This window comes from Paroedura picta, chromosome 4, assembly GCF_049243985.1.
Source record: "Paroedura picta isolate Pp20150507F chromosome 4, Ppicta_v3.0, whole genome shotgun sequence".
NCBI classification, from domain to species: Eukaryota; Metazoa; Chordata; class Lepidosauria; order Squamata; family Gekkonidae; genus Paroedura; species Paroedura picta.
Genome location: NC_135372.1, coordinates 11,167,473 through 11,290,548, shown reverse-complemented (window position 1 = coordinate 11,290,548; position 123,076 = coordinate 11,167,473). Strand labels below are relative to the sequence as shown.

General features: G+C 50.1%; 4 protein-coding genes and 2 long non-coding RNA genes across 21 annotated transcripts; 3 read left to right on the top strand and 3 right to left on the bottom strand.

The window, feature by feature from the left end:
* Positions 1-15,698: 15,698 nt before the first annotated feature.
* On the bottom strand, positions 15,699-21,504 carry GDF15 (growth differentiation factor 15). The gene is made up of 2 exons (XM_077336254.1): positions 20,999-21,504; positions 15,699-16,599 (listed from the first exon to the last, which is right to left on the bottom strand). The coding sequence occupies exons 1-2, from the start codon at positions 21,282-21,284 to the stop codon at positions 15,806-15,808; spliced, it is 1,080 nt and encodes a 359-aa protein (XP_077192369.1). The 5' UTR covers positions 21,285-21,504; the 3' UTR covers positions 15,699-15,805.
* A 13,680-nt stretch (positions 21,505-35,184) lies between these two features.
* Positions 35,185-40,304, bottom strand: LOC143834930 (uncharacterized). Its single transcript, XR_013229932.1, has 2 exons — positions 39,298-40,304; positions 35,185-39,167 (listed from the first exon to the last, which is right to left on the bottom strand). It is a non-coding gene; the product is annotated as an uncharacterized LOC143834930 (long non-coding RNA).
* A 178-nt stretch (positions 40,305-40,482) lies between these two features.
* PGPEP1 (pyroglutamyl-peptidase I) lies at positions 40,483-65,972 on the bottom strand. Of its 13 annotated transcripts, XM_077331876.1 has the most exons (9): positions 65,830-65,955; positions 62,831-62,932; positions 61,422-61,549; positions 60,377-60,429; positions 57,710-57,775; positions 51,674-51,795; positions 45,536-45,652; positions 43,857-44,089; positions 40,483-40,878 (listed from the first exon to the last, which is right to left on the bottom strand). In XM_077331876.1, exons 6-9 carry the CDS (start codon positions 51,722-51,724, stop codon positions 40,686-40,688), a joined length of 594 nt encoding a protein of 197 aa, XP_077187991.1. In that variant the 5' UTR covers positions 51,725-51,795; positions 57,710-57,775; positions 60,377-60,429; positions 61,422-61,549; positions 62,831-62,932; positions 65,830-65,955; the 3' UTR covers positions 40,483-40,685. The 13 variants fall into 13 exon arrangements, with proteins under 13 accessions (XP_077187991.1, XP_077187990.1, XP_077187992.1 ...); XM_077331875.1 differs by lacking the exon at positions 57,710-57,775; XM_077331877.1 differs by lacking the exons at positions 57,710-57,775; positions 65,830-65,955 and adding an exon at positions 65,493-65,720.
* Positions 65,973-75,170: 9,198 nt separating this feature from the next.
* Positions 75,171-87,288, top strand: LSM4 (LSM4 homolog, U6 small nuclear RNA and mRNA degradation associated). 4 transcript variants are annotated; one of them, XM_077331870.1, is made up of 5 exons: positions 75,171-75,283; positions 79,127-79,168; positions 82,782-82,880; positions 84,837-85,020; positions 85,978-87,288. In XM_077331870.1, exons 1-5 carry the CDS (start codon positions 75,281-75,283, stop codon positions 86,067-86,069), a joined length of 420 nt encoding a protein of 139 aa, XP_077187985.1. In that variant the 5' UTR covers positions 75,171-75,280; the 3' UTR covers positions 86,070-87,288. The 4 variants fall into 4 exon arrangements, with proteins under 4 accessions (XP_077187985.1, XP_077187986.1, XP_077187987.1 ...); XM_077331871.1 differs by having other exon boundaries at positions 75,254-75,368; XM_077331872.1 differs by having other exon boundaries at positions 75,272-75,332.
* Positions 87,289-100,966: 13,678 nt separating this feature from the next.
* Positions 100,967-102,391, top strand: JUND (JunD proto-oncogene, AP-1 transcription factor subunit). The gene has a single exon (XM_077331868.1). The coding sequence runs from the start codon at positions 101,160-101,162 to the stop codon at positions 102,015-102,017; it is 858 nt and encodes a 285-aa protein (XP_077187983.1). The 5' UTR covers positions 100,967-101,159; the 3' UTR covers positions 102,018-102,391.
* A 69-nt stretch (positions 102,392-102,460) lies between these two features.
* Positions 102,461-108,460, top strand: LOC143834924 (uncharacterized). The gene is made up of 2 exons (XR_013229931.1): positions 102,461-105,527; positions 107,872-108,460. It is a non-coding gene; the product is annotated as an uncharacterized LOC143834924 (long non-coding RNA).
* Positions 108,461-123,076: the final 14,616 nt, after the last annotated feature.

Sequence of the window (123,076 nt, the reverse complement as noted above, 5' to 3'; positions counted from 1 at the left end):
TGATGGGCACTCAAGCCCTGTCTGTCTGTCTGTCTGTCTGTCTGTCTGTCTGTCTGTCTGTCTGTCTGTCTGGGCACACAGGGTTCCATTTGCTCCGTCCGCAACGACCCCTCCCATGGATCTCCTGCTTCCCCTGGCCGACTACTGCCAGCTTCTGTCACCAACATCAGCATCAGACATGGAATCCCACAAGGCTACAAGTTTCCAGTCACCCCCCTGCTTACCCTGCAAGCCCTCCCCTGTTTTGCAGAAGAACTTGCCTTCTTGGTCTTCTCCCATCCATCTGCACATCACCCTCTTCTCTGTATCAGCGTTCCACCTGGATCTGCAAGCTTGCCTCAGTTGAGCGGAGAAACACAGAGTGGGGCTCAAAGGCCAGACTGGGAACTCAGGGCTGTTTTCACCTCAGCTTGGTGGGTGATTCTTTTGCTCCCATTCCCACTCCCTGAGAGATTCCATGATGAACGGTTATGCGTGGCATTCCAAAATACCCTGATTCCAACTTGGTGGGTCACAATGTCATCCCTTCCTTCCTCTATGGAGTTTGTGGGGCTGGCATGATTTCGCTTGCCAACTGTGCCTGTAGGGAGTGAAGGGGAGGGAACACAGCAGCCTGTAGGGAGTGAAGGGGAGGGAACACAGATTCATTGTAGTGTTTCTAGGGAAATCGGGAAAAGTGGATTCACCCTCCGAAAAGCGCTACACTCTTGCAAACAATCTGCAACACTAGCGAAAAAGACCTGTGCATTCCCATTGTACCGGTTCCAACAAAGTCCCTCCCCCTGGCTCTCTCCTCCAAACTTCCGGCGAAGCGAAATTTTTTTCCCTCGGAGCAAGTGGGGAAAGCAACGAACCAGCGAGCCTTCATTCACCCAGCGAGGCTTCTCCGGCTACAGTCCCTCCACAGAAGTGCTTTAAAGCTCCCCTAAGTCCCCAAGCACAACACAGCCCCGTTTGCCAGTTCCCTTTATTTTCGGCCGAAAATCACACCCGTTCAGGGGGGGGATTTTTTTTCACTCGGGGGGGAGCGTGGTAACGATGACTCGCCAGCTCACACATCAGCTAGATGAGTCTCTCCGTTAGGAAGAATCAAGGCATATTTGTTGCAACATGTGTTTTTTTTTTTAACTGTGCTTAAAGGGAAAGGGGCTTTTCTGGAGCATGATAACAACCGCCCACTGGCTGTTTGTTTGATTGACAGCCAGTGGCGGGACCAAGCACAGAAAAAATTGCTTCCTTTCTAGCGATTCCTGCGAGACCGGAAACCTGTGGGAAACGAATGAAACGCTACTGGATTCCACTACAAAGGCAGGTATGCGGAACGCCAAGATTCCACTTTTTAAAACAGCGTTTCCGCTTTGTGGAACCAATTAGCGACATTGGTCCTTGTGCGGGTCCTTCGTTTGAACTATCCCTGGTTCGAGTTCCCATGGAAGGGGGAGCCCCTGAAGCCCCTATATTTCCTACCCTGGGCTTTGTGGGCCACTTCCGACTATGTCTTCAGTGTAGATGCTTGCATGTCAAATAAAGAAACTTTAATTCAAAGAGTTTGCTTATTTAGAATTGAAGCCTCTCACACGCATTAGGAGACATACCTTATTTTAGCCTGACTTTGGATTTCCTTTGGATGCTGCGAGTCAACTCTAGCCTTTCTGTATTTGGGCTTTCCTCCCCTCATTTCCCAAGCTAAATTTCGCAACATGCGTTATGGCCTGAGTCTGATGGAGGCAGCCTCCCTTCGTGCTTTATCCCCATCTCCTTTTCCAAAAATGTTTTCTTGCAGAATGGTGCCTGCTTGCTCCTTTGTTTTCATTGTGCCTCTTAATCCTACCATTCTGAGCCCTTGATTGCCTCCTTCCCCTCAAAGGGTCCCAAATGTAATTTAAAAACAAACAAACCCTGGGTTATAATGTTATAATACCGCTATGTAAGACTGCTCTAAAAATACTTAGAAACAGCATCGTAATGTGATCACCACTTTTTGATGTGGAACACATCTTCTGGCACACCCCCTGGGACAGAAATGGGTACAGACATTATGTCCGTAGTTCTGCCCCAGGTAGCGTCCAGAAGAAGCAGGGAGGCAGCTGGTGGAGAAGCATGCCAAGGCTGTGGCAGCGTCCTGGGCACCAGCTGCAATTCTGGCATAGGACAAGGCATTGCCTGCAAGGCCTCTGGGGAGTGGGGTGCCAGCTGTGAGGCCTCCTGGGGCTGGGGTCCTGACTGTGACACCGCCACATGTCAAGGTCATGCCCACAAGGCTTCTAAGGGCTGGGCTGCTGCCCAAGAGGCCTCCAGGGGCCATGGCACCAGTTGCAATTCTGGTGCAGGCCGGGGTGGTGCTCACAAAGCTTCCGGGGGCTGGGAGAGGCCTCTGGAGGCCAGGGCACTGGCTGCGATGCTGGATCGGGCTGAGGAGGCACCTGTGAGGCCTCTAGGGGCCAGGGCACAGACTACAACATTGGCACACACCAAGGTAGAGCCCGCGAGGCCTCTGGGGATTGGGCTGCTGCCCACAAGGCCTCCATGGGCCAGGGCACAGGCCTTGACACGGGAGCATGGCGAGGTGGTGCCCGCAAGGCATCTGGGAGCTGTGCTGCCCCGCAACAGTGGAGGAGGCCACAAGAGGTAAATAGGGAGGGCGGAGGAGGGAGGGGGAAGGAGTCTTTGTTTGCATCTTTGTTTGTGTGTGTCTGAAGGGTGGAGGGACCAGGGAGGGGGTTGCAGAAGGAACAGGGAAGGAGGGAAAGGGGAGGGGGAAGTGGGAGAAGTGGGGGAAGGAATCTGCATGTGTGTGTGTGTGAGGCAGGGAGGCAGGGAAGGAGGCAGGGATCAAGGAGCCCTGGAGTAGGTATGTGTTCCATGTACTTGTGAGAGTCTGGCTGTTACTACTTTTTTAAGGCAGATTTTTTGGAATGGAGGGTGGGAGGGAACAGGAAGAAGGGAGGCATGAGGCAGGACGGTGATCAGGTAAGGTATGCGCTGAAATGACTCGAAATTGTGGGTGAGGTGAAAAACCCACCTATTAGACCCCACGAAAAGATGAAGTCGGGTTTTCTGGGGATTCTGGTTTTCTGGGGATTCCTTCGTTGTGGGGCAAGCGAGGGTGCAATTCAAGTGTACCTGAACAAGTGGCGTTCAGTGTGTAAACAGACAAAAAAGTCAACCTTTGTAGAAATGCAAATCCAAACTATCCCGCTAACGTAGAGACAGACTGGCTGATTTGTTTTCAGTTTCCTTCCTAATAATTCCCGGTACAGCATTTGACTTTTTTATTGCAGTCACGCACTGAGTTGACCTCTTCAGTGAGTTCCCTTCCACACCTCTAAGATCACACCCAGATTAGAGGCTGCTGCTTTTTAACCCTGGCCTCATGCTTGCTCTCTCCCGCCCCTTTGAGACTCCTTCAGGTAGAGCCAGCAGGGTGCACACACCAGCTTTCCTTCTTCAGAGAGGACGCGGCTTTGGCCGGAGGATGCTACTAAACTTCTCAAGCCAATTTCAGTGCACTGTCCTGTTCCTTACGACAGATTTCCCCTTTTTAAATCAACATAATGTTTGATGTAAGAGCCTCTTGTGGCGCAGAGTGGTAAGGCAGCAGACATGCAGTCTGAAGCTCTGCCCATGAGGCTGGGAGTTCGATCCCAGCTGCCGGCTCAAGGTTGACTCAGCCTTCCATCCTTCTGAGGTCAGTAAAATGAGTACCAGCTTGCTTGCTGGGGGGTAAACGGTAATGACTGGGGAAGGCACTGGCAAACCACCCCGTATTGAGTCTGCCATGAAAACGCTAGAGGGCGTCACCCCAAGGGTCAGATATGACTCGGTGTTCGCACTGGGGATACCTTTACCTTTAATGTTTGATGTTTCTATTTTGATTACCGTTGTGTGAAAATGGTGGGAAGATGGCACATGCAGAACAAACAAACGTCAGCAATGGAAACGGGAAAAAATAAAAAAAACAACTGATCCCTTCAAAAAGGAGTGGGAAACAGCATGGACTTGCCTCCGGACCGGAGGAGGAGGACAGTCTCTGGTTGGGAAACTCCCAAAGATTTGGGGATGGAGCCTGGGGAGGGCAGTCCTTGGCATGGGGACTGGGAGGGTGGCAAGTGGGATATAACGCCACAGACTCTATCCCAGGGGTGGGCAAACTGTGGCCCTCCAGATGTCCATGGACTACGAGTCCCATGAGCCCCTGCTGTCAGGGGCTCATGGGACTTGTAGTCCATGGACATCTGGAGGGCCACAGTTTGCCCACCCCTGCTAGTTGGGAGATCAACTGTAATTCCCACCCGTCACCAGACTCCACCTGGAGGTTGGCAACCCGTTTCAGGCCCTTCCTGCTGGGTGACGAAGAACTTACACCAACAATAAGAGCCTCTAAGAAAAAGTGACAATGCTCAGATTCTAACCTCACAGGAGGAGCAGGCCAGGACAGCCGCCAGTCAGGGATCCTCTGAGGATCCTCTGAGGATGGTCCCTATGGTCTTGTACCCCACTGAGTCCCTGCCCTCCCCAAGCTCCACCACTGAATCTCCAGGAGCGCCCCACCCCCCACCAGTGGCCCAAGAAGACCAGCTGTGCCAAGATGAATCAGGCGGCTTGCTCACAGCTTGGCTCTGGGCCCACTCTGCTGTGGCCTTGGGCACGCACACAGCTGATAGCTTCAAGGCCAGGTAGGAGGCAGATGCCGTGCCAAGGCCAAGGGTTGCAGCACAGAGCCCTGCCCCTGCGCTGGAGAACTCACAAACCGGCTTGCCAGATGGCTTCCACTCCCGGGGCCTGGAGCCAACCACCACAGCTGACATGCAGGGATGGAGCCAGCTGGGCTGTTAAACATGTGGGTTCAGGCGCACACAGACAACTGGAAATGTTGCAGCTCTTTATTGGGGCCAGAACATGACACAAGAGACCGCACTGAGAAATCCCAAAACAACCCACCCCAGGACATACACACACTAACAATGGATCACCTGTGGCTGTGATAGATTGGTTGCAGGTTTGAACTGATCGGATCCTGGCATTGAGATCCTGGCAGTCAAGACCATCTGTGGGCTCGATAACATGGCCACATCCCCCCCTTAGGAAGTCACTTAACAGGTGGTGCACAAAGTCCTGCAAGTATCGAGGTGCCATATGGATCCTCATTGACCGGTGAAACTCCAGAACCAGGGGTGGTGCAAGGTTGCTGGCTGTGGCCCTGCTGCATGGGGTGCAGGCGCTGAGGCTGGGCGTACTGGTTGCTGGGTAGTAGCGACTGGTAGCCATGGTGAGTGGGTGCTTCTTCCAGCACGTTCACCATTGATTTGGAGAAGGTTCACCATTGATTTGGGTAGCAGCAGGTGGCTGAGTGCGTCAGTGTGGCTGATAGACTTCCCAGGGCAAGGCTTGAGGTGGAAGTTGTAGCCATGCAAGAAAACAGACCAGTGCAGCATATGAGGGGTCAGGGCAATCCATCGTGAAAAGGCCCAGCAGAGGTTTGTGGTCCATAATGATGCTGAAGTGAAGAACATAGAGATAATAATGGAACTTCTTAATTCCCGTGACTATGGGGAGCGCCTCCTTGTCAATCTGAGCATAATTGGCCACAGACCCAAGATGTCTTCTTATCCAGAAGCTGATACAGAAGCGGCCTTGTTGGGAAGGAAGAAGTGATAAAAGTTCGAAAGTCCCAGGACGGCTTGCAGGTTGTGCTTTGATTGTGGTGGAGGAGCTTCCTTCGAAGGAGTTGGGTGGACACCGGCTACATTGATAAAGAACCCCAAAAACTCCATGGAAGGCATGCTGATGCGGCATTTTCCCTGCTTTACCTGGAGCCCAGTATTCTGGAAATAGCAAAGGACTTCTTGCAGGCCTTCGGTGCTCCCCTCAAGAAACACTTCATCAGAGTACAGGATGACACCTGGAATGCCCTTGAGGAGATCTTTCATGAGGTTCTGGAAGACCCCAGGATACACAGTCATGTCAAACTGCAGCCATTACACCTTGAATGTGCCACAGTGAGTGACAATTTTCTGGTCCTCAGCCAACGTATCATCCACGGGTACCTGTTGGTAAGCCTGGGTGAGATCTAGCTTTGCAAAGACCTTGCCACCAGCAAGGGATGCCAGCAGGTGGCTGATGACTGGCACCGGATACGAGTGCTTTGTTCACAGGGCACTGACTATAAGTGCACATGTCCCTCTGGCCTTGAGTGGGGGGATGACTGGTGTCTCCCACTGGGACACATTGCTTGATGAGCTGGTCCAGCTCCGCATTGATCTTCAGCTTCAGTGCCAAGGGGACACACTGGGCCTTGAGCTGGATCTGAGCGACTTAAGGGTCAAGGGCGAGAGAGACCAGCGGACCGGTGAAGCATCCCAGTGACTGGTCTGGGATGCTGAGTCCCAAAAGCTTAAACCAGTCAAGACCAGGGAGGCTGGCATGGTTCCCCTCAACTATGACTAGACATAGTGAGCTGGAGAAAGTCTTGTAGCTGACTCGGAAGTCCCCGATGCCACAAACTGGAATCTTGGTGCCCTGGAAGTCTTTCATGGTGAGCAGCAGGGGTTGAAGTGGAGGCCCTCCAGACGGACAGCAGTGCTATACCATGGCACTTGAGATGACGGAGAGCACTGAGCCAGTGTCAAGCTCCATCTCGCTGGGTGAGCCTTCAATGGTGACCGAGCTGGATCATGGGTTTGGTGCCGAGATGCATGCTGTTGACAGTAGTTGAAGAGGAACAGCCGGTGGACAAGATGGTTGTAGTTGGATGGAGAAACTATCGGTGGCTACGGGAAAGGATATACGGTGTAGCCTGAGGTTTTTAAAATCCTTTTTATCGTGGGCACTGGGGTTGCCTGGTGGGCCAGAACCCTCAGTGGCTCCGTTGGAGTGGCACATCCTAGTGATGTGCCCCTGCTTCCCACAGACCCGGCACAGCGAGTCACAGAAGGTGCATGTGCAGCAGGTATGCAGTCCACCGCATCTGCGCAGAAGTTGGCGGCATGTGCAATGTGATGGCGAGGCCTGGCTCCAGCAAAGTTTGTCCAGTTGACCTCTTTGTCTTCCTCCATGCTGGAGTCAGATTGCACATGGTGCACAGAGGCTGATCAATGGCGGCGCTTCACTGCCGGACTGGGACCGCAGACCTCTTGGTGTTGTATGTGGCTGTTTCAGCAGAGAATGCCGTGGTCGGCATCACCTTGAACTCTGGGTTCATCATAGTGGACAGGTGATGTTGGGTGCACTCATCTCTCAGGCTGCCCACCAGCCAGTTGCACGGCATCTCCTCCCTGTCATGGAATGGACAGAATCTTGCCACATTCCAAAAAGGCTGTCATGAACTTGGCGATGGTCTCGCCTTCACATTTGACACGGTGGTAAAACGTGTGGTGGCTTACAGTAACGTCGGGCTTCGGACTGAGGTTCAGCTTCTCAATCACATTGCTAAAGGTGACGGTCTTGAGACTGGCAGGCACATCTTGGGCCTGTTCGATGGTCACTGTGCCACGCATGCTCAAGAACATATCTTGCTAGATTTGCAGGCCCCTGACTGCATTAGCACAGAAGTGGCACTTTATCACTGGGACGTAGGCCTCCCACTTGGCTGGTTGGGCCAGGTCAAAGGGTTCAAGACGGCCATGCCAATTCCGTAAGACAGGGAGGCTTTTCGCACGCCTTCAAAATCGCACAATGGTTGCCAATTGAAAACGCTACTGATTTGCCGTTATGCACAACGTCGTTGACAATCTGCCACACACCTGAAACCGATCTGCAAAAAGCGCTTCCTTGTAGCGCTTTCAGGGAAATCCCCAAAAGTGGATTCACCCTCCGGAAAGCGATACACTCCTGCAACCAATCTGCAACACTAGCGAAAAAGACCTGTGTGTTAACATTGTTGCGGTTTCTACAAAGTCCCTCCCCCTGGCTCTCTCCTCTGATCTTCCGGCGAAGCGATCGCCATTTTTTTTTTCTCCGAGCGAGCGGGGATAAACGCACCAGCGAGCCTCTTTCTGTTTAGAGGCTTCCCCGGCTTCAGTCCCTCCCCAGAGTCACTAAGCACAAAGAAAAGAAAAGCCCGTTTGCTGATGTATTTTCCCTTTATTTTTTACACATTCATTCAGCCGAAAATCGGGCCCGTGAGAGGGTGGGGATTTTTTTTTTTTCACTCGGAGGGAGCGTGGCAACGATCAAACGACAGCTCAAACACACCAGGCAGCTGGATGGGTCTCTCCGTTGCAACGAATCAACACAGATTCGTTGCAATGGGTCTGTTTTTTTTTTTTTTTTAACTTTCTTAAAGGGAAAGGGGCTGTTTGGGAGCATGCTAACGGCTGCCCATTGGCTGCTTGATGGCCAGGGGCGGGACAAGCTTGGCAATAGCGCTTCCTTTCTAGCGATTTTTGCCGAGACCGGAAGCCTGTGGGAAACGCTACAAAACGCAACTGGATTCCACTACAATGGCAGGTATGCATAACGACGAATTCCACTATTTTAAATGGCGATTTTTCATTCAACAACCAATTTGCTACAAAGATCCCGGTGCGGAAAGATTCTGGGTCTGCTCTCCGGGCAATGAGTTCAGTCAGTTGGACTTCCCTGGAGGTCGGCACCGAGCAGAAAGTGATTCCAGCAGCTTGCCCTCCTCGGAAGGCAGGACTCCATGGCGTGCAGGGATCCCAAGAGACAGTCGCTTGCTAACGCAGCATGTCTAGTGTTGCAATTAGGGTCGGGCGCTTAGGCACCCGAAGCAGCCAGTCTCTCCTGGTGCAGTGAGCGCTGCGCCGTGGGGGAGGGGCGGGAGGCGCAGGCATCAGCGTGCCAGTGTGTGCGCTCACTGGCTTGCAATGAGCTTTCTTGCTAGTTAAGATGTGAGACTGAAACTGAACAGGTTAAGACTTGTATGATTAAATGGATGCAGATATTGGATTTAATGTCACCCAGGAAACATGGGAACATATATGGGTTAAAGTGCCTGTTAAAAAATAGCCAGATATTAAAAGAAAACTGGTATAAGATGTTTTACAGATGGTATGTAATGCCTAAAGTAATTGCTAAGATGTCTTGTTGTTGTTAGGTGCGAAGTCGTGTCCGACCCATCGCGACCCCATGGACAATGATCCTCCAGGCCTTCCTGTCCTCTATCATTCCCCGGAGTCCATTTAGGTTTGCACCTACTGCTTCAGTGACTCCATCCAGCCACCTCATTCTCTGTCGTCCCCTTCTTCTTTGGCCCTCGATCGCTCCCAGCATTAGGCTCTTCTCCAGAGAGTCCTTCCTTCTCATGAGGTGAACAAAGTATTTGATATTCATCTTCAGGATCTGGCCTTCTAAGGAGCAGTCTGGGCGGATCTCCTCTAGAACTGACCGGTTTGTTCGCCTGGCAGTCCAAGGGACTCGCAAGAGTCTTCTCCAGCACCAGAATACAGAAGCCTCAATGCTCTGATGCTCAGCCTTCCTTGTGGTCCAACTTTCACAGCCATACATTGCAACTGGGAAGACCATAGCTTTGACTAGATGCACTTCTGTTGGCAGGGTGATGTGTCTGCTTTTTAGGATGCTGACTAGATTTGCCATAGCTTTCCTCCACAGGAGCAAGCGTCTTTTAATTTCTTTGCTGCAGTCTCCATCTGCAGTGATCTTGGAGCCCAGGAAAACAAAATCTGTCACTATCTCCATTTCTTCCCCATCTATTTGCCAGGAATTGAGAGGGCCGGATGCCATGATCTTTGTTTTCTTGATGTTGAGTTTAAAGCCAACTTTTGCACTCTCCTCCTTCACCCGCATCAACAGGCTCTTTAGTTCCTCTTTACTTTCTGCCATTAGAGTGGTACCATCTGCATATCTGAGGTCGTTGATATTTCTCCCTGCAATCTTGATCCCAATTTGTGACTCCTCTAATCCCGCTTTTCTCATTATGTGCTCCGCATACAAGTTAAATAGGCAAGGCGACAGTATACAGCCTTGCCGAACTCCTTTCTCAATTTTGAACCAATCAGTGATTCCATGTTTGGTTCTCACTGTTGCTTCTTGACCTGCATATAGGTTTCTCACGAGACAGGTAAGATGCTCTGGTATTCCCATCTCTTTAAGAACTTGCCACAGTTTGTTGTGCTCAATCAAAGGCTTTAGCATAGTCAATGAAGCAGAAGTAGATGTTCTTCTGGAACTCCCTAGCTTTCTCCATGATCCAGCGTATGCTGGCAATTTGATCTCTAGTTCTTCTGCCTCTTCAAAATCCTGCTTGTACTTCTGGAAGTTCTCAGTCCACATATTGCTGGAGCCTAGCTTGTAGGATTTTGAGCATAACTTTGCTAGCATGAGAAATGAGTGCAATGGTGCGGTAGTTTGAACATTCTTTGGCGTTGCCCTTCTTTGGGATTGGAATGTAAACTGACCTTTTCCAATCCTGTGGCCACTGTTGAGTTTTCCAAATTTGCTGGCATATTGAGTGTAGCACTTTTACTGCATCATCTTTTACGATTTTGAATACTGGTCCCTCTTAGTGCTCTAATATTTAAATGCTCTCATGTGATGTAATAATGGAGACTATAAGGGGGTCAAAAATATGGATGAAGAAGCTCCCACGCTTATAAAATGTGTCCAAATATATCTCCTGGAGCCCCCCAATTAAAATGTTAATTCTTATTCTTCTAAGTGCAACTCACTTTTTAAAAAGTCAGTAAAAACCAACAGCACCTCAGAAGCCCGGGGCCAACTTTCAGAGCCTTCATGATCCACTTTTCCTTGGGACTCACAGGATGGGAAGTGTTGCCCTGTGGTAAACTATACAGTAGGCCTTCTCAGTTTGGTGTCCTGGGTGCCATGCACCCAGGGTACCATTCCTGGCACCCATGAAGTGTTTTCAGAAACTGAGGCATTGGGGATTTGATTGGCTGTACAGAAAGTTTGGCAGTACAGAAAGGCACAAAAAATTCGCTGTGTGACTTTAAGTGAGCTGCGGCAGCCATTTTGTGACAGGCTCCACTTCCTGTCGCAGCCATTTTGTGGCTGCATCCACCACTCTGGTTCAGAATTCCACAGATGCCAACAGGCTCAAAAAAATTGGGGAATGCCAGTTTGGGGGAGAAATGGGGGAGGAATCAGAATACATATTGACACCACTGCTGTGTGAAGACCTGAAGTAGGGCTGCCAATTCTGATTAGCATAATTCCTGAAGATTTGGCGGTGAAACCTGGGGAGGTGCCATAATACTATAGAGCCTGCCTTTCATAGAGCCATTTTCTCCAAGGGAATGGATCTCTGTTGCTTGGAAATCAGTTGTAATTCCAGTTCTTGAGATCCCACCTGGAGGCGGACATCACTGCCTTGCACAACTCTCTAGGAATTGCAACAAACCCTATGATTTACACCAGGTCTGCGGCCCGCGTGCGCGGCATCTCTGCGCATGTGCGTTTGCACGCAGCTGCTGCGCATGAGCGACGCCCGGGTTGCCGTGTCGCCGGCTCTCCCCCATCCCTAGAGGCAGTCCTAAACTGCAAAAAGGTTGGGGACCGCTGCTTTACACTTTACAGACTGGGGAAATTCCTAGAGCATTACTGAACACAGTGACATCACTTCCATGTCTTCACCTGGAAATGACTTCACTGCGCCACCCAACATTCCATTCTGGCCGCCCTTTGCCCAAGGATGACAGGCACAAGACTGGCAGGTCTAGTCTACCAACTTCCTTTAGACCAGGGGTAGTCAAACTGCGGCCCTCCAGATGTCCATGGACCACAATTCACAGAAGCCCCTGCCAGCATTCGCTGGCAGTGGCTTCTGGGAATTGTGGTCCATGGACATCTGGAGGGCCGCAGTTTGACTATCCCTGCTTTAGACCTTCAGGGTGGATTTTTCTTCTCATCACAGAAAAATCTGAGGAGGCTTTCAGAGATTTATTTGTTTTGTTCAGCTTGACTGGAACATTTACTGGAAAGTAACCAGACATACCAGCACTCCTATTTGGGCTTCAAGAGTCAGCTTGACATACAGAACTGACCTTTCTAACAGGAAACACTTATTGCTGCTTACAAGGAAAAATGTTCTGCCACGTGTACATTTTGTAGACTAAACAGAACCTCTAATGCAGGGGTACCAAACTGGGGGTCCCTGGGAGGTTTGAAGGGAGCATGGTTTGGGGGAGTGGACCCCCTGCCAGTGGACCCTTCCCCCTCCATTGATCACTCTCTGCAGGGTAACCATGCTGGGATGGGCAGTGGCTGTGGAAGCACTGTGGACGGCACGTCATCATGGCCTGCCAAAACCCAACTGCGTCTCACTTTCCCTTCCTCAGTCGGTGCCATGATAGCATCACATTTGGCCTCCGTGGCCATAGCCTAGCACAGGATCTCTCTGCCCAGCTGACCAGTGAGAAATAATGGTTGGCTCCCAAGTCAGAACAGGTGGGCCCTTGATCCAGTCCCCCAAGGGTTGATGCTGTGTGGACACGGTGACTCCCATTGGGCCTTGCATGGGGTGAGGACACACAGTACGAGGTGCCAGCCTGCCCTACCACCCATCCTTCTGCCCACCCCGCCAATCCCCTGTGCTACCAGAAGGGAGGAAACAGCCACCTGCCAGAGGCTCTGTGGGTTTGGGACCTGGGGGCCAAGCACTCTGAGGAAAGGCTGAGGGGCTTGGGAATGTTCAGCCTGGAAAAGAGGAGACTGAGGGGGGACAGGATGGCTCTCTTGAAGTATCTGAAAGGTCGTCCCTTGGCGGAAGGCAGGGAGCAGTTCCTGTTGGCAGCAGAGGTGAGGAACCACAGCAATGGCTTTAAACTATGTGTAGAATGGGAACAGCGAGATATCAGGGGGAAATTTTCACAGTCATAGTTCAGCAGTGGAATAGGCTGCCTCAGGAGGTGGGGAGCTCCCCCTCACTGACAGACTTCATGGAGCAGCTGGACAGATACTTCTCATGGGTGTTTCAGGTTGATCCTGCATTGAGTGGATGGTTTGTACGGCCCCTTCCAACTCTATGGCTCTGTGACCATGATTCTATATGGTAGAGTTCCTATACAGCCAGAAACAAATCTGCTCCCTTGCCCTAAATAAAACACCTCACTACACCCTTCATCTGTATTTCACCCTTCAAAATGGGTTTCATTTTTCTCCTTTTTTCCCTTTTCTCACTCACAACCTCTCTGCAATGTGAGGATGAGAAAATGGAATGATCAGATTTTGGAGATGTGTGCAACTCACAAATTTTGTAATGATAACCGCTATCTTGATGGCAAGCAATGGCGGAAAGAACCACCAAGTCACCGTCCACTCATGGTGACCCCGTAAGGCAGGGGTGGCCCAGCTGTGGCACTCCAGATGTCCATGGACTACCGTTCCCATGAACCCCTGCTAACACTGGCAAGATTTCATGGGAATGGTAGTCCATGGCATCTGGAGTGCCACAGCTGGGCCACCCTTGCTGTAAGGACGAGGTGGTGTGCCGGTGCCTGCCTCTGCTTAGTGACCCTGATATTCTTTGGTGGCCTCCCATCTAAGAACTGACCAGGACAGATCCCACTTAGCTTCCCAAAGCCGACGAGATCATGCTAGCCTGAGCCATCTGGGTCAGAACAGAACACCATATTATAGAACTGTCCATGATCATGGTCAATGATGTAACCAGATCCTTGTGGCTCAGTTTCATCCTGCCCTTTCCTCTAAAGAGCTCAGGGAAGAATCATAGAATCATAGAGTTGGAAGGGGCCATAAAGGCCATCTAGTCCAACCCCCTGCTCAACGCAGGATCAGCCCTAAGAAGAACCAGATCTCCCCACCTCCGTTTTACCCTCACAGCTGTTGGAATATGTAAGATTCAGCAGCAGCACAGAGGGGCCTTGGAGGAGATGTGAAGTTATCATATTAGGCCAGGAACTTCCTGGTATTTTTCCTCCTGTGCCCTGCTTGGCTCAGTTGGCAACTTCCTGCTCCTTTGAGCTCACTTCCTCCCTATGGCCTCCAAAAGAACAACTGTTAAACTGGACTGTCTCTCTCCTCTCTTCATTACAAAGGAATTTCTCAATAAAACTATTTATTCTTTAAGCAGCTAATGCTAAACTCCTCCTTTGCATATTTAAAGCCCAACAGCAACCACAAAGTAGATCTAAGATGAGAGAAGGTGACTGTTCCAGGGGACCGCTTATCACCCTATGACACCCGCATGGCTTTACGCTCTGCGGATGAGAATTTATTGGTCGTTCTGAGCCCTAGAGAGGCATGCCTGGCCTCGACCAGGGCCAGGGCCTTTTCAGTCCTGGCCCCGACCTGGTGGAATGAGCTCCCCGTTGAGCTGCGGGCCCTGCGGAAGCTTTCTGCTTTCTGCAGGGCCTGCAAAACGGAGCTCTTCCGCCAGGTCTATGGGTGGGGCCGGGTTAGTGCAGGAAGAACAATTGCCCCCCCCCCCCCGTTGCCAACAACAAAAACCATTCTGACTTGTCTCTCTTCCCTCTTCCATCTCGTAGATGAGTAGGGGAGGTTGAGGGTTCCGCCATCCTTGCTTGGCTGTTTTGATGGCTGTTGTTATGGGTGTGTGACAGTCCATTTTAATGGGTTTTTTTTAATGGGTTTTAATGAGTTTTTAGTTGGACTTTTGTAAACCGCCATGAGCTTCTGGGAGCGGTGGTCAATCAATCAATCAATCAATCAATCTGAACCCAGGCCTCCCCCCTCCCACCCCCTGGCCTCGTGCTAATCGCTATACACAGTATGCTTTTTCACCCATACACCAAGAACAGGACACTCTCACATGGCTGATTCCCCCTTCAGAAGAGCATGCCCCCAGGCTGGAACTGGTCTTCAGGTCCAAGAACTTTATTGGGTCCCTCATAAATAGTCAACAACACAAACACAGTCGGTACAAATAATAACTTAGCAATAAATAAAGAGAGCAGGATAAAAAACATCTGAAATAATTCACGTGTGAGGTTCTCCACAGGCGTGTGGATGGACGGACGAGGCATGCTCCCACCCTGCAGGCCCTCTTCCGAAATGCATGTCGAAAGGGCCAGAGAACAGCACTAATTGACCGTGTAGCGATGCGGTCCTTTCACAGCATATAAAGTGCTCGTAACTCAAGCCTGGAGGGGAGGAAAGCAATAAGGGGGCACTGTCCCACCCACCGGCCTCTTCCCTCAAAATAACCGTCGTGCCCAGAAGACTGGAGAAAGTTCTTTTTTTTTTTTGCATTGGATGTCTTGGAAGAGCCCCGCCAGATTTGGTTCCGGGAAAGCATTATGGCCCTGTGGCTGCACATTGCCAGCAATGCAATCCCTGATTGGCCCTGGAAGAAATAAATCCAGTTTTAATCCGAATGGCTTTGAAGGAGCTGCCGGCCAGCTAGCGAGCAGCTCTTGGCCAGCGGCAGGAAAGGCAACATGCACGAGCAGCCTTTCCTCCAGGGCTGGCCAAACTTTGGATCACCAGCTGTCCATGGACTACTATTCCCTTGCAATCCTGCTATGCTGGCAGGGGCTCATGGGAATTGTAGTCCATGGACATTCGGCAAGCCACAGCTTGGCCACCCCAGTAAAGCACAGCAATCCAGTCCAGGAGCATCTGAGAGGCCAACAGGAATTTAAGGGGATGAACTTTCAGGAGAGCTCCCGCCCTGAAAACCTTGTTGGTCACTCAGGAGCTCCTAGACCCCAATCGAGCTGCTCTTTTGCAGACAACACAGCTCCCCCACCCCGACACCAATCAGGCCACCCCCCCATCACACAGCCCAAGGCATGACCTCCCTCAAAGAAACAAAGAACCTTTGTGACCCACTGTCCCAGCCTTGAGCAGACGAGAGGTGCCTTCGTGAACATCCTCCTCGTCCTCACGCACAGTGGCACCGTGTGACGATCATGTCCTGGAACAACTGGGTGGCCAGCTTCCCTTCACTGTCATAATACATAATCACCATTGGCTCGTAGGCAGCTGGGACGCAGCATGGGGCTGGGGTCTCCCCTGAGAGGCTGTGGAGCCGGTACTTGATCTGGGCATGGATGCTGGCCGGCTTGTAGTTTTGGGGGCAGGAGCCTTCACAGAACTTCATTGAGTAGCTGCTGGGGGCCACCACCCAGTCAGACCACCCAATGTCCTCGAAAGAGACCTTCAGGGACCTCAGGCAACACTTCCTATCACCTTTGCCACACTCCTCATCCAGTTGCCGTGGCTTTCTCACCCGCCCACGCTCCTGGTTCGTCAACTGCAACGGCAGCACCTCCACGCCTTCCATAGTCGTGGTGGTGGCCAGCAAGGAGGTCACGTCAGCCATGAACTCGAGGCCCAGGAGAAGTCTTTGCTCAGGGCTTGCCAGCCAGTATCTCACTGGATCACTGAGATCAAGAGTCAGGGAAGTTCTTGAGAGGACATAGGAGGCCAGAAATCTGGGGGCCAGACTCTCCCCATCCATCAATTTGTAGATGTTGACCTGTGTGGCCCAGGTGGAGTTGAATCTGGAGATGTCAGGCCAGTCAAGGGCCTCCTTGAAGAGTTGCAGCTCTGCCCTGAGGACAAGGAGGTTCTGATGGAGTGACGCTGTTCTGGGGAGCTCCAAACTGTAGAAGTGCCTTTGAAGCTCACCTGAGGCCTCCAAACGTCCAGGTAGACCTTCAGCCACATGTTTCACTTAAGAGAGAAAGGGAGGGAGGGAAGGGGCAGAGATGAAGTTGGGGCTTATTCCACAAGGCAGTCCTAGAATCATAGAATCATAGAATAACAGAGTTGGAAGGGCCCTCATGGGTCCTTATGTAACCCAGCCCCACCTCCCCTGTGCCAAACTGCTCTCACACACCAAAAGAACATAAACTAAGTGAATGCCCTGCAGTGGAGCAGATTGGCATCATATTGGTTGTCCCTGGCCTGTGAGGGATGTAGGGCTGTGAGAGGTCTGAGAGAACTGGGAATGGGCCCAGCAGGCCTCAGGTGTCTCAAAGCAATTTCCAATCGTCTTCCCTTCCTCTCCCCATAGTAGACTTCCCATGAGGGAGGTGGGGTAGAGAGCGTCACATGGAAGCTGGCAACCCTATGAGGAAGTCTCTCTGTGCCCAACAGTCTTGACCTTAGTAAGGTTTTTAATACTGGTTTCCTATTTGCAAGGCCAAGGTTGGAAAAAGTCACTTCAGTTCCCATGTCTCTCCAGCCATTTACTTGTTCATTATTTAGTTTCAGGCTGTAAATATTTATTTAGATCTTCATGCACTTTCCAGACTCACAGGACTGATGCTGGTCTGTCTGCACCCCAGAATCCAAACAGTTGCTGGTAAGGGCTGGCCATAGCCCATAGCCTAGGAGGGATACATCTGCACCACTCCCTCCAAACTGCAGACAAAAATGGCTTCTTTGAAGGCTGGACTCTGAGGCTTTATACGATTTTGAAGTCCCACCTCCAAACCTCCAGGAATATTTCCAACTCAGAGGGAGCCAACCTCCAGGTGCGGCCAGGAGAGCTCCTAGAATTACAGCTCATCTTCAGAGTATAAAGATCAGCTCCACAGGCAGAAAGGGATAATTTGGACAGGGTTGTGGTAGAGAAGAAACATTTAAGGCCTCCCGCACAGGTTGTTGTTGAACTGAAGGACTTGAGGCCTACTGCACAGGGTTGTTGTGCAGATGAAACAGGAGACAAAAGAACCCCCGCAACAGCATCCAGTTTCATCTGCAGAATAACGCTGTGCAGTGGCTTCAAATCTGCAGAGAGTTGCAAAGAAGAAATACACATGGCTTGGCTGTGTCTAACCCCTGGCCAGAATAGTATTTTAAGTGTAAAGGGGCTTTTCTGTGGCCTCCCTGTCAGCCAACTGTTTGGCAGAAGGGGAAAGTTCCTCCCCCCTCAAAAGGAAGGCTGACACCCATGCCCTCAGACTCCCCTGCATTGCTCTTGGAAACGCCTCCCTCCCCTCAGTCAGGGGAGCAGGCCTGAAGGGAGGGGGGAAGGAGAGCACTCACTTGCCTCCTGCCAGCTCTGTCAGGGTTCTGAGGCAATTTACAGTTGGCCATGACAGTTAGGACAGCCTTGGGGTGAAAAGGGCTGGCACAGCCTGTCTAAGCCTCTGTTCTCACCCCCCTTGGCAGCCCTACTGACCTCCTCTCCCTGTGGTGGTCAGGGGCAGACTGGCAGCCATTTCTCCAGATTGCCCCTGGGTGGGCTGGATGGGTGGGCCCTGTCAGAACTTTGGCTTCACGCCTCCCGACTGGCTGGAACTAAGCGCCTTCCGATTGGGCCCTCACCCGGTCCGTCCCCGCCCACTCTCCTCCCACTTAGGCCTTAGCCTTTTATTTTTATACAGTGACAGCTGTATAAAAATAATTAAAATATTATACCCTCTACTTTTCTCTGTGGTTCAAGGTGGCTTACAAATCATAGCTCAAAGCATTCAGATTTAAAACCAACAAGGTAAATAAACTCCAATGCCCCCCTCCCTCCTTTCCTCTTAAGCGATTTGTTGAAAGGAAGTTAAAAGGAGAATTAACAGTCAAATACCTTCTGGATGCTTGGAAACTATTTAAATCTATAGGAACTGAAGCTCAGAGAGGTCTAGGGAGGGGGATTCTGGAGGATGCAGGCGTGGTTAAGAAGCAGAGTCAAGGAAGCAGTAACCGGGAAGGAGCTTTCTTGAAAAAGTGAAGTTTTGTCCAAATATAGAGTAACTAGAGGCAAAGCCCATTGTATGTGGGAATATAATGGGCGCTAGCCTTTTCCTGGAGGGGAATGCTTTACTAAGAGAATTGCTTACCCTGGGATGCTTGAGTAAGCGAATTGATCGGCTAGGCAGACGAAACCTCCAGCGACTCATCAGCTAAGGCAGTGGTCCCCAACCTTTATTAGGCTGGGGACCGGCAGGGCATCGGGCCACGCCCACGCTTCTGGCCACGCTTGCGGGCCGCGCCCGGAAGCCGCGCCCGCGGATCGGGCCGCGCCCGGAAGTCACCCCCGCGGATCGGGCCGCGCGGACGCGGCGAGAGGCGCTTCGCGGCGTCAGGCTGCCGGACAGGGAGCCCCCGGCAGCCGCGCTCCGCGCGACTGCCGGGCGCTCCCTCAGGCGGTGGCCTGACACGGTGAGAGGCGCTTTGCGCCTCTCGCCGCGTCAGGCTGGGAGCAACTGCGAGCGGTTTACAGATTATTTAGTCCGTGGCGCCCGCGGCGCCACGGGCGGTTTACAGATGTGGAAACTCTGGCAAAACAAAGGCAAGGGGGCAATATGGTGAGTGAAACAGGGACTGGAGGGCAAGCAGACTGTTGGAGACATTGAGGCCAAGATTTATGAATTCCAGGGGGAGGGCCAGGATGTGACGTGGCCTCATAGCCTGGCAGTTTGTTCTCAATTGGGGCAACTGGTGATCAACTGGATGATACAGTGAATGGGTCAGGTCAGAAGCAGTACCAGGGGTGGGATGAGGCCAGCTTCGGGTTAGGGCAGGGGTGGCCAAATCGTGGCTCTCCTGATATCCCTGGACTACAATTCCCATGAGTCCCTGACAGCACTGAATTGTAATTGAAGCCCATGAACATCTGGAGAGCCATGGTTTGGCTAGGGATTATTAGAAGAGCAACCAAAAAGCAAACAGCCAGATGCTCGGGTCCAAACTGAATTATTCCGTTATTTTGGGGTTGTGAGCAACCTTAGGCAGCAACGGCTCCTAAACACTTCAGGTGGCTCTCCATGTTGGTCTGAGATACTGTGGTGCAGGTTTAAACAAAGATAAATGCGGAATTGGACCACTTGTAGAAAAGAACACCCGTATAATCCAAGAATTGGAGGAAAGGTCAAGGAGTTCGTGTCGTTTTGATCTTCAAAGGAGATGAGTCAGTAGCAGAGCAATGCAATTATGCCCAGGGTGGAAAGGGAGCACTTTCTCTCCCATAAGTAAACTGGCATAGGGTTATCCTGTGAGATTGATGGGCAGTCGATATAGGGCAGACACTAAAGAAAGTGCTTCTTCATACTGTGTGGACCTCTCCACCACTGGATGTAGTACAGAGGGCTGTAAAAGGGAATCCGTCCAACCCATGATCTAGCCAGGGCCCGTAGGGGACAAGGTCTCCAAGAGCAGGTCAGGAGGCATTGGTCCAGAACTCTCCTGCTTCAGGCGACTTGCAGAGCTGAGGGGGCTCAGTCAGTTTCCAGACTGATATTGTTTGTTCAGCAAGGGCCAGTCCTGCATTTTTAGGTGCCTCAAGCAGGGGTAGTCAACCTGTGGTCCTCCAGATGTCCATGGACTACAATTCCCATGAGCCCCTGCCAGCGCTTGCTGGCAGGGGCTCATGGGGATTGCAGTCCATGGACATCTGGAGGACCACAGGTTGACTACACCTGGCCTAAAGCCACTGCTTGGCGGAAAGGAAAGGGAGGAGCAAAGATTTATAGGAATAAAGGGCTAAATGGAACGTCCATGTTCAGTCATAGTCTACCTCTGGGTGCCAGTTGTGGGGGCGAGGCAACGGCCAAGGAAGGCTCTGGCCCTTCTCATCAGCTTTCGGGGGTTATCCGATTGGTCACAGAGGGATACAGGATGCTGGACTATTGGTCTGACCCAATAGAGATGCTCTTCTCAGCTGGGACAGCCCAAACCAAGAAGTCAGCATGAGAAATGGTAGGAAGAATTTCCGAATCCCAACAAGATCCCAAATGGATCCTGATGCTTCGACTATTCCGTGCCACGAAGAGTGAGTCAGCATTCCCAAAGAGGTAGCTCTTATGGGGGCAGAATGGCTGATAAAGCAGCCAAGTTTGTGGTGTCCTATCATGCCCCCTTCACAAAGCCCACAAGGAGATGCTCCCCCACCCCGCAGCCATCAGCAGGAGATGGGGGTTAGAGTTAGCTCCTCCTTTTCTCTCCCCAGGGACTCATAGTACCCCCCCCCGCCCCATTGCTCCCTGCCCTGCTTGGTCCAAGCCACCCAGTGAGCAGGCGGAGCGGACTGAGCATTCGAACCCGGGTGTCCCAGACCGTAACCTGGCACCTCAAGCGAAAAAGCCCGGATAAACTGCAGGCAGGAGGCCACCTCACCATAGCGATCACTTACATTTTGGCCTTAGGAGATGAACGCTTGTTTCCGGCTCCACAGCAGTCCGGTTTGCTCTGAGCTGAGCCAGCATCTCCCGGTAGACTTGATGCTCCTTCTGGAGCCCGTCCGGACCCAGAGGCCGCCGCACCACCGGGGGCCTCTTCAGGCCGATCCGATCCAAGATGCTTTGCTTGACGGCCTCCAGTTGCCTTTGAGATGCGTGGCGCCCCGATGGGCGGGGATCTACCCCAGAGAGCAGGACCAGCCCCACCACCAGGCCCGGGAGAAGCCGTGGTCTGGGCATCGTGCCTGGGAAGGCTCACCAGGGTGTGTGTCTGGCAAAGCCCCTGCCGGCTGCAGGGTGGATGAGCAGAGCGGACCACAGCGTGGCTTTATACCCGAGCTGAACCTTGTCTGGCGAAGCACACCCTGGTTTGCGTCACCGGGTGAAGGAGTAAACACAGAGACAGGCGCAATGCTGGGACAATGGACTCTAGGGCAGCAATCGGGGCGGGGAAGGCAAAGCCACCCCACCCCACCCCACCAAGGAGAATTTTGACAGATTCCAAGTCCTGGCTATATACGGTGTTTTTTTTTATAGCTATGGAGACAGGCCAGAAAAACAAGTCAAAGACAATTTCTGAAGAGCACCGTTTGGCCCGGGGGCCACAAGCAGATTAGCAACAGGTGTGTGTGTGGGGGGGGGCAGCAGCACCGGTTCTTCAAAGGAGCCTATTTCCTGCCTCCGCAGGCATCCCATTCAGGCAGCCTTTGGAGACAAGATCAGCTGCAGGAAGTGGAACCTTCATGTACAGCGGCAGTCTACCTCCCAAGAGCCATTCTGGCTGGACACAAATTACCTTTCTGGCTTGCCTGCTGGCTTCCCTCAGGACCTTTCATCCAATCCAGCAAGGAGATATATCTTCTGCCATCAGAGGATGCAACCAACGGGATTCCTCTTGGCTCCACTTCCCAGAGCTGTTCCGGCAGGCAGGGGGCAGGCCTGTTCCCGCAGTCGCCGCTTTCCCACTCCTAACCAGATAAACAGGATCCATCCCACTGTCTTTTCACTTGGTTCCAAAAGCCAGGAGTGATCTGAAGCCACACCCCACTGAGAGCTCCCAGAGGGGTTCAGCCCCTTTCCTTTTCCCACGTTTCATTTCTGTCTTCACACGGGGGGGGGAAGGGTCTCTCTCTCCCCACTGTGAAATGCTGACTCCTTCAATGGCACCGGATTGTTAACCACATGGGCCCTGCAAACACGCGGTGAGCCGACTGGACTCCGCCCAACCCTGCAGTTCATCTTCCTTATGTGGACTCACATCTGCCTTTTCATGCCTCTCCTCTCAGCTGGTGTCCTGGCTGATTTTATGTTGGGTTCAGGTTATGCCATTTTAACACAATTCATAGTATCATAGAATCAGAGTTGGAAGGGCTCTCCATGGTCATCTAGCCTAACCCCCTGCTGAATGGCTGCAAATCCTGTAGGTTTAGCAGGAAGCAAATAACGGTCACAGAAGTGGGATCCAAAGAACATTTTTATTTGGAGACCAAAGCAACAGTAAAATAGGGGCTGATTTGTCATTCTCCTAGCAGGCCAAACTTGCAGTGACCGGCAATTTTTTTCCATGCAGAAAACTTTTATTTTGGGGGGGGGGGGGTTCTTCTCACTTATGCTCCAATACACACCACACACATGGGCTTTCCTTTTAGGATATTAACATTTGTGTCCCCACATTTTGTTTTCCTTTCTGTGTCAGCTAGGGCTTATTGGCTTGTGCCTATGCTGAAGTGAATATTAGCACACCTTCAAGAGTCAACCAGAATAGGATCCTAGGCTGTTATTTATACAGAAGCTGGCAATTCCAGGTGTAACTAATTGATGCTAGCCTCCCATTGTCAACTTTGAAAATGAACCCCATACTGTGATGAACATCAGCCGATTATGCAATATTATTAGTGATTTGCAATATTGAAGGTATGTTTTGCATTGTTGCTTAGAAATGTTTTGTGATAAGGCTTTTTGAGAGACGATGCTTAAATCTGAATTTATGTATTCATTTATCTACTCATTTGTATTGTAGAGCAACCCCTGACAAAGACAGGCAGAAAGCGAGTAACTTAACCCAGGATCCCGTGCTGGTTGACGCTTGGTGTGCTAATATTAAACATACAAGTGGATATTACTGCCCGACATAGCCTTGGCGAATCCTGTTGGTGCTTCTCTGATTTCAAATTGAGGAATCCACGGTTCTTGTATTTGATATGTTGAAATGAATGCCTGGGAAATGGCAAAGGGAACCCAAAGCTGTGGGCGGACCAGTGGGGGTGGGGGGGAGGTCACACCCGCACAGGAGCCCCCAGTGGTCTTGTCTGAGTCAGATGGTAACGCCCTCAGCTGTGCCAACTCACTGCCACTGCCAGGGCCTTTCCCAACATCAGCACCCTGAGGATATTTTCAGATGGGAGTTGCCAGGTGCTGAGACTGTGCTTTGGAGTATGCAAACTAGGTGCTGCCCCTCTGAGCTGTGAGTCCCCCCGCCTGTACCCAGAGATTGGCTGGAGTGCTCACTGGCCCATTGGATGCCCTCTTTGTCCCCAGCAAACTTGTGCATCTGCCTGAGACTGAATCAGGCTTTGTTGTTGTTGTTGTTGTTAGGTACGAAGTCGTGTCTGACCCATTGCGACCCCATGGACAATGATCCTCCAGGCCATCCTGTCCTCTTCCATTCCCCGGAGTCCATTTAAGTTTGCACCGACTGATTCAGTGACTCCATCCAGCCACCTCATTCTCTGTCGTCCCCTTCTTCTTTTGCCCTCGACCACTCCCAGCATTAGGCTCTTCTCCAGGGAGTCCTTCCTTCTCATGAGGTGGCCAAAGTATTAATCTTCAGGATCTGGCCTTCTAAGGAGCAGTCCGGGCTGATCTCCTCTAGGACTGACCGGTTTGTTCGCCTTGCAGTCCAAGGGACTCGCAAGAGTCTTTTCTAGCACCAGAGTTCAAAAGCCTCAATTCTTTGACACTCGGCCTTCCTTATGGTCCAACTTTTGAAGCCATACATTGCAACTGGGAATACCATAGCCTTGACTAAACGCACTTTTGTTGGCAGGGTGATGTCTCTGCTTTTTAGGATGCTGTCTAGATTTGCCATAGCTTTCCTCCCCAGGAGCAAGCGTCTTTTAATTTCTTTGCTGCAGTCCCCATCTGCAGTGATCTTGGAGCCCAGGAAAAGAAAATCTGTCACTACCTCCTTTTCTTCCCCATCTATTTGCCAGGAATTGAGAGGGCCGGATGCCATGATCTTAGTTTTCTTGATGTTGAGTTTCAAGCCAACTTTTGCACTCTCCGCCTTCACCCGCATCAACAGGCTCTTTAGTTCCTTTTCACTTTCTGCCATTAGTGTGGTATCATCTGCATATCTGAGGTTGTTGATATTTCTCCCTGCAATCTTGATTCTAATTTGTGACTCATCTAACCCTGCCTTTCTCATGATGTGCTCCGCATAGAAATTAAACAGGCAAGGCAACAGTATACAGCCTTGCCGAACTCCTTTCTCAATTTTGAACAGATCAGTGATTCTATGCCCAGTTCTCGCTGTTGCTTCTTGACCTGTATATAGGTTTCTCAAGAGACAGGTAAGATGCACTGGTAATCCCATCTCTTTAAGAACTTGCCACAATTTGTTGTGCTCCACACAATAAAAGGCTTTAGCATAGTCAATAAAGCAGAAGTAGATGTTCTTCTGGAACTCCCTAGCTTTCTCCATGATCCAGCATATGTTGGCAATTTGATCTCTAGTTCCTCTGCCTCTTCGAAATCCTGCCTGTACTTCTGGAAGTTCTCGGTCCACATATTGCTGGAGCCTAGCTTGTAGGATTTTGAGCATAACTTTGCTAGCATGAGAAATGAGTGCAATGGTGCGGTAGTTTGAACATTCTTTGGCATTACCCTTCTTTGGGATTGGAATGTGAACTGACCTTTTCCAATCCTGTGGCCATTGTTGAGTTTTCCAAATTTGCTGGCATTTTGAGTGAAGCACTTTTACTGCATCATCTTTTAAGATTTTGAATAGTTCATTTGGAATGCTGTCACCACCAGCAGTTTTATTGTTTATTATCAGGCTTTCAGTTCACCAAAGTCAACATCATCTCCACAAACGGGCAGCAGCCTTCACAGCACCTCCTGCCTGCCCGCCTGGTCCTCTGCCTTCGAGATGCCGGGGGCTGAGTCTGGGACCTTCTGCAAGCCAAGCAGAGGCTCGACCATGGGGCCAGGGGCCTTCCCAGTTATCCTTGGTGGTGCTGAATCTGTAGAACACTCTCCAGGGAAGTTGCCCGACTCACAGTGGGTGAGCAGCAAAAGGTGTTTTTATTTTCCTCCTCAGGGACTTTTGGGATGCAGTTCCCTTCTTTGGTTCCTGTTGTTGGTCACCTCCTTGCCCCCAGGTTCTTGAGGCAGCATTTCTCTTTCTGCTTAAGGTCTTTGGGTTCCTCGAAGAACACATTGTTTGCTGAAGGACCACGGGCTGCCTTGGGAAGAGCAGAATATAAAAATCCTTTTGGACACAAAAGCTCCATTTTGCCCCATAGAAAAAACATCCAAGGGCAGAGGGCTGAGTTTTCTGGCAGCTACCCATGCTGGTTGGACTCCCCCACCCTCCATCAGCCCTGGGCTACCTGGAAACACTAGAGCAGGGGTAGTCAAACTGCGGCCCTCCAGATGTCCATGGACTACAATTCCCAGGAGCCCCCTGCCAGCGAATGCTGGCAGGGGCTCGTGGGAATTGTAGTCCATGGACATCTGGAGGGCCGCAGTTTGACTACCCCTGCACTAGAGGCTTCTTCCAAAGCTGGCTAAGAGAGTGCCTGAAAAGGGGAGTCATCCAGAAACAGGTCGGGAGGCTAAATCGAGGGCAAGGAAACCCAGCAAGATATCCGGCCAAAACGTTTCCGTGCCAGTTTGCATCACAAGCCCTTGACTCGGCTCCAGCTCGGTCAGTTGGGAAGGCTCCAGACCGGCCTGCTTGAAAACATTCAGCCTTCCGGAGCCTCCGCAAATTTACAAGCCAAGCGTTGTCGTAAAACACACCACGCAGCAGGACAGGATGAATCTGGACAATGCCTCCATTAAATTGTCTGTCCCTGTGATGAGATCACAGATGGGGGACTTCATTCCACCCCCGATTCCCGAACACAGTCCTCGGTACCAGCTCATGACACAAGGGAAGGACATGGACGGGCACAAACCCCTGCCCCCCGCCCCCGTGCTGGAAGCAGATTCCTCACCATATTTGATCCTGGAATCCAATTCTGCCCAGAAAGCTGGAAGGAAAAATGTTTGCATTGTAGCATTCCTGAATACGTCAAGGTCTTGGGGGGGGGGGGAGATTCAGGGCTTGGGCCTTGAGAAGAACTCGGAACTTCTGCAGTGGGCCAGAAAGTCTTGAAAAGGTCTTGTGTTGTCCTGAATAAACCTAATGACATTTAAGAACTGGCGGAGGCAGAGGGCAGAGATGTCGGCAGAACTGTCAAGGAGCACCGACAAGAAGCCAACCAGGTTTGGGGGCATGAAGGTTGAATCTAGAGGCACCTTTAAGACCCCAAAGTTTTATTCAAGGTTTTGTCCAATGAAGTGTGCAGGCTTCCTTCCTTCCTTCCTTCCTTCCTTCCTTCCTTCCTTCCTTCCTTCCTTCCTTCCTTCCTTCCTTCCTTCCTTCCTTCCTTCCTTCCTTCCTGAATTCATATTCTCCTTCCTTCCCCTTCCTTCCTTCCTTCCTTCCTGAATTCATATCCTCCTTCCTTCCCTTCCCACGGTGTCTGTTGTGGGGAGAGGAATGGGAAGGCGACTGTAAGCTGCTTTGAGCCTCCTTCGGGTAGGGAAAAGTGGCATATAAGAACCAACTCTTCTCCTTCCTCCCTCCCTCCCTCCCTCCCTCCCTCCCTCCCTCCCTTCCTTCCTTCCTTCCTTCCTTCCTTCCTTCCTTCCTTCCTTCCTTCCTTCCTTCCTTCCTACCTACTAGAAACAGTCTTCAGTATATTGGAATGATATACAATTGCTCTGCCAGGCCCGGGTTTCACAGACTCTCTCAGCAGGGCCTCTTCCTGTCACTCAGGGGTTTGGGTCTCACCCTATAACACATCTTCCCCTGGAAAAGTGGTCACAGCTATGTTCTGTGTTGCATTGGGGTCCTAGTGCATGGGGAGAGAGGGCCCAGCCTTTCCTACCGCAGAGTCAGCCTGACCTGGGAGCTTCTGCTTGTGCCACTGGGGAAGCCAACGTGCAACCAAGAGGGGTTCACCTGCCACCCTGGAGAGATGCTGTTGCTCCCCAGAGCCAGGAGTCTCTCTTGCAGCCACTGCTTAGAGGCCAACTGCCTGCTCCCATCTAGAAAACAATCTTGCTGGAGGTTCCCATGTCCCTTGGGCTCTTTGTGGACCAGGGGAAAGGTCTATTGGCCCAAGAAGATGGCACCAAACCAGTCCTCAATTTAAGAGGCCAGGGAGAGGGGGGAGAGCTTCTAAAGAAATCCACATGCCCCACCCGCCAGCTGACCCCTGCACCAGCAGCAACTAAAGTGGGCATCACAAAATACCACCAATGCAGCATCAGCAGAGTGGACCAATGGATCCCTCCCGAGACAAGCTCCCCTCATCCCAAGAAGCTTTTTGCTGCAAGGTGATCCGTGAATTCTCAGGCACAGGGCTTTCAACCCGGGGACTGCCCAACCCTGCACCAGCTCCTGTGGAGGGCTGAGTCCAAGCAGCCTGGATGGCGTCAGAGGACTCACCGATATTTCCAGCATACCCGGCGCCACTGTCCAAACGGAGCAGAAGCAGAGCATCAACACCCCCGCCCAATAAAACCCTTGAATCACAGCCATGCGTGTGCGCCTGGGAGGACGACAAGCACAGAGGGAATTGCACGCCAGCCACGGTTGTGGCAACAAGGCACTGTGGGACAGGGGCTGCCCACAGGGAGCGGTTCTCATGCAGAGTTCTCCCGCATTTCAGGTCAGCACAGCAAATCAACACATGGGACAGCAGAGCAGCTTCATGGAGATCTGTGAGGTCCCTGGTTCAAGTTTTCCCTCTGTCTCAGACTGGCTGCTCCCCCTCAGCCTCCTGCCCCCACAGCTCAAACACATTTTTTGGCCATCAAGTCCCATCTGACTTCTTTGCTACCCCTCGTAGGGTTTTCAAGACAAGAGATGTCCAGAGGTGGTTTGCCCCTGGACTGCCTCTGTTTCCCATCCAAGCGACAGAAAGGGCTACCCTGTTGGCTTCCAAGACCCGATGAGAATCAAGCTAGACTGGGTTATTCGGGTCAAGCCGACAGCCATACAGGGATAATACTGGTGAGCCCCCCCTCACTGGCAGTCTTCAAGCAAAGGTTGGATACACACTTTTCTTGGATGCTTTAGGATGCTTAGGGCTGATCCTGCGTTGAGCAGGGGGTTGGACTAGATGGCCTGTATGGCCCCTTCCAACTCTATGATTCTATGATTCTATGACATTTTAAGTGGCACTCATCTAACCAGACAGCTCTGTTGGGTCTCATCGGGATGGCCCAGGCTAACCTAATTGCACCCGATCGCAGAAGGATTGTCCTGGTTAGTGCTTGGAGGGGAGACCACCATGGAACCCCAGGGCCCCTAGGCAGAAACAGGCAAGGGCAACCACCCCGGCGAGCCCCATGCCACCAGATCTGGGATAGGAGACCACTGAGGCAGGCCAGGAATGATGTGCAGAGGCAAGCAATGGCAAGCCACTTCTGAATGTCTCTCGCCAGAGAAATCGTTATCTGGATGTCACAAATAGTTTCCGCCCACACCCTTAGCTCTCGCCCGCTTACCATCTCAGTAGACAGCTGATTGTCCCCTCCCAAACCCCAAGAAACCCAGAAGCAGGACAGGCAGGCAACAGAGCAGCATTGCTCTTTGCTCCCTAGCAACAGGCACTCAAAGATAGACTGCCTCTGCTATGGAAGTTCCATTAAGCTATTGAACCTAGCAGTCACTCATAGGTCTCTCTCACATGTTGGTGGCTTTGCTTTCTTTCACAGTTGTTTGGGCCACCAGCTACTGGTGGCAATGAGTTCCATGAATCCTGAGGCAGCACAGTGCAAAAAGGCAACAATTTTTATAAGGATTTTACAGATTTCCTTCATTGCTGGTTTTGAGATCTGACTTCGTAGTTTTGCTGACCATGGATTTTCAATAGTTGGCAAGAACAATGGATTTTCCCTTATTAACGATGTGTGTGGCAAGCAAGGCTACTGAACAAAGCAGACTGACATCCTTCAGTGCCCCTGAGCCAGTCAGCTCCGCTGCCTTGCCTACATCATAGGGCTGTTGTACAGAGCAAAGAACGGACTGATACCTTGAGGCACTATGCTACCTCAGGCTTGCCAATTTCTATATGTTGCATGTGTGCAAATACTATATTTACATGTTGGGTGTAACACAAGACCATCTAGCATGTAAGAGTGGCTGCTTGGGCAAATGTTGCATGACATTTTTATGCCCTCTTTCCAAAGACGGGCTTCTTCCCAGCCAAGAGCAGATGAATCAGAGACCCATGAGGCCAGCATGAGGGGAGAACAAGGTCATTTCCCAGCACACATACACACCGCTAAAGGGCAGAGGCAGCAGCCAAGTTGGAAAAGTTAATGCCAAAGGAGGTGTCAGCAGGAAGCCCTGCCGCAACCTCACCGTCTCCAAGAAGAAAGGCCGAACTTCTGGTGCTTTGGGAGGCAAGGGCCCAAAACTTGAGGCCCCAAAACTGGGTGCCCCCAGGGGGCTGGAGCCCCCAAACCCCACCTGCACAGCCCAGACAAGCCCACTTGGAAGGACCAGCACCAAGGAATATGAGGGTTGTGACGCAGGGGCAAGCAATTGGCAAACCACCTCCGAACATCCCTTGCTGGGCTGCCAGAAAATCCCAGGATCCCATACAATAAATAAAATAACTTGTACTGAAGGCACACGCACACACGCAGGTCACTTCGTATCAATCAGAACAGAGCCTGCCTGCCTGCCTGCCTGTAGGAAAAGAAAGGTCTCTCCAAAGAGAAAGCTAGCTTATAAGGGATAAGGTCTCAGGCCTAGCCTCCTTGACATACTAGCTTTCCATCTGTCTCTTCATCTAGTCCTGTACTTACTTCTCAGGCCAGCCTCGCCTATTGGGGGATATCCCCCGGAAGCAGGATAAGCACTGGATCTGAAAAGAACAGCAAAATCTGTTTATTATATAGAAACAGAACTGGAAGGGACCACCATGGGTCATCTAGTCCAACCCCCCTGCACAATGCAGGAAACTCACATCTCCCTGCTGGGGCATATTATTTGTTCTGTTTTTATCCCACTTTTCTCTCCAATGGGAACCCAAAATGGCTAACATCATTCTCCCCTGTGAGATAGATTAAGCTGAGACTGGCCCAAGATTGATTAATGGATTTTCATAGATTTTTATACCACCCTCTCATACGGCCCAGGGCGGTTTACATGGAACGTCATGAGATACATAGAACATCATATTAAGGAACAGTCACAACACAACATATCAGTAATAATTCTAACAATAAATATAATTAATTCATTGAACAATTCCAATAGAACAACCCCTGGGGAGGGTCAGAATCATTCAGATTATGGATGGCTTGAGAGCTCCCTGCCAAACCAACCAATCAGACCCCTCAAGCCCATTTGTAGTTCACAAAGTAGTAAATAGTAGGGTGTGGGCTGTGGGTCACTGGCTTTGACAGTTTTATTTCTGATATGTCTTTGTGAACTATAAATGGGTTTGAGGGGTTTGATTGTCTGGTTTGGCAGGGAGTTCTCATGTGGCTGTGTTTGGTTGCTGTGACACAGTTTACTAATGCAACAGGATTAACCTTTGCTTATATATTCCTACTGTTATGATGGTCAGTTCTTAGTTTGACGAAGAGTGCTTGCACTCGAAAGCTCATGCCTTGAATAAATCTTTGTTGGTCTTAGAGGTGCCACTGGACTCTGATTTTATTGTTCAAAGATGCAGTATACTTAGTTGGGAGCCAACAGGGAGTTACATATATGAGAAATTTGTAGTCACTATTTTTACATGGCCCACGTTATAATAAAAGGTAGCAAGAATGTACTAACAATTTCAATATCTTTTAGGAATATATTATAGATAACTGTTTAAAGTTCTAAGATGAATTACAATAAAATCAGAGTCCAGTAGCACCTTTAAAACCAACAAAGATTTATTCTAGGCGTGAGCTTTCGAGTGCAAGCTGAGCAAGTCTGAGGAAGAGTGCTTGCACTCGAAAGCTCACGCCCTGAATCAATCTTTGTTGGTCTTAAAGGTGCTCCTGGACTTTGATTTTATTGTGCTACTTCAGACCAACACGGCTACCCATTTTTATCTAAGATGAATTAGTTAGCCAAGAATGTGGCCCTTAGCAATGGGACAGTTGGTTCTAGTTAGGAGATGAGTTCTAAAACCTATAAAGACGGCAAAGGGAACCTATTGGACACTGCTTTGCAGAAGGGGCCCCTTGCGGCTTATCTTTGGGTACGATTCTTATGGACATACAGTTGCCTTAATTATCTGTGCAGCAGTAAAGGACAAAAAAGTTGTCTGTTGAGTTAGTCGGTGTTGAAGAGGCATAAAGTTCTGCTGCAATAGAACAGAAGCAAAGATCTTGCAACAGGATCAGCTGTGTACGAGACCCACAACAAACTTAAGATCTTGCTCCTTTTGCCAGGAATTAAAATTGTCAGATGTAGGAAAACTAACTAGATCAGCGGTTCTCAATCTGGGGGTCACGACCTCTGGGGGGGTCGATCAACCCTTTCAAGGGGGTTGCCGAGGCCACTGGCAGCCTCGGCGACCCAAAGGGGAAGGTTGAGAACCGCTGGCTTACCTGTTCTAGTGGCAGCGGCAGCGTCCTCGGCGACCCAAAGGGGGTTGTAGGGTTGCATGCGTGTTGGCGGGTCACCTCAGCCTTCCATGATTGCCGGCATGCCAGAGCGTGCAACCCTATGACCCCCTTGGTTGCCGTCACCACCACCGCGGCAAGGGTTTCGGCAACAGAAAGGTTGAGAACCACTGAGCTAGATCAGGGGTAGTCAAACTGCGGCCCTCCAGATGTCCACGGACTACAATTCCCACGAGCCCCTGCCAGCATTCGCTGGCAGGGGCTCGTGGGAATTGTAGTCCGTGGACATCTGGAGGGCCGCAGTTTGACTACCCCTGAGCTAGATGCTTGGGGCTTCTTACGTGCACATGGGAATCTGCCCTGACCAGAGGCATCAAGAACGAGAAACAGAAGACGGACAGTTGCCTTAACATGGGGACAGGGCTGGTGCAGGGCTGGTGTTGTTGAATTTCTTTCTTATGAGGAAGGCAGATGATCCTGGGAGTCTTCAGCTGGGGGATGGGGGGGGGGAGAGACAACTCAGGAGGGACATGGTAGAGGTCTTTCCCAACACTAGAACTGAAAAGCACCCAGCAAAGGTGTGGAGAAACAGGTTCGGGAGAGAGACAAAAGGAAATACTTTACTAATGAGCAATTCAGCTGTGGAACTCACCATCAGCGGATGTGGTGATGCCCCCGGGGAAGGGGGGGGGGTAGACAGACTCTAGGAGAAGTCCATGAGCCTGGAGGAAGCCTCCATATCTATGGATTTAATTCATTTATACCTAGTGGGGAACCAACATGGATTCTTCTTCTTCTCCACTGCATCCTCACAAACACCCTGTGAGGTGGGCTAGGCTAAGGGAGTGCCACTGGCCCAATATTTGTGCAGAGCAGGCACTGGGCCAGAGATCTGCTGCAAGAGACATTCTGGGTTCCTAACGGCAGAGCATGGATAGTCCAGGCTACAGTGAGCTCATCCCATTCTAGAAGCCAAGCAGGGTTGGGCCCTGATTAATACTAAGAAGTCCAAAGAAGTCCAGGGTTGCTACGCAGACACAAGCAGGGGGAAATGACCTCTGAATGTCTCTAGCCTTGAAATCCACAGGAGGGGTTACCCTAAGTCAGTTGTGACTTGATGGCAATTTTGTTTTATAAACTGTATGGGGGGGGAGGCTGAGAGGGAGCAGCCAGTCTGAGACAGAGGAAAAGCTTGGCCCAGGAGCTCTGTGGGTATTTTTCATGCCTCTCTGCTGCCCAGTGTGCCAGCTGCCACTTGGCCTAGGGTCATCTACCTTCCCTCCAAGGAGAAGCCAGCATAACCCAGTTTGGTCTGAGGCCAGCCTGGCTTGGAAGCCCTGGTGAGGGTAAGAGATCTCTTAGGAAGTCCAGGGCAAACCCTTTCTGGATCTTTTTTTCCTTGAAAACCTTATGGGGGTCACCCTAATTCAGTAAGGCCCACTGCCAGGAACAGAAGAAAGTGCTCCCAATTAGGCGGAGAGCACTTTCACTCATCACCATACAATAACGATAGAGGAATGGTTTCAGGATGAGAGCAGAACCTCCATGTTCGGGTACAGGCTACCTTACAGCGGTTGCCTTCCAGCTGAGCTTGTCAGACGATTTGTGTAATGACTGTCTACTGGAAACAGGATTCTGGAGTGGTACATCCCCCCTGACCGGATGGCCATTCCAAAGGCCGGGTGCTTTAAAAAAATAAACTCCAAAAATAGCCCACTTTCCCTAAAACTTACACAATTCCCCCCACCCCCACCCCAGGCAGCAGCAGAGAAAATATAAATTAAGGGTGGCCAAACTGGGGCTCTCCAGATGCCCGTGGACTACAAGCCCCTGCTGGGACTCATAAGAACTGTAGCCCATGGACATCTGGAGAGCCGGTTTAGCCACCCATCAGCCCAGGCTAGGCCCTGGCATGCAGCACCCCCTGGTGGAAGCCGTTAAGACATTCCAAAACTACAAGAAGATACTTGCGGCTTACAGGTAGGACATGGCAAGAGGCACTCTTTCTGTGCCAAACTGTGGAGTTCCCATCTTCTGCCGATGCCAGCCTCAACTACCGGGGACTAAAACTACCAGCCACAGCCCCTCAGCCTGGAAAATCCCCAACCACCAATTCTATGTGTGTTTTGCTTGCAGTAATAGAATCATAGAGCTGGAAAGACCCCCCAGGGTCATCTAGTCCAACCCACTGCAGGATACAGGAAACTTGCAACTACCTGCCACCCACAGTGATCCCAATTCTAAGGCCCCCCCTTTCCCCCTGAAAACCCCCAGAATCCCTGGCCTGGAAGAAATTTGCCTTCTGACCTCAAAGTGGCGACTGGCATTCCCCAGGGCATGAGAGAGAGGGCCACAAGAGCCCTTCCAAAGGAGAAGAACCCACCACCTCCCGAAGAAGCCTGTTCCACTGCTGTCAGGAACATCTTCCAAATGTTTAGCAGAAAATTCTTTTGAATTAATTTCAACCCACTGGTTCTGGTCTGACCCTCTGGGGCAACAGAAAACAACTCTGCTCCATCTTCTATATGGCAGCCCTTCAAGCACTTGAAGATTGTTCTCATGTCACCTTAGTCGTCTTCTCTCCAAGCGAAACAGACCTTTCCTCATATGACATGGTCTCCAAACCTTTCGTCATCTTCGCTGCCATCCCCTGGACACGCTCGTTTCTCCACATCCTTCTTCAGTGATGGTGCCCCAACCTGAACCCATTTCAAATACTCAGCGTGGCAGCAGATTTGCCTCTGCCTCCCCCCCGCCCCCACGGGCTTTGCCGGAGACTGCAGGGGTGGGTGCTCCTTGAAAGCATAGTGAGCTCTGGCTTAGGGCCAGACAGTGTGTCTTGCCAGGGGCATGCCCACTGCCCAGGCTGTTTCCGGAGGGACATCAGTCCCAGAGCTGCGGGTACTTCAGGAGGTGCTTCAGGAGTGGGACTTGGCTCAGAACGCACTGGGCCCCCAAGGCGAAGCTCTGGCACAGCCCGTCCCAGCCTTCCAGGCTGCAGGAGTGGGGAAAGGCTGCCTGAGAGCACCACTGCAGCCCAGGATAGGACCTGAGTTTCCTTGCACACGGCCCCTCATTCTCCCCTGGGCCTCTCAGCTGGACCCATCTCAGATGGGCATCGGAAGTCATGTGAAATTAACGCATGCCCCTAAGTCTGACAACAGTCCCAATGGGGGGCCTTCAGGAAGACTCACGCACAGAGGGAGATCAATGCTTCACTCACTCTCAATTTTTTCTCTCACTCCTGCAGCAAGGGCTTTTATGAAGAAATAAACCATTGAAGAAAAAGAGCAAGGCATTTATTTAATCGTTTACTGCATTTATATCCCACTTTTCTCCCCAGAGGAGACCCAAAGTGGCTTACAATATAACCCCCCCACACACACACACACATTTTGTCCTCACAACAACCCTGTGAGGTAGGTCCTGCTGAAAGTGTGCAACTGGCCCAAGTCTAGCCAGCTGGCTTCTATGGCAGAGAGGGAATGTCAACCTGGGTCTACCAAGTCCTATCCTGACACACTTACTGTGACACCTCCTGGGTCTCTGGGGCAGCATTGTACAGAAAACACATGGAAGCCACAGAACGCAAAGTCCTGGACAAAACTGGAAAGAGAAGATCCGTTTTGACCTACATAGAGGTGACATCATCCCCTGGCCTCTCAATTGGGGTCCAGCAGCCTTCCTTTCCCAGAGGCTGCATAAACCTACTTCTGCGGTTCAGAAATCCAAATAGTGGCCCCACTCAGCAGGACAGAAATCTAACACCAGCTTGAATGTCAAGGTCTGGTGCCTCATGGTCCTGTCAACCATGGAGCACAGCTGCAGAAATATACCTAGAAGCCAGCTGATGGTGAGATTCTTGGGGGGGGGGGGGCTCCTCAGAATGGCCACAAGAGGTTCCCAGCCACAGGCCTGCTTGTTCCAGCCAGGGGCTCCAAGCCCCCACCCCCAGCAGGGCGGTCTCAGAGAAGCCACAGCACGTCCTGCTCTTTTTTGTAAATTCACTTGGGCTAAAAGGAGAAAGAAAATAGGAGCAAAGTCAGAAGACCCCCCTACACACCAAAAACAGTAGGGCTAGGGCCCCTTAAAGGTTCAATGGCGGGGGGGGGGGCTATTCTCCTTGGTCTCTTTCCACAGCCTCCTCAAGTGGCTGACTTACCTGTTTGGCATCACCGTCACAAAACAGGTGATATCGGGAAGGTGCACTGGGTAAAACCCTCCATGCCAGGGGTGGCTGGACTGTGGCTCTCTAGATGTCCATGGGAATTATAGTCCGTGGACACCTGGAGTTTGCCCCCTGCCCCCCATGTGAAGCTGCCAGGCATCACGATCGCCCTTTGGGCATGGGTGGGAGAGGAAAGACGAAAACTGGGACACCAATCCAGGGAGCCATTTGGATCAACTGCTTTGCTGTCTCAATGAGCAATTACAAATTAGTGACACGAGAGGTGGGGAGATGACCAAAAAGCAATTTATAACAGAATAAAATGAGTTTAATGCAACTTAAAAAAAATTATACAAGTGCTTCCTACTTCAGACACCAGCTGCTTGAGAAACAGCTGTCCCCTAAATTAAAGTGTTTGAAAGATCCAGAAGATGACAGAATAAATTATATGTTCTGCCTAGCAATAATAAGGAAAAGGAATTGCGCAAGGGTTTAACAGAAGTTCCCAAGGGGATGCAAAAACTGCTCAAGCAAAGCAAAACAAATTTAAAAAAAAAGATTTCTGACACACGTTTGGAGGAAGAAGGGCTTTGACGGTTCCTTCATTCAGCAAGCTCTGCCAACTCCCAGAGAGGCCTTCAGAAATAATCTCAGCTGGGGATCTGCTAACTAGTTCAAGGGGCAAACAGAAGGAAACTGGCAAGGGGGGGGGGAGGCACCCCAAGGGACGGAGAGAGAAATGCCGAAGGACAATTGACCCAACCCAGCCAGGGAGTTTGGCAGAAAGGGGGACGCCTAGGCAGACCTCCCCCAAAAGAAACAGCATTAGGTTGGCCAACATCCAATAGCAGACCAGGGGCAGGTGACCACTTGAACAGGTCCACGTGGAAGTCATTTGCTCAGTGCAGGGCTTCTCAACCCCGGGGCTTCTGGATGGCCCTTGACGGCTTTTCCAAATGGGTGGGGGTGAATTGACGTTTTATATATTTGTAATTTATTGGGTGATATGACCATATATGGCCATGTCAATCCACTCACCCCACCCAAAATGGCCAATGATGGGAGGGTGGGAAGGGGAGGGGCCCTTGGTGGGCGTGTCCACAGCTCTGCTTCCCAACCCTATTCTGCCTGATTGTGCCACTTCTGCTGTTTCTTAACGCCTGAAGAGGGCTGCAGGGATTGAGAAAGGCTGGTTTACAGATCTGTACCTGTTTTTCTCAACAATAGGTGGGGGGTGCCAGTGGCATGCAACCGTACTTTCCCCCGAACCCCGCTTCATCTTCACACCAGCAACCCTGTGAGGTAGTCTAGGCCGGAAGAGGCGAGTGGCCCAAGAACACTCGGTGAGGCTGCATTGCAGAGCAGCTGGGGATGGGAACCTGGGTCCCTCACTGCTAAACTGCACCAGTTCTCAACTAGGGTTGCGAGCTCCGCCCGTGGCTCGGCCACTATGGCAATCACTGAAGTGGCCAAAACATGCCGGAGCGCACCGCCCTATTCTCAACCCGAGGGAAAGCGCAGAGCCCCAGGGGCCTGGCTGCGTTCTGCCGCCCAGAATGTGCAGCGTTGCCGTCTGTCCCAAAAAGCAGCTCCAGTACCTGCAGCACGGAAGTGGGCGTGGGTGAAAGGGCGGGGCCAGCTCTCTGAAAGCAGCAGCCTGTCTTGATATACAGGAGGGTCGCAGCGTTGGTCTGAAGCCACGGAGCAAAGGGTGAGACCAGGGGCACCTTCAAGACCAACACCTCTTCACATCAAGCTTTGTTGGTCTTAAAGGCGCCACTGGCCTCCATTTAACAGTTACAGCATTTCTAAGGCATAGCTCAACCGTTTTTATCCTGTTTTGCAAGAGAGGGAGAGATGCCAGCCTCCAGGTGGGATCTGCTGGAATTACAGCTCATCTCCAGACAACAGGAATCAGTTGCTTTCGAGGGTGGACTCCGTGGCCTCGTATTCCACTGGCGTCCCTGTCCTGCACAGGCTCCAACACCGAACCTCCAGGAATTTCCCAACCTGGAGTGGGCTACCTGGGGTAGGGTGCACGGTGCTTCCTCCATACCACGGGGCAAGGCCTGTGGGTGGTGTGGAGCAGTGGTCCCCAACCTTTTAATCAACGGGGACCAGTCAACGCTTCACAATTTTACTGAAGCCCGGGGGGGGAGGTAGTCTTTTGCCGAGGGACATTGCCACTGCCTGAGCCCCTGCTCCACTCACTTTCCCGCTGGCACCCCTGACTTCCCCCGCCTGTTGGGGGGCACTGCCAGCAGCAGCTGCGAGGTGCCACGCCGAGGAGGAGCCCCAGCCATGGCGGCCGCTGGAGAGCACGAAAGGCGAGCGGGCAGCAGACTGGCAGGGCAGCCCCTGAAGCAGCAGCTGGGGAGGAGGATGAGGAGGAGCCGCGGCCCGGTATCAACTGATCCACGGATTGATACTGGTCTCTGGCTCGGGGGTTGGGGACCGCTGGTGTGGAGGACAGGCTTCTCTCTGGCTGCTCTCCCTCTTGGAGGAAAGCAAGGCCCTGAGGCCGGCTTGGGGGCACGAGCCCTTTGCCCTGGGCACGTTGCAGAGCCAGCCTTCCAAAGAACCCAACGCTGGCATGCAAAGAATGACCAAATCCTCCAGAGATGCCTCTTTCAAGTAGCCAGCGCAGGTCCTTGAGCTGTGTCACAAGATACCTAATGGTTCAAAAACGCAAATTGTGTATTGCTGCCAAAATGGAGAAAGAGAGAGAAAGCAAGTGCAGATGTCACCAACATAGGGACAAAAAAAAGACAATTTAAATATAATAATAAATTACAAAAATGAAACAAGCAGGTGGCAGCCCTCCCTCAAGAACTGCTTGGAATCCGAAGCCCCACAAAGAGCTGGGGGGGTGAGGTGGGAGCTAGAGGTCAATTATCCAAATGCAGGCCAGGGGCCCAGAGACCCACCCCAGCAACCAGACTGCCAAAAAAAAAAAAAAAAGAGTAGCAGTTTAGGGTTGCCAACCTCCAGGGGGCAGCTGGAGATCTCCTGCTATTACAACTGGTCTCCAGGGAGAAAAGAGACCCTGGAGAAAATGGCCACTTTGGAAGCTAGACTCTATGGCAGGAGTAGTCCAACTGTGGCCCTCCAGATGTCCATGGAATACAATTCCCACGAGCCCCTGGCAGGGGCTCGTGGGAATTGTAGTCCATGGACATCTGGAGGGCCGCAGTTGGACTACCCCTGCTCTATGGCATCATATTCCACTGAAGTCCTTGTCCTCCTCAGGCTTCACCCCCCAAGTCTCCAGTTGCCTCCCATCCTAGAGCTGGCATCCCTAAAGAAGGTAAACACCAAGCAGCTTGACAAGCGCTACCAACAAGAGCAGATAATCATAAAGAGAAAAAGATTAGAATAGGAACAAGCATTTCTTTTAAAGAAAGCGCCTAGAGGTTTTATACCACAGGTCTCTTTTCTCTTCCAGCAAAGACCTTTTATTGGCAGACCCCCCGTTCTAAACGGGCACGCTGGAGTCATGTGACTCTGCCGCCTGCATCTTGCTGCGGCTCAGGCCAGTCCTCATACTGGAAGCAGCTTCCAGTCTGCCACCCAGAGGGAGGCCTGCCCAGCCCGTGGAGACGAACCTCCCGCTCTCCGTGGAACCCCACCACCACCAACCACCACCATGGCTCCAAAGTGCAGTGAACTTGCCATGGAGCTGGCAAGTGGCCCCCTTCCGTGGGATGGGCACTGGGGTCCCCTGCGGAGTGGCTGCCCCCAAGGGGCTCATCACTGTGTCTTTAGCTTCTAGCAGAGCAAAAAAGCCCACACAAGTATGAATAACACATGACTTTCTAAGGTCCACAGAGGCGTTAGGCACTAGGAGGGCGGCAGGGAGAGGCTAAAGTAGACCACCCCTAGGGTGTGAACACAAATCTCCAAAAGAGGCCCGGAGTAGTGCATTCCTGCACATGGAGGTACATGGTCACAGAGTACCCGAAAGGCAGTGTTCAAAAGGTTTCTTTTTTTAAAAAAAAGAACAAGTCCCCACTCCGATGCACGACATGATGCGAAGTGGAGCAGGGGGAAGGAGGGGCTCCCTCCTTCTCTTTCTTCCATCACCAAACGTTCATCAAGAACAGGAGAGCTCTCCAAAGAGTTACCAGCAGGCTGGCCGAGTCATCCCGGGGCTTTCAATCTGGGCTCAAGAAACAGCACCTTCTGCCTCCACAGACAGAGACATCAGCCTCTGCTGCTTGGGAGCTCACAGTTACGAGGAGCTGGTGTGCACAAAATTAAAGGGAGCCACGATAAGTGAGCCACCGGGCGCAGGCCTGGCAGCTCCTGCATTCTTGGATTTTTCCGGGAGATAAACCCTCCTGCGGACGCACCAGTTCCCTTGATTCATACTCAGCAGGAAGCCAAGTCGGTTGGCTGGTTTGCCCAGCACTGTCAAGAGATGGTCAAGACTTGGTTGTCCCAGAATGGAAGGCTGTGGGGGGCTGTTCCCAAAGCCACGGTGGGCGGCAGGCTGAGTTTCCCGCTCTCCCTGCGGACATTTTCCAGGTGTGTTGCTTCCTCCCTCCCCCCTCCCCAAGTTCTGCAAGGACCGCGGGATGTTTTGGAAGTGCAATAGTGAAGCAGGAAAGGGGGGTTCAATGCTCATGGTCGCAGTTAATGTCGCTCTCCGAGTGTTCCAAGACATTGAGCATCTCCTCGATGATGGCCTGGAGCGCCCGGCCCAGCTGCTCGGCGGAGTACGGCTTTCCCAGCGGAGGCACGTGGACAAAGGCCGACCGGCCGTGGCTCTGATACAAGGACGTGTAGTACGTGAAGTCACAGAGATATCTGCCCAAGAACAAGAGGTAAGAGTCAGAAGGAAGGCCCACGACAGGGGACTGCTCTGCACCCCCAAGCCCCATCTCCTGACCTGGGGGCATCCTGCAGAGTCACCCTCTCCCTGTTCCTCCCCTTCCTTTTCCCTCCAACCAAGAGGCAACACTGGAGCCCCTGGATAAAAAATCCCTGATCCAAATCAAGTATCTCCTCTCCTTCCTTCTCTTCCTTCCAAAAACTGCCTGGATTCCTTTCTCTCCACTTCTAATTTTTCTCCCTCCCTCCCAAATGAGTCTTGGACTCGCTTCCTCCTCACCCATCCCAGCTGGCAACTTAGAACATATCTGATATTATAAACGGGAGGGGGGGAACTGATATTTCCCCATGACCTCTCGAAGTCCTCTAAAAAGATGCCCTTTTCCTACTTCTAACATGCACCCTTTACATGCACTTATGGAATGTTAACCTGCCTTGGGAGTTATAAATGAGGAACAGAAGTTAAAACTTAGTTTTGCTTCCACCGCAAACTCCATGGGGGAGAGGAGGTGGTTTGGATACTTTGACTTCTTTCATTTTCAGCCCTGGAACTCCCATTATTATTCTGAAGCTGGTGGCTGAGTCCGAGATTCCTACTTTTACTTTCTGATGAGTTATGCCTACCACATGGGGTTTCTTGTATTATTATTATTATTATTATTATTATTATTATTATTATATAGATATACAGGTGATTTATTATGTTATTGTATTTGGTGTGGATCAGGGTCCTGTGGGGAGGAGAAAAAGTACAAAAAAGGAGAAAGTGAAGAAAAGAGAAATAAAAGACAACTAAAAGATTTTAAAATCATTTTGCTGCAACACACTAATTAGGCTGCCCTTTTGAAAGATCTAGCTGCCCAGACAGAACTATGGAGCTGGGTGGAACTGAAGGAGGAGGGAAACTGCTAGAGACAATGACCTTGTCAGGAGGCTGGATGCTGGCAAGGCCTGCAGCTTGCCTGGGCTAGTCTATGCTGGCTTGACCAGTGGGTTTAAGCAGCATCTGATAGGCCAGGCATGGCTCTGCCTCAGTAGTAAACTTTGCAAAAGGCATGACTAGCAGATAGACAGAACTATTGCTGCTGACTGCGATCTGTCATCCCTGTGCCCATGACCACAGAGTACAGAAGAAAAAGAAACTTGAAATGCATTCTGGAATGCAGCACAATGCTGGTTTCAGGGGCCATCCAGCTCACTTGGGTAGTTGAAAGGACTGCCATGGACCAGCTCCTGGCATTCTTGGAGGAAACTCCGGCACTTTACTAATTCCAGTCGGGTTTCTGGCCTGGCCACAAGGTGGAGACTGTGCTTGTCACCCTGACAGATGACCTCCAGTGTCAACTGGATAAGGACAGTTCAGCCATTCTTGTGATACCTAATGGTTTGTTGGCTTGGTCGACCACAAGCTCTTGGCCCACCACCACACAGGGACAGAGATACGTGGGACTACTCTCCTTCCTGCAGAACCGGACACAGAGGGTTGCAGTGGGAGAAGAGCTGTTCCGCCCCTATTGACCCCCTTGTGGAGTTCCACAGGGAGCGGTCCTCTCCCCCACACTTTTTAAGAAGAAGAAGAGTTGGTTCTTATATCCTAGTTTTCTCAACCTAAAGGAGTCTCAAAGCGGCTTATAGTCGCCTCCCTTTTCTTCTCCCCACAAAAGACACCCTGTGGGGTGGGTGAGGCTGAGAGAGCCCTGATGTCACTGCTCGGTCAGAACAGCTTTATCAGTGCTGTAGCGAGCCCAGGGTCATCCAGCTGGCTGCATGTGGGGGAGCAGAGAATCAAGCTTGGCTTGCCAGATTAGAAGTCCACACTCCTAACCACTACACCAAGCTGGCTCTCATCGTCATGAGGGTAGCCCGCCAGGGTTCTTCTACCCACACCCTGTGAGGCTACTGATGCCCTACCTGTCTCCAGAACACCTGGCAGTGGTGATCCATGCAATGGATCCAGAATTGAGAGCCAGCACTGATAAAACTGTTCTGACCAAGCAGGAATATCAGGACTCTCTCAGCCTCACCTCCCTCACAGGGTGTCTGTTGTGGGGAGAGGAAAGGGAAGGCGACTGTAAGCCGCTTTGAGCCTCCCCCTGGTAGAGAAAACCAGCATATAAGAACCAACTCTTCTTCTTCTTTAATTCCCTCTACGTGGGCCTTCTCTTGTTCTTGACCTGAAAATTGCAGCTAGTAGGGTCCTCAGCACAACACCTTGGAGGGCCAAATATCTGAGGGACTGCCTGTCACCTTATGCCCCCTGCAAGGCCTTGCGCTTTGTGGGTACTAATCTGTTGCCCCACAGGAAATTCACCCAGCCTCAACAAGGTCCTGGCCCCGACTTGGTGGAATGAGCTCCCAGAAGAGCTGTGTGCCCTGAAGGAGCCGTCATGGTTGAGGCCAGGGTGTGGAAGATCAGAGGGGCCCCTACAAATTAGATTAATCATCTATGCAGTTGGATTGACGGCACCCCCCTGACCTTCCTGAGGCACAGAGAGGGGGCTATTTAAACTTGGGGGCATAATCTTTTTTGCCACCAGGTTATTCTTGTATTGGGAGGCTGAGTAATGATTTAATTTTTAACTTTATTTATGTGGGATTTTATCTTTATGTAACCCACCGCGAGACGGCTTTGCTGATAGCAATGGGGAATAAATCCAACAATACTACTAAATAATAACCACATTGGCTTTCTGTGCCACCTGAGAGTTGAGCCTGCGAGGGAAACCTCAGTACTTTCAAAACCTTCCTGGAGAAGGGAGGCCCCTCCTCATTCTAGTAGGTTTTCTGATTGTTGGGCTATTTAAAAAAAAAACACACATTTAATTTTTTTTTAATTGTTCATTTGGGTGCATTTTGCTTCTGGAAGCTGAAAAGCAGAATGGAAATCCAGCCAGAGCAAAGGAGGTCTGGTTCCCCATCTTCCCTCAGTCGGCGGGCATCCCCCACACCCGTACCTGCCAGCATCCTTGGATATTGTCACGAGAACTTCCAAGTCCAGATCGGAGACCCTCTTGCACACCTGGTCCATATCAATAACCGAGTCGATGCACTCAGGGCCTCCTTCCACACAGCAGTGCGAGCCCGGGCAAAAGCGGCAGTTGTCCAAGCCCCGGTAGCCCACGTTGTGGCCGCATTTCTCCAATGTCACTGTTGTGGCCATGCCAGACAAGCCCACGTGAACCACCAGCTGTAAAAAAAAAAGGTGATAGGCCCAGAATGAGAACAGCTCTGCTGCTCCAGAAATGCCAGCAGTTGGTGCGTTGAAGAGGAAGCCAGGCCTTTCCAGCAGTTATTCACACCCATTGCATGCAACCTCTGGCCTTGCTGCAAGGAAGCTGTTTGCTGGACGGCTTGGGCAGACAGGAGCATTTTCACTCTGGACCAATTAATAGATGATGAGTTTTTGTTGTTTTCCCAGCCGAGGTCTACATATGCTGTGTTGAATGGCAAAAAATACGATATGTTCAGTTTCAGAAATGAATGCAATAGGTCCACCATGTTTTGCCAAAACAATGGAATATGATGCTGGATTTTATACCAGCTGCTTCTGTGGAACGTATGTTGTCACTTATTTGTCAAAAAAAAATATCTTTAGGATGTTCTGGACATCACAGTAGCTTTTTAGCAAAGGACAAAGTAAAGTGTCTTATTGGTGGTGGGTTGCCATGTCAGTCTGAAGCAGGAGAACAAAGTTTGAGTCCTGGGGCACCATTAAGACCAACAAAGTTTTATTTTGGGTTTAAGCTTTCATGTGCATGCACAAGAAAGCTTATACCTAGAATAAAACTTTGTTGGTCTGAGAAGAAGAGTTGGTTCTTATATGCTGCTTTTCTCTACCCAAAGGAGTCTCAAAGCAGCTTACAATCACCGATCCCCTTCCATTTCCCTTCCCCACAGCAGACACCCTGTGAGGTAGGTGAGGCTGAGAAAGCCCTGATATTCCTGCTTGGTCAGAACAGCTTTATCAGTGCAGTGGTGAGCCCAAGGTCACCCAGATGGCTGCACGTGGAGAAAGAGCAGGGAATCAGAAGAAGAGTTGGTTCTTATATGCCGCTTTTCTCTACCAGAAGGAGTCTCGGAGTGGCTACGTTCTATGGAACGTACGTTGTCATGTATGCTGATGGCTGCCTGTGGAGAAGGAGTGGGGAATCAAGCCCGGCTCCCCAGATTAGAATAACCACTACACCAAGCTGCCCTGGACTCAAACTCTGTTTTGTTTAATTGCTGGCGCTTACAAGATGTATCTCTTAAACATACACTCCTTTCTCCTTTTTCGGCAGCACATTTACTAAAAATACGGGGAATTACATATAGCTCCATCATGCCTGGGCTCATGTGGAACACCCAATGAAAAATATTAACCTGGAAGTGATCAGACATCTTCCTTGTCTTGTTACCTGGAGAAAATGCAGATTTATCAAACATCTATTTGCAGCTATTACTCAAGAGGCATCACTCACACTAGCTGCACAGTCTGCTTGTCTTAGTCCAAATTTTGTGCTGAGGCACAAGGGAGAGTGCCATGGCCCAGGCGATCCACTTGCTTTCCCAGCTGGCACCCAACCCCCTCATGGCTTCTCAGAGGCCCTTCGTGCCCAATCCCTCCTCCTCCTGCTGGCTTTTACACACTCACTTGGGGACTGTGTTTCTTCCACAGGGCAGGAATTAGCCTCTGCACCGCTTGGTACTCAACAGGGATCTCATAGACGTAGAGGTCCACATCATCCCCCAGGCCCAGTTTCTCCAGCTCCTGCAAGTCCAGGGGGAAGAAGAGAGAAAGAACCATGGTAGTCAGACCTGACAGCCTCTCGAGTGCCTCTTCCAAGCAGGTTCCCCAGAGGAGCTCCAGGTGGCATCGAGGCACTCCCCCACCCCTTTTACCTCCTCTACTTTGCAAGGCACACTGGGCAGCGAGAATGTCCCAAAGTGACTCTGTGCCTTGCTGGGGATTTGAACTTCATCCTCCCAGACCAACACTCCAGCCACCTCACCACACAAGGGAGAGAAAAAGAAAGCTAGCTTGTGCCTATTTTTCCTGTTTGGACCAATGAGCCCACTACCATGCTGAAATACTGGATGGGCTTGGGATAGAGCAAAATTATCCCCGTTTCAGGCCTGGTTCATACATTCAGATTCTAGAGTCTGTTTGCACCACAGCTCAACTTCTGTCTGTTGCAGAAGAACCTCAAACTTTGATATTGCCCGAGAGCCAAACAACTTTTGTAGACTGTTTATTTTCCTACTAACCTTCAGTATGTTTTATAGCCTTTGGGACTTTAAGTTCTCTATCCAGGCTGTGCAAGGTTAGCAAGACCCCCCCCCCCCTCCACTGCTCCAAGGGGTGGGGGAGGGCCTTGTTCTCTCCCAGACAGCCGCTCCTTCGGTGGGGCTTGCATTCCAAGTGGAAATACTGCAGACCCTTGTTCAGGCTGGTAGGCTGGCCTGCCAGAAGAACTAGCAGCTTTTCTTGCCCCCCCCCTCCAATCAACAAAGAGGCTTCTCACTTGGCAAAGCCAAGGGGGAGAGCTCTCCTTCCACTCCAAACCAACAGAAAGCCCAAGAAATTTACTGTCGCCCTTCCTAGTAATGCTTTGGGGTATCCTTTGCCACCAAGAGAATGGGGTGGTGGTGAAACAGAATTGTTCACCCAAAGGGAAACACGGTGGTAGTTTCAATGCCTGTGAAAAAATGTTTATTGGATGCATCATTGTACTTTGGTTCTGCAATCCAGTTTTGCTGCATTCCCTGTATCTATTACACTAGCCTTTTTTGCATTGTTTTTCTATTCGACAATTTGCCTTGAGTCCAGGAGGAACAGGCGGGGGTGGGGGGCAGGCTATAAATGAACATCAACCTATAACTCTGAAGGAAGGGCTCCTAGAGAAAAATCCCCACTTATTTGCCCTTAAATCACACTGAACAACAAAAGGGGGAACAAAGTCACAAATCTGACCAAGGAAGTTGACAGAAGTTGTTAAGAGAAATCTGCCTTTGTCTAGATTTGTGGTGGAACCACCTTGGGGATGCATGAAGGGCTAAGAAGCAGGGCTGGGCAGTTTAAGAAAAGTTGGCTATGGGAGAATGAGACAAATATGCAACAAATTATGCACAGGATGAGGAACGTGGGGAAAGAGGACTTGTCCCCTGAACCAGAATTCAGGGACACCGAACAAAAACACCGGATCAGTGGAACTCACTGCCACAAGATCCCTCCGAAGGAAGTTATAAAGTTCACAGTGAAGGAAAGGCTAAACTGAAGTCATTGTCAGGAAGCACCATCTGGGGTATCATTGCAGCCACGCCGAAAAAGATGATCTGAACAACCACTGAAACATCGCAACGTAGGGATGCGTGGTTGTCATCCTGGATAGTTCCACAGTTTGAGCTTTTATGATTCACCCCTCAGGCCCCACCCACAAAGGAATGCCAGGGAGATCGTGACAAGGCCACCAAGAAGCTGTGACCCACTTACATACAAGAACCCGCTGATATGGGGCGGGGAGGCCTTCGGCCAAGGCTTTTCGATTTGCTATCCAAGACATGGGCATTTCGCTGCTCACGCTGCACACATGAAGCTGCCTTATACTGAATTAGACCAATGGTCAATCAAGGTCAGGACAGGCTAGCAGACTGACAACACTCTCTGGAGTCTCAAGCAGAGATGGCGTCTTTCACACCACCTGCTTCCGGATCATTTTAAATTGGAGCTGCTGGGGATTGAACCAGGGGTTTTCTCCATGCCAAGCAAGTGCTCTACGACTGAACCACACTCCTTCTCCAAAGGAGGTGTCTGCCTTCAAGCCCAGAGGCGCTGGCACCCTCAGTCCCCTACAAGGCATGGCAGATTTCCTGAAGAAACCCCAGCCCACCCAAAGCCTCCCAGAAAACTCTGCAGCAACCGCAGATGCAGAGTCCCTGTATCCCAATATCTTCTACAAAGATCAACCACCAGCCATCGGGAAGATTATCCCTGATATCACAAAAGCAAACCCAGTAACAGAACTTGGCTTGTTTTTCATTCCTCTCAACTACTTGTTATTTTACAGTGGCTTGTCCCTTCAGATTAGTGGCAGGGCTATGGGCACCCCCACAGTATGCAAGAATCTTGGTGGCTGACTCGAGATAACCCTGCCCATTAACTCCTGCCCTGCGCCTAAAGTTTATTTATGGTATTTTCAAAACCTGCACTCACGGATAAGGAAGCTCTTGAGACCTTCCATCAGGATGTCAACCATTTTCACCCCAACATCAGCCTCACCGCAGGCCACTCCACAAGGACATTTTCTGGGCACCACTGCAAAACACTGCCAAGGACACATAAGCCCAGCCTTATCAAAAACACCACTGACCGCCAAACCTCCCTCTACATGCCTCTGCTCCATGGCTATCCCATCAGTATGGTGGACAGGGCTGGGATATTCCTGGAGGTTCGGGGAGTGGAGCCTACTCCCTCTGTTGTCTGGGAATGAGTTGTAATCCCATGAGATCTCCAGTCACCACCTGGAGGATGGCAACTTTACCCATGAGACAGAAAGTCACCTGCAGAAATGTACAACTGTACAAATTGGATTAAAATACTGGCTCGTTATGGTAAAGGAACAGATCAGGAAACATTGATGTTAGCTACAGCTCACTACTTCCACCATTTCAGTGCTTCAGCAATTACTAAGGCTTCCTGCATGAGGATATTTCACTTTCACAGTCTTGGGGGGGGTCAGGACTCGAGCCACATGCAGGACTCCCCCCCCCCCACACACACACTTAGAACAGTTTCTCACCTACAACAAGAAGCCCAGAAAGCAAACTCTCAACAGACCTGGGTACTGTGAAGATCTTCGATTACTCAGAAAAGCAAACTCTTGGCGGGTAGCCAAAGATTTCTTTATTAAGTAAGAAAGTACTCTCATCAAGTCATTGCTGAAAAAGAGATCGAGGATAAAGGTCTCCACATATATCCCAAACCTCTCCCATGGGAATCTAGTGAAAACAGGGGAACATCAAACAATCTTAACACTCTGATGAGAAATTCGACTTCAAGGGAGAAGGGGAAAGGAATACAGCAAACAGGTTGCTTAGAGGTGAGGGGGGAATGGAAATGCAGGAAGGAACAACAGGGCCATAAAACAAAGCAGACAAGTTGCCCCATCTCCTACACAGGGGTGACTACTCTACATAACCTAGAAACATCCTAAATAAGGGCAGAAGCTACAGGATTCTGACAGGTGCCAACTTTGTCTCCATCATACTCAGGCAATAGTATTGCACACCTTAATAACCTCAGTTACACCACCCTGGGCTGATCCACTTCTGCATTGCTCGGCTTAACACTGCATGTCTACAATGCCTGCCTTCTGTCTAAATTGGACTAAACATGCCAGATCCCTTTGTGAAAAAAACAAGGGATCACAAATTGGACCCATTAATTCTAAATACTGCAGACTCACCCACGCATCAGTAAGCGTGGATTTATTGTTCTCCCCAATGTTCTGTTGTTCATAATGTTATAGTTATTATTGTATTATTATAAACTGGGTTGTTTGTATTGTTCCTGTTTGATGTAAAGACCAGCCTCCTGCGGTGATAGACAACTGGGAAGGTTTCAGGGAATAGTCTGAGTGGAAGTCCTGGACCAGCCTGGGTGTTCGAACATGAGCAGCTTCCACCCACACCTTGTACTCCATAGGAAACTCCTTCTAATCCACGAGATACTGGAGTTTGCCTCTGTGTATCCTGGAATCCAGGATTTGCTTGACCTCTTAGTTGGTGTGTTCATCCACGTACACCGGAATAGGAGCGTCAGGACCAGAGTGCCATTTGTCCAGTTCAGGAGCACGGTGCAGCATGTTACAATGGAACACAGGTAGAGAAAGCTCTACTGCCATGATGCAGGAAACAGGGAACTTGGAACCTGTCAGAGTTTCAACTCTGAGGATGTTCGATTACTCAAAAACGCAAACTCTTGGTGGGCAGTCAAAAATTTCTTTATTAAGGAAGAAAGTGCTCTCATCATGGCATTGTTGAAACTGGGGCCGAGGATAAAGGGGTCCACATATATCCCAAACTCCATTTTCCCCCTCCTGTGGGAATCCAGCAAAAATGGGGAAACATCAAACAATCTTAATGTTGGTGAGAAATTCAGCTTCAAGGGAGAAGGGGAAAGGAATACAGCAAACAGGGAACGAAATGCAGGAATGAACAACAGGGCCATAAAACAAAGCAGACAAGTTGCCCCATCACCTACGCAGGGGTGTAAACTAGTAACAGAAACATCCTAAGCTACAGGATTCTGACAGGTGACAACTTTATCCCCATCATACTCAGGCAACAGTATTACAGGACTTAATCACAGAATCATAGAATCACAGAATCATAAGAGTTGGAAGGGGCCATAAAGGCCATCTAGTCCAACCCCCTGCAGGATCAATGCAGGATCAGCCCAAAGCATCCTAATAACCTCAGTTACACCATCCTGGGCTGATCTGCTTCTGCATTAAGCCCGGCTTAACACTGCATGCCTACAATGCCCGTCTTCTGTCTAGATTGGATTAAACATGCCAGATATCTTTGTAAAAAAACAAAGGATCACAAATCGGACCCATTAATTCTAAATACTGCAGACTCACCCACCCACTGCGCCATCAGTAAGAATTGATTTATTGTTCTCCCCAATGCTCCATTGCACATAAAGCTATTATTGTATTATTATAACTGAGTTATTTGTATTGTTCCTGTTTGATGTAAACCACCCTGAGCTATTGGGGAAGGCGGTATATAAATATAATACATAAATAAATATTCAGAAATCATTAGGGGAACATTTTAATCTTCCTAGATATACCATCACAGAATTGGAAGACACTGTTCTAGAAAAAAAAGAAGAAGCTTAATTGGGAATATACAATGTCAACGTATTGTATAATCCAAGAAGGTAGATGCTACATGTGACCCTAGCAGACGCTTGGAGTTTCTTATTCACCCTGAACTACGCACGGCCCACTTCAGACATTTTAATTGGCAATTTATACATTTTATCAAACTACTAGGGACCAAGCCCGCTGTACTTGTAAATACAACGTGCACTAGGTGGGCTTTTGGGCCAGGGGGGAAGGCTTCCTCCTCCCCCCACCCCTGGGCCCAGAAGCACACCCATGGCCTCCTCGAAGGCTAGACTCTGAGGCATTGTACGATTTTGAAGTCCCACCTCCAAAACTCGAGGAGTATTTCCAACCCAGGGGTAGCCAGCCAACCTCCAGGCAGGGCCTGGAGACCTCCTGAATTACAGCTCATCTTCATAGTATACATATCAGCCCCCCAGGCAGAAAGGGCTACTTTGGACAGGGTTGTGGTAGAGAAGAAACATTTAAGGCCTCCCACACAGGTTGTTGTTGAACTGAAAGACTTGAGGCCTACTGCACAGGATTGTTGTGCAGATGAAACAGGAGACAAAAGAACCTCCGCAACAGCATCCAGTTTCATCTGCAGAATAAAGCTGTGCGGTGGCCCCAAATCTGCAGAGAGTTGCAAAGAAGAAATACACATGGCTTGGCTGTGTCTAACCCCCAGCCAGAGCAGTATTCTAAGGGAGAAGGGGCTTTTCTGTGGCCTCCCTGTCAGCCGTTTGGCAGAAGGAGAAATCCCCCCCCCCCCAAAAAAAGGAATGCCCACCCTCATGCCCTGAGGCTCCCCTGTGTTTTTCTCAGAAACGCCTCAGTCAGGGGCTGAAAGGCTCCTTTGCAGCAGGCCTGAAGACAGGGGGAGGGACCGCACTCACTTGCCTCCTGCCAGCTCTGTCAGTGTTCTGAGGCAATTTACAGTTGGCCATGACAGTTAGGACAGCCTCAATTTATCCATCAGCTCCTTTCACTGCCTCAGAAGAGATGGTTATTCCTGCACCTTAAGATATTAGGGAGAAGGAGGAAAATACATTTCAAAAGGGAAAACAAGATACAGGGGAGTTTAGAAGGAGGAATGCTCATACTCTTCACCAAGCCTGGATACGACCAGCAGTTGCCTATCCATTAAGCTTCCCAAGGGGGGCAAAGGGGGTGGGCCACAGCGATATCCAACTGGGACCAGAAAACAATCACATGTGTGGAATCCCCACTTTTTAAAATAACGATGGCACCAATAAATCCGGGAGGCATTTTCAGTGGAGAATGAAGCCAGTAATGAGACTTGCTCTGTTCAATGAGTATTTTGCACAAAATTTCTACCTTCTGGTAAGTCTAGTCCACACAGACTACAGCAAAAACCACGGCATGATGCCAAGGGACCCCCCCCCCCCTCCTCACAATTTCCCTCCCAAAATACGGACTGAAAATTGAGAGAGAAAAATAATAAATTGGCCGCCCCCCCAAAAAAAAATCTATTAAAATCAAAGGACTTTAACCATCTCCACAGAGACAATGTGCAAATTCTTGATGGATCAGAACTTCCCTCAGGCAGCCAAAACAGTCTCTCAGTTTGTTTGGTCCAGATGACTGGCCGTGGTTATCTATCAGGAGCAGGAGAAAAGAGCCAGAGTCCAGCAGCACGTTCAAGACTCACAAAATTTGGAGTAGGGGAGGAGCTTTCATGAATAGAAAAGCAGATTCCAGGATTGGACGCCATTTGAACGCCATTTATGGCAGAGGATGCACTTTCATGAGTCCCTGCCCACTTCTTCAGATAGATTCAGATGAGTGTCCATGTGAGCACGAGGCAAGAGCCAGAGTCCGGGAGCATCATCAAGACTATCAATATTTGTGGCAGGGGAGGAGCTGTTATGAGTCACTACTCACTTCTTGGTTTACAGAATGGGCTGAAGGAACTAGAAACAGCAAGGGTGGCTATCTTGAGGTAGGCCAAAAGTTCATGGCGTCCTTCCAGTCAGGCATCCCAGATGTCCCACTAGTGCAGTGGTTCTCAACATGGGGGTCGCGACCCCTCAAGGGGTCTTTTGGCCCATTCCTGGGGGTTACTGAGACAGCTCAGCGGCAGCATGGCGCTGGCCTCCTAGATCATGGAATCCATGGAGATCACCAAGGCTGCATGGCGCTACAGTGAGCAGGAGCTGCAGCAGCGCATGCACACCCATGCCCGCGTCGCCGCCACCCCTGCTGTAGGGGTCACGGCATTAGGGCGGTTGAGAACTAGCAGTGACTAGCGGATCATGAAGACAGGAGCCCTCCCAATTTGTCTTGGTTCTCAGACACAGATTGCCTCTGGAAATGATAGTTATATGATCTATCAGTTATATGATCATCCCACCAGACCTCAAAGGAATTCCATGCAGAGTCCACAATTCTATTCACCATCCACCATGTTCCCTAGCTGAGGGAGCACCACTAGCCCAATGGTACCCAGTGAGCTTCCAGAACATGAATTTGGAGATGGGTCCTTCCAATGTACTTCCTGCTTCACCACACTGGGAGAGCTTTTGGCTTTCTGCAGGGCCTGCAAAACAGAACTCTACCGCCAGGTCTATGGTTGAGGTCAGGGCAAGTACCAGTAGAAGATCAGATGGGGCTCACCCCCGGAAGATATGCTTCCACGCTGCTCCATTAGTGTGGTCAGATGTCACACCCCTCTTCAGCCACCCCGGCTGTTAATGGGGCTGTATTTCCACCATATGGTTTTCATATTTTTCTCTAATTTTATGGAGTTTTAAAGGGGGGAAGGATATTTGGAGATCGTGGCATTATGTGTATTTTTGCCACAAACCAGCTTGCCTGTGAGTGGTGGGTAATACATCTAATCATCATCTCAAAGTGGTAAGACAGTAGCGGATTGGGGATGAAGTTGAAGCAGCAAGCCTAGGATGGGGTGCTTCAGGCCTCACAGCCTCCAACAAGCTTTCAATTTAACACCTAGCGGACAAAATGGTCCAAGCAGACAAAGGAAAGGCACTTGCACTGAAAAAAGATGCACACTCCAAAAGTGAGACGCAAGGCGGGGGGGGGGGGGTTACTTGTGAGTGCCAGAGGGAGGGAGTTGTAGGCCAGCAAAGCAGTTGGGGGAGAAAACTCAGTTGGGCACCCATTGTAGGTTTCTTAGTTCTGCCCCATATTGTTCTGCCTCAGTATTGTAATCGAGATGGGGCTTGAACCCTACTATCGAATTCAAGAAGCAGTCTCAAAATGCATTAGATAGACCTCGCAAAGATAAAAGACAAGAATAGACACACCCACCTGGCTACCATTTGAAAGATTTTCTACCTGGGAAGAAACAATGCAGAAGTGGAGAGATTTTCAGTCTCTGGGGGGCCTGACTGGTTTGTAGTAGGCAACTGGAGATGACCAGTTCCATAACATGCTGTGAGGGAATCACACTGCAGCAATGCAGAGGAAGGGTCTATGACACAGTACCAGCCCAACATGCAGAAGGCCCCCAGTTCAGTCTCTGGTTACAGGATCTCAGCTACCAGGTGTAGAAAGGGAAAGACCTTTCCCAAGATCCCAAAAGACTGTTCACATGACACCCACTTCCCAGCCCTTTGGGGCCTATTACTGAGAGAAGGCTTCAGCATAAGGCATTTTCACTGGAAGCTTGAATCAATAAGGGCCCCATCATCATGTATCTAAGTACGAACCAGGCCACAGAGTGAAAATCACAAAAGGCACGCAATGGAGCGAGGAGCAGGCAGGAAAGAAGGGAGGATTTCTCTACACCTTGGTTTGCAGAAAAGTCCTTCCAGCATATATCAAATTGTTTCTCAGGATGCAGTTGTCTACTAGTTAAGCAGAGTAGGTTAGCCCTAACTTCTGGATACGCGGGAACTTCCAGCCCCTGATAACCTGTTGTCTTGCTTACTTTTCAGACATGCCCAAGCAGCCATGAGGTTTAGAAATGCATTTTTTTTAAAATGAAAGTTAAAAATTTAAGGAAGCTGGTCCCAATCCCATTTCTGTGTTTCTTTCCCAGATGGTACTAGGAGATTGTGCATTGTGCCGTTTATCATGATGGAAAAATCCTCGAAGCGTTCAAGCACTTGCCCTACAGGCCAGATGCAATGGCAAATGGCGATCAGAGACAGATTCATTTTCCAGAGAAGCAAGGAAGTTTCCTGTTCTGATTTCAGGCCTGAAGAAGTGTCATCTTTCTGCTCTGTATTACTTTTCCCCCTACCAGAATCTCAGCTGCAGTCACGCCCCCCCCCCAAAACAAAACAAAACAAAGGAGTAGGGGTGGCTGACTGAGACAACCATGGCCTCCTTGCTGTTCAGATCTGCCCTGGACCTTCTTGTCCTGGGAGGGGAAGCCAATCACTGAGAAGTCACACCCTACTCTCTTAAGAGTGTATCCACCTGCCTGGTGCCGAGTCTGACAGCTGCCTTTAGGAAAGATGGGACCAGGCTTTGCTTGGCATGCAGGAAGTCCCAGGTTCAAGCCCCAGCAACACCTCCAGCAGCAGCAGATGTGAAAGACCTCTGCCTGAGTGCATGGAGAATTGCTGCCAGTCTGAGTGGACAATACTTGGCAAGAGACTAGGCAGATTAATATCTCTTGCTTAAACTCAAAACTTTGGTTCAGGCATGAGGCCTGCAGAACACAGAAAATTCCTCTGAGTACTGTGGTCAAACTGAAAATGGCTCAGAAGGAGAGAGAAGGGAGGGTAGCAGGAAGTTCACAGGTGCAAAGGTGTCTCATCAACCCCTAACACTTCAAGACCACCCTAAGTGGGCCTACCAACTAATCATTTAGTTAACACAAGGTTCTAATCTCATGGCAGAACACCAGATACTAGCCAGCAATTTCACCTGATTGTTTATATCACTTGGTCATAACATCAATGGTCAGCTGGGTTATATCACTGGGCCTACATTTCTTTGGCTAGCCCAAATCAGGCCAGAGCAGACCATGATCCTTCTTTCCAGCTCTGTGTAACTTGGAGCTCTTGCCATGCATGGGGGGCTCAGATCAACTCTTGGATTATATTTTGACTGGGGTGGGTCAGAATGGTCAGACATCCATTGATTTTGAAAAGTATCCTGAACTCCATCATGTTTGTAAGTATCCAGGACTGGTTATGTAGCTTCTCTTATTTTAGCCCAAGTAATGTGTTTTTGGGACTCACCTTGTGAGTGTGCAAGGCTGGTTTCTAACCTGGACCCAGCTCTTTGGCTGCCTGGGTATTCAAAGGGGATGGAGGCAGCAATGCCCTGAAGTGTGTGGATTTACACTCCATCCTCCTGTTTCATTTGCCCCTGGCCAAACTGCTCTTGCTCCCCTGCTGTGTGTCTACCTGGCAATGCCATAGCTTTGTGCCAATGCTGATGGCCTGATTTGACACAAAACCGCTGACAGACTCAGACCTTCAGAGGCATAACATATCCTGGCACCAGGCCAGACGCCTTTTTCTCCTTTTCCTGACTCTTCGGGACTGACTGCTCTCCGCTCTTTTACTTGTGTATCGCTCTTATCAGCTGTGATGCTGGCAGCTGCTTTCCCCCGCAACTTCTTCGGTCCTGGTCTTGAGGAACCCACAGCATTTTTAAGTCATGACTAGTGTGCTGGAAAGTACCTAAGTGATTGTTTTTGCTCTCTGAAAAGCAACCAAGTCAATTTAATTAGGATAAGTGACTGCAAAAAAGAAGGGGGGGTGGGATCATGTGCCATGTTCTGATGCACAGAAGCTTGAGCTAGAAACCATTTTCAAAGGGACCCTGCAAGGCTACCTGTCTGCCTCCTGCGCATGAGTTTTACAAATCTGCACCTGACACAAAGTTTTTCAGCTAGCTCTGGCCTCGTCTAAAATTAGACAAGGGAAAGAGCCCTTCAGCAACCAGAGGACTGGTCGGCCATCCCATATACCTGACAAACATTGAAAAAATGAACGGGGTTTGACCCATTCCCTGACCCCTCAACAATGGGCTCCATTGTGAGCATCTAATATCCTTATCTGGGCTGTCTAGACGCCCTGACAGCAATTGTCCACACGAATGTCAGAACACACTCTGACCTCCTTGCTCCTGCACAGGCAAAAAAAAACAAGGGGGGAGGAGAGTAGGAACCAATTAGCTTCACTGTCTGCAGGACACACCTGGGACTCTAGCAACCTGCAGGAAGGGAAGGAGGCAGGAAAAGAGCTAGGGGGAGACCAAAGCAGGGAGGTCTCTTCTTGCTTTTGGAGAACAGCGTTAAGCTCCCTCACATGCTAAAAAATACTCCACCCCCCCCCCCCGGACACACACGTTTCTAAAGAGAAACGTAACAGTTTGTGCCAAGGCTTATGAAGAAAGATATGACACCCCCTGAGGCCTGAAACTCCATTTCCACCACCCGAGAGACAGAGCTTTGCTTTCTACCTATCCTGCCTGTTTGGACAGAGCTGAAGCTCTCCCCAGTTCTGCTGAACACATCCAAGCCTGTCAGCTGAGGCAGACATTCCATCTCGGAGGGGACAAAAAGAAACCCTTTCAAATAAGGGACACACAACCCTCCCCCCCCCCCCCCAAAGCCCAAGGCTGCAAGAGACTGCTGGAGATGTAATAAAGCAGGAGTTCACTGGAGCCCCCCTCAAGCTAAGGAGGATTTGCTAAGATTGTTTAATTGATTTTTTGTCTATTAAGATGCAGATCACACCGTCTGGGACTCCGAGACTCAGACACAGGGCTTTGTGTCCACTCAGCCCCATGAAGTCCTGTCTAAGGCCAGCACAATGCCTCCCACGCACGTGTTCAAAGGCATGCTGTTCCTTTTTGTCTGAACCTCTCCAGGCATGGGCAAAGTTAAGGGAGAAAACAAATCCATAGCAGACCCTGCTCCTCAGGGGAACTCTTCTGGGCTGAGATGCCACTGAATGCAGAACTTGCCGCCGATTCCTCACCTTTGGAATTAGAGATCCTCAAACAGAAGCACTTCCTCAACCGAGCAGTTAGAGCAAATCTTAGACCTTGAAAAAAAATATTATTTCAGGGTTCCAACATTACGATCTTGTCCTCATACCTCTTTTAGAATGACCTTTGTGCAGCAGCCAAAATCCACATTCTTCCAAGCCATTTTTAAAAGCTCCGACACAAGCATAACTGATGGCACATAATCCAACCTACAATTACTTTACTGTGATATTCATAAGCGGGCCTTTCTTTCAAAACAAATCAAGACATGTGAACAGAAACGTAGCACAACTGAACCTCCCAGTCAGAAGAATGACAAGTGCAATCCTAAACAGAGTTACTCCAGTCTCAGCCTACTGAAATAACTGGGCTAAAACTGCAATAACTTTTTTTTAGGGCTGCACAGTTAGTCAGGGTGGGGGAAGCAGAAAAAGAGGAGAGGAGAGAGAAAGCATTCAAGGCATTTCTACAGCTCCAAAGGAAGGGCTTCTAGAATATCCGCAAAGCTGCTTGATACAAGCAGCGTACTCCTGCCTGGCAACTCAAACATAAGAAAGGTGTCTGTCTGCTTTTCCTGTGGGCAAAGGAGAAGCAGCACATTTAAGAGATCAAGCAGATGGGCCGCTATTTCTGGCTATACAGGTAGCCACGATCATCCCACCCAGGGCTCAGATACAGTCCAAGCCCCAAAGCACAGCTGCATTTTACAAAAATAGGGGGGGGGGCGCGAGAGGCTGCCCTTCTCTTACACTGCTCCACCACCAGACGTCTGGCTGGCTGCCACTCACAAGCTACAATTGATTAAGGAGTGAGATTTAATTTGGAAGCTTTTGCAAGGAGTATTCCCAGAGCTCCTGATGAGAAGAGGAAGGGGAGAGGATACGGGCTCCCTGCGTGGCCAGATCAGCTGTGCTGACAAAGACTCTTTTCTTCAGGGCCAAGTGCTTTATGACGTGACCCAGTTTTTCCAGAAGGCAGAACTGGGTGCAGAATTCCACTCCCCAAAAACCTTGTGCTTTGGTTTAAAAGCATACAAGGGTTGGGGGGGAGGAGAGAAAAATTAAATCAGGAGGAAGTTCCCACTCCTTCTGATTGCAGGAGTGCGTGGATTACACCAGACAAGAGAGGCCAAGAGAACAAAAGCACGAGGCTTCCAGCAAATGCAGCTTTTGTTCTGAGCCAAACTTCACTTAAACTTAACTAACATGATGTGTGCAGGTTGCAGAACTGTGTTTTCCTTGGTGCAGATCCCAAAGAACTGAATTCCAGCTTCTCTCTACATCCCAACACACATAAGCCAGACTTGTTTTCCTTTGAGGATGTGTGGAGGGGGGACGAAAAGGGTCCTAAGCCCTTCAAGCATTTGCTACCAGCACAAAGCAAAGCTTCTCTTTCACAGAAAGGCTCCAGAGTTTAAGAGAATAAACAGTGGACAAGGTGCAAAGTATAAAAGATAAAGGTAAAGGTATCCCCTGTGCAAGCAGCGGGTCATGTCTGACCCTTGGGGTGACGCCCTCTAGCATTTTCATGGCAGACTCAATACGGGGCGGTTTGCCAGTGCCTTCCCCAGTCATTACCGTTTACCCCCCAGCAAGCTAGGTACTCATTTCACCGACCTCGGAAGGATGGGCTGAGTCAACCTTGAGCCGGCAGCTGGGATCGAACTCCCAGCCTCATGGGCAGAGCTTCAAACAGCATGTCTGCTGCCTTACCACTCTGCGCCACAAGAGGCTCATAAGAGGCTCATAAGAGGCCACATGAGGTGCAAAGTATAGGTAAGAAGATAATTCAGCCGCTGATCACGCTGCCTGCCTTCTTGTCTCCACTGACAGCCAACTCACAAATAGGATAGGATCAGGACACAGCTGCTAGTATTCAGAGGTAGACTGTCTCTACCCACTGATGTTCCATTCAGCTATCAGGGCTATCAGCCACTGTCGCCCTCCGTGAGTTTGGACAGAGGCGTGATAGTAAGACAAGTGACTGGGTTCCAGAGAGGGAGACGGCACAGGCATGACTTCCCATGTTGGGGAGCTGACAGCAGGTTCCCTTATTCAACTGCTTTTGGGGCATCTCACCACCTCCCCTTCCAGGAGGGCAGCCTAGCTCAATGGATTCCGCTTCAGCTTCCTAGGAGCAGGGGTTTTGGTGCCAACCTGCATTTTCACTTTTGAAGAGTGGCCTGGGAAAACAGCTCTTGAAAATACCTTGCGGATCCATCCCTCTGCTCGAGAAGCAACTGCCACCATTTGGGCCACCAGCACAACATATCCCAAACATAGCTGTAAGTAGAAGTGAAGCTGCCTTCCACCTGATCCTGGTCTTGCCAGCCCCTGCATGAAGCCCTGATTACACGCAGCTATTCACTTTCAGGAGTGTCCAGTACCCTGATCCCTGGGGTTCAACCCGCTATTGCCGGCATGTCACCAGGCAGACCAAAACAAGAATCAGCCTTTGTACCACTTTCCTGCTATGCCTCTTGGGTATTCTAAACCCACACCAGAGGTAGTCAAGTGAGTTATAAACCCTGGATTAGCACTTCACTGGTTAACCTTTGGTGGAGTGTCGGGGGGGGGGGGGGGACAAAAACAGGGCAGCAGCAGAAAACTCAAGTGGAACAATCATGTTGAAAAGCTCTCAAAAGCTCTGTCAGTTACCTGAACTGCTATCCAGCTGGCGTTCACAGAATGCTCTCCGAAGGGGCCAAATCCTGGAATGACAGAAAGACATTTCCACATAGTTGAGGCTGTTCCCAGAAAATAAAAGTAGGAAAATTGTTGGATCTTGGGAAATTGCCAGTGAAGGGCCCAGGAAATGCTACCCTTACGTCAAATTCATCCACCCCTACTTTCTATCTTCGAAGCCCTCTAGCCTCAAATGGAGTGGGGAAAGAAGGCACTATTGTTAGTGCAGTGGGGTGAGAAGACACAAGCCTCTGTTTCTCAAGCCACTGCAACATGCTCTATGTGAGGCTGCTCTCGAGGACAATTTGGAAGCTACAGCAGTCAAAAACACAGCACCTGGCCTGCTGGCTACACTGGATGAATCACAGATATACCTCCAATTCTGAAACCACTACAGAGGTTCCATGTTCAATGCAAAGCATTGCTTCTTTCCAAGGAAGCCCACTCATGACTTGGGACCAACCCACATACCTGAGGAACCTTCTGGCTTAGTATGAAGCTACATGCCCTCTTAGATCAACTTGGCAGACTTGTCAAGGGCCCACGTCAACTTGCTAGTCCAAAGAGTAACAAGGCTTCCTTGGTAGTGCCCCACCCCCCCAGGTGTACAAGAAGCTCCTTCACATTTAGTGAATGAGAAATGGTCTCGTTTTGCAGTTATTTTAATGATTAGCTGATTATTGGTTCTTCTTTAACTTGGTACTGTACTCGTTTTAATTAGTTCTAATGTTATTTAAGACTGACAGTAAGCCACCCTGAATATCTGAATGGTGGTATATGCATTTTTAAAATAAGCAAGCAAAAACTTTGGGAGACTAATATAAATGATTTCTTTATTGAAATAAATTTTAGAGCCCTCTGCTCTATCCTCCCTGCCCACTCCCAGGACTGTTCAAAATCTGCCAGCAAGCATTTGATAACAGTGACTGTTTCTGCCAGTGTGGCGAAGGACGGATCAAAGGTGATCACAGATGTCCCCATTAAACAACCACCCTCACCTAACAAAGGGAGAATTTACCAGATGCCAAAGAGAGCAGGGCTGATGGGGGTGGTCTTTTGTTTCAGCAACACAATGACCTTGTGAGGTAGGCGAGATTGAAGGACACACCCAAGATCTCTTGATTAGCTTTACACCTGAGCACAGGTCTGAATCAGATTTAATCAAAGAACAAATGAGAGTAAGATATTTAGCACTGCATATTATAATAAGCTCAGTACCACCCCTGCCTGAGCCCCATAACAACCCTTTCCAGGAGGTCCACTAAGCTAAGAGAAAATAACTGACCTGACACCACCCAGTGAACGTCATGGCTCAGCAGAGATATGAACCTTCCAACCCAACACCCTTTCCTTCAAACTACAGGACACTTAGTCAAACATTTCCTTGGACAAAGAAAAATTACGAAAGAATACAGCTCAGACACAAAGGTTGCAACAGAGTTCTGCCAAGGTCTGCTTTCAACTGAGCTCCTGGACTCTAATGAATAACTTAGTTAACCAGTAAGCTGCAATTGTCATGACTGAATAAGAACCTCTTAAGTCTTTGTACCGACTAGAGATCAGACTAGAGATCAGGCAGTTCTATAGTTACCTGTCCTCTTGATTTGCTGCGGAAGCACAGCTGAGACTCTCCAGGAATGTAACTAGATACCTATAGAAGAATCTGCCACCACATAAGAGATTTTAGGCATCTATAACCAACTGCTCTAAGATAGCCAATCACATTCCCTACTGAACATAGCCTAGATGCATGTGAGAGGCAAGGAGAGATATTGCAAGCCGCCCCCCGGCCTCCCCTCCCCTCCCCTTAGAGTATGCAGGAGCAACAGGCTCAGGAGAGAAAATAATCCAAACAGTCAAAGAACAAACTGAAAAAGGAGGCTTTATTCTGTGCATACACAAATAAGTTAACAGGGAACTAACAGGAAAAAATATAGAATGAAAAAAGGAAAAATCCTGTTCCTTGATACCTTAAGGCTTAGAGGACTCTGGAGATTCTACCCCACCCTGAGACAGACCAGCTTTCCCACAGCAAGCATCACACACTAGAAGAATGACAAATGTTTGCTGCCTCCCTAGGCCATTTTTCAAGGGGCCACTTGGAAGCAATAAGGAAGAGGAGTGCTTCTTCCATCGTCCCACCAAAGAAAGATCCAGCCAGGGACCGGGGGAGGGGGTTTGCCCTTGGGACCTACAGTATGGAATGCAAAGGAGAGTTCATGTATAGGAATCGCTCCATTGATCCCATCTGACATTTGCAGGTCCTGCGACACATGTACAGGTGAAGCATCTGTATGCTAATTGCCTCCAACACCCACACTCTGTGGTACTGATGTATCTGATCCTCCCCGTAGTCCTTCACAAAACGGTGTTTCCCCAAAAGTTAGGGGTATGTCCTATTATATGTCCTATTACTGATCAACATACAAGCAGTGTGTTTTTTCAGGGCTGCTCCTCATTCGCCCTCCAGGGAGTCTTGCTGGGTGTTTTTGGCCAGCCACGCTTGGCCAAATCTGCCTCATGGGGTTGCTGGAAGAATAAAACAAAGAGGGAAAGAACCACTGACACCACTCTCTGTTCCTTGAAGGAAGGGCGGCATAAAGATCTGCTAGTGAAAAAATATAGTAAAGTACAGCTATTCATTACACAGTGCACATGATTAAAAACAACAAAGATACCATTAAAAACTCAAATCCAAGTATAAAGCAACAAGATGAAGTTGCACATCCAATTACAGAGGATCACACTAATGGTTACACATGTATAATAATCAGACCCAAGGCTTTTAAATCCTGCAGCCTTCTTTAGTGGTCAGAATTATATTAACACCCACAAAGTATAACTACATTAAATATAAAAAAAAATTTTAAGGCCAGGCAGTCAAAAAAGGCAAGCCCCAAATAATAGATGTAAATCAATGCTGCATAAGCTAAAGAGCCCACCTTCAGTGAGCATGGTAATTCTTTCCTGGGTTGAAGCTAAATTCACAGTGCAAGCAATCAAGGTATTATTTATGTGCACTGAGTGATAGTTTTATTTTATTTGTACAACCTTTAGGTTCCTGACTTGATTTTGAGGTTGGGATTTTTTCCCTTCTGGTTTTTCTCTAATAAAGAAGTGGTAGACAGATAAAGGGGCATTGGACCCAAAAACAGTTCAACTTGCCCTACAATAGAACTCCGACAAACCCACCTTTGCTCACCTGTGCCTCTGGCACACATTCAACTCAACAGACAGAAAATCATTAGCTTTCTTCCTGTTGACAAACAAAATCCTTGCCTGCAGGGCTGTTTAGAGGCCACTTTGGGTCCTCATTGGCTGTTTTACACAGGATTAAGTATACCACTAGCCTATGTTGTGAGAGCCCTGAACTGCATGCATTATGAACCTGAAAGCTATCTGCTCGCCAGTCCATTCCTGACAATAATTCCTGACCTAAAGTCAATTTCTTCAGGCACAGTCTTCTGCAGCACATTCTTTACTTGCCCTAGGCAAATGACCCTTTACAAGCCTGAGCTATTTGTTCTAACGCTTTACATTTCTACAAAAATAGCTAGCATGTGTCCTTGCATATTTCCTGACATTGCCTCCACTGCAACAGCTTAGCAGTAGAAATGCCACAGGTGCCCACTTTACAGCTTGGCCTTCTGAGACAGAAAAAACAGTCTGACACTCCCCCCCCTCCCCTACTCCTTTGTGTCTCCACCCTTTCCAGGCCTTTGCACTGGACCCAAGAGACCTCCAAGCTAATTAGCAGCAAACCAGCTGCTCCCAGCTGCCAAGCTGGAAAGGGATTATCCAGACAAGCGTACTGTGGGTTATGTGCTCACACTTCTTGCCAACAATCTCAGTGAAAAATAAGGAAAAACTCCTCCTCCTAAGAAAAGAACAAATTATACTGTCAAGTATACAAACGAGCCAGACAAATCAACAAGAGCACACTGGCAAAGCCACACTCCACAGGTGCATGAGAACAGCGGTGTACTAAGACAGCAGGTCTCAGCTTGTCAGATTTCCTGTCTCAAGCTCCACATCTGGCCAGAGACACATCACACAAGTCGCCCAGGCAAGAGCCAATCCAACTCTCCCAAACCTGCACTTGAGGGATCAGGAAGGCACCAGCCTACAGACATGGCTCAAGGCTCAAATTGACAGGCCGCAGACAGCATCCCTTCTGAATTCACCCACTCGCGCATGCACACACACACACACAATCAAAAAGCTGTTGCTACCTGTTGCTACCCCCACCCACAAACCCCATTTTGTGCCTCAACCACCACTCTTCATTGGCTTTCTTATGCTTCCAGGCTGCACTGATTTCTAATCTATTCCACCTTAAGTCTCATCAAGAAATGGAGACCATAAGTCAAGTAAATCTACAAACAAAAAAAAGATGTTTGCAGCGTTTGCTCCCCCTCAGATAAAATATGCCCTTTCCAGACAACACTTGCCAGAGCCAACAACCAGCCTGGAACAGTCCCCTATGGCTTGCAACGGCCTCTTCCTACAATGTGTGTGTGTGTGTGTGGGGGGGGGGGGGTGAGGAATGGAGAGGGGCCTCCCTCTGACATTCATGTGTCAGCAGCTCCTGACCCGTTCCACCCCACCCCCAAGTTCCAGCTGACACCAGACTTTCTGCAACCAACAGGAAACAGTGTGTGTGTGTGTGGGGGGGGGGGGGGGAAGAACCACAAAGAATCTAAGAGGGGTCTGCCCTATTGCCTCCAAATGTTACAGAGGCCCTGCACCTCAAATGCACACAAAACCACATTCCAGGCGAACAGGAAAAATTTTCTTTTTGCCCAAGTTGCAAGGTAACTTTAGCAGGACAAGAGAACTTGCGCTCTACTTCCCACACATAAGGGGGAAAGAGAGTGGTGGAGCCAGCAACAAGAATCCCCCTCCCATCCTGCTGGCTTTTTAAGCTCTCCATCCCCTCCCCCAAAATATCTTTCGGACTAAATATCGGGGGAGGGGACAAAAAAAAACCCCCAAAACAAAACAAAGTACAGAAAGTTTGGAGAGATGCTGGAGCCAAGAGAAGGGAAACGATGCACGGGGCATGCGACTGGGTGAAGAGGTTACTTACCCAAGGCTTTCTGGAAGAAAATCCATATCAAGGGATAGATTCGGGGCGGGGTTTTGAGCAGGGGAAAGTTTTCAGAGGCGGCAAATCAAAGGGACGGGGAACCCCCAATGCTCGGGCGGGGCTGCGGAGTGACCGTTACTTGCCGCGGGGGCAGTTAATTTGGCGGGCCGGAGGGAGAACTTGTTCATGCAAGGTGTGTGTGGGGGGGGGGAACGGCTTCGGGGGGACCTCGTTGAAGGGGGGAGAGTTTTGAGAAGGGACAGAAAAGTCCCCCCTTGAAAACGCGCCCCCCGGATGGTTTCCCCGCGCGGGCCCCTCCCTTCCCCCGCGCCCTTACCCGTCACCACCACGGGCCGCCGGGGCTTTTCCATGGCCGCCCGTCCCCGCCTCGCCTCGCCTTCCTCCTGCCCGACCAACTTGAGGCGACCAACTGACTGACTAACTAAGAGAGCGTCGCGCCCGCCCCCCTCAGGGCATGCGGGCCCCGCCCCCGACGGCCACGTGACGCCGCGCGGCCCCGCCCGCCAGGAGGCAGGAGTGCGTCACGGGCGCAGGAGAACCATCGAGAGGGGGCTCTGCAGGACCAGATCGGCTTCGCGACAAGGCCCCCAAAGAGTTTTAAAAACCCCACCCCCCTCCTGATTGCATAGCCAATTCCGGCTCTCATTGCACGCCCATCGCCCCCGGTGGGCTGAAGCTGCAGAAGGAAGTCTCAGCCCAGTCGGGCATCTTGAGCAGTGGTCCCCAACCTTTTTATCACCGAGGACCACTCAACGCTTGACCATTTTATTGAGGCCCGGTGGAGGGGGGTAGTTTACTCCTCTGCTCTCAACCACTGCCCTGACGCTCTCTGATCGCTATGGTGATGTTTAAACATCCCTTCAAAATAAGATACAGACACGCCACAACAAGGAACATAAGGAACATTTTATTTTCATGGGAATTTTAACTCATGACAATGACAAATCAATGGGAACCCTGAGCTTGTTTCTCTGCAACGAGAGAGTCCCATCTGGGAGTGATGGGAGACAATGACACCCAAAGTGTGTTGTAAAGGGCTGGGGGGGATGAAGTAAAGGGCCAGGAGGGTGGGGGAGAAGGCGTCCTTCGCGGCCCACCTCCAATTAGTTGGCGGACCACATGTGGTCCGCTGCCCACAGGTTGGGGATCGCTAATCTTGAGGACCAATACCGTCTCCTTGTGGGCAGGAGGTTTCCCGGGCACAGTGGCATAGGAACGGCCCGTCCACACGTGCAGGCAGAGATACATTCAGGTTGGATGGCCGCGTTGATCTGTCAGCCAAGATTGATGCAAGGTGTGAGCTTTTGTGTGTGGGTCTTAAAGGTGCCTTTGGACTCAAATATAGGCAGAGCAATAAATTAGTACACAGCATAATGAAGATTTTTTTTTAGAAGATTCTAAGGCAATAAAAGCAGGGATGGACCCAAGTTGGGTCTCCAGATGTCTCTGGACTACAATTCACATAAGCCCCTGCAGAAATAACAAGCTAAGGTTTGTTTGTTTGTTTGCTTATTTATTTCCTTAAGTGGAACATATCTTCTGGCATGCCTTCTCAAACGGATATGAATATTTATTTATTCATTTATTTTTATAATTGGATTTATATACCGCCGTTCAAAGTAAAATCACATAAAATCCCATAAATACCCCATTATTACAATGAAAGATGGCATTCTATTCTATAACTTTCCCCACTTGTTCAGAGAGAGGTCGGACGTTAATTCTGTAAGAGAGAGAGGAGAGAAAGACTGGCCGATGGATTACGTCCGTAGTCCCGTAGATGTAGAGGAGGCCGAGGCAGCCCCATGATGCTGCCAGGGGCCCAGCCAGTGGCCGCAGCACCAGCAGGGCCTGTAAGTGGCTGCTGAGGTCCCAGGAGCCTAGCCAGTGCTGCGACGCCAATGGGGGCCTTAGCAGCGGCTGTTTTACTTTCCAAGGCCTTGGCAGTGGCCACGTCAGTCCCAGGGGCTTAGCCAGAGCCTGCGTGACCAGCAGGTGCCAAGGCAGCAGCAGTGAAGGTAAATATGAAAGGGGAAAGGAAGGAAGTCTCTGTGTGTGTTTGCTTGCATGGGAAGGAGGAGAGGAAATTGGGAAACCAACACGAACGGGAGTCTCTGTATGTCTGTGTGTATTTCCGAGTGAGGGAAGGGAAAAGAACCAAGGAGGAGGTTGGGAAACCAACAGGTAAGGGGGGAAATGGGGGGAAGGGAACTGAGTCTTTGTATGTCTGTGTTTGCAAGTGAGGGAGGGGGAAGGAACCAAGGAGAAGGTTGGGAAACCAATAGGTAAGAGAGAGGGGGAAAGGGAAGGGAGTCTATGTGTATGTGTGTTTGCAATGGAGGGAAGGGGCCCTGCCCAAGTAGCCCCAGAGCAGGCAGGTGTTCCACCTACCCTCTGATAATCAGACAATCTGTAGAATTTATTTATTTAATACATTTATATATGGCCCTCAACGAAGGCTCAGTGCAGTTCACATGGAACAAAAACAAGAACAATATGTCAGACTCAGTGACTATATCGACTGAAAGGCGACAGTAATAATAATAATTTTATTATTTATTTTATTTTGTTAAATTTATATACCACCCTCTCCTGGGGCTCAGGGCAGTTTACATGGAACGTGAGGTATTATACATTGAACTCAGTTTTGCCAGTGAACTGGAATGTAACAATAAAATCAGAGTCCAGTAGCACCTTTAAGACCAGCAAAGATTTATTCAGCTTTTGAGTGCAAGCACTCTTCGTCAGACTAAGAACTCCTTACATGACGGTGGGGAATATATAGCAAAAATTAATTCTGTTACATTAGTAAACTGTGTCACACATCCAAATGCAGCCAATGATAATTCTTTGCCAAAACAGCCAATCAATCCCCTTGAAATTCATTTGTTGTTCACACAGACATGGGAGAAATAAAACTGTCTTTGTTGATCTTAAAGGTTATGGAATATAACAATAGTAACAGAAGATAACAGTTTAACAAACTAGTAATCGAACAGGTCAATGGAGTTGATCAACCTCAATCAACTGTCTGGTAGAGGAGCTCCCTTTTGCAGGCCCTGCAAAACTGCCTTAGTTCAATTAGGGCCCTGATCTCCTCTAGAAGTTTGTTCCACCAGGTGGTAGCCAGGGCAGAGAAAGCTCTAGCCCAGTTTAAAGTCAAATGGACTTCCTTGGGGCCAGGGATCCCTAGCCAGTTGGAGGTGGTGGAGCATAGAGCTCTTTGAAGGATGTAGGCAGAGAGGCAGTCCCTCAGGTACACTGGGCCCAGGCCACATATGGCCTTGAAGGTAATTATCAGAACATTAAGCCTGATCCAGAATTTGTCTGGTAACCAGTGTGATTGTTGGAGAATGGGCTGAACATGGGACCCTATTGCGTTGCTGTGAGGACCCTGGACACATTCTGGACCAGCTGTAGTTTCCGGATCAAAATTAAGGGTAGGCTTTCATAGAGTGAGTTGTATGTCTAGTCTAGAAATGTGTAGATGTTTATTTTAATCAACTTTTTCACATCAGAGCTGAAATTTAAGGATGATGAATCAACCATCTACATCTTGGATCGAAGCTTCTAACATGAGATTGGATTTTTTACAAAAATGGTAACTCTTGTTTTAACTTTAGCAGATGCCACAAAGTCTCTCCCCACTTTTTTATAATTTAAGATTTTTTAATGGTTTTGCTCGATATGGGTTTATTGAATACATATAATGTCCGCTTGTGTTTTCTTGAGCTGATTGAATATTTTTGACCTTTTTGCTCGTACATTCAAACCATTACCATTGGCCGAAAAATCTTTAACCTCTCCATCTTGCTTAGCAGTATTCAAAGAGCCTAGTTGGGACTGATCAGGTTGTCTGGGAAATGTTTAATATTCTGTCCTGGTGGGTTGTTTGAAAGCTGTTCCACTAATTCTTGAGCTTGCTCAAGAGTTTAATGATTTGTCTTCCTCCTGGTAGCAAAACTTCATCAGCGAAGGGGATTTTCCAATAATATCTGATTTCTTTTGCATTAGTTTTTGGTGTTAAAAATGGAATTGCTCTTTTTTCTGGAGAGTGTCACTTGGAAGATCTTGGAATACTTTTGCTTCGTAGAATCATAGAATCATAGAGTTGGAAGGAGCCAAACAGGCCATCTAGTCCAACCCCCTGCTCAACGCAGGATCAGCCCTAAGCATCCAAGAAAAGTGTGTATCCTACCTTTGCTTGAAGACTGCCAGTGAGGGGGAGCTCACCACCTCCTTAGGCAGCCTATTCCCCTGCTGAACTACTCTGAATGTGAAACTTTTTTCCTGATACCTAGCCTATATCGTTGTACTTGTAGTTTAAACCTATTACTGTGTGCCCTTTCCTCTGCAGCCAACGGGAACAGCATCCTGCCCTCATCCAAATGACAACCTTTCAAATACCTTTCAAGAGTTTGATCTTGCTTCCCAAAGTCTTCCAAGTTTTTGGAGACCCCTCCCCCCCCCCCCAGAGCATGTTTCTTGAGTCTACGTAAGTTTGCTAAGCTGTGCACCAGGTTTATTTCGTGGAATGATGAAGTGAAGGGGAGGTGTGGTGAAGTGCATTCGTCATCGAGCCGATTGAGAATATTTTTTAATCCACTGATTACTTACCCTACCACTATAGCATAAGGTGAGTCTATGCCGAAGTTCAGTAGAACAAAAATAGTAGCAAGAAATAGTAGATAAATGATGAAAGGCAAAAATATCCCAAGAAAACTGTTGGTGGAAAGGCACTGCCCTGACCCGAGAGTGGTTGGACTGAAAAGATCCGAGGTTGTAATGCCTCAGTGGATTAGTTTGCTGGACTCCGATGCCCCCCGAAGGAGGAGGCATTACAGATGAAGAAGGCCGGCTGGGACTTGTCCAAAATGCTATTGGAGCATAGGAGGCTCGACCATGTCAAACACTGTTTGCTGAGCTCAGCCCCAGACCCATGGCATTCTCTTGTCCCATAGGCGATGCAGTGGCTCAGCAATGGGCACCTTGCTGGGAAAGAACTCATGGTAGAAGTTGAGTACCCGTATTTGCCGGCATATAAGATGACTGGCCGTATGAGACGACCCCCCAACATTTCCACTCAAAATATAGAGTTTGTTACATTACATTACAGTACTATGGGCCACTGTGGGCAGCTATGTCTATCCCAACTGAAGTGCACCCAGCGTATAGAAGAAGAAGAAGAAGAAGAGTTGGTTCTTATATGCCGCTTTTCCCTACCCAAAGGAGGCTCAAAGCGGCTTACAGTCGCCTTCCCATTCCTCTCCCCACAACAGACACCCTGTGGGGTGGGTGAGGCTGAGAGAGCCCTGATATCACTGCCCGGTCAGAACAGTTTTATCAGTGCTGTGGCGAGCCCAAGGTCACCCAGCTGGTTGCATGTGGGGGAGTGCAGAATCGAACCCGGGATGCCAGATTAGAAGTCCGCACTCCTAACCACTACACCAAACTGGCTCTCCACTTGGAGGCATGTTTTTCAGGGGGGAAAAGTAGTCTTATACGCCAGCAAATACTGTAGTTCTAAGGACTGCAGACCATGCTTTGACTGAGGTAGCAGGACTTGCAGGATGGCCTCAATTTTGGATGCCATTGGGTGTATTCCATTGTCATAAACCCAGAAGCCCAGGAACTCTACAGACGGTATCCCCAGATGGCACTTTTTATTTATTTGTTTGTTTGTTTATTATATTTATATACTGCCCTCCCCAGAGGCTCAGGGCGGTTTACATAAGAACAAAGAACAATACATAAAACAGTCTATAAACATGTGAATAACCTTACACTAATAATAATTAATAGTTGTAACCATATAACAATGTACCATTATAAACAATATAACAATACAACAGTGCAACAATAAAAACAGGTCTAGAGCATATTGGTGGAATTCTGAGGGGGGCGGGGGGGAGCAGGGGCCATTCAGTCGCTGTTCATTACATCTGGTCTCAGCCAAATGCCTGGCGGAAGAGCTCCTTTCTGCAGGCCCTGCGGAACTGTTTAAGCTCCGTCAAGGCCCTGATCTCCTCTGGGAGCTCATTCCACCAGGTAGGGGCCAGAACAGAGAATGCTCTGGCCCTGGTCGAGACCAGGCAGACTTCTTTAGGGCCAGGGATCCTTAGCTGGCTGGTGGTGGTGGAGCGCAGAGCTCTTTTGGGGGCGTAGGCAGGGCAGCAATCCCTCAGATACACTGGGCCCTGACCGTGTATGGCCTTGAAGGTAATTACCAGAACCTTTAGTCTGTTCTGGAATTCAACTGGTAACCATTGCAGTTGGTGGACAATAGGCCGGATGTGAGACCTCCACGGTGTTGCTGTGAGGATCCTGGCCGCTGCATTTTGAACCAGCTGTAGTTTCCGTGTCAAGGCTAAGGGCAGGCCTGCGTAGAGCGAGTTACAAAAGTCCAGTCTAGAGGTGACCGTCGCATGGATCACTGTGGCTAGGTATTCTGGGGCCAGGAAGGGCGCTAGTAGTTTGACTTGGCGGAGATGGTAGAATGCCAACTGCGCTATTTTTGTGATATGGGCTTCCATTGTGAGGGAAGCGTCCAGAATCACGCCTAGGTTCCTGGCGGAGTGAGCCGTAGAAAGCTGCACGCCATCCAGGGTAGGCAGGCGCGCTTCCTCACATGGGCCCTTCCTACCCAGCCACAGGACCTCCATCTTTGAAGGATTGAGCTTCAGATGATTCTGCTTGAGCCATCTCGTCACTGCTTCCAGGCAGCTGGCTAATGTTTCTGCGGGAGAGTCAGGGCGGCCATCCATCAGGAGGAAGAGCTGGGTGTCATCTGCATATTGATGGCAATCCAGCCCAAACTTCCGTACCAGTTGTGTGAGAGGACGCATGAAGATGTTGAATAGGATGGGAGAGAGGACCGCTCCTTGTGGGACTCCACAAGTAAGTTGCCGGCGGTCTGATGCTTTCTCTCCTATTGCAACTCTCTGTCCACGATCCCAGAGGAAGGAGATCAGCCATTGAAGGGCTGTCCCTCATATTCCGGCATCGATGAGGCGGCAAGCTAAAGCTCATGATCAACTGTGTCGAACGCTGCTGAGAGTAATATCAGCAGTGCCGACCCGCCTCGGTCCAACTGGCGACGGAGGTCATCCGTCGGGGTGACTTGACTTTAAGCCTGGCAGACCAGAAACTCTTGTAGGTGTAAGAACTCTTGTAGGCGTGCTGCAAGTTCAGTGTCAGAGCTGTCAGACACCAAGATGCCATAAAAATGTGGAATTAAACTTGGATGTCCCTTATGGTCATCTTCCATTAGATTTTGGAAGATCCCTGGAGCATGCTGACACTGAATTGTAGCCTTTGTGGATGACGATGGTCTGCATTGTTAACTGGCCATTGCTGATAGGTTTGGGCAAGGTCAAGTTTGGTGAAGACCTTGCCACTGGCTAGTGACATGAGAAGATACGTGTGCTGTTGTAGGGCCTTGTGGAGTGTACATTTGCAGTCGGCAAAGATTTGGACTTCCCTGTTGGGTTTAAGGGGGAATAATAATTGGGGTCTCCCACCTTGCATGAGGAACCAGTTCAGGCTATGCTTGTTCGATAAGACAGTCCAATTCAGCATTGATTTTTTGGTTTGAGTGCAACTGGAACATGTCTGTCCTTCAACTTTACCAACTGAAATGCACCGGCACAGGCTGGCCGGTGAAGCACTCTAGGGATTTGTCAAAGACAACTGGAAACTCTATGTAGACCTTATCAAAAACATTGCTATGGATGTGCTAGACTCTGATGATGTTTTTGCCCAGTCATTCAAACCAGTCAAGGCCCAAGAGACTGGTGTGGTGGCCATCAACTGAAGAGGCTGCCTTGCGTGAAGAGACTCAGTGAAAATGCTGCAGTGAGCAGTGAGGCACACAAAGGATGGATTATGATGTCTCTACACTAATGCACAATGTATGGGAAACAAGCAGGAGGAACTAGTAGAGGAAGGGGGCTATGACCTAATAGGAATCACAGAAACTTGGTGGGATAATACAATTCAACACAACTGGTGCTTTTCAGGACAGGCTGCCTAGGACAGCTATCCCAGCTTGTTGCCAATGTTGAGTCTGCAGGTTCGGTAGACACAGACCACAAAGTTCTCCCAAAACAACAGCTCTTTATTCAATCAACACCAACTCCAAATACTGAACAGGGAACACAGACACAACACGAGCTTAGAAACATTTTGGGTAGCCCGCCAAAGAACCTGATTGATCCTTAACAGGAGCAGTTCAGTCCATTTGTCTAGTCAGTTAACCATTGGCTGCAGCTGTGAAGCATTCAAAACTTTATTTCCATAATGCTTTGTGCCATAGGCTACCTACCTACATAACAGACTCTATGCATTATACCACACTCAGCTCCGTCCCTCCCCCAGTCTTACTATCCTGTCTTTCACATTTCCAGGAATTTCCCAACCTGAAGTTTGCACTGCTAGCTACACTGGCTTTTCATTATTTCCGAAGAACAGCTGCTCTGGAAAGCCTCATTTCCCTGTACTAACCCAGATAATAATTGCTTTATTGGATGTCACATCTTGCTGATTGGGTGGACTCACTCTCTTGAGTTCCAGTGAGAAAGGGAAATCCTGCTTTAGGATGCTTTGGGCTGATCCTGCGTTGAGCAGGGGGTTGGACTAGATGGCCTGTATGGCCCCTTCCAACTCTATGATTCTATGAAATAATGTAAATGAATAAATGTAAATATATAAATTTGCCAGCATGGTAAGTAGCCATGCTGGCCTGAAGCAATGGAATGGAGTTTGAATCCCCTGGCACCTTTTAAGACCAATAAAGTTTAATTATGGGTGTTCTATGTAAATGTTCCAAAATGTTTTATGTAAACCACCCAGAACCGTGGGGAAGGGCGGTATAAACATCTAAATAAATAAATAAATAAGCATCTGCATGAAAGTTTATACCCAGAATTAAATTTTGTATGTCAAAGGTACCAGTGGAGTCCAATTTTATAAATATACAAAGGCATCTTTGTAAAATCAAATTACAGAATAACTCTGAACATTTTTTTTTCTTTTGAGATTAAACTCATCAGCCTGTAATCTGGAAAGCCGGGTTTGATTCCTCCCACTTCCACATGTAGCCAGCTGCGGGACCTTGGGCTGGTCACAGTTCTGTCAGGGCTCTCAGCCCCACCCACCTCACAGGGTGTCTATTGTGGGGAGAGGAAGGGAAGACATTTGGAAGCCACTTTGAGACTCCTTCGGGTAGCGCAAAACTGGTACAAAAGCTATTTGTTGTATTTTATTCATTTGCTTTTCCTGATTGTTTTGTTCGTGTATGGTTGGTGACTGAAATCATAAAATAAAAAACTAGCACTGCTATATATTTCACCTTGCTTGCCAACCTCATAGGGTTGTAGTGTTGATAAAGGGTAGGAGGAGAATGATGAAGGCTGCTCTGGGTTCCCCACTGGAAAGAACGTGGAATATTAATTTATTTAGTAACAATGCATTCATTATATGCGTGTTGACACAGATCTAACGTCCCAAAGTCATTTGACGCGTCCACGCGCCGCAATACCCGTTGCGCCCGCCCCGGGGCATTGTGGGTAATCTCTCGCTTCCTCCATTGCGGCTTACCGCACAGCATTGTGGGTCAACCGAGTTCCCGCCTGGCGCCCTTTCGCCCCGTGACTTCCCTTCCTCCCATAGGCGGGGCCGGCTGCTAATTAACTCGCTGGTGCGCCGGGAAGCCTAGAGCAGACGGAAGCGGAAGTTGGCGTTCTTGGGCCGGGGCCCTGCGCGGGAAGATGGTGAGGCTGGGATGGGCGGCAGTAGGACTCTTGGCAGGCGTGTTCCTAAGTGAGCCCCACTGGCTTTAACTGGGCTTCCTTGCGAGTAAGGAAGGGGGGCTGGGGGGGGGGCTCTCGGGCTCCTTGTTGTTCTCCTGGTTGTGCTGCGGGTGAAGGCTGCCATGGGCGCCTTGATTCCGCTGGGTCGCCGTGTGGGTCTGAAGTAGCCCAACAAAAACATGAGTCTCATAGCACCTTGAAGACCAACCAAGATTGATTCAAGGCACTCGCTTGCTGCAGCTTGACGAGCGCGCTGGGAGCCCAGGCCCTCTGGCATGCCGTGCGTGTTGGGTGTGCGGCGATGAATTGGAGTTCGCTGATAACAGCATAATGTCCTTTATTCTCCTGTGGTGGCAGCCTTTTCAGCGAGGCTAACCTGCTGACTGTTGCCCTGGTATTGTTGGAGGGCTGCGAGAACGTCTGCTGCAGCCCTGTACGCAAGACCAGTATCTTGACCCGTAGAGGGGCTAGAATATCCCAGCAGTTTGCCAGAAGCCTCCTCTGGCACTGGTTGACGAGGCTTCTCAAAGCCAATTCTTGCATTGGTGGTGGTTTTTAGAACAAAGAAGGAGAGGGGAACACTAAACCCTCTGCATGCTTACCTCCTTAACTTGGATTTGTTGTTGTTAGGTGCGAAGTCGTATCCGACCCATCATGACCCCATGAACAATGATCCTCCAGGCCTTCCTGTCCTCTACCATTCCCCGGAGCCCATTTAAGTTTGCACCGGCTGCTTCAGTGACTCCATCCAGCCACCTCATTCTCTGTCATCCCCTTCTTCTTTTGCTCTCAATCGCTCCCAACATTAGGCTCTTCTCCAGGGAGTCCTTCCTTCTCATGAGGTGAACAAAGTATTTGATATTCGTCTTCAGGATCTGGCCTTCTAAGGAGTAGTCCGGGCTGATCTCCTCTAGGACTGACCGGTTTGTTCACCTTGCAGTCCAAGGGACTCGCAAGAGTCTTCTCCAGCACCAGAATTCAGAAGCCTCAATTCTCTGATGCTCGGCCTTCCTTATGGTCCAACTTTCACAGCCGTACATTGCAACTGGGAAGACCATAGCCTTGACTAGACGCACTTTTGTTGGCAGGGGGATGTCTCTGCTTTTTAGGATGCTGCCTAGATCTGCCATAGCTTTCCTCCCCAGGAGCAAGCGTCTTTTAGTTTTTTTGCTGCAGTCCCCATCTGCAATGATCTTGGAGCCAAGGAAAATAAAATCTGTGACTACCTCCATTTCTTCCCCATCTATTTGCCAGGAATTGAGAGGGCTGCATGCCATGATCTTCGTTTTCTTGATGTTGAGTTTCAAGCCAACTTTTGCACTCTCCTCCTTCACCCGCATCAAAAGGTTCTTTAGTTCCTTTTCACTTTCTGCCATTAGAGTGGTATCATCTGCATATCTGAGGTTGTTATTTCTCCCTGCAACCTTGATCCTAATTTGTGACTCCTCTAACCCTGCCTTTCTCATGATGTGCTCCTCATACAAATTAAACAGGCAAGGCAAAAGTATACAGCCTTGCCGAACTCCTTTCTCAATTTTGAACCAATCAGTGATTCTATGCCCGGTTCTCACTGTTGCTTCTTGACCTGCATATAGGTTTCTCAAGAGACAGGTAAGATGTTCTGGTATTCCCATCTCTTTAAGAACTTGCCACAGTTTGTTGTGCTTCACACAATAAATGGCTTTAGCATAGTCAATGAAGCAGAAGAAAATGTTCTTCTGGAACTCCCTAGCTTTCTCCATGATCCAGCGTATGTTGGCAATTTGATCTCTAGTTCCTCTGCCTCTTCGAAATCCTGCCTGTACTTCTGGAAGTTCTCGGTCCACATATTGCTGGAGCCTATCTTGTAGGATTTTGAGCATAACTTTGCTAGCATAAGAAATGAGTGCAATGGTGCGGTAGTTTGAACATTCTTTGGTGTTGCCCTTCTTTGGGATTGGAATGTGAACTGACCTTTTCCAATCCTGTGGCCACTGTTGAGTTTTCCAAATTTGCTGGCATATTTAGTGTAGCACTTTTACTGCATTGCCTTTTAAAATTTTGAATAGTTCAACTGGAATGCTGTCACCTCCACTAGTGTTATTGTTGCTCAGACTTCCTAAGGCCCATATAACTTCACATTCCAGAATGTCTGGCTCCAGGTCAGTGACTACCCCCTCGTGGTTTTCAGGGATGTTAAGCTCACTTTTGTATAGTTCTTCTGTATAATTTTGCCGCCTTTTTTAAATCTCTTCTTCTGTGAGGTCCCTACCATTTTGGTCCTTTATCATACCCATCTTTGCATGAAATGTTCTCTTCATATCTCCATTTTTTTTTAAGAGATCTCTGGTCCTCCCTATTCTATTGTTTTCTTCTATTTGTTTGCACTGTTCATTTAAGAAGGCATTCATCTCTTCTAGCTATTCCCTGGAATTCAGCATTCAGTTGGGTGTATCTGTCTCTTTCTCCCTTGCCTTTCACTTCCTTTCTCTCCTCAGCTATTTGTAAAGCTTCCTCAGACAGCCGTTTTGATTTCTTGCATTTCTTTTTCTTTGGGATGGTTTTAGTTACTACCTTTTGTACAATGTTGTGAACCTCCGTCCATAGTTCTTCAGGCACTCTGTCTATCAGATCTAATTCCTTAAATCTATTTGTCACCACTATATTCGCTAGGGATATGATTTAGTTCGTACCTGAGTGGCCTAGTGCTTTTCCCTACTTTCTTCAAATTGAGCCTAAATTTTGCAACAAGAAGCCGATGATCTGAACCACAATCAGCTCCTGATCTTGTTTTTACTGACTGTATAGAACAGGGGTAGTCAAACTGCGGCCCTCCAGATGTCCATGGACTACAATTCCCAGGAGCCCCTGCCAGCGAATGCTGGCAGGGGGCTCCTGGAATTGTAGTCCATGGACATCTGGAGGGCCGCAGTTTGACTACCCCTGGTATAGAACTTCTCCATGTTTGGCTGCAGAGCAAATAGTCAATCTGATTTCTGTGTTGACTGTCTGGTGTTGTCCATGTGTAGAGTCATCTCTTGGGTTGCAAAAGAGTGTTTGCTATGACCATTGTATTCTCTTGACAAAATTCTACCTGCCTGTGCTCTGCTTCATTTTGTACTCCAAGGCGAAACTTAACTGTTATCCCGGTAATCTTTTGGCTTGGATTTAGTTCTTAGTAAACAGCTATAGGAATTTTGATAGAAGATCATTCCTGTTTCATTGGTGTGAACCAAGGTGTAAATTGAGAAATGAATTTTCGAGGGCAGGGAATGGAAGCAGGTCCTGGCAGATTTTTTTTTTTTTTTAAGTTTTAAAGCAGTACTGTGGTTGGTTCTTTGCATGGCTGAAATGAAGTTTGAACTAGGGCTTTGTGCTCCTTGCCGCTGTACAGCACCACTTCTTTACGTCAGGGGAGTAAAGTGAGAGTGGGTGTTTTCAAGTGAATAAACCACAGTTTCTTGGCTGTGTTTCTGTCTCTTGTAATACTTCTGCAAGGACTCACTATCCTCTGTTGACTGCTAAAAGGGTCAGTAAAAGCCATTTTGGGGTTCTGACCTTTTGAATGGTTGAGTTTGACTGTGATGCCCTCTTAATGTGGGTGGTTCTTTAACTCATAGAGAACTGGTTACTGACTCTTTGGGCTGGGGTTGGAGAAGATGGGCACTAGCTGAGGGCAGAATCCTGGCAACTATAGCAGCAGGGGTCTACTGTGCCAACTCTAGTCATGTGCTGGAGACTGGACATGAGCAGGCCTTAGGTTCAGGAAGCTGACTTGCTTTGTTGACCTATTTCTCCAGCTGTCCAATTCATCTCCCCTTGCAGCTTCCCCTATCCTTGCTGAAGACAGCACAGAACCACCCTATGGTGAGTAACCACCGCTATCCTCAGAAGCCCAAAGTTTGTAGAGGTCATGGGGGGCAGGCCAGATTTGTGAATTTACGATGAGCTATGGGCCCTAATGGGATTCTCCGAGTTCCGCAGGGCCTGTAAAACGGAGCTCTTCCACCAGGCATTTGGTTGAAGCCGGGCAGGGATCAGGCCCTCTCCCCACCCCCCTTTGGTTCCTGTGCTGGATTAAGCCAGGAGCCCTGTTGTTATTCCATTCTAACTGCCCATCACAACTTGCCATCTGGATCTATCCCAATGGCCCAGAGCATGGGGAGAAGTTTTTAAGTTAAATTGTGTACCACCATTATTGTATGATATTGGGGACTGTTTCTAGGATTATTATTAATATATACTAGAAGTTAAGCCCGCTGTAAGAAAAATACAGCGGGCACTAGCAGGCAGTGGGTGGGTGCGGGAGGGGAGGGAGGGAAGGAAGGAGGGAGGGAAGGAAGGAAGGAAGGAAGGTGGGTGGGTGGGTGGGTGGGTGCCATGGAAGGGGACGGGGCAGAGGGGGAAGAAGGGGGGTAGAAGGATGTGAGAGGGGTCCATGGGTCAGGTGTGTGGGGGAGCTGGAGGGTTCTCCCCTGGAAGAGTTTCCATCTGCCCCCCCCCAGGGCCACAGGCTTTCCCCGTCGCCTTGGCAGCACAGTAGCCGGGTCTTTGAGTTGGTGGCCGCGCTGCCTGGGCGGTGGGGACAAGCTTTTCCCCATCCCTGGCCGGAGCCTTTCTCCGCCTTTCCCCCTTTTCTTCGACATGCCGGCCCTGCTTCTTTCCCTGCCCCAAAGGCCCCCCCTCCCAGCCTAGCTTCCCTAGCAGCCGCAAAGGGCCGCCCCTCCCAGCCTAGCTTCCCTAGCAGCCGCAAAGGGCCGCCCCTCCCTGCCTAGCTTCCCTAGCGGCCGCAAAGGGCCGCCCCTCCCTGCCTAGCTTCCCGGTGTCGTGGCCAGGGAAGGAGCCGGCCCAGCTCCTGGGGTGGCCGCAAAGGCCTCTTCCCTCCCCTCTTGGCCCAGGTTCCCTGGACCTCTGGGCCTACCTCACCTCTTGGCAGCCAGCAGAGGAATGGCAGCTGTGGGGCGAAGGTGGCCCACGTGGGGGGGGGGGTTAAGAGGCACTTTGCATGTCCCAACTGATCAGTCCTGGGGCAAGGGGCCAATCAGCAGCCGCGCTGCGCGCCTCCCAATTGGGCCCTCCCCTTGTCAGTCCGGGGCCAGGGGACAATCGTTGCCCTCCCCCATCCCAGATAGCGCCCCCCTTAGCGTTTTATTTATACTGCTTTGCGGAGCCCTTACGGATTATGTGATTTTATTGGATATTGCTTGTATTCTTTTTGTGAACTGCCATGACCCAGCTTGCTGAGAGCAGCAGTAAAGGTAAAGGTAAAGGTATCCCCTGTGCAAGCACCGAGTCATGTCTGACCCTTGGGGTGACGCCCTCTAGCGTTTTCATGGCAGACTCAATACGGGGTGGTTTGCCAGTGCCTTCCCCAGTCATTACCGTTTACCCCCCAGCAAGCAAGCTGGGTACTCATTTTACCGACCTCGGAAGGATGGAAGGCTGAGTCAACCTTGAGCCGGCTGCTGGGATTGAACTCCCAACCTCATGGGCAAAGCTTTCAGGCGGCTGCCTTACCACTCTGCGCCACAAGAGGCTCAAATTTAAACATAAATTCATTAAAAAAAATACCGGAGGCATCTCTGTCTTTAGGAAAGTGGAATTTATGGGAAGTCTATCTGATCTTACCCGACTCCTTCCCTCATTTTTATTATACGTTTGTTGCTGTTCACATCTGCACACGTGCATCTACATACTCCATGTCCACAAGTGGTAGTCCCTGTTACTGTAAGGTTATGCAGAAGGGTTGCCTCCGGATGGAAGCCTGACTAGATGACACCTGGAAGCCACAAGGTGCAATTAAAAAAGAAATCCTTCATTTTTGTGTTTATATAACACTACGAGATATACTGTTTGAGTAAATGAATTCATTATACGTTTACTCTGTTATTATCAGTTAATAATATTAATGTTAGAGTTAGTTATATGTAATGTTTCCTGTATAGTTTTCAGTTCTATGTAAACCGCACTGAGCCTTCGGGGAGGGCGGTATATAAATGTGAGTGAATGTATGTCAGTGTATCAACAGTGTAGCATCCTACATAACCCTGACTAGGCTAAGGTTGTTAGGGCCTGAAAGCTAGGCAGTTTTGATTGTGCCTGGGAGATCACCAAGGACGTCCAGGGTTACTGCGCAGAGGCAGGCAAAGGCAGCCCCCCCCCCCCCGCATGTCCTGTTGCCTTGAGGTGGAACTTAATGGGATTGCCATAAACTGGTTGTGGGTTCACCACACAATCAGTATGAAAGGACTTCACTGTGGGCATGGGTGTGGCCTTCCTATACCTGTTTCTCTGCAGTAAAGCTGCTGAGTCAGGCCTGGTTCTCCCACTCGGCATCTGCATCACTTCAGTCTGCAAGTGGGGGTACACGTGAAGGGTACACAGAAAGCTGACACACCAGAGAGAATGCTGAGCTGGAATCATCCTTTGTGACAGGATCTCTGTGTCAAGATCTTCAGCATATGATTTCTTGTGAGCTTTCCTTCACTTTCAGTCCAGAGCCTCCTTTATGTCTGGGAGAACTGGGCTTAAGGCTGGCCAGGCCTCTTATTATTTTTTTTAATATATATATACAAGTTTTTTTTATTTTCATAGAGATAGAAATATAGGATGCAATACAAGTTATCAGTACAAAGAACAGTAAAATATAATCATGATTTGAAAATGTACGACCCCACATTAACTACACAATGATATAAACTTTTGCCCCAAACTGAGTCTAAGAGCCATCCACATTTCCACTATATTTAAAAAAAAGGCCTATTTAGATATACAAAAGAGAAGTTGTTAATAATCAACCTACTTGAGAGATCATAGACCTCACGTTAACTGCTTGATACAATCTTAGAGCTATCCTGTCAGATATTTCTAGGTTTAAGTTAGATGCTTAACATTAAATATTTCTTGTAAAACAGTATGAGTTTTAGCCCTGTATCAATACTCTAAAAGAAAGTAGGGCTTTGCCATAAAGATGTACAAAAAGAAAAAAAAATTACAAGAGGATTTCATAGCTTCTCCTTATCCTTAATACAGATACATCTACAAAACAATTTATACTTGACCCATTCTAAGAGCCATCCCGACAGGTATATTTTCAAATTTAAGTTGAGAGCTTAACATTAAACGTTTTCTACAGATCAGTGTGAGCTTTGGCCCTATAACAATACACTAATAAAGAAAAAATCAAAAATAAGGGGGGAAAACACTAACGATTATATTACCTATATGCCTACAAAAGAAAAGAGACGAGAGAGAAAAAAACACTGCTTCCCCTTTTTCATAAAAATAGAAATATAGAATACAGTATATGTTATTAATACAGAGAATGGTAAGTTTCCAGGTTTAGATTAAATGCTTAACATTAAACATAGAACAATATGAGCTTTCGGTCTTCTCAAGGGGGTCTCATCTCGAGGCTTGCTACATCTTGTCGTTCCCTGGCCAGGCCTCTTATGATAGATTTAGTAACTTCTCTTTCCAGTTGGTAGAGCTGAAAAATGGAGAGACGTACAACGGTCACCTGGTGAGCTGTGACAACTGGATGAACATCAACCTCCGAGAAGTCATCTGTACCTCCAGGGTAAGGCCAGCTACCACCTTTGTATCTTTTGGGCGACTACCAGTGTGGACAGAGGGTGCCGTCTCAGGGCAACCAGCTTGGAAAAGGGGACATTCTTTGGGTCACTAATAGAGCTTCAAATAGGAAATGCTAACCCATGCATGACTGCCCTAGCCCCACCCTCCCTGAGGTGTTATGTTAATGATATTAAAAATCTCACGCTTAAAAACAAAAATCTGGCTTCCTCAGCCCTTGCCCCTGCTTTCCAATCCAGGGGAAGCCTGTCCTTGGACTCTGTGTGTGTCCTTTCAGCAAGATAAGACTGCCCCAACTTGAGGTCCCACAAACCTGGGGTCAGGTAACCTTAGAATTCAGATTGAGGGGATAATTATGCCTTGATTAAGACATAGCTCCCCTGTGATCAATCATTCTGTGGCCTTAGTTCAAACCCAGGTCCTGCTGGCCTAAGCCCTGGGATGAACTAAAAGCTGTTTTGCACAGACTTTCTGTTCTTGAATTTTTCTTGGCATTTTCCCTGTAGCTTTTTAGAAGTGGGGGCAGTCTCATCTGCTTTTACAGCAGGCCTAGGGGTAGACTTCATTGTCAAGCTGCAACTATGCCTCTCTGCCTAGCAGAAGAAAAGGACTATCCAGTGACTAACAGCCCAGTAGAGCTGGGGAAGTGAGCTGCTTGCATGGTGCATTCCAGAAAATTGGCAACCAGCAGCTGCGAGGCAGTTTGCATTCTCTAGCAGTTGTTGCTCACAGCTGCACCCAAGAATTGCTTGGATGATGTAAAGTTGGGTGGTTATAATTTCTTAAGTTTGGTGTTGTAAACAAGCCTCTCCCCCATTACTCTTTACAAGTCTGGTCCTGATTTCACTTCCACTAGAGGGCAGTGAAAGGCTGCTTCTTCCAGAAATCTTCAGGTTCCCCTGTGTACATGGATACCAGTTGAGTCTTAAGGAAGAGAAGGTCTGAAGCAGCAGAAGGAAGGTCAAGTTCTTGAGTGGAATGTGGAGGGCATTTAGGAGGGGGTCAAATTCTCTTAAGACCAAAGTAATTTTGTCACTTGTTTGAGGGATGATCAAAAGGAAGATGGAAGTTGTATAGGACTTGGAGATGAAGGTGGTAATCAACAAACAAATCTTCAAGAGAAAGACAATGGTTAAAACTTCTCATTCAAGAAGGCCTAAATTTCTGTGAACAAAGGCAACTTTGGATTCATCTACATCTTATTTATTTAGGTCAGGATTGGTGACTGTGTTAGTCTGCCAGTAGAAGTAGAAAAGAGCTAGAGTCCCTTGGCACCTTCAAGACATTTTTGGTGGGGTAGGAGCTTTCATGACTCACTGCTCACTTCTTCAGGTAGGTGAAGGTGGGTATCCATTTTAGTCTGTAACACTAGAAAAGGGCAAGTGTCCAGGAGCACCTTATAGCAAAATTTGTTGCAGTGTAGGAGTTTTTGTGGATCACTGCTCACTTCTTCAGACTCATGAAAGCTCGTCCTTTGCCACAAATGTCACTCTGGACTCCTAGCCTCTTCTACTGTTACCCATCTTGATCTGCTTCTGCGGGTGACAGTGTGGGAGCACCAGTGATGACTTGGTGCAGTCCCTGGGTCAAGTGGAAAGCCACCGCATTTCATAACTGGCTGTGACAACTAGCCCAGCCAGTGGCTTCCAGAAGGGCTTTCCATTGTCCTGCTATGGCTTGAAAAGTTGCCCTCTTGAGCCAAAGTGGTCTCTTTCAGGATTTCATTTTTAAGAGGTGCTGTAGCTGAAGGTGATCAAAGAGCCAGGCCCAATTCAGACTCATTTTTAAATGCCGGCTCATGGTCCTGGCCATGTTTCTAGAGTCTTGTTGAGTAACGTGGGCAGAAGAGCTTTCTGATTCTGGGAGGGGGGCGCAATTTAGGTTTGCAGCATTGTGCTGCAATCCAGTCCTTTCTCACCCTCCCCTTCTCTCTCCTGGGCAGGACGGAGACAAGTTCTGGAGGATGCCCGAGTGCTACATCCGCGGCAGCACCATCAAGTACTTGCGCATCCCGGACGAGATCATCGACATGGTGAAAGAGGAAGTGGTGTCGAAAGGCCGGGGCCGGGGCGGGATGCAGCAACAGAAACAGCAGAAGGGACGCGGGATCGGCAGCGCAGGACGAGGTAGTGCCTCAGCGTGGGGAGGGACCCAGCTTCTCAGGGGAGCCTGGTGCTTGGAGGCTGCTGCCCGCCTGGCTTGGTGCTCTTTGGCCCATCTGCTGCTGCCCCGTTTGAGCAGGCCTGTGGCATGTGTGGAAAAGGCGGCTTCTGCGGGCGCCTTCTGTAGTCAGGGCCTGACGTGCTGCTGGACAAGGCCAGGCTGCCCACTCCCACACACACCCGCACACATGCCTGGAGACGTGAGGCAGGTCTGTTCTTGCATGTTCTGTCCAGTTCAGTCCATACCTTGGTGTATCTCAAGGCAGGACAGCATTCACGTCAATGCTGTTTCTCGGGGGGGGGGGGGTTATTTGCCTCCTTTGTGGGAAGACTAAGCCAGATTTTCAAGCATCAGACTACCCCAGGGGGCTTTTTATCTCAATTTAATCAGCTTTGGGAACGGTGGCAAACAAGACTTCAGTGCTTGCGGGTTAATTAGCTTGGAAGGTCCTGACTTTGGCTGCTGAAATACATCAAAGGTAGCAGCTCCGTGGGGTGTTGAGGAGCCAGCAGCCAAAGCCAGGAAGGAGGGCGCTGCCGTCATGAGCTGAAGAGCCAGCGTGCAATGGGTGACTGGGCTCCCTGGGCAGACCCTCTTGGGAGCCCAGGTGGGCACATTTGAGGGGCCAGAAAGACCTAGATTGTTTTTCACCTTTCTGGCATCGCTGTCCAGCCCTGCACACTTCCAGTTAGCTCCTACACTATGTTTCACTGCTGTGTTTTTAAAAATATTATCCCAGCCTTCATTAGCCTGGGTCAGGCTGGCTCTGGACTGGGAAATGTCGTCTCCATGTTAGGGGAGTGGGCTGCATGCGGACCTGTGGCCCAATCCTTGCATTTCTGCTCCTGTTGCATGCGGCTGGGGTGGGGTCCGTGGCAAAGGCATGCTCTGAGTCTGTTCTGCTTCCCCCCCCCCCCCAGGAGTGTTTGGTGGCCGCGGCCGAGGCGGGATCCCTGGCAGCGGCCGAGGACAGCAAGAGAAGAAGCCCGGGAGGCAGCCAGCCAAACAGTGAGGGGCAGCCGGTCCTCAGGATGCGCTGGATTCCAGGACTGTGTGCTCACGAGAGACGGAGATGCTGTCTCCCGTTGTCTTCTCATGAAACAAATTCTAGATTCATCAGTGTTTTTTTTCTCGCAAAGGTCCATAAGTGATGGCTTACTCCCCCCCACACACACACTCAAACTTTTGTTGGTGATTTTAGATAAAGTTTGCAATTAGAAATCATTCCCAAGGATATTGTGTGTCCTTTCTCTTTGCTTACCCTCCTAAAATCAGCTTCAGTAGATCCCTGCCGTGCCCAATTGTGGGGTGCCCCCCCCAGCCCTGTTTTGTTGAGTGAGACATCGTAGTCTTTTAGGGACATTTTTCCTTTGTTTCTCTTTTGGAATAGCTTCTGGGCAAATAGAAGTTAGTAATCTCCTTTAGAAACAATGGAATTGAACATGGTTTCCACCTTTGCAAGAATACCAGGGCTTTTCCTCTTCTGCGAACTGTATGTAAAGTTATTCCTTTTAGTTTTTTCTGGAGGGGCATTGGCTAGGCCCTGCAAAGGCAGTTTGTTACTTGCTCCCCACTGAGCAAAAAAGATGACTCATGCGTGGGACCTCCAGGAGCTCTTGTCAGAGCCAGCTTTTCCCCCACGCCGAGAAGAATGGACGAAAGCTGCTTCTTCTAGCACAGTCCAGTTGTCCATGTATGTCCCTGCATCTAACAAAGCTGGCTTTCTTCTTGCAAGCCCTCATGGGTAATTGTATTAGGATCCGACGTCTTTGCATTGGGTCTTCTATGTTACGCCACTTCAGCTCGCTATATTAACTTCCAGTGCCAGAGAGACTTTGCTTTCAGATTCGTCAGCATCCCCAGAGAACTGCCTTGCCCCTTTCTCCAGGGCCCTGAGTGGCCACTCAGTTTCGGCCCTGAATCCAGCTCTGGCTCCCCTTGCCCCACTTCTGTTTTCCCACTCTGGGTGCAGAAGAGGCAGCCTGTTTATGCGCAGAGGAAGAGGGCCTTGTGGGTGAGCAGAAGATCCCAGGGTGGGGCTTAGCTGCAAGGACAGGGTCAAAATCTGGTCATCTCCCCCTCAAAGGTGTCTTCTCAGCTGTACAAACATCACTGTGCCATTTCCCCATGGAGCACAGTAAAAATTCTACTACATGCTGTCTGTAAAAAGATTTCTTTTTGTTACTAGGTTTCTGAATCCACTGGGAGTGAAATAAACTTTGTTCATTTGACGTCTCTCCTGTATTCTTTTCCTCCCCTTTTGATGGGCTTGAGGTGGAACCCCCCCCACCACACACACACACACACACACACACACACACACACACACACACACACACACTTTCTCCATGCAACCCAGCTATGCTTTGGCAGAGACGCAAGTGGAGGAGTAGGTTGCATGTGCTTTCAGTTCTTTCTGGTTGGTTCCAGACGCTACAATCCAAATGCATTCTTTATTGAACATCCCATGTTGTTTGATTGTGCTACTTTACGCTGCACAATCTATGTTGTGACCCTGTGAGGAAGGTAGGCTAGAACCGGCCTCCATTCCTTGGAAGTTTCTGGCACAGCCCTACTGTAGAGCTGCACGGAACAGCCAACTCCCCGAGTGTCCAGCGGCTGGCTTGCCAAGGCTGATGCAGACCGGTTATTCCACAGGGAGCAAGATGTGCCTGAGCCTGCAAACAATCCAGTCTCCATTCCCACTGGGGACGCTTTGTGTGCCTTCCCCACACCCTGGCATACCAGAGCTGCTGCTCCAGCTGCAACTCTTAACAGGTTGGGCCATCTGAAGGGAAGAGAGGGGAATTCGCAGGCAAAATGTTTTTCGTAGTCAATGTGTATCAAAGACAGCTTGGTGCAGTGGTTAAGAGTGACAGCTTCTAATCTGGAGAGCAGGGCTTGATTCACTGTTCTTCCACATGCAGCCAGCTGGGTGAATTTGGGCTAGTCACAGTCCTGATAGAGTTCTGACAGAGCTCTCTCATCCCTACCTACCTCACAGGGTGTCTGTTGTGAGTAGAAAGGGGAGGCAATTACAAACTGCTTTGAGACTCGGATATAAGGAAGCAGGATATGAAAGCTCTCCCACCCACCCCCACCTGTCCAAAAATCTCGTTGGTCTAAGGTGCTACTGGGCTTGAATCTAAGTATTCTCCAAGTAACTTGGCCGTCTCTCTGACCCTGCTAGCCTTTGAAGTGCCCCCCCCTCTCTGCTGTCCTCCCTGTGCTCCTTCCGCCCTACGTCAGCTGGCCGTGAACTGGGGGCTGCAGCCTTGTGGCTTTCCCTGAAGCTCTGCCAGACTGGAACTGGGCGGTCTTTCTCCTCTAGTCGGCAGGGGGTGTTGCAGGCCCAGCCTGCCGGCCTTGGAGTGCTGTGCCCAGGGTGAGGTTGTTGGTAAAACCGGCTTAGTGGGCTCCCTCCCTCTTTCCCTTTCCACGGGCCTGTTGGGGGGGGGCAGGCCAGCGTTCCCCCTGGGGGTGCAGCCATAGCCGCCTCTCACACGCTGCTGTGGAGTGCGCACGGGGAATGACTCACCCGCCCGCTGCCTACGAGGAGGAGGAGCCATGGGGGCAGGCTGAGGCTAAAAATAACACCTCCTGCCCTTTCTCCTCTTCCTGTGTTTTGCTCTCTCGTTTCCCCAGCTTTGTTGCAGAGCCTGGCGGCTGCCTGGCCTGCCAAGAAAGCCCAGGGCTGATTCCAAGGGTCTAAAGCAGCTTGACACCTGGGGAGGGAGGTGTGAGCACCTATAGGTTGGTGCAGCAGGTGGAGATGGGTGCTGGAGAAGGCCAGGGCAGGTGCCAACCAGAGCAGGGAGTATTGTCCAGGCTTAGCCACTTTTGCTGGGGACCCAGGCTGGCCCTCAAGAGGTGGTAGCAGGGGGGTGGGAGGGTGGCAGGAGATAAGTGTCTCCACTGAGTGAGGACAGAACAAGTTGCAGGGCAGGAGGCCGAGGTTCAAACCCCCATTTGGTCTGCCATGAAGCTGGCTGGGTGACTTTGGCCCCGTCGCACCTCCCTGGCTTCACCTACCTCACAGGGTGGTTGTGAGGGTGAAAGGGAGGGTTCAAGTGAAGGGACTGAAGCATGAATACAATAATGACATCTGTCCATGGGAAGGGCTGACTTCCCGATCACTCTCTCCCCCTGCCTGAGAGAGCAAATGAAAGGCTGTGGCAGGGCCAGCTGTCCTGGATCCTCCCTGGGGGAGAGGGGAAGCCGGGCACCTGTTCCACAAGGAGACCTGGAGGCAGCTTGCTGCTCTGTTTTGGCTAGGGCCTTGCAGGGATACCAACAGCTGCGGGGGACAGACCTGGCCAGCCACTTCCTGCTTCTCTCTGGGCTAAGGACTGGGCCAGGCTTGACTCCCAAGCAGTTTTTATGGGGCTCTGAGCCAACTGAGGCCTTGGTTGACATGTCAGCTGAAGCCCTCGGGATCCAGGAAGGGCCACCTGACTTGAGGCTAAGGGCCCTGGGTGCCAAGCAGGGAGAGGCTGGCATCTGAGAAATAGAGTCCAGGCCCATTACCCCCCTTCTTGGCATCCTTGTCCTGGAGTTCTTTCTTTGCTTGCTTTTTTGCCATCAAGTTGCAGCCAACTCTTGGTTGGGGCTTCAAGGCAAGAAATGCTCAGAGGTGATTTTGCCCTTCCTGCCTCTGCTCAGCTAGCCTGGGGGGGGGTCTTCCTGGAGGGTCTCCCCTCCAAGTACTGAGCAGGGCCAACCCCACTTGATTCCTGAGATCAGCTGATATCGGGCTAGCTGGGGCTCTCCAGGTCAGGGATGCCCCAGTGCAGAGTTGTGCAAAGAAGCCTGCCAGCTCATCCACATTCCACAGAGGCTCCTCTTGGGCAGGCAGGCAGGCAGGCAGGCAGGCATGTGTGCCGACGTCTCTATATATGTCCCAGATAGCAAAGCAAAGGGGGAGCTGAGGAGGGCCCCGCTCCAGGGCTAAGAATAGAGCAGCATCAGCCGTGGGCAGTGCTGTGCCCACCAGAGGCCGGGGGAAGAAGCAGCCCCCTCTGCTATTTCCGCAGGCCCAGCTTCCACCAGCAGGCTCCTTTTGATCTTGGGAACGGTCAGCTCTTTGTCTGGACAGGTCGAACAGATGCTGGCTTGTCTGTGGGAGGGAAGCCTTGCAGATTTCTGCCCCAAAAGGGATCTGTCCCTCGCCACCAGTGGCACACGCTTCTTGCTCTCGTGCTGAAAACAGCCAAGGGTATGTATGTTGCTTTTGTGGCCTGTCCCCAAAAGTCTTGCCCTCAATGCTGGACTCCCCCCCCCCTCCCACACACACACACACACCATCTGTTCGCTTTAGACTGGTTTCCAAAAGTGAGAGGTGGGCGGGGTTCACCAGTGGGCACAGAGCATTTCCCCCCCATAAGAAGGTCTTGCCCCCCAGCCTGTTTGTTTGCTGCTGGTCTGGATTTGCCTGCCCCAGAACCACCACCGCAGCTGGGGGAAGACGTGATCCTGAGGCGTCACCAGCACGGTTCTGGCGCAACCTGGTTGCCATGGACACCAGAGGCCGTTGCCAGCCTCCCTGGAGGGGGAGAGTAGGGAACGCCTGCTGCTTAATTGCCAGGTGCCGGTGCAGTCAAATTGCAACTCCAGCTCAGAGGGCTGGGCCGGGCCCTCTCCCTCTCCCAGCAAGCGCTGCTCTCATCCCTGGGAGGAGGCCAGGAGAGGCCGGGACAAACTGCAGACCCGGCCAGCTGCTTTTCATTTAGCAGCCTCCAATGGGGGGGGGGGGCGGGCGGGGAGGAACACCATGTGCAGAAGGGGCCGGGCTGAGGGTCCCAGCGAGGCTCCACTCTGGCTGGAGGGGGTTCATTTGGTGCACAGTATGAATGCAGGGACTGAGCTTTGACTCTTCCAACTGCAACCAGATGAAAAGCCAAGCCTGTCTCTGCACAGCATGGGGGGGGGGGGGATGGGGATGACACATTTTGGGCCCCTGAAGTCCATAGTCCGAGGGCATAGAATTAAACCCCAGTTTCTTCACAATGAAGCCACCTTCTGCTGGCTGCAGCTCTCCAGGGTCCCAAAGGATTGGACATCACCCACCACCAGATCTTTTAGCTGGAGATGCTGCTAGGAACCGAACCTGGGACCCTCTGCATGCCAAGCAGATCCTGGGCCATGGGTGTTCCTACTCGGTAAGCTCAGGCTCAGGGCTAGAGAGCATCTGCCTTGTATGCACAGGGTCCGCAGATTCAGTCACCAGCACCTCCAATGAAAAGGTGAGAGGCAGCGGGGATGCAGAAGAACCCCACCTGAGACCCCAGACAACCCCAAGGAGGATGGCCCTGATGGATCAAGGATTGGATTCACTAGAAAGCCATTTTGCATAATCCAGCCACCAGCTTCCAGACAGGGAAACCCGGTTAACAGAATGTGAGATCTGGGCAGTGGTGATGTTACGGAATGTTTGTAAGCATTCCAACTGCAGAGGGTGAATGTGTCCATAACAGACAGCAGCAACCAACTGGAGAGAGGTTGAAGGTGAGGGTGAGATGCGGGCCGGCCAAGGGACTCTGGAGCCTTGTGGACTAAGCCCTGGGGGGAAGGCAGGTTGTCGCAGGATGCAAAATCACAAAAGTATCCCAAATGGCTGGAAATCTCAGCGGATCTATCATTTTCGGTGTTTTATTTAATACCTTTATGTTGACAGCCCTGTTTAACCACATGAGAGAGCACCAGAATGTTGTGTAGGAGACCGAGGGGGGGGGGAGTGTCCCATGAACATTCAAGCTGGGCTAAACACATAGTGTGGAACTTGACCCACATTGACTGCATTCACAAGTGATGCCTTCAATCAGTTATGCAACCCACTGGAGAGCTTATTCTGGCCCCTGCCAGGCAGCTCCTCCTCCGTCCCTGGCTAGTTTTCCATCTCCCTTGGATTTTCTGTGCCTCGGCCCTGGGTGTGTGCTCTCTGGGACTGGAAAGAGACAGAGCTGGCTGCCAGGGCTGCCCGCCCGCCCACCGGCAGCAACGATACCATCTCCCATTTGCCTGCCCTGCTGGGGGGAGAGGCCATCCAGCCTCCCTCCCTCCCTCCCCCCCCTCTCTCTGGGGCATGAGCAGGCGAGGGCAAAGGGAGGCAGCCAGCCATGGATGCTGGCCACAAAGAAAGTTTTCCTGCCTGCTGCTTCCAGCACCCAAACTGGACTTCCTGCTTTTCTTGGGTGTGTTCCCTGTAGGGTGTTTTGTTTTGCTTCCCCGGCTTGGCCTTGAAGGGCCGTGGGACAGACTGCAGTCAAGCAGGTTCAGCTTCTGCAGTCAAGCCTGTTTAGCTTCTGTCCTCCAACATCTGCCCAAGGTGTCTGTTTTGGGGCAAGCAGAGAGGCCTCCTTTCCCCTAAGAACACCTGAAGAGGCTCCTGGGCCACTGCAGCAAGGGGCAGACCAGCCCCTGGGAGACTCCCCTTCCAACACCACCTCTACCCTGAAGCTCACAGGAAAAGCCCCTCTAATACGAGTCATTCAATGGGGCTTCCTCCCTCTCATTACCCAACCTACCTTACAAGGTTGTTTTGAAAGCCTGATGTAGGAGGGCAAATTCCTAGTACAAAGGGTTGCCAATTTCCAGGTGGTGGCTGCAATTCTCCTGGGATTACAACTGAACAAAGTTTGAGTCCAGCAGTCCCTTTAAGACCAATAAAGTTTTATTTGAGGTATAATCTTTCATGTGCATGTAGATGAAATCTTATACCTTGAATAACACTATTGGTCTTAAAGGGGCCGCTGGGTTCAAACTTTGCTCTGTTGCATCAGCCTAACATGGGTACACATCTAGGATTTCAACTGATATCCAGGCTGAAGAAGAAGAGCTGGATTTTATACATCGCTTGTCTTAAAGCACTTTAGGGTCAAGAGTTGAAAGGGGTCCTGTAGACCATCTAGTCCCACCCCCTGCTCAATGTAGGATCAGTCTCAAGCATCCAGGATGAGTATCTGTCCAACCGCTGCTTAGAGACCAGCAGTAAGGGGGAGCCCATTCCACTGCTGACTGTGAACATTTTTTCCTGATATCTAGCTGATATTGTTCTCCACGTAGTTTAAACCCATTACTATGGGTCCTATCCTCTGCTGCCAACTGAACCACTCCTTGTCCTCTGAGTGACAACCTTTCAAATACTTAAAGACAGCAATCATGTCTCCTCTTCTCCAGGCTGAACATTCCCAAGTCCCTCAATCTTTCTTTATAGGGGTTGGTCCCTAGGCTTCTTCCCATTCTTGTCGCTCTCCTCTGAATCCTCTCCATTTTGTCCACATCATTTTGGAAGTGAGGCTTCCAGAACTGCACACAGGACTCCAGGTGTGACTGACCAATGTGGTATACATTAGGACTATGATATCTTGCGATTTTGATGTGATGCCTCTTGCTGATACAGCCCAAGACTGCATTGGCCTTTTTTACCGCCTCATCACACTGTCTGCTCAAATCTAGTAGACCCCTGTCAGGATTGTAGAATCTCTGTCATAAATTAGCTTGAGTTCCTCCATGTCAGTTATATTGTTTTATATTGCTTGGCGCCTGCTTGCTCCAGGCCCTGTATCCTTGCTAGCTATAAAAGTGAATAGTTTGTTATGTTAACCTTATCACATGTTGTGGGCTCTCGGGATTGTTGTCACCTCCTCAAGGTTGTGAGAATGTATTCCTGTTTTTCTTAAACATATGTCTTTTCTCTTGTCTCCCCTCCCTTGGGAACTGTCAAGTTTTGGGCGGGAGAATTGTATTGATAAGCAGAGGCAAATCTGAACTCTGGTCAGATTTGACTTTTCAGTCCTTAGCGTATAGTACTTTTCCAATAAAGCTTTCTTTAACTAAGAAGCCTGTTGCGAGTTTTCTGTACGTTTGACAACCCCAAGATCACGTTCACACACTCACTGCTACCCAGAAATGTATATCTTCCATCCAGTATGCATGCTTCTAATTTTTATGACCCAGATGTAGCTCTATACTTCTGATTGAATTGCATCTTGTTCTTATTGGTCCACTTTTCCAGCGTGTTCAGATCTTGTTGAACTCTTTCTCTATCTTCTGGGGTGTTTACTACTCCTCCTCATTTGGCATCACCTGCAAATTTAATCCCTCCATCCTCCCAATACTGAGGCCTATGGCACCCCACTGCTCACCTCCCACCACTCTGATAAGATACCACTGACAACCACTCTTTGGGTATGGTTCTCTAGCCAGTTCCCATTTACCCATCAGAACATCATGGGGAAACTTGTCAAAAGCCTTACTGGAAATCCAGTAAAAACATCCACTGAGCTTCCACTATCTAGTAAGCCCATCACTCGGTCAAAGAAGGAAAACAGGTTAGTCTGGCAGGACATGCTGGAGACAAATCTGTGCTGGCTTCTCTGGAAATTATTCTCCAGAGGACTGCAGATCACCTCCTTCATTATTGCTGCATTATTGAGGTCAGACTCACTGGCTTGTAGTTTCCTGGGTCATCTCTCCTCCTTTTTGCAGTTTGGTATAACATTCACTCTTCTCCAGTCTTCTGACACCTCTCCAGTCCCCCAAGAGGTCCTAAAGATAATGGATAAGGTTTCTGCAAGCTCTCCAGAAAGTTCTTTGAGCACTCTTGGGTGCAAACTATCTCGCCCAGGGGATCTGAACTCATCCGGTGCTGCCAGATGCCTCTCTGTCCATGTCCACCTGCTACCTAGACACTATACCTAGCCTACTACATCCTAGATGCGTCCATTTCTTCTGGGAAAGAGGCAAAACAGGCATATGAGCCTTTCTCTTTGTCCTCAGAGTCTCTCCACCTTCACCCAACAGTGGGCCTATTGCCTCTTTCACCTTATGTTTGCTTGTCACATCTCTGAAAAAGCTTTTCTTGTTATAGTGGGAGCACTAGCTTTGGCCTCTCTGAGGGCTGACTTGCAGTATCTAGTAACCAGCAGATACTCTTCTTTAGAGGTCTGTCCTTCCGATTCTTGAATGTTTCCTTTTTCTTCCTGAGCTCCTCCTGAAGTTCTCTGTTTATCCAAATAGGCTTCTTGGGGGGGCCCTGCCATGTTTCTATCTTGCTGGAACAGACATGGCTCGAGCAAGCAATAGCACTTGTTTAAAGAGAGCCCACCGGTCACTTGCTCCTTCTCTGCCATGGGATGACACTCATCATGTCTCCGAGTTTATTAAAGTCTGCCCTACGAAAGTCTAAGACACCCATCATTGCAAGGTCCTGTGGCCCAGGTAGTCTATCAAGCTGCTTAAGGAGAGCAGCACCCACATCTTCACCCTGTTTAGGTGGACTGGAGCAGACGCCAGCCACCAAACTCTTTGTTTTTCCCCTCCCTTATGTTCACCCAGATACTTTCCAACATACTCTCCTCCTCTAGTATCTCTCGACAGGCAAGCCCTCTCTTCAGATACCAGAATGTTACCTGTACCATTTTGTTGTTTCATCTAAACCGCTCTGAGCCTTTGGGGAGGGTGGTCAATAAATAAGTAAATAAGTAAATAAATGCATACATACAGCGCCTCTCCACCTCCTCTTTTGACCTTTTCTGTTTCTTTTGAACAACTCCTTTCCCTCCACTACTGCATTCCAGTCAAGGGAATCATTTGAACTTCTGTGATGCCTACTAAATAATCTCTGTCTGCATGAGAAGCTCAAACTCTTCCTTTTTATCGCCCATGCTTTGGGCATTGGTAGATAGTCACCTGAAGCCTCTTACCCTTGGTTCTATTTGACCCATCCTTCCCAGGCAGGCCATGGGTACTTGCTCTCCTACATTAGATTCCCTACGTTGGATGTCTCCTTCCCCTTGTAGTTTCAGTTTAAAGCAGCGGTTCTCAAGCACCGTAACGCTACGGACCCCAACTGGCGCAAGTGCACAACAACTTAGAGGCAGCATGGAGGTGGCCAGTGCCATGGCCCCACTGTCGGCTGCCGCTGCCACCGCCAACCTCTCCTGGCAACCCTGTGGAAGGGGCCAGGTGACCCCACTTGGGGTCAGGACCCCAAGGTTGAGAACCAGTGGTTTAAAGCTGGCCTGATGAATCTCCCCAGGTTCCTGCCAAACACATTCTTTCCCAACTTGAATAAGTGAAGTCCATCCTGTGCTAGCAGGCCTTCTTCTAGAAAACCTGTCTCAAAATCCAAATCCCATCTGCTGCCACCACCAATACATGATCTCCAGCTCCCGACTCAGGATTGAAGAGAAAACCACGTGTGCCTGCATTCATTTCTCCTGCCTTCCTGTCCCCACAACAGGCAATGGGTGAGGCCGAGAGTGTTCCGGGAGGATGCGTAATGGCACAAGGCTACCCAAGGAAGCTTCCTGGGGGCATCAAACTCGGCCCTCCAGATTACAGCCCACCGCTCTTAAACATTGCACCAAGCTGGTAACAGAAGTTGGCTCTCCCGGAGCAAATGGCCATCTCCAGAAGGTGGACTCGGTGGCATTAGACCAGGGGTAGTCAAACTGCGGCCCTCCAGATGTCCGTGGACTACAATTCCCATGAGCCCCTGCCAGCTAATGCTGGCAGGGGCTCATGGGAATTATAGTCCATGGACATCTGGAGGGCCACAGTTTGACTACCCCTGCATTAGACCCTGCTGAAGTTCCTCCCCTCTCCAGCCTTCCGCCCCACCCCCCACCCCCCACCCCCCACCCCCCAAAAAAGAAACCCAACAGAAAGCCCCTTTGTGTTTTTCACGATGCTTATAAAGGGGCGGGGAAGCGCTTGGCTTCTTTGCTACGTCGGGCTCGCGCGCCCCAGCCCCCGCGCACTATTCCTGCCCCGGGCCTTGACGTCACCGCTGACGCCCTTGCCTCCGCCCCCGCCCCACCCGCCGGTGACGCGCGGCAGCCGCCTTAACCCTTTCCTGCCCCTCCGACCAGGTGGCGCCCCTGAAGCGGTCGTTCTTCAGCATCCTTGAAACAGCAGCGTGACAGGCAGAAATCTAGCCGGTGAAGCCTCCCCGGCAGGAGTCCGGAGTGAGGGAGGCAGGCAGGCACCTGTTGGACTTTCTCCCTGTCGCTCCCTAGCATTTGATCCTTGGAGAGGGGCTTGATGTCAAGGAAGGGTCAGGGTGGGCGAGCTGCACCTTTGGAATATCTGCCTGTCATGCTCGGCAGGCTCTTAAAGCCTCTTTGTCACGACTGACACTACAACAGTGCACCGAGCTTGGAATGCCAACTCTTCTACTGACTCCATGCCAGGGCCTTGGCTGGCAGACGGAAATGCAGCAAGTGCAGCTTCTGCTGGCACCCAGCAGCCAATTCCGTAGAGTGCCTCAGCACCGGAGACTCACCAAGGCAAACTGGTGTCTCTGAACTGGCAGCACTGTCTGGTTCCCTACTGAAAGCCACCTAAACCAACAGGCATCATCACTACAGCCTGTGGCAGGGAGTTCCACAAATCAATTCCACATTGAACACAGCACCTGTTAGTGGTATGGTTGTTCTCACCTTGTAGCATCTCAGGACAGGGAGCAGTTAGGTAATTTTAGGCCCTCCTCGGCTCCCTGCGGGGAGGGGTCCTCCTTTAGAAGGGGAGCAGACCCTGGCTTTTTTGGGGGGAGATGATTAAGCCACAACTGAGGGCCTGAATATTCCACCCTCAGGGCATCACAGCACTTGAGAAATTTTTATGTAATCCCTGCTGGGCACTTTCCCCCCCAAACCAAAAAGCCCCCAATTCCTTAGCCTCTCCTTTTGGCCAAGGGCCCCAAGGCCAGGATCGGCCTCTCTCTGCACCTTTTTCGGGCCCTTTTGGAGCCTGGGCAACCAACAGAGTGGTCAGGATTTCCAGCAGCAGGGGCACTGTCCATCGATCCAAAGGCCTCACAATACTGGCCACGGAAGGGAGTTGGAGTTCAGGGTTGCCTGGAAGACCAACAAAGTTTTATTCAAGGTATAAGCTTCAGACCAACATGGTGACCCACATGAATCTTGGTCATATTTATTCCCAAATAAGGCGAAGCTGCAAGGCTCCGTTTCTGCCTGTCCACCAAGGCTGGTTGGTGAAATGCAGCTGCTGGCCCTCCTGCACAGGAGAGAGAGCCGCTGGGCCCAGCTGGCAAGGAGTTAAAGAGGAGCTGAACCTCTTGGCTGAGAGGCCCCTTAAGGATCCTGGGGGGGGAGACCCCTCCCAGCTGCTCAAGGATGCCCAACCACGGGTGGCCTGACCTCTCTCCTCCCATCACCAAAGGCCAGGCTCCAGTGATTCAGCCTCAGGGAAACAAACACCAACACCCACTGCTGGCTGGCTGGCTGGCTGGCTCCCTCCTCCGTTGGAATTGCTTTTGCTTGAAGTCCTCTCCACAAACAAGTGCTCTCCTCCAGACAGGCTGCAAATGATTCCCCCCCTCCACACACACACACACACCAGCCTCCTGTGTCTTTGCAGTTCAAGAACTTTGCACAGATCTGCCCACCCAGGCATGGAAGCGGTGGAACTGTTGCCTTTGAGAAGACACACAGAAGCCCTGACTGTTTACGTTGGCAAATAAGTCCTAACAGAGACGGGTCTTGACTGCGATATCATTCAGTTAGCAATGAAATGTACTCTGAATAGGCTCAGAGGCACATGAGCAAAGCAGGATATCTACAGGGCATCCTCCCAGTATTTGGAAGAGCTGGTTTTTATACCCCGCTTTTCTCTACCCAAAGGAGTCTCAAAAGTCGCTCACAATCGCCTTGCCTTCCTCTCCCCACAACGGACACCCAGTGAGGCAGGTGGGGCAGAAGGAGTTCTGGCAGAACTGCTCTGTGAGAACAGCTCTGGTTTATCTATCTGTCATATGGTGTGTGTCTGTAATGCAGCCATGTGATCCTAAGGTCATCTGGCTGCCAGGCAGGACATGTTCAGAGGTGGTTTGCCGCTGCCTTCCCCCACATCATGACCCTGGTGTCACTTGGCTGCAGAGTCTTCAGCTGGGTGGGAACCAGGGATCTTCTGATCCACCACTGAGCTGGGACCTATGAAGCCACTAAATGCCAATTGTGATCCACCTTGGCCCATCTAGCCCAGTTAGATCCCCTCAGGCTGACCACAATTTTGCAGTGTCCCGAGCAAAGCAAGAGCCTTTTCCAGATTCTGCCACCTGGAATCCCTGGATGAAACCTGTTGGGAATCAAATCCAGAGTCACGTGCCAGTCCCTTGGTGAAATCTTGACCCAACTAGGTCAGAGCGGTCTGCTTTGAATGACAGGGGCTCTCCACAGACTCAGTAACATATAGGCCTTTCTGTTATTAGAGACTCTTTAACTGGAGGGATCCCAAACTGGACTCTAGGCCTTTCCCATGCAACATCTGTGCTTCTCTGCTGGTCCACATCCCCTCATTTTCCGCTGATGCCTATGGGTATGTCTGTGTCCACCAGGAGAAGCTAAAGGGTGGGTAACACTTGGACAAGCTCCAAAGAACAACTGGACAACTAATCTGGGACAAATAGCTTTTAAAATCCTAACAGAAGGATTCTTGTGTAGGCTGCTGGGGCCACAGTGGAGAGGTCTCCTGCCCACCTTACAACTGGCCTTAAAGTATGCTCTTTGCCTTTGTATGTTTCTGCCTGATTAATTTGGAGCCTGGAGAGCTGCTCACTTTGGCGTCTGCTGCCAGAAACTGGCCCTTTGCCAGCCCTCACATGTGCTCCCAGTTAACCTTCCCTTCCTCCCTTCCCAGGGGAGCCCCTCACTCTGCACAGCCAACCCTGAGAGGCCTTTGGTAAGGGAAGACAGGCCCACATGTGACCTGGTGAAGCCTCTAAGGCCCAGCCAGGAGACTCTGGAGTTTCTTTCCTGGTCCCCAGAAAGGATTCCTTGAGCTTGGCAGACCCAGGCAGCACCCCCAACCCCAGAGGCCCTGACCTTCCTTGGGGGCTCAGTGGAGGGATTTCTTCTTTTGCATTGCCCTACCTGCCCCATAAAGCAGACAAGCGATGTAATAGTTGAAAATTATGCTTTGAAAAATGGGTAGAGGGACACATCTGGAGCAGTTGCTCTTCCTCTCCTGAGATATTAGCCCTTAGGGATCACACAGCTGTCATCGGAGGACAGGCAGGCACAAAACAGCTCTTTTTTGGCCAATGCATTTTGGAACCCGTGGTCCCTGGATATAGTGATGGCCCCTGGCAGAGGTGAGGATGGACAGAAGTAAGGAGGGAAGGCCCACTGAGGAAGGGCTCTTAGTCACAGAGTCCCTCCCAATGCCAGGGGGGGGGGGCACCGGCCTCTGGCCTCCCTCCTCTGGGCCTTGCAGATTGGCCTATCAACCTCCAGGTGGGGCTTGGGGACCTCTAGGCCAGGGGTAGTCAACCTGTGGCCCTCCAGATGTTCATGGACTACAATTCCCATGAGCCCCTGCCAGCATTTGCTGGCAACGGCTCATGGGAATTGTAGTCCACGAACATCTGGAGGGCCACAGGTAGACTACCCCTGCTCTAGGCAACAACAATCAGTTCCACCCCAATATCCAGGCACTTCCAGGACAGAGTTGGCACCCTGACCGGATGCTGGGAAAGCAGGTGCGACGTAATAGGTCCGCTCTTCCCTGACCTAGCAGCGCAGAGCTTTAGCAATCATCATCATCATCATCATTGTTATAACTATTATTATTATAGTCCCCCTAATAACGCACTCAAGAGCCGCCCCCCTCTCCCGAGCCCGGCGCAGCTGGCCGCCCCGCCCTTGCGCAAACACCACGTGGCCCGGTGACATCAGCCCAAGAGGCCGCGCGCTGTTGTGCAGTTTACGGGGCCGGTCGCCTCGGCAACAGGGGCGCCAGCAGGGAGGGGGCGTGGCTGCGGCCGACCCTCCTTCTCCCTCCCCTATGCAAATACGCTTCCCCGCCAGACGTCATCTACAGCCAATGGGAGGCGCGCGCGGTGAGCTCATCGGGCCGGCGCAGGCTATAAAGTGGCGGCGAGGCGGCAGGCGGGCGCCTTAAGCGCGCGCGGGCGACAGCAGCGGCGGGAGGAGCAGGACGGCGAGCCGCCGGGGAACGCGCTGACCGTCGGTGGGTGGCTCCTTCCGTCCGTCGGTCCGGCTCCAACGGCCTCCTGCAGGCGAGCGGCCCGCCGGCCGGTCGGTCTCCGCGTCCCCCGCCGCGGCCGGCGGGGGCGAGGATGGACATTCCCTTCTACCATGACGAGGTGTTGACGGCCCTGGCGCCCCCCGGCCCGCTGCAGCCCTTCCCCGACGGCAGCATGATGAAGAAGGACGCGCTGGCCCTGGCGCTGGGCGAGCAGGCGGCGGCCAAGGCGCCCGACGGCGGCCCGCCGCTGCTCCCCGCCGCCTCGCCGACGGAGTTGGGCCTCCTCAAGTTGGCTTCGCCCGAGCTGGAGCGGCTCATCATCCAGTCGAACGGGCTGGTGACCACCACGCCGACCAGCGGCGCCGGCGCCTTCCCCTTCGCCAAGGGCGCCGACGAGCAGGAGTTCGCCGCCGGCTTCGTCAAGGCGCTGGAGGACCTGCACCAGCAGAACCAGCTGGCCGCCGTCGGGCCGCCCCCGCTGCCCGCGCCCGTCGCAGGCCCGGGCCCGGAGCCGCCCGTCTACGCCAACCTCAGCAGTTTCGCCGGCGGCGGCGGCTACGCGCCCGAGGGCCCCTTCGGCGGGGCGGCGGCGGGGCGGCTGCCGGGGGGCCCGCCGCCCAAGGACGAGCCGCAGACGGTGCCGGAGGTGGCCAGCTTCGGCGAGAGCCCGCCGCTGTCGCCCATCGACATGGACACGCAGGAGCGCATCAAGGCGGAGCGCAAGCGGCTGCGCAACCGCATCGCCGCCTCCAAGTGCCGCCGGCGGAAGCTGGAGCGCATCTCGCGCCTCGAGGAGAAGGTCAAGAGCCTCAAGAGCCAGAACACCGAGCTCGCCTCCACGGCCAACCTGCTCCGCGAGCAGGTGGCGCAGCTCAAGCAGAAGGTGCTCAGCCACGTCAACAGCGGCTGCCAGCTCCTGCCCCAGCCCCACCCGGTGCCGGCCTACTGAGCCCGGACACTGACCGCTCGCCTGCCTGCCCCACGGGGCTCCCGGCAAGGTGGCACGGACGCAAGCTGGGACGGAGCCGGCGCTCGCGCGCGGGGAGGGGGCCCCCAGGGCGCCTGCGCCGACAACCCCCCCCCCTTCCCGTCGGTGATTCGGCCCAGGACTTTATCTGGACACCGCCCAGACGTCTCCCTCCTGACGAAGAAACATGGCCTCGGCTGCACCGTATTTATGTTAATATCCGGCCCCTGCTGTTGTTTTTTTTTTTCTTCTTCCCCTTTTTGCTCTTGCTCGGGGGTCCGGCTTCCTCTCTCCCCCTCCTCTCTCTTTGACCTTGTATGCATCACATTCCATAAATCTTGTTGCAGGAGTTAAAACGCCTCGTCTGGTTTTTGGAGGGGGAGGGGAAGGGGCGGCAGGGGGGGGGCGGGATTTGTTTCGAGACAGGATGTGGCGGCTGCTCGGCTCTCTGTTCAGGGCGGTGCTGCTCTCTTTGAGTTCCCTTCCAGGCCCGAAACTGTGCAGCGAGCGCCCTCCGGCGCCGTTCTTGGGAACTGAATCGGGGCAGCCTTGGCTGTTTTCAGGCAGGTGGTGCTTTTGTCTGGACCCTCAGTGCTCAAGCTGCCTTTTGCCACGCTCAGCTCCCGCAGATGCCAGTTGCATATTGCAAAGACCGAGTAGATTCTGCCGGACACTCGTATAAACCGCTGCTGGACATAATATGTGCCTTTTACTTGGGGGCAGCTCAGTAGAGCCTCCATGTTGAGTGGTGCCGCACCCTTTCTGAGTGTCAAGCCTCAGTCTTTGTCTCCAGGAGTAGCCTGTTCTGTGTCCTAGGAGAGCCCCCTTCTTGTTTGCAGGCCTCCTGGGGGAGGGGGGGGGTCAGTCTGGCTTTGTTCTTGCCATATTTGTCCTGCTCTTGGCTCTGCTGTGATGCACACTCACTGTTGCTGCTGTAGTGCAGGATCTTCTCCATGGCTTCCCTCAACTGCCCTCCTGAGGCAGGGAATTGCAAATGTTGTGCTTGGCATATAAAGTGTCCTTTGTTTTGCCCCTGTTGAAGTTGTTGCCACTTGATATAAAGCCAAAGCCCAGGAGGCGTCATGGTTGCCAGCTGTGGAGGAGTCTCTTAGACAAGGAGGCGCGAAGGAGAACCAGGGATTGACCCAGGTTGGTGGGGGAACAGGGAACAGTCTGGCCTCAATTGCAGGTTCTCCTGTCGGTTCTGTTGGTGGGCGTGGGAGTCGTTGGAAAGCAGACCTTGTGGAGTGGCTGACCTGTTCACAGCCCAAGCAACCCTTTTGCACAGCCCCAATCCTTGTTTTGAAGTGTGTGCACTACCTTTGTTAGACCTCTGCAGGGCTGTGAAGGAAACAGGAGAAAAATACAAATGAGGGCTTTCCTGGATAATGCCCTTCACTGCAGACCCCTCCCTTGTCCCACTAATTGGCCTGGTTCCTTTTGAGTCCAGGCTGGGTGGGGCGTTTGTGTTCTCCTTGGCAAGTGGAGCATTAAAATTGCCCTTGAAAGGGTTAAGGAGGAGCGCCGCTTTCCACTCAAAGCCATGGGAGCCCCCTTTTATCCCACAGCTGAAATGAAGTTGCTGGAATGCCCTGGGAGGCAGGAGGCGGAGCGAGGTAAGAGCAGGGGCTTCTGTAGAGCTTCAAAGTATCCTTGGCATGTGGTCCTCCCTGCAGCTTTGTAAGGTGGGCCAGTATTAAGTCCTTGGCCCAGCTAGAGCAGGGTTGTGCTCTCTACCTGGCACTGGCTGTCCAACTGTCCTGACTCTGTGTGTGTGGTTGTGGCTTGAATACTGCTTGCCATAGTACCACCTGCGTGACCTGGGGAGCAGCCCTGTTCTTTCCAACCCACCTGTGATCATGCAGCAGAGGCAGGAAGAGCGGTGCGTGCTGTCCTGAGGCTGGAAGGTGGGAGAAAGACAGGTCGGATTGTCCCCAGGGCCACCCACTTGCGTGTTCTTAGGTCCATGTGCTGTATTAACTGAAGGCCCTTGCGTATTCCTGGGAAAGGCTGGAATGTGTGGTGGCCTCAATGTCCCGTGGTGGTTGTGTCTGCAGTGTATGAGCGGTGGGGCTGTCTGTCCCCTTGGTGGCCTGTGGGGCTGGCTTCGATGGGGCCCACCTGGTGTCTCTGGCACCTGGCTCACAGTGGCTTACCTTTAAACTCAGCGACTGCAGGAGGTATTTTTCTGGCCCTTACCGATCCTCCATGTCAGCATGTCCATGTCCTGATTAGTTAATGCTGCTGAAGAAAGTCATGAAACAGGCTTTGTTATACCGGCAATCTGGTCTCAGGGTGCATGATAGAGAATTTTCCTTTGGCTTCCAAGGACTGGGCAATAAACAGGACCTAGAATTCTTCATTTGTGTGTTGTCATTGTACGTATTTATGAGCGCACAAACTATTTCCTTGCTGTTGCCTTCTTTGTGCACTTCTGTTGAAGATAATGCTCTTTTAAGTCCTGCTGCTATGGCTCCCTCCTGTGGAAGTCATCCATGGATTCATTAGGTACTTCGCAGCGTGGCCTCCTGTCCTTATCACTCCTTGTGCATGTTATTGTTGCAGCCAAGCTTTTCACCTTTACTCCACAGTTATCCTCATTTTGTTCAGTGTCATTATACTCCTCAGAAAGCGAGCACAGGCTGTAGCTTGGTTCTGTGATGGGGGGGGGGATGTAATGGTTTCAGTTGGGAAATTGCTTCCGGGGCCTGTAGCCTTTGGAATTTCTTGCAATTGTGGAGTGGGGAGAGAGCTCCAGACGTGGGTCACTTTGGCTGGCAGCTTCTGATAAGTCAGCTCCAGCCAGCATGCTTTGCACCAACACCTGCACTGCTTGCACGATAGGGCAGCAGGAGCAGTCTACCTGTGCAACAGGACCAATGGTGAATTCCAGCCCCTTTTCTCTTAATCGGGGAACCAGGTTTGCTCTGAAGCAATAGAGCAAAGTCTGAGTCCAGGAGACCAGCAAGTTTAATTCTGAGTATAATCTTTCTGGTGCATACGCAGAGTACATGAAGTTTGAGTCCTGTGGGCACCTTTAAACCAACAAAGCTTATACTCTGTTCTGCTTGCAAAAGGGTCACTCTTGACTCACCTCCAAGATCATCCTGTGGCCAAGTGAAAAACAGACATCATTTGTTTCCGGCAGGATCAGGCCACAGTTCCACATTGCGTTCCTCCCAGGGCTGGCCAGGTGTCATGCCAGGCAGTAGACTTTCCCCTTCACCCCCCACTCCTAGCTACACTGCTTGGAAACATGGAGGTGCCTCTCAACGTTTACTGTATTTCTTGCCCGCTTTTCTAGAGGAGGCTCAAGGCAGAACAGAGAGTTACCAAAGGCAATACCAAAGAGTCATACATGCGTGCAGGAAATAATGCAACAGGATGCGGATTCCGTAAACTGAAGTCACTCCGGTGAAATAGTGGCCTGCATGGCCAGGGAAGCCGTTTCGCGTTCAGAGGATGGTGATGTTGAGAGCCTGCATACTCCTGGTAAGCAACGCAGTACAAAAAAAGGAGGGAAAGAAGTGTGGTTTGCAGACAATTAAGTGGAAACCTTACAGCAGGGATAGTCAAACTGCGGCGGCTGCAGATGTCCATGGACTACAATTCCCAGGAGCCCCTGCCAGCATTTGCTGGCAGGGGCTCCTGGGAATTGTAGTCCATGGACATCTGCAGCCGCCGCAGTTTGACTATCCCTGCCTTACAGGAATTGAGAGGGCCTTCTTCCCAAATTCTGTTGTTAAACCTCTGTTCCATTTACGAAAATGCCTTTTCCGCACACATTGTGAGGCACTAGAAGTACAGGGAGCCTTTGTTCCATTTTCGCTTTGCTGAGAACTGACTGCGTGGGAACACTTTGAGGATGGCTTCCTGCCATGTGCCCTGCAAGGGTCTGCCCTTGAAGGCCATGTGGAGATACTCACTTGGTACACAGGGCATCTGTCCAGTTACTGTGGGCAGCTAGGCATTGTACATGCCCCCCCAGCCCCAGTCCTTCTCCATACATTAATCTGGCTCTTTTTTGAGGAAGTCTTAGTTACTGGCCAGCAATCACCTTGTCTTGGGGGCAGGAAGTTTGTTTCTGGCCTTTGGGAAGGATGTGGGATCTCAGTCTTGAATTTCCAGCTACCAGCCATAGGGAAGGGGACCTTGGGACCCCTAGGTAGGAGACTGTAAGTTCTGCTCTTCTGCGCCTTCTCTGCAGCTTTTGCATGCTTGTGTGGTCCAGGTCTGCGGCATAAAGGCGTGTTTGGAACTGGCCAATCGGAGTGGGGGGTGCGGTATTTATTGTGCTAGCCCTTGTACTGATGGCGCAGGCAAAGAGGTAAAGTAAAACCAGATGGGGATCTGGGGCCTGTTCCTCCGGGGGGTAAGATATTTCCTGAATGCTTGCCAGAGGTACGGGCGGGAGGGGGGAAGAGACAGGATGGCCCAAGCAACAACACTGGTTGCTGGGTGCTGTGGTTTCAAACAGCCACAAAGGCCAGCATGGGTTGCCTTCGATGCTGATCGAAGCCTGGCTTGAGTTCCCCTTCCTCTGCAGCCAGCAGAGGGCCTGCAAAACTTCCACGGCCACCTGGCCTGCGGGAAGGGGCAAAAAAGGACCGCCACCCACTGAAAAGACCATGTTAAAATCTTAATTCTCAAGCTTTGAAACCTGGTTTTCTCCTCAGTGTGGTGCAACACCTGCTTCCTTCCATTTTATCCTCACAACAACCCCTTGAGGTAGGCTATGTTGAGAGCAAGTGACTAGCCTTGGCATTCAGTGAGTTTCCGTGGTCTCCCTGATCCCAGCTGGCCACGCCAACCTGTATGCCCTGCTGCCTTTCCAAATCCGGTGGTCAGGCGTCTTTTAACTGAATCTGAAACACAGCCAGCAGCACATGCTGCTCCCAGCCTATGCCTGAGAGAGCACAATCTGCAAATTCTGGGGACTGACAATCTCCATTTTGCATTTTGAGAGAGGATGGATGGATTCTAGTCCTCATGGATGTAGAAGAAATTAACCAGCCTTTACTGTACTTCTGCATCCCACCAGGTTTTTGTGGGGGAAGGGAGATGGGACATTGTACCCAAGCTGCATGCCCTTCCCTTCTTGACAATCTTTAGCAGCACTGAGATTTAGCTTGTAAGCTCTCTGGAGAGGGAGACCTCAGTTGTGCTGGTGGCTCTGCACAGAGCAGCCTGCTTGGAGGTTAACCCTGAAACAGCAGAGGCAAGAGACACCCCTTGTGAAAGACAGTGGGCTGGCTGGATGGCTGTAGGCCTGGGTTGCGTTTCAGCATCTTGCTTATGGGTCAATTCCAGTGCCATGTTCCTTGTGTGTGCGTGTGTGTGTGTGTGTGGGGGGGGTCACTGTGTTGGGCTGAAGCAGCAGAACAAAGAGTGGGTCTGGGAGCACCCTGAAGACAAACACCCTTTAATTCTGAGTATAAGCTTTTGTATGTGTGCGTAATAATAGTTCAAAAGATTCAAGTTTGAATCCAGGGGTACCTTTCCAAAGTCTCTGGCAGGGCAGCCTCCTGTGCGGGAGGGCGGAGGAAACAAGCTTTGGCACCCAGACCTCGGGGTGGACACTGCAGCTGTTGAGGCAGGGTGGAGGGCTTGGGACCAGCATGGCCTGCCCAACGGAGTGGTGTGGTGTTGTGGTTGAGGGTGGTGGCTTCTAATCTGGCGAGCCGGGTTTGATTCCTCACTCCCCCACGCGCAGCCAGCTGGGTGACCTTGGGCTCGCCAGAGCACTCCCCCTACAATTATTGGTTATTTGTTTATACTCATCCTTGGTAAAAAGGCCTTCCTTCCATTTCCTAAATGGCTCTTTTTTATTCCTCAGATCTTTTGACAACTGCTTATGGAGCCAACTTGGCTTCCTTAGGCTCCTCCCATCTTTTCTTCTCAAGGGAATTGTTTGTGATTGAGCCTTCAGTGTTTCACTTTTAAGAAACTCCCTGCCCTCTTGGACTCCCATCTCTTTAAGTCTTTCTGATCACGGGACTCTACGCAACATACCTTTACGTCTGTTAATATCTGCTTTCCTGAAGTCCAGTCTATAAGTCCAACTACATAAAGGTTTTCTCTTTCCCACGATTGAAAATTCCAAAAGCACATTGTCTCTACTACCAAGTGTGGCCACTGCTTCCACCTCATCTACCAGTTCTTCCCTACTGATGAGAATCAAGTCTAAAATAGCAGAGATTCTGGTTCCCCTCTCTACCTTTTCGGAAACAAAGCTGTCAGCAAGACAAGTCAAGAAAGTAACAGAGTTTGTATTCAGCAGAGTTGGTCCTCCAACAGATATCTGGGTAATTGAAGTCACCCATGACCACTGTTTCCCCCCTCTCTGAGAGTTGTGTAATTTGGTCTTGGTCATCAAAGTCCTCTGATTGACTTGGTGTTAATAAATATAAATAAATAAATAAAAAGGACTTTTTTTTGCTTCTGTGTTCACTGGAAAGTGTGGGGGTCTGTCCCAAAGTCCATTTTTAAGAAGGGAGTCTGAGGAACTGAGTCAAATTGAGGTGACCAGAGATGGAATTCTAGACCTTCTGGGGAAATTAAAAGGTGATGTCTCCAGGTCCTGCGGTCATACACCCAAGAATTCTTAAGGGTGTGAGATCATGGACCTAATAACCTTCAGCTGCTGTACCGAACTGGAGAGTAGCAAATGTGATATCAATGTTTAAAAACAGATCCAGATGGGAACCTGGAAATTACAGGCCAGTCAGCCTGATATCTGTCCCAGACAAATTAGTAGAAAGATAAAATTGTTAGACAGACAGAAGGACAAAGCTTGCTAATGGAACATCAGCATGGTTTTAAAGGGAAATCCTGTCTCATCAAATTTCTTTGAGTTCTTTGAGACAGTGAACAAACACATAGATAATGGTGTTCTGATATACATTATATGCTTGGACTTTCTGAAAGCTTTTGACCATGTACCTCACCAAAGACTCTTTGGTAAACTTTGCAGTCATGGGATAAGAGGACAGGTTCTCGTACGCATTAGAACAGCCTTTCTCAACTATTTTACCATTGAGAAACCCCTGAAACATTTTCCAGGCGTGATCATGTGAATTATGCTTGGGAGAAGCAGAGCTGTGTATCCACCCATTTGAGGGCCCCCCCTTTCACCCTCTCCAAGCCTATCATTGGCCATTTTGGGAAGGGTGGGTCAACATGACCACATATGGACATAAAAGGTAAAGGTATCCCCTGTACAAGCACTGGGTCATGTCTGACCCTTGGGGTGACGCCCTCCAGCGTTTTCATGGCAGACTCAATACGGGGTGGTTTGCCAGTGCCTTCCCCAGTCATTACTGTTTAACCCCCAGCAAGCTGGGTGCTCATTTTAGTGACCTCGGAAAGATGGAAGGCTGAGTCAATTTTGAGTCGGCTGCTAGGATTGAACTCCCAGCTAGGATTGAACTCATGGGCAGAGCTTTCAGACTGCATGTCTGCTGCCTTGCCACTCTGAGCCAGGAGAGGCTCCACATATGGACATATCTTTAATTGCTCCTGCAGAGTGGATAAAATAAAGGAGTAAGAGCTAAAGGGGAGGAGATAGGGTGGGCTCTGGGATAAAAATTTGTAGGGCCCAATCAGGAGCCGCTCTGAGGAAGAAGCCTTTCCCAGCAGTAAGTCCTCCGGCTGGCTTCCCCTCGCCCAGGGAGCCTTCTGCCGAGCCCCTGGGCATGCCAGAAGGCCGCAAAGCCTGCCGCCGCCGTCCTGAGCCTTCTGCTGGGCCCTGGCCCAGCCTCACCTGCCCCTGGGTCCGGCAGAAGGCCGCAAAGTCCCCTTTCAGGCCACCTAACTGTCTCTGTTCCTGCCTTCCTCCCAGCATTCCCTTTATCCTTCCCTTCCTCCCAGCATTCCCTTTGTCCTTCCCTTCCTTCCTCCCTCTCTCCTATCTGCCTTTTTTCGCTACCTGTTTCTCTCCCTCTTCTTCTGTCTCTATCTTCTTTTCTTTCTGTCTTTCTCTCTGTCTCTCCTAATCCCTTTCCTCCTTCCTTCGCCCCATCCCTCCACCCACCCACCATGCTAGAGCCTGCTGTATTTTGCCCACAGCGGGCTTAATATCTAGTTACCTGATAAATGCTTATATATATTTGTACCCATTCAGGAGACCCTTCCAGGGCATTCAAGAAACCTCAGGGTCTCATGAAACCCTGGTTGAAAAAAACAAGATTAGAAACTGATTAAATGACCAGAAGCAAAGAGTTGGAATCAATGGACAATTCTCCCAATGGATGGAAGCAAGCAGTGGGGTCCCACAAGGATCAGTATTGGGGCTGGAACAATTGTTGATAAAGTTCTGGAACTAGGGGTGAGTGCTGGAGTAACCAAGTTTCCTGATGACAAAAAGAATTATTCTGGATGGTGAAAACCAAGGATCACTGTAAAGAATTGAAATCATAGAGCCCTAGAGTAGGAAAGGGTTCTACAGCAGTGGTCCCCAACCTTTTTATCACTGGGGACCAGTCAATGCTTGACAATTTTACAGAGGCCCGGGGTAATCTTTTGCTGAGGGACGTCGCCACTGCCTGAGCCCCTCCTCCGCTTGCTTTCCCGCCGCGCCCCTGACTTCTGCCCGCTGGGGGGTGCGGTGACCTTGGAGAGCAATCATGTCCTCTCTTAATCTCTTCTTCTCCAGGCTGAACTTTCCCAAGTCTCTCAGCCTTTCTTCCTAGGTCTTGGTGCCTAGGCTCCGGATCATCCTCATCGCTCTCCTCTGTAGCCTCCCAATTTTGTCCATGTCCTATTTGAAGTGAGGCCTTCAGAACTGCACCCGGGACTCCAGGTGGGGTCTGACCAATGCAGTACACAGTGGGACAGTGACATCTTGCGATTTTGATGTGATGCCTCTTTTGATACCGCCCAAGATGGCATTTGCCTTCTTTATCGCTGCATCACCCTGTTAGCTCATATTTAGCTGACATTCCACAAGTAGCCCAAGATCTCATTCATGCACACCCTAATCCAGAAGTGTATCTCCCATCCAGGATGCATGCTTCTCAATTTTTTTTTACTCTGATGTAGAACTCTGTACTTCTCCTAACTGAATTGCATCTTATTCACATTTCCCCATTTTTGCAGTATGTTCAGATCTTGTAGAACTCTGTTTCTACCCCCTGGAGAGTTCATTACTCCTCTTAATTAGGTGTCATGATAGAGCAGCGGTTGGTTCTCAACCCGGGGGTCATGACCCCCCTGAGGGGTTGTTTGGCCTTTCCCGGGGGGTCGTGGCGGTGGCGCCATGGCACTGGCCTCCTCTGCGCCACCTCAGAGCTCACCATGCTGATGCTGGCCTCCTCAGTGCCGCCTTGGTCAGCTCCGAGGTGGCGCAGAGGAGGCCAGCGCCATGCTGCTGCCACTCTACACCCCCTACAGTGAGAGCGATGATGGTATCTGCGCATATGCACTGCTGCCTCTGCAAGTGTGCCACCGTGTGAGTGCACACGCCACCACCGCCCTGCCACTGCTGTAGGGGTCACAGGGCAGTGGCGGTTGAGAACCGCTGTGATAGAGGTTTATAAAATTATCTCTCAGTGTATTTGAGAGACCGCCTCCCTGCCCCCAAAAGAGCCTTATGCTCCGCCACTTCCAACTGGCTGCAGATCCCTGGCCCCAAAGAAGCACATCGGACCTCAACAAGGGCCAGAGCTTTTTCAGTTCTGGCCCCCACCTGAAGAGATCAGGGCCCTGTCCAAACTCTCACAATTTCACAGGGCCTGCAAAAGGGAGCTCCTCCTCCAGGCATTTGCATGAGGATAAACGGCTGAAACATCTGCTGGTCCCCCCCCCCACAGATGCCCTTCCATGACTGACAAATCTGACCTGCCCAGGGACTGTCATTGTTGTTCTGTTAAAAATCACTTTCAACTGTTAAAACACTGGTTTTCATGTTATGTTATGACTAGGGGCAAAGCCCGTTGTATCCAAGAATACAACGGGCGCTAGAGCTTGGCAGTGGGAAGAGGAAGGGGAGGAGTTGTCCAGTCTGTAAGGGCATGGGGTTGTCATGTGTGTTGTGTGGGAGGTTGTGGTGGCAAATGAGGGCATGGGTGTGGAGATACGGGTGTCAAGAACCTGTAGTTTGGAATGTTCGTTGAGTGTGGGAGAGGACTGACCTTTGGGAATTGTGGCATAGTGGTTACAGATGAGCTTTCCAGAGCCATGTCCTCAGATATGTGAAGGGAAAATCAGACTGGAGACTCTTCTTAGGGGAAGATTATATGGCAACCAATTCCACCCAGTTCTGCATCATTTCCCTTCTTGTGTGAATTAGGCCACAGACACCGAAATGTCCCCCTGCCCTAATACACATGGGATAGTCACAGTACACAGGTGTCCACCATGTTCCTTCTTTTCCATTTTTTCACTGTTGATAAAATGTATTCCACAATGCTTAATGTAAACTGCCCAGAGTCATAGGGAAGGGTGATATAGAAATCGAAATAAATAAATAAATAATGCCTGGGGTGGTGAGTTGACAAAGAGACCGTTATCTTCCTCTCCCAAAACACGGGAACTCAAGGACAGCCAATGAAGCTGGTGGGCAGTAGGCTCAGGCAGATGAAAGGAAATACTAATTTATACAGGGAAGGATTACAACATGCAATTCATTGTCAGGGGATGTAAAGAACTAGAATCAGCGAACCATAGTGATGGTCGTGGGGATAAAGAGATTACGGAGGGGATTAGATTGGTTTATGCAGAATAGGTCTATGAGGAATGGGGGGAAACTCCACATTCAGAGGCACTAAGCCTTTGAATCTGAGCCAGGAGGCAACATCGGGGAAAGTCTTGGCTTCTCTGCCCTGCTGTTGGCCCTCCAGAAAAATTAATTGGCCTCTGTGAAACTGGATGCTGAAATAGATGGCCCTTCACTGGTCTGATCCAGCAGGGCCCCTCTGATGTTTTTAACCAGATTCAAGTTAGGTCTGGAGTGATTTGGCGGGTGGGGGTCGGTTTCTGCTTCTACAGATCAAGAGTTTCCTGCATTGGGTGGCTGGGGCTAGGGCTGGTGCTGTACCCAGCAGCCTTGCAAATTGGGGTTGAGCAGTAGGTCTGGCAGTCCTTTACCTGGCCAGCAGAGGGAGCCACTCCAAGCTGTTCTCTCTCAGGTAGCGTCTATCTGGCTTTGGACAGTGACTACAGCTACTGCTGCTTTCAGAGCCGACAGGAATCTTTTGGAGCCAACGGCTCCCCTACTCCCCCTGCCTGTCTGGGAGAAGGCAGCTCCCAGCATGGCCACGTGGGCACCACTGTTCGTGGTAGCATTTGTGCAAAGTAAGTGGCTGGGGGAGGGCCAGGGCGGATCCCTGTGGCGGCTGCAGAAGCTTCCTGCAGTGGGCGGCCAATGCCACAGGGTGGAAGCCAGCTTTGGCTCCCGTGGCTCCTGTCCAGGGGCAGCCCAACGCACTCGAGACCTCTAGGGCAGCCAGGGTCTAGCATGGCCTCTGTCATTCTGGTGTTACTTGTAAGCACTGGTGTGGTGGGTAGTTGCGCCAACTCTCCTGCCTCCAAGAGCCAAATCTTGAGAGCTTTTTGCACAAGGAATCAAGAAGCCAAGCTCAGCTCTGGCACTTGTGGAATGGAGAGGGTGGGAGATGAGGAACCTGCGGGTGAACAGCCCCCCCCAGTGAGAGGCCCACCTGGCAGGCTCCTGCTGATCCTTGGCCCCAAAGGACACCTGTGCTTGGCCTCCCTCTTCTCTCAGGCCTGACAGGTGGGTCACCTGCCGTTTGCTAGAGAGCCTGCAAGAAAGTAAGGGAATTAAGGATGAAGCTGGCATTTTTCCAGGTTGACAGTCCCTCTTTATGATATGTTCAGTCATGCAGGCTGAGGCCTGCAGCACCTTAAGACCAACAAAGCTTTACTTCTGTGTGCAAACAAAAGCTTTGTTGGTCTTAAAGGTGTGTTCTGATCCTCTGTTGCATTTTCCATTCCTGCTGGACAAAACCCTCGCCCTCTCTCACTAAGTGGGGCCCCCAGAACACTTCACTGTCATGCTTGGAGGGAGGTCTGGGGCTTGGGGCAAACCCCCAAGTTCATAGGCAGGTGGCCAGTTCTGCTCCAGAAAGCCTCTTGAGTGCCAGATGTCGGGGGGGGGGCTCCAAAAAGCTGTGGCTTCAGATGAACCAGGGCAGTTTCCATGCAACTGTGCTTTTTGCAGCAGCCGAGATCTTGTTCCCTGGAGCATCGCGTGAGAATGGGTTGGGAGCAGCCAGCTCCGGGAGAGACCGGCTGCTTCGGGCACCAAAGCACCCAACTTGGGAAGCACCCTGTCCAGTGACAAACGCTAGAGTAGAGGATTTATTTCAGACCATGTAGGTTAGCAGGCCAAAACCAATCCCTTGACATTCTTGATTTTGACCCCTTGTTGCCAATCACAGCCCAGCCCAGGGTCTGACTGGCTTTTGGGAAAGCAGAGACTTTATCTCCACACACTTGTCTTTCAGTTGCTCTCTGGTCTGCTCTGTGCAGAAAACAGCAGCACCATTGGACCCTGACCTGACATGCTCAGCAGAAATCTGGGACCAGTTTTGGGAATACTGACCTGTTGGAACAGCAGTCCTGCAAGGCCTGATCAGAGGGTGTCGCTGGCAGGGCGGCCTCCTGTGCGGGAGGGCGGAGGAAACAAGCTTTGCCACCCAGACCTCGGGGTGGACACTGCAGCTACTGAGGCAGGGTGGAGGGCCTGGGACCAGCATGACCTGCCCAACGGAGTGGTGTGGTGTTGTGGTTGAGGGTGGTGGCTTCTAATCTGGCGAGCCGGGTTTGATTCCTCACTCCCCCACGCGCAGCCAGCTGGGTGACCTTGGCCTCGCCAGAGCACTGATAGAGCTGTTCTCAGAGAGCAGGTTCTCTCTCTCAGTCCCACCTCCCTCACAGGGTGTGTGTTGTGGGTAGAGGAAGGGAAGGCGATTGGAGAGTCCATCTTGAAGTCAAAAGCGAGATATAAAAGCCAACTTCTTCATCTTGGCCACTTTTAATCTCCACTTGCTATCCTGGCCCCTCACCCTTGGAGGCAGCCAGCGGCTCTGGGGTCACACAAAATGCAGACTCCATTGAGATGCATCGGTCCTGCAGGATCTGGTGACTTGATCCAGTGAAAGGGTTGGGTTTTTTTTTGGGTGGGGGGAACGCTTCACCACTGGTGACATTTGCCTGGGCAGACTCTGAGAGATCTGCAAGTAGAATCCAAGCAGGGTTTGAATCTTCCCCTTCCCTTGTTGCCGCATCCGAAAGCAACCGTACGGGGCAGAACCCCAAACTGGTGGAGATGCCTTTACTCTCTGCTTCCGGCTCAAGGGGCTGCATTCTCTGAGCATGCACAGAGTGCCAACCCCTGGGGGCGGAAGGGGGGCAGGTGCTCCGGGCTGGAGAGGGGGGCAACGGGCCGGTTCTCAGCTTGCTCCTCCTCCTCCTCCCGCCTTAGTGGTTCCTTGCCTCGCAGTGGTGACCCCTGACGACCCCACGCCCGCCTCGCCTGCAGACAACTAGTCCTCCTTATCTGGGCTTGGGGGCTCACTGAATCTTGCCGGTAAGGGAAGAGGTGGCGTGTTCCAATGAGAGGTCAACCCAGAAGCGTTCCTGCTGTTATGGATCATACAGTGTAAAATTTACAAGACCACAACAAAGACAGCTAAGCAGCAAGAGGATTTATTTAGGATACATGTTTGCAAGCATGGAGAGAAAGCTAATTGGTGCATTCTCTGAAGTCTGCATCAGTGCAGCTCATTTTTAAGACCTTGATACGTCATCATGAGGTGTCCTGACGCTCACTCCCTCACTGTCCCTTTGACCAGTCAGATCAACGACGAAGGGCATACAATCTGACCTATCACGGATGGCTATATATCTTATTACAATTTTCTCGCTTTTTTTTTTCAAAGAATACATTCCTTTATATGGAGGGATGCTACATTCAGGAGCTATCTGCTTTTGACAAACTCAAGGTTACTTTGAGAGACAAAGAAATAACTATACACATAGTGCCACAATGAACTCAAGATACATTCTGCCTGACCTAAAAATAAACCATAGACAGACTGTGTCTAAAGTGTGTTCCACAAATCTGTATTTGTGTTCTCAATTGTGTTCCACAAATCTATGTAATCTATATCACTGCCTTTAGTCATCATCTTCATCCAAACAAGGCCAGAATCCTCTGGAATCGTTTCCCCCGTTTTGTAATAATGGTCGCCGCTAATCACAAAACAATGTGTCCTCAGGATCGCATTGCTACAATAGCATTTAAAAACAGCGACAAGGCAAATATACTTGCCACAGGAGCAGAAAATTCAAGCAGAACTCAAGGTCTCTTAGCAAGTGGCAAGGCCAGAGGAAATTTATTCATTAGAAACTGGTGGCCCTAAATGCTTTATATAATAATAAATAATAAAATTATTTTAAAAAAGAAAGAAAGAAACTGGTGGCCCTCAGGTACGCTGAAGGGAATGGGCTAAACCAGCCACTAGGTGGTGCCGTAGCATAAAAAACAGTGAAGTACAAGGAACAGCATCTCTATCTCTCTAGACCCCATAGCAGTATTATATATAGCCAGACTAGACTAGACTAGATTTAAAGCCCGTTGTATCTGTGAATACAACAGGTGCTTGCATCACCTTTCCTCCCCACCCCCCAGCAGCCCTCCCGCTAGCCCTTGCCCTGGCCTGAAAAGGACTGCCATGGCCTCTCCAAGGCTCAGCAGGCATTTTCCAGCCAGGGAACTCTGTTCCTTCCTGGCCCACCAACCTCCTTTCCCAGCAGTGGTCAGGGGCAGACTAGTGTGTCAGACTGCCCCTCACTGGGTTCGTTGGGGGCCGGTCCAGCCTCTGTTTCCGTTCCACGGGCCAATCAGGATGCGTACAGCTTGCTGTGCACGTCCTGACTGGCCCGTGGAACGGAAACAGAGGCCGGACCGGTTCCGCAGAGGAAGCCACTGTTCAAATATTATAAGAGCAGCTAAGTGTTAAAAATGATTGAATGCATCAGAAAACACTATTGTTTCCACATTGTTATCTTGGGATCACCAGCTGTCAAGGGGGAAATGCTCTTTCCGATGGTGCTGCAAAATGCCAGTGGGCTCAGTTCTCCCTCACTTAGGACTGGGAGCTACTTTTTTTGGTTTCCACCTGCCCACTGAGATTCACAGGGAATAGAACCCTGTGTGCCGGGTGCTCCTGAAGCAGACGTGGGCAGAATCCTCCCTGACTGGCACCATTTCCTCCAGTTTCCAGTTGTGAGAGAGGCGTCGGGCACTGAGAACCAGCCTCCTTTCTCACTCACCAATCTACTCAGTAGCCATGAGGAATGGAAACATTCTTTAATCAAATGGGGAGGTTCTAAGGGGCTTTACGCACCGGGATCTTTGTTGCAAATTGGTCACTGAATGAAAAATCGCCATTTAAAGTAGTGGAATTCGTCGTTATGCATACCTGCCTTTGTAGTGGAATCGGCAGACATCGGTAGAAAGGAAGCGCTATTGCCAAGCTCGTCCCACCCTTGGCCGTCAAGCAGCCAATGGGCAGCCGTTAGCATGCTCCCAAACAGCTCCTTTCCCTTTAAGAAAGGTTTTTTTTTTATAAAAAACACACCCATAGCAACGAATCTGGGTAGATTCAGTGCAATGGAGAGACCCATCCAGCTGCCTGGTGTGTTTGAGCTGTCGTTTGGTCGTTTGATCGTTTGATCGTTGCCACGTTTCCTCCGAGTGAAACCCCCCCCCTCTCACGGGCCCGATTTTCGGCTGAATTAATGTGTAAAAAATAAAGGGACTTTATTTCAGCAAACGGGCTTTTCTGTGGTTTGTGCTTAGTGACTAAAGGAGAAGGACTGAAGCCAGGGAAGCCTCTAAACAGAAGAGGCTCGCTGGTGCGTTTATCCCCGCTCGCTCGGAGAAAAAAAAATGGCGATCGCTTCGCCGGAAGATCAGAGAAGACAGCCAGGGGGAGGGACTTTGTAGAAACCGCAACAATGTTAATGCACAGGTCTTTTTCGCTACTGTTGCAGATTGGTTGCAGGAGTGTATCGCTTTCCGGAGGGTGAATCCACTTTTGGGGATTTCCCTGAAAGCGCTACAAGGAAGCGCTTTTTGCAGATTGGTTCCAGGTGTGTGGCAGATTGTCGGTGATGTCGTGCGTTATGGCAAATCAATAGCGTTTTCAATTAGTAACCATTGTGCGATTTTGAAGGTGTGCAAAAAGCCCCTAAGTCTAGGCCCAGGATTCCCTGCCAGCCTCTTGCAATGCAGAAGGTGGAAGCAGATGGTCTGGACACCCTCAGAGCCATTTCACTCTCATAGAATAGTTGGAGGGACCTCCAGAGTCACCTAGTCCAACCCCCTGCACAGTGCAGGAACTCACAACTACCCACCTACCCACAGTGACCCAAATTTCATGCCTAAATGATCCCTCCCCCAAAAAATCTCCATAATCCAGCCTGGCCTGGAGGAAGTTCATCTACCATCCCATAGTGGCAATTAGCAATTCCCTGGGTATGCAAGGAAGGGCCACAAGAGACAAACACTGGCACATCCCTTCCTGCCCACCCACTCACCATCTGCCTAAATTCATAAAACCAAGTGCTGCATGAAGAAAGTGGACGATTCCAAAATTGTAACAAAGGAGAGACAGAATCTGTCCAGTGGCTTAATTAAGTATAAGAAGATAAAAAGTCTCTTATCCCATTTATTTAGACTTTGACTCTGCCAAAACGGTCTCTAGATTCATTTGTTTTCCGTTTTCAGTCTGGCTTTCGTCAGTGGCAATGAGTCCGTCCTTGTTAATGTTTGAATATAATGAGGCAAATGCTCCTGTATAATGGAGAGTCAAGGCTCCTGAAGAAGCTCCCGAGGAAATCCTGCTGCCAGAGAGAAGCAGCCATCCGGAAGCTGGATGAAACGCCCATGGTATGTGATCCAGCGGAAGCAGGGAAATGCCAGCCTGCAGATTTGGGAGGCATTTTCCCACCCCAGCCGTCATGCCTGAGGCCTCTGCTCCACAGCTGAAAAGGCTGAAAAACGAGATGGCTGCACACTCATGTCAGGCCCCATTTCAGCCACTGGCCTCTGTTTCTCTCCTCTGCAGGCACAGGTCACAGAAGAGTACCCCTTTGCCCACCAGTCTGCCACGTCTGGCTGGATGTGAGTGGTCCCACACCAAAGGTCCTCCATCACAGTGTGGGCATATTGGTGGGTGAATAAAATGGTTGGCAGATTTGCCTCAGCTTGGTTTGTCCTCTTTTAAACAATGTTTGATTCCAGGGGCATCTTGAAGACCAGCAAAGACCAGCAAAGTTTAATTCTGGCTGTAAGCTTTCGGGAGTGTGAACGCTTCTCTGGCAGCTCAGCAGCTGGTCACAAGAGCCTGAGGTCATGACAGGGGGAATTTTTTACTTCATTTAAATCCCTCCTTTATCCCCAAGGAGGACACAAACTGGCTTCTGTGGTTCTCCTCATTCATTTTATCCTCACAACAGTCCTGCGAGGTCAATTAGGCTGAGAAAGAGTGAGTGGCCCAAGGCCACTGAGTCAGCCTCCATGACACAGGTTCTCCCAAGTCCTAGTATGACACTCTAACCCAGGTTTTCTCAACCAAGGTTTTGTAAAACCCTGGGGTTTCTTGATGGCTCGAGAAAGGTTTCCCAAATGGGTGGGAGTTGATTCGTTTTTTTAAATTTGTTAAACATTTATGGGGTGATGTGACCCCCCCCAAAAAATGGCCAATAAGAGGTGTAGACGGGGTGGGAAGGGGAGGGGCCTGGCTGGGCAGGTACACAGCTCTGCTTCCCAACCAAATTATGCACCATTGTTCCACTTCTGGGGTTTCTCGAAGCCTGAAGAATGTTTCAGGGGGTTCTCAATGTCAACAAAAAAATGAGAAAGGCTTCTCTAACCACTGAGTCACAAAACATCGGGAGGGGCCCTGCCCTGCAGAACTCCCACCCAGAATGGGGAAGGGAATCAGAGTTGTTCCAAGTGGCATGGCTGGCAGCAACAGTCTTTATGAGCTTTTAGTGGTTATAATATTGTTGTTTTTAATGTTTTCTTGTTAATTGTTGTAAACTACCCTCAGACAGCTTGTTCTGCCTGCTCTGACTGAGCCCCAGGCAATGTCATAGAATCATAGAATCACAGAGTTGGAAGGGGCCATACAGGCCATCTAGTCCAACCCCCTGCTTAGCCTATTCCACTGCTGAACTACTCTGACTGTGAATTTTTTTTTCCTGATATCTAGCCTATATTGTTGTACTTGTAGTTTAAACCCATTACTGCGTGTCCTTTCCTCTGCAGCCAACGGAAATAGCATCCTGCCCTCCTCCAAGTGACAACCTTTTAAATACTTAAAGAGGGCTATCATGTCCCCTCTCAACCTCCTTTTCTCCAGGCTGAACATTCCCAAGTCCCTCAACCTATCTTCATAGGGCTTGGTCCCTTGGCCCCAGATCATCCTTGTCGCTCTCCTCTGTACCCTTTCAATTTTATCTACATCCTTCTTTTATATATATATATATATATATATATATATATATATATATATATATATATATATATATATATATATATATATATATATATATATATATATATATATATATATATATATATATATATATATATATATATATATATATATATATATATATATATATATATACATACAAGTTTTTTTATTTTCATAAAGATAGAAATATAGGATGCAATACGAGTTATTAATACAAAAAACAGTAAATAAAATATAATCATCGTTTGAAAATATACGACCCCACATTAACTACACAGTGATATAAACTTTTGCCCAAAACTGAGTCTAAGAGCCATCCATATTTCCACTACATTTAAAAAAAAAAGGCCTATTTAGATATACAAAAGAGAAGTTGTTATTAATCAACTTACTTGAGAGATTGTAGACCTCACGTTAACTGCTTGATACAATCTAAGAGCTATCCTGGCAGATATTTCTAGGTTTAAGTTAGATGCTTAACATTAAACTTGCCCATGAGGCTGGGAGTTCAATCCCAGCAGCCGGCTCAAGGTTGACTCAGCCTTCCATCCTTCCGAGGTCGGTAAAATGAGTACCCAGCTTGCTGGGGGGTAAACGGTAATGACTGGGGAAGGCACTGGCAAACCACCCCATATTGAGTCTGCCATGAAAACGCTAGAGGGCGTCACCCCAAGGGTCAGTCATGACCCGGTGCTTGCACAGGGGATACCTTTACCTTTTTACTTTAACATTAAACATTTCTTGTAGAACAGTATGAGTTTTGGCCCTGTATCAATGCCCTAATGAAGGGAAATGAAAGTAGGGCTTTGCCTTAAAGATGTACAAAGAAAAAAATTACAAGAGGATTTCATAACTTCTCCTTATCCTTAATACAGATACATCTACAAAACAATTTATACTTGACCCATTCTAAGAGCCATCCTGACAGGTGTAAGTTGAGAGCTTTGCATTTTCTACAGATCAGTGTGAGCTTTGGCCCTATAATAATACACCAATAAAGAAAAAATAAGGGGGGAAAACCCCATTTTATATTTCCAACACTAACGATTATATTACCTATATGCCTACAAAGGAAAAGAAACAAGAGAGAGAAAAAACACTGCTTCCCCCTTTTCATAAAAATAGCAATGTAGGATACAGTATATGTTGTTAATACAGAGAATAGTAAAGTTTCCAGGTTTAGATTAAATGCTTAACATTAAACATAGAACAATATAAGCTTTCAGTCTTCTATAGCTTCTCCTTATCCTTAATTCAGATACATCTACAAAACAATTTATACTTGACCCATTCTAAGAGCCATCCTGACAGGTATATTTTCAGATTTAAGTTGAAAGCTTAACATTAAACGTTTTCTACAGGTCAGTGTGGGCTTTGGCCCTAGAACAATACAATCCGTGGGATTCCTCTCCACAGGCCCCTCACGCCATCCCCTTCAGATGTCTCCGTCCTTCTTGCCCCCTACAGTGGCCACCTTCTACAGAGGAGGGCAGCCCCTTGGCCAGCCTCCTTCCCTCACACTTGGCCAGTCCAAAGCTTCCCTGCGCCGTCCTCTCGGCTCTGGAGAGGCAGCCCCCAGGCTAATGAGTAACCATCTCCCAGAGTTAATTAGTCACATTAATTGCCCAGTCCTCCGTTGGCCCGAAGAGCAGTGGAATAGGCTGCCTAAGGAGGTGGTGAGCTCCCCCCCCCTCACTGGCAGTCTTCAAGCAAAGGTTGGATACACACTTTTCTTGGATGCTTTAGGATGCTTAGGGCTGATCCTGCGTTGAGCAGGGGGGTGGACTAGATGGCCTGTATGGCCCCTTCCAACTCTATGATTCTGTGATTCCAGGAGAGGGAAGGTGGAGACATTGCCGTATCTTTTGGCAAAACAAATGTCCGCATCAAGGCCATGGATGCGCTCACGGCAAACTGGGCTGGGTGTTACAGAGCAAAGCTGCAGGGATGAGCCTGAGCCTGTGAAATGAATGCTTGGAGGACACGGAGATCCCAGGATCCGCCCAGCCCAGACAAAGGAGCCTGGTTTGACAAAGTGTGCCACCTGCCAGCTAGAGCTTAGTCCCCACTCCATTTCCATCATCCTGCCTCCCCCACCGCTGGTTCAAGCTCTAGAAGTGCCTTGCGCTCCTCACTTCCCCACTGTGATCAGCATTTGGTGCCCAAGGAGCCCCCCATGGGTGCAAATAATTCCCCCCAGCCGTTTTGTGTCAGGACAACAATGTGTGTGTATGGGGGGGGGGTTTGCTAAAGCCTCACCCCACACCAAGGTCCCAATCTCTGCAGCAGTTGGGGACATCGGACTGCAGAACATTTGCTTTTCTGTAGTCTGAGACTGCAGTTCCCTAAAACAAGTTCCATATAAAGTGGCTGTCCAGTCACCTCATGAGAAGGAAGGACTCCCTGGAGAAGAGCCTAATGCTGGGAGCGATCGAGGGCAAAAGAAGAAGGGGACGACAGAGAATGAGGTGGCTGGGTGGAGTCACTGAAGCAGTCGGTGCAAACTTAAATGGACTCCGGGGAATGGTA

What these genes read in the sequence shown, in the direction of transcription:
- GDF15 (XM_077336254.1), bottom strand. Translation starts at nt 21,284, where the DNA reads ATGCCCAGACCACGGCTTCTCCCGGGCCTGGTGGTGGGGCTGGTCCTG. An exon ending in TCATCTCCTAAGGCCAAAAT is followed by an intron (nt 16,600 to 20,998) that starts GTAAGTGATCGC and finishes TTCTCTCTTAAG; the next exon opens with TGAAACATGTGGCTGAAGGT.
- PGPEP1 (XM_077331874.1), bottom strand. Translation starts at nt 65,863, where the DNA reads ATGGAAAAGCCCCGGCGGCCCGTGGTGGTGACGG. An exon ending in GCGGCCCGTGGTGGTGACGG is followed by an intron (nt 60,430 to 65,829) that starts GTAAGGGCGCGG and finishes CTGTCATTCCAG; the next exon opens with GATTTGGCCCCTTCGGAGAG. An exon ending in GGAAGAAACACAGTCCCCAA is followed by an intron (nt 44,090 to 45,535) that starts GTGAGTGTGTAA and finishes TTTTTTTTACAG; the next exon opens with CTGGTGGTTCACGTGGGCTT.
- LSM4 (XM_077331869.1), top strand. Translation starts at nt 75,295, where the DNA reads ATGGGCGGCAGTAGGACTCTTGGCAGGCGTGTTCCTAA. An exon ending in CAGCACAGAACCACCCTATG is followed by an intron (nt 79,169 to 82,781) that starts GTGAGTAACCAC and finishes TTCTCTTTCCAG; the next exon opens with TTGGTAGAGCTGAAAAATGG. An exon ending in AAGTCATCTGTACCTCCAGG is followed by an intron (nt 82,881 to 84,836) that starts GTAAGGCCAGCT and finishes TCTCCTGGGCAG; the next exon opens with GACGGAGACAAGTTCTGGAG.
- JUND (XM_077331868.1), top strand. Translation starts at nt 101,160, where the DNA reads ATGGACATTCCCTTCTACCATGACGAGGTGTTGACGGCCCTGGCGCCC.